This window comes from Nomascus leucogenys, chromosome 24 (genome assembly GCF_006542625.1).
Source record: "Nomascus leucogenys isolate Asia chromosome 24, Asia_NLE_v1, whole genome shotgun sequence".
Taxonomy (NCBI): domain Eukaryota; kingdom Metazoa; phylum Chordata; class Mammalia; order Primates; family Hylobatidae; genus Nomascus; species Nomascus leucogenys.
In genome coordinates, this window is record NC_044404.1 from 27,240,836 (window position 1) to 27,383,984 (window position 143,149).

General features: G+C 48.1%; 3 protein-coding genes across 5 annotated transcripts; 1 reads left to right on the top strand and 2 right to left on the bottom strand.

Moving 5' to 3' along the window:
* The first annotated feature begins 895 nt into the window (after positions 1-895).
* On the top strand, positions 896-4,078 carry GPR3 (G protein-coupled receptor 3). The gene is made up of 2 exons (XM_003271679.4): positions 896-1,005; positions 2,061-4,078. The coding sequence occupies exon 2, from the start codon at positions 2,066-2,068 to the stop codon at positions 3,053-3,055; it is 990 nt and encodes a 329-aa protein (XP_003271727.1). The 5' UTR covers positions 896-1,005; positions 2,061-2,065; the 3' UTR covers positions 3,056-4,078.
* Positions 4,079-12,488: 8,410 nt separating this feature from the next.
* WASF2 (WASP family member 2) lies at positions 12,489-101,412 on the bottom strand. Of its 3 annotated transcripts, none has more exons than XM_030805900.1 (9): positions 101,210-101,412; positions 37,459-37,631; positions 26,874-27,008; positions 26,188-26,341; positions 23,887-24,004; positions 22,736-22,866; positions 20,482-20,637; positions 17,586-18,100; positions 12,489-16,581 (listed from the first exon to the last, which is right to left on the bottom strand). In XM_030805900.1, the coding sequence occupies exons 2-9, from the start codon at positions 37,586-37,588 to the stop codon at positions 16,424-16,426; spliced, it is 1,497 nt and encodes a 498-aa protein (XP_030661760.1). In that variant the 5' UTR covers positions 37,589-37,631; positions 101,210-101,412; the 3' UTR covers positions 12,489-16,423. The 3 variants fall into 3 exon arrangements, with proteins under 3 accessions (XP_030661760.1, XP_030661762.1, XP_030661761.1); XM_030805902.1 differs by lacking the exon at positions 101,210-101,412 and adding an exon at positions 51,316-51,356; XM_030805901.1 differs by lacking the exon at positions 101,210-101,412 and adding an exon at positions 39,541-39,863.
* On the bottom strand, positions 31,321-31,764 carry LOC100584854 (40S ribosomal protein S26-like). Its single transcript, XM_012498547.2, has one exon. The coding sequence runs from the start codon at positions 31,734-31,736 to the stop codon at positions 31,431-31,433; it is 306 nt and encodes a 101-aa protein (XP_012354001.1). The 5' UTR covers positions 31,737-31,764; the 3' UTR covers positions 31,321-31,430.
* Positions 101,413-143,149: the final 41,737 nt, after the last annotated feature.

Genomic DNA, 143,149 nt, shown 5'->3' on the forward strand with positions numbered 1-143,149 from the left:
ACCGAGCTCTTATCCCAGCCCCAGCATCACGGGACCTGCCCTGGCAGCAACTTACCCGCCTGGTCAGTCAGTCCAGACCCTCTACCTGTGCCCCTCACCCTGGAGCCCACTCACCACAACCACCTGCTATCTTCGTTCCAGGGCCCCACAGCCCTCATGGCTTAGCATTGTCGCTTCAGTACCCCAGCCCTTCTGACAGGGTCATGGTGACCTGAAGTCACCTGGACATTCCATGTTCCCAGGCCGCTGCCTCTGCCATCCCGGGGTCCCTGAACTCCGCCCTGCTGCGTAGGCACCCTGACACTGCCATGGTTGCCCTGAGGGCTTCCCCTCTACCGTTAGCGTCCCACGGCCATCACCCCCCACCCCAAGATTCTGTCACCATGCTCACCATGCTAATGTCGTCACTGCCACCCACCTCCCCGCTCCCTCGTGCTCCCCGTCATCGTCACCTCAGGGCCCCATCATCTTGGCAACCCTGTCATCCTCACCAGGGACGCCCAACCAGCCCCATCACAAGCTCTTCCTTCGTCACCTGGATCTCGTCAGCCTCTCTGCCACCCAAGGGTCCCATCACCCCACAGCCTACCCGGGCCCCCTTTCCACTCTTCCACCACGTTCCCTGCAGCCTCTCTGAGACTTCAAGACTCTCCCACCGGCGCCGCTGAAACCCCCGGCCCGCAGAGGGCGCCGCGTCAAGGACAGCGCGGGCCGACTCGGGAGGGGGCGGGGCCGCAGCCACGGTCGCTTTTTATGAATGGGGGAGCGGGCGGTGCGAGGCCTCATTACTATGCCGCGCAACGCACGCTGCGCCCCAGCGCGCCGCGCCCATTGGCTGATCGGACCGCTGACGTCACCGAACCGGTGGCCGGGGGCGGGGCGGGGCGGGGTGACTCACGCCGCTTCTCCCGCGGCCGCGGGGGCTTCTCGGGGTCCACGCACGCCCTGCGCCGCCAGGACCCGAGCGGAGCTTTCCCGCGGCCCGGCCGCGCCTGGTCCTGAGCGGTGAGTAGCGGGCCCCGCCGGGGGCACCAGGTGTCCTGGAGGGCACGCAGGATGCTGGGGCACTGGGCCGGCCGAAGGCTCCTAGCGGCCGGCCAGGGTTAGAGTTCGAGGTGGGAATTCTCGGTTTAGGCGATTCTGGGTTAGCAGGCATGGGCCCAAGTGCTCGAGTGCTGGGGTTGAGTTGGATGACCCGGCGAAGGGTGAGCATTCCTGCAGGGACCCGAGGCCTGGAGGGACTGATGGTCATCTGAGGTTTCGCCGGCAGGAGGCGTCTGGGGCAGGGACCCAGGCGTCCGAACAGCAGGAGGTGTCCAATTTAGGAATCCAGGTATCCAGGCAGGAGGCGGAGTCAGGCCCAAAATCCAGGTGTCCGGGCAGAAGGAGGCATCTGACTCAGGGATCCAGGCTTCCAGCAGGGGGGTCTGCCCAGAGACCTAGAGATTCAGGCAGAAAGAAGGGTCCAGCCAGGAACAGAAGTCTGGGAGGGTGGGGGGTGGGGGGCTGAGTTCCCAGGTGTTACCGCGGGAGTGCGGGGTGGTGGCTGGCGGGAGCTTCACGCTCATTCCCTGGGGGCGGAGCCTAAGGCTGGCAGTACTGAAAATCGTGAGGGGTCTGGGAGCCTCAGGCACGAGCTAGCCTCATCATCTCTGATGGGAGGGAGCGGAGCTGCTCAGTCTCCCTGATGGGGTAGATGTTTCCCTACCCCAATCTTGAGCCTTCGGGGGCATCCCCTGGATCCTATGGCCCTCTTCCATTTATAGTACCCCTTCTTCTGTCTCTCCTCTGGTCACGTACGTGGGAAAAAGAGACCTGCAGGACCTAGGACAGGGATCCCCAGGAAGAGACCCCTGTTTAGAGGCCTGGGGGCATTGGAGGGGACAGCGGTATCCTGGGAAGAGCCCCAGGGCACGACTGTGGGGATAAGGCATTGGGACCCTATCAGGTATCCTGAGGAGAGACTCCCTCAATGTATCCTGAGGGGCACCTCACCCCCTCCAGACCCCACTTCCTATCACCCAGCTTGGTCAGCTTCTCACAAGGCCTTTCTCCCGCAGGTACCATGATGTGGGGTGCAGGCAGCCCTCTGGCCTGGCTCTCAGCTGGCTCAGGCAACGTGAATGTAAGCGTGGGCCCAGCAGAGGGGCCCACAGGTCCAGCCGCACCACTGCCCTCGCCTAAGGCCTGGGACGTGGTGCTCTGCATCTCAGGCACCCTGGTGTCCTGCGAGAATGCGCTAGTGGTGGCCATCATCGTGGGCACTCCCGCCTTCCGTGCCCCCATGTTCCTGCTGGTGGGCAGCCTGGCCGTGGCAGACCTGCTGGCAGGCCTGGGCCTGGTCCTGTACTTTGCTGCTGTCTTCTGCATCGGCTCAGCGGAGATGAGCCTGGTGCTGGTTGGCGTGCTGGCAACGGCCTTTACCGCCAGCATCGGCAGTCTACTGGCTATCACTGTCGACCGCTACCTTTCTCTGTACAATGCCCTCACCTACTATTCAGAGACAACAGTGACACGGACCTATGTGATGCTGGCCTTGGTGTGGGGAGGTGCCCTGGGCCTGGGGCTGCTGCCTGTGCTGGCCTGGAACTGCCTGGATGGCCTGACCACATGTGGCGTGGTTTATCCACTCTCCAAGAACCATCTGGTAGTCCTGGCCATCGCCTTCTTCATGGTGTTTGGCATCATGCTGCAGCTCTACGCCCAAATCTGCCGCATCGTCTGCCGCCATGCCCAGCAGATTGCCCTTCAGCGGCACCTGCTGCCTGCCTCCCACTACGTGGCCACCCGCAAGGGCATTGCCACACTGGCCGTGGTGCTTGGAGCCTTTGCCGCCTGCTGGTTGCCCTTCACTGTCTACTGCCTGCTGGGTGATGCCCACTCTCCACCTCTCTACACCTATCTTACCTTGCTCCCTGCCACCTACAACTCCATGATCAACCCTATCATCTACGCCTTCCGCAACCAGGATGTGCAGAAAGTGCTGTGGGCTGTCTGCTGCTGCTGTTCCTCTTCCAAGATCCCCTTCCGATCCCGCTCCCCCAGTGATGTCTAGCTGAGTCTTCATGACCCTTCAACCCTGATTACTACAGAATTCCAGAATGTTAGGCTCTCCAGGGCTTCTTTCCAAACCCCCAGCTCCACACCCCCCAGACCCAGCTGGTTCTGGAGTTCTAGGACATTGGGTGTTTCAAGGTTCTGTTCAGATCCCTATGGGGGCCCAGCTGGCTCCACAGTTCCAGCATGTTCAGGTGGTCAGAGTTCTACTCACAAATGTCTCACAGCCCAGCTGGGTTGCAATTCCAGAATGCTGGGAGTTTTACAGTGCCATTCCAAGTCCCAGATGTCCCTCTTCTCCCAAACTTGACCTTGACCATGTCACTTTACGTTTGAATTTCTGAGCTAAAGAGTCAGAGAGATTAGTCACACAGTTGCCTAAATAGGGGAGAGAAAGATTATATATGCACATATACAAAGAGAGTGTCTATTTATGATTTGTTTATTTATTTATAAATTTACTTATGGGTGGTAAGGGGCGAAAAAGAGACCCACATCTTGATATCCAGGCCATACCAGGGTACCCCTTGTCCCTTCACCCCCATTTCTGACCTCAGTTCCTGGAGGGGGGAAAGGGAGAAAGAGAAACCACGTATTTTGTTATTATTTTGGATTATTTTTTATCGAAGAGATCATAGAAACCAGAGCCTTCTCCCCAGGCCTGCCCTCCTCGGGTTTGGAAGGGGAACACACCAGCCTCTGGTTTTTTATTTTTTTAAGAAGCCATCACCTGAGCAACCAAAAATTCCTCTGCGCTGGGGTCCGACTGCCCTCTGGTGGCCATTTGGGGAAAACCACAGCCCGGCCAGGCAGCTGGGACCAGAATGCAACCCCAGCTCCACTCCAGCCTGGCGTCCAGGGCCACAGCCATGGCCTGGGGGCCAAGCCTCACCCTGCGGTGCCCTAAAGGAGGGGGGGCACGAGCCAACACCTCACCCCTCTGCTAACCGGGGTATGGCCTCCAGTGCATTCCCTGTTCCTGTCTCCAACCCAACTCAATAAAAAATGATTTTGTCATAAATATGTTTCCCTACGTGTGTGTGGAGGGTGTGGAGTGGGACCTGATGGGGGATGGCCTGGAATGAGAGGGTCAAGCCAGGCCTGGGGGGCCTGTTGGGGGATCTGGGGAGCTGGACAGAGGGTGGAGGGTGGCTGGCAGGTGACTCCTCAGATGTCAGTGCCCCTCTGCTCACACCTGGGCACTGACTAGCAAGGACCTTACCTCCTCCTGGTGACAGGAACCTGGGTGCTTGGCTCTTCCTGGGTCAAGGATGCCCACATCCTGCTGTGGGGCTTAGGCGTGATGAACATGCTCAAAGCATGTCAGTTTCCTTAATAATAATAGGTTCTACCTTTTTTTTGAGACAGTGTCTCGCTCTGTCGCCCAGGCTGGAGTGCAGTGGCATGATCTCGGCTCACTGCAGGCTCCACCTCCCGGGTTCATGCCATTCTCCTGCCTCAGCCTCCCGAGTAGCTGGGACTACAGGCGCCCGCCACCACGCCCGGCTAATTTTTTTTGTATTTTCAGTAGAGACGGGGTTTCACCGTGTTAGCCAGGATGGACTCGATCTCCTGACCTCGTGATCCACCCGCCTCGGCCTCCCAAGGTGCTGGGATTACAGGCGTGAGCCACCGCACCCGGCCAATAATAGGTCCTTCTAATCGTGGGTGCCTACTGTGTGTCTGGCCCACATGCTACCTCGCTTATGCCTAATAAGCGTCCCATGGCACCGGTAGTGTCTTCTCCATTTTACAAACGAGGGAGCTGAGGCTGAGTGAGGGGCCGTGGCTGGCCCAAGGCCATACAGCTAAACAATGGTAGAGCCAGGAACATCTGTTCCCAGAATCTGTGCTGTGTAGTGAGCAATTTCCTTCCTTCCCAAGCCTGGAGCTTAGGACATTCTGGACCCTGATTTTTTTTTTTTTTTTTGGGACGGAGTCTTGCTCTGTTGCCCAGACTGGACTGCAATGGCACACGATCTTGGCTTGCTGCAACCTCCACCTCCTGGGTTCAAGCGATTCTCCTGCCTCAGCTTCCCAAGTAGCTGGGATTACAGGCAACTGCCACCACGCCTGGCTAATTTTTGTATTTTTAGTAGAGACGGGGGTTTCACCATGTTGGCCAGGCTGGTCTCGAACTCCCGACCTCAGGCGATCCGCCCGCCTCCGCCTCCTAAAGTGCTGGGATTACAGGCGTGAGCCACCGCGCCCAGCTGGACCGTGATTTATTTTGGGGTTCATAATTTGGGAAGTGGTCGGAGGGGGTCTGGTCATTTTGGAGTCAGAAGAGCTTTTCTACGCAAAGGTGAGTGACTATCAGTGTGTGCCTTTGGGGACATATGTGTGCAGGACCCAGAGTTTGGGTATTTGAGGAGAGGAATCTGACCCCAGAAAGAATGTGTCTATCAGGCCAGGGCAGCAGCAGGTGTGGGGTGTGGCTGAAGAGGAAGCTTTGATTGGCCAAGCCTCCCAGCTTCCCAAGCCTTATTGTTGTGCAAAGCTTGGAGGTGCGGCTCTTGGAGCATTTCTGGCTCACCCCTCCATATACAGACAGGGAGCCCGCGGCCCAAAGAGGAGCAGCCATTTGCTCAAACTTGCACAGCTGTGCCAGGCTAGGACCCAGGCCTTTCTCCACTTCCCTGGCAGAGTTAGAGCCCTTTTGTCTGGTGTAAAGATCCCTCCCTTGGCCAGGTGCGGTGGCTTACGCCCGTAATCCCAGCACTTTGGGAGGCCGAGGCGGGCAGATCACCTGAGTCAGGAGTTCGAGACCAGCCTGGTCAACATGATGAAACCCTGTCTCTACTAAAAATACAAAAAATTAGCCGGATGTGGAGCCTGTAATCCCAGCTACTCAGGAGGCTGAGGCAGGAGAATCGCTTGAGCCCGGGAGGCAGAGGTTGCAGTGAGCCGTGAGCCGAGATCACGCCATCGCACTCCAGCCTGAGCAACAGAGTGAGGTTCCGTCCCCACCCCCCAAAAAAATCCCTCCCCAGTAGTCTGAGGAGAGTCATCATGCCAATAGGCCCAGGCACAAAGTGGGGAGGCCGCACCAGGTCAGGCCAAGCTTTATTCTATCCCCACCCTCCTGACAGGTCCCTGGGAGAAGTCCCTACTCAGCAGGCCCCTCTCCACGCCAAACACTCCACACCATCACCGTGGCTGTGTCAGATGGGTACCATTGCTCTTCCCCATTTTACAAAAGAAGAAGTAGAGGCTCCAAGAGTAACGGGCCTTCATTCATTCACTGCCGTCCTTGTGGACAGCTTAAATTCTAGCTGGGGGAAATCGTAACACAAAGTTTTTCCAAAAATGTAATATTACACAGTGGTGAGTCCTCAGAGAAAGAGCAGGGGAAGAAGGATGGGGAGGATGTGAGTAATTTTTAAATGAGGGTGCCCAGGAAAAGCCTCCCTGAGAGGTGACATTGGATTGGTCCAAAGTCAGAGGGTTGGTAGGCAGTTGAGCCGGGATTTGAACCCAGGTCCATTTGACTCTAAATCTCTTTCTTTCCTGGATGAGGGAGCGTGTTTCAGGAACAACACAGAAACATCAAGCAAGGAAACTGGGGTAAATCCCCAGGCTGGGGGAAAGCAGGGGGTCTCCAGGTTAAACCCAGACCTCTGGAGGCACGGCGCAGGGCAAGGCCTTGTTGTTGCCCCCACCATCATGCTCCTGAGGAGCCCCACCAAGGTCCAGAGGGGCCAGGTGCCCATCCCACCCTGGGTGAGGCTCAGCCCTTTGCTTCCCCAGCCCAGCTTCCAGCTCCAGGGCCTAAGAAGGGACCTGCCGCCGTCCTTGTGTCTGGGAGGGCCTGTGTCGGGCCCCTGCACCGAGGGGCTTCCTCTGTCTCTCTGGGGGTGGCTGTGGGCTGGAGCTGAGGTGTTTCTGGCAGCCTGGATCTGGGGTCTCTGCTTTGGGTCCTGGGCCTATCTTGAGGGCTGTTTGAATCTGTCCCTCAGGTTGGTCCCTGTGTGTGTGGTGGGGCTGGCTGGCTTTTCCCTCCTCCCAGGATTCTGCAGATCAGCTTAGCACTTCTTGCCAGTACCTCCACTCCATGCTTCCTCCAGGAAGCCTCCCTGCCTGAGTCCTTTTGTGGCTGTGAGAATGTGATCCATACAATATGCCTTACTACACCTCCCCTGAGTAAACATTTATAGAGAAGTCTTCCCTCCTACCTCAGAATGAAGACAGGGCTGTGGGTCCTTCCTCCAGTTGAGAGTTCCTGAGAGAAGGGATGTCTGTCTGCTCAAACCGAAGGCTCCTGAAGGCAGATCTTTCTCTCTCCTCAGAACTAGGGGCTCCTGAATACAAAGTCATGTCTCCCCCCTCAGGCTGGGAACTTCTGAGAGCTGGGCTGTCTCTTCCCTTAGGCTGGGGGCCTCTTGAGAACGCGGTCATGTCTTTTGCCTCAGATTGAGGATCCCTGAGGGTAGGACTGTGTCTTCCTCACTCTTGAGGCCTCCTGTGTCTCCTTCAAGCCTCAGAGTCCTCTGGTGCTCACAGCCTGGAGCTGCTCAGCACCGCATGTTGTGTGTGTGTGTGTGTGTGTGTGTGTGTGCGCGCACGCGCATTTGCTTGTGTGTAATTGGGGAGGGGTAGCCACACCTCCCAGCCTCTCTGCCTCTGCCAGCTTTCCAACCCCCATGACTGATCCCACCCAACTATAGGGATCCAGGAAGGTCAGCTGGTGACATGGCCCCCTGAATTGGGGGAGGCAAAGCTAGGGCCAAGAGCCCCACCTTCCTGCTGGGGTAGGCCCTGGGATGGGGCTGGAGCCCATCTCTCCTCCCCGCCTCCCTTAGTCCTGTGTGGGTGTGTGGGGGCAGCCCTGAGTGCTGAGCCCCTGCTGGGGCCATGTCCGCCTCTCCTTGCAATAAGTGAGGAGACAGTGGCTATTAATATAAGATGAGTTCACGGGCTCACAGCTTCTGCAGGCTGGAAAACAGGCTCCCGGGGCTGGGGGCTGCGGCAAGGCTCAGCTGTCAGATTCCCTCCTGGAGCCTGGAGACCTCCAGTCCCGCATCCCCCAGCAACTTCCGTGCTGAGACCTGCGTGCACAGACACATGCTTATGTCACATTTTTTTTTTTTTTTTTTTTTTTTCACTCGTGCCACATGCACCCCCCCCCCCCCCCCCCCCCCCCCCCCCCCCCCCCCCCCCCCCCCATGCTCACCATTCAGGCACACATGTCTAGGCACCTGGCTGTTCTGAGAACACACACACACGCAGACATGTATGTAGGTATACCCAGACACACCTGCACACTAGCACACACACACTTGTGCACACAGCGACATCATTGCACATGTGTACACTGACCATGTCAACTTTCTGTGCATGTTTAGTGCTGAAGCACACACTTCAATGTACACACCCTTGTGTACAAGTATGTGTACACGGACACAGCAAACATGTATGCATACCTAAACCCATTAGCACAGTCACATATACACACAACTGCATGTGTATATAATGTCTATACTCATATATACACATTTGCATGCAGCACCAGATTCAAGGACTTGAATGCATGTGCACGCCCTTTCACACACAGCGTACACACACTCGCAAATGCTCCCCGCTGCTGGCAGTGCTCAGCAATCCTGAATTTACAGGCTGACCCTCGGTTTCCAGAACCAACGGGCTGGCTCAACCTCTGCTCCTTGTCTTCCCTCTCCCCTTGCCTCATCACAGGCAGCTCATGGCCCTGCCAACCCCAATGCCTGCCTTCAGCTTCCCGCCCCCTGGGGGGCCCCCGATCCATGATTAACCCCCTCGCTAATTGGCCACCAGCCCCTTGACTTTGCTGCAGGCCTTCTCAGGAGCTGGGAGCAAGAGGCTGCAAATTGGCCAAGCAGGATGGGTCTAGGGAATACTGTGCATGTAGACGGTGAGGGTGGGGGTACTGCAAGCCCTGCAATATGACTGGCTGGAGCCAGGCAGTGCACCCCCTATTCCAGGGCTGGGCAGAACACTGGCTTCATACTCTCTTGGGAGGGCACTCCTATGATTCATTATCTACATAGTCACCTGAAGCCAGCCCTGCAAGCACATTTACACACACTCACCAGCCATGTGTGCAGACATATTCCACCCCGCTCGGCACGCTAACAGGTGAACATCTGCAAATACCCAAGTACACTCATGAATGTACCAAGTATGCATGCAAGCAAAACTTTACATATTCATAGTCACCTGCCAGGTATGCACACATCATTTGCATATGTACATCCAAACACACAAACGCAGTCGCATGTATATGGGCTCACAAACACATACACTTACACATTACACATGCCCATGAAGGTCCTAAGTGTCCTTGCAGGCATGCACCAACATCCAACTACTATCCACATTGTGATATATACATGTGCAGTACAGCTATGCATGCACATCCATCCATGCACACCGCCCACATGCGTGTATATGCCCTGATGAACAAGCTACCAAATGGCCAAGCACGCTAGGGAGAACCCTCTTTAGCTAGCCTCTGGCTTTGCATGAAAGCTTGAGGTTTGCTCAGCCTACTGGCAGGGATAGGGAGTGATGGTACCCACTCAAGTTCCAACCTGTCTCTCCCCAGCCTCCTGGAGAGAGGTCCTGAGACCTCCTCTGGACTCCCCCTAAGCCTTCAGGCAGCCACAGGGACCCTGGCATGGTTCCAAGACAAAAGGCCAGAGCTTCTGGCTTCCCTTGCAGTTTCAGTCTCCTTGGCTGTGGCTCAAGCCCACAAGGGGTTCTGCTCTCTTGTAGGCAGTCTAGGGCATTGGAAAAAAGGTTTCTATTTCCATGTCTGCTGCTAGCTTGCTGTGTGACTTCAGGCAAGTTGCTGTGGCTCTCTGTATCTTGTTTCCTCATCTATAAAATAGGAACAAAAGGCGTTGTATTTGTAATCCTTCCAAGACACACACTGTGGGAGCGGCATCAGTTCCCAAGACGGTGCAATGCCAGAGTGGAGGGGCTACATACATCACCACAGTCAACTCTTTGTTGAATAGGTGAGGAAGCTGAGGCCCAAGGTGGGAGCTACATCTGACCTGACTTCTCAGCCAGGAAGTCTGCTCTTTTTTAATGACGTGTGCAGTGTGAGCTCGTGTGTGCATACCGCGGACATGCACGGACAGCTTCTTAGGTAAAGGCAGGGAAGGCATCTAGGCAGGACCCCTTGCCCCAAATATTAACTGCTCTCCTTGTCATCAAGGGACTGGCAATTCTCCCATAAAAGACTCCTTTGGATGTGAAAGGCTTTTTATTTATTTATTTGAGATGAAGTCCCACTCTGTTGCCCAGGCTGGAGTGTAGTGGCGCAATCTCAGCTCACTGCAGCCTCCACCTCCCAGGTTCAAGCGATTCTTGTACCCTAGCCTCCTGAGTAGCTGAGATTAGGGGCGCACGCCACCATGTCTGGCTAATTTTTGTATTTTTAGTAGCGATGGGGTTTCACCATGTTGGCCAGGATGGTCTTGAACTCCTGACTTCAGGTGATCCACCCGCCTTGGCCTAAGTGCTGGGATTACAGGTGCAGGCCACCGCACCTGGCCCATGAAAGGCTTTTTGTCCTTAAGCTTCAAGAGCACCCTCTAAGCTCCCACACCTCCTGGGGCTGAGGGGCAGTTCAGGGGGAGCACCTGAAACTGCTCCCAGCCCTATGATCTAGGAGGGAACTAGTTGACTAGTCCCGAGCAGAACTTCCAGGAAATGGTATCAGGTTGCCCTGGCCACTGGGCAGCCAGGAGGGGGCAGTGAGGAACTGATGGAGGCAGCAAGTAGGGAGGGCGGCTCCTGAGGAATGTGTGAGGGCTGCCTGCGATTATGGGTTCCTGTAATCATGTGCTGGTTTGTGTCCTTGTGCAAACGACAGGGATCTGTGCACGATATGTGCACCGGTCCTCGTGTGCCCACTCACGTGTCTCTGTGAAGCCCCAGCCCATACCTATAGGGAATCCACTTTCTTCTTAGGTAGCCAAAGGTGCAAGCACTTCCTGCTCTAAAGGTCTGGGATAGCCAGGCCCTCAGCCAAGCTCACTTGATTTCAAAGCGAGAGCAAAAATGCTTTGCTGCCCTTATAAAATTGGGCACCAGGGAGTGGGGCAGGTAAGAATGGAAACCTTTAACAGGCTCCCTACAACGTTAAAGCCCTCAATGATTTTGGATGGAGACTCTTAAGCTGTTTCAGTTGCATGGTAAACACAGCATTGGGCTCTGGCTAGAGAGAGGCCTGTTTGAACCACGTTCTGTTCCTGGCCAGCTATGTGATCTTAGGCAACTGTGAATCTGTTTCTCTCCTGTGTAAAATGGGGGACCCTTGCCTCTTAAGAATGAAATAAAAGATATGCAGTCTTTGGCAGGTAGTGGGCGCTCAATAAATGCTTATTCTTCTCAGGATCAGCCCAAGGAGGTGAGGCGACTTGCACAGGGTCACAGCAGGGCCAGAATTCAAGCTCAGGCCTCTTGCTTCCCAGAGCCACATTCCTTCCCTCCAATTCCCTAGCAAGGGCGGCTCCCGAACCACCATTTTGTCTTCTGCCAGGGCGGGCGTCTGGCTGCCTGTCAGTCACCGGCCTTGGGAAGCCAAGTGCTGACTAAACACGGGCCTGAGCAGGCGGGTGGAGCAAAGGGGCTCTGCAGGGGCGAACTGGCTCCGCGGCCCCCTTCTCTGCACCACCACCTCCAGCGATGAGCTCAGAGCGGCTGGCGCAGCAGTTGCTGACAATTCAAAACTTCTGCCCCCTCTCCTGGGACGCCAGTGGGTGACTCTCTCTCCCAACAGCAGGCGTGACCCACAGTCACCAACTCTGCTCCCGCCCCTCTGCCGGGGGCCACTACACTGTGTCTGCTGGGCCCGGAACTGGGTGTCTGCTCATAAATTACCCCCAGGGACAGTTACCCGCAGCAGCTGTGCTCGGAACAACCGTTGCTTCCTGGGTAGGTCATTTTTTGGGTCAGAATACAAACCCAGCCCCCTCGCCTTCCTCAGGCAGGAGAAGGGGCGTGCAGCAGCCTAAACCTTTGATCGGATTCCACTGTAAATGGTTCTATTTAAGGTAAGTTGCTTGGGTCTGAGAGGCAGACAAGATGCCGGCCAGATGTTGGACGCAGCATCAGCATTCAGCCTGTGCTCCTCTCCTGCCTGATGCCAACAGTTGCAGCAGATTGTCTCCTGAGGCCCCAGCACACCCCCTTTCTCATGGTGAGAAGGGGACTGGGTATCTGGGCCTGCAGGTCCTCCAACCTGGGTCTCCTCCTAAACTGAAATGGTTTCCAGCCTTCTCCACCTTCTGCACACGGTGCACTTTCCGCACCCAAAAGCCTCCTGCCCTTTAGGCCCACCCACACGGGAGCCCCTCCTGAGCTCTGGCCACCACCTGTGGCCATTAGTGTCACTTCCTTCTAATCTCGTCCCATTAAAACAATACCACAAACACCAGAGGTGGCTGAGTGGCTACAAAGACTTTATCGAATTATTTAAAATGTTGGCATTTAAGTATTCATGTGTATACAGTTACATGGAACCTTCAGGTCAGTGGGGCACAAATGTGGTATACACACGATGAGCCTGGCAGGGAAGCAAATGAGACCAGGCTTGGAGCTACAGGGATTTAAAAAAATTGGATGTCTTTCTGAGGGTGTGAGAAGAGTAGGGCAGAAGCGGAAAGGGTCACTTTAGGGGTCTGGCTTAACCCACCGCCTAGATCTCCAACTGAAAAGCTCCTTTCCCATCCTCAGGGAAAGAGTGCCTGTTTTCAAACGGCATCCCTACTACACATACACCCCTTCCCTAAAATCTTGATGTGGCAAACACACCCAAGAACCCACTGGAACACGTCCTTATAAATATGTTTGTATCAGAGAAAACAAGGCACTTCGGGAGCATTATGGCTTACTCTACTACATGTACGTCATTCTAGACGGAAAGTAAAAACTGGTTAGTTCCTCAAGTGAATTAACTGAATAAACTTAATACAGTAACAAAATTGTTCCCTAACCCACACTGAGGCACGGTTACAGTGAACACGGCAGGAGGCACAGAATGAGGCACATCTCTGCGCAACACCTGGTCCCAGGTCAGCTGGACCCCAGCAGGGCTCAAAGCCTGATGCCCCCAGGAAGGCTGACATCTCTCACGAGCAAAGCCCCCCTGGCCTTGGAGCACTGGCTCCCTCCCTCCCCATGCCCTGAGGTCAGGTGAGGGGCCGCAGTGGGAGGCAGTCCTAGAGCAGAGCTGGGACACGGTGGGAATGCTTAAGCAGGGTCACCAAAGCCACAGAGACCTCAATCTGTCCAAGCTGGCGCTGCAGAGTCAGAGGATCGGCGCCACGGGAAGAGATTTCACATTAGCCCTGACAACACCGCCTCGGCTCTGCAGTGACATTGGCCAGGGTCGTTTCTGAGGGCGCTCGAGCTTCCACTGGAGGGGAGCTGGAGCCTGGGCCAGCTGCTCTGAGCCTCCAAGGGCTGGCTGAGCCTGCCCCCTCCCCCCTCCCCCCTCCCCCGGGCTGCTCCTTTGGAATGTACCCATCTCACAACCAAGGCAAAGCCACAAGTCGCTTCTGACACTATTGGAAGCTGGGCCCCAGGGCCACAGGAATGGGGGCAGGTCCCCTGGGCCGGGTGAACCAGGAAGGGAGGAGGCTCCTTGGCTTCAGCGCTTAGCAGTCCTTATGGGCCATTGTTCCATACTCTCACTAGCTTAGGCCCAGATTAAATAATCACTAAACTTTGCATTCTACATTACGTGAGTCCAAAAACAGGATTACCTGCACTGGGTCCTTTATCATCTTAAAGGGCTCTGGGTCTAAAGAAGCCTTTTTTTTTTTTTTTTTTGGTACATATGCATAAGTGGAGCCCAGAGGGCCTCTCGGCTCACTGGGTCCCCGGCCCCCCGAGCTGAGGAGGCTTCGCAAGGCCGGCTGCTACAAAGTGCCGAGCTTGGCTGCATAGATTTTAATGAGAGCGTCAGACAGAGCTGTGCTGTTGCTCTCCGGGACTTGCAGATCATTACCAAACCAGCTGCAGGATGAGAACACAGCACATCGAAACCCTAGGAGGTCACTGAGCTAATGATCTAATCCTACCTTCCGCAGGCAGTGCCCCTCCCCACCTCCTCCTGCCCCCAGCCCTTTCCACGATGGACTCAGTCCATTCCAGAAGCCAGGCCAACACCGCCCCCTTCAAGGTCAGAGCAGAACGACAGTGAATGGCTCTAGCTCTCCCTTTTCCGGAAAGGAGGATGGGGGTAATTCAGTCAAAGCCATTAGGCCCAAACCCTGGCCTGGCCAGGCCCCAGGTCTCCTATTTGGGAGAACCACTGCCCTGTGCCTGCCTCTCCAGCTACTGCTGGGCTGCGGCCCAGGCGCCTTCAACGGCCATTTTAGGGTTCTGATGAAAGCACCTTCGGCTTCTAAGGTGCAGGCTGGGAAACAAGGTGGGGGCCCACATAGCCTGGTGTCTCAGCATGGAGCTTAGTGCCAAGTCCTGTGCCAGAGACACCAGATCTGGAGAGAGGGAAGAGGGCACACTTGGGAGTGGCCACAGCAAGAGGGCATGCTGGCCCCTACAGGCTCAGTCCCCACACCCTGAGTTCCAGGAAAGAAGGCAGAGGAGCAGCGGCCAGCAAGGGCAGAGGCAGAACCCATGACTATACACTCTCTCCTCAAGCCGGAGGGCTTTACGAGGGCTTTGGCAATTACTACAACCATTTGCTGTGCTGGGTAGGGACAGATCCTGTTTCTCTTTGTTTCAGGGCTCTGAAAGCTGGAGAAGCCAGCAGAAGCCGATTTCAGCATAAGAGGCTACACAATAGTTAGGGCAGAAGAAAAGAAACCTCACTGTTGGCTAGAGCTGAGCAGTTTTTTCTGAATAATAGCACCTGTGTATTAGCTCTGGGAAAAGCGGGGAGGGAGGGAGGGAGGGAGCTTCACCATGTGCAGTGAGGGGAGCTGGAACAGGACCTGGAGCCCCTCTGCCTTTCAGCCTGCTTCACGGCTGCCAGGCCCCCCCAGGCAGGTACCAGCATGGCTGCCAGCCTGAGGGACTGAAGTTTCCACAGTTGGCAGAATCTTTGTTTAAATTGGGGAAATAAAAGGGGGAGGAGTTGCAGAGGAATTGAAAACAGCACCTGTCAAAGCTGCCTATCCCCTTCCTTCTCTCACTACTTCTGGTCCCCCAGAGGGGTTGGTCCCAAGGCTATGTGGTTGGCTGGTGACAGAAAAGGGGCAACAAAGAATGACAAGAGAGGCTATGAAGGTCTGAGCAGCACTGACAGGACCGGCACAGACCCTGAGCCCTCCTACTGAGACCTCAACCTACGGTGAGGTCTGGAGTAGCAATACAGCCGAGAAAGCTCTGCCCGGACTCCAGCAGGTGCCCATTCTTTGGTCCCAGAAAGCACAGGTGACTTGGAATCAGGAACTCTGGGCTCTAGCTATGTCACTATCCAATTGTGTGACCTTGAGCAAGTCACTTCCCATCTCTAGGCCTCAGCATCCTTAAAGGGTGGGACCCACGGGGCTCCACTGTTCTTCCAGTCCTACAGCTCCAAGTCTTCAGGCTTTGCTCCTGACAGCCAGAAGAGGCCCCTGTCCTCATGTGTCAGGGACAGTTTGGTCATGGATACTAGAGATTAAAACTGGGGTGTGTTGCCTGAAGGCAACTAGAGGTGGTGGTGGTGCATCCTGAACACCATACTCACCAAAGGGATCCTGGGAGGGAGGCAACACCACCAGCCTACAGAAAGGCATCATTTTTGGGCAGAGGAGGTGAGACATTCTTTAGAGGCTTGATGCCTCCTGGAATAAAGGGCATCCCAGGCATAGAGATTGCTTAGCAAAAGGCAGGCCAACCCTGCTGATTAGGGCAGAGGGTGAGGCAGTCTGGCCGTTGGAGCCTTCGGCCTACTCTGCCCTTTCAGTGCACAGGAAAGGGGCCAGCTGTGTCCATTCAGGCCACTCCCCCTGTTTTAGAACCAGAAGGTGGCTGGCATTCGAAGTGGCTGAGGGCACGGGTTTTAAAAGGCTGTAGTTGAATATGGCTCCCAAGGGAAGGCCCCATCTCCAAGGGAAACCCGATCAAAGGCATCTGCTTTGGGATTTCGCCTTCCTTTCAATATGCAACAGGCACTGGAAGTAAAGAGGGAACATCCCAGCTACTGAACCTCAAGAGCCCCACAGCGCCTGAAAAGGGGGAGAGGAAATACATGTTGACTTGGAGGAAGCACTTGGATATATCTTTGGTTGCTTCAGGGAAAGCTTTGGCCCCTTAAAATTACTTTTTTCCTCCCTTTTCTCCCCTACGGGTCTGTTGGGGTTGGCATCAAAGAAGGCAGGTAGGAAGGAAAGAAAAAGAAGGGGGCAGCAGGCAGAAAGAGTTAATCGGACCAGTCGTCCTCATCGAATTCAGAGGAGTCATCTTCTGAGTCACTGTACTCGACAGCAATGCGACGAGACAAGATGGTGGCCACATCATTGCCCACAACATCCCGCTTCTCTTGTTCCCGCTGCTCCTCAACCCTGCGCAGCTGAAAACCTGGTGGCAAAGAGAGAGAAGGGTGAGGAAGGCGTGTCCTCAGCCTTGGAATCCATCTGGAACTGGGTAAGAGGGAGTGGCCACCAATGGGTAAGGGTATTGGAAAGGACAGAGAAAAAGAAAGTTGTTACGGAAAAGCAGAAGAAGATGAGCTTATGAAATTGATGGTCCTGATGCCACACGTATGTCTGAAAAGCAGCCTGCTGTCCTTTCTGGTTTACACACTTTCAGGCTGGTGAGGACTTCTCATGAGGCTTTGAAGTGGGGAGCAGCCAACACACTCCATCTAGCAGACCCTCAGCCTGCCCAATTCCATCAATTATAATGGGGCTCAGCTGCCACAGACTGTCCTCTCTAGATTAGAAGTTTTGTGAGGATCACCAACAGAACAAACCATGATAACCCCTTGGGACCAGACCTGGCCCCTGATAGAATAAATGCTCCAATGTTCCAGGAGGGTGAGATGATGAAGGGGGAGGGGAGGGGAGGGGAGGGAAGAGGAGAAAAGAGGAGATAAAAGAAAATGGGAGAAAAAAGGAGTGAGAAAGAGGGCAGGGGGCAAGGAAGGAAGACATGAAGGGCAGAGCAGTGGAGAAGGCTGGGGGGTTGCTGAGTCCAGTTGAACAAGGACCCACTAGGACAGTGATTCTTGTTTTTTTTCGAAGGCACAAAACTCTTCGGAGAAACTGATGAAAAATGGGGATCCTTCCCCAAGAAAAAAAATGCATGCAAACACACATAAGCATACATTTTCAAGGATTTCAAAGATCCCAGCTTAAGAATCTTTCACTTTAAACCAAGGTGGAAAGAAATTTGAATCTCCATATTTTCAGGGTGAAGCCTTTTCTCAGGCTGCTCCCAGGCCTAATGTCCCAATCTCTCCCCACCCAGTGAAAGCCATTTCCTGGGAAGGGCACAGGGACCCCCTCACCCATCCCCCAACCAGTCATCCCAGCTTCAGAAAGACAAGGCTCCACGGTCCCAGACCCACCACTGAAATTTACCTTGACGGATGGCTGAAAGCAGGTCGCTACGGGCATCGCTCACGGCAGGCAAGGAGGACTTGGGCTTGGTGGTGTCAGAAAGCGGTGGTGGTACAGCAGGCTGGCCATCTGCACCAGTGAAAGGGGGAGGAGGGGGCCCCGGAGGAGGAGGAGGAGGGGGAGGAGGAGGTGTGCCTCCTGTTGGCTGGGACAAGGGAGGTGGTGGCAGAGTTGGGTAGTCAGCTGCTGGTGGTGGAGGAGGAGGTGGAGGGGCAGCAAAATCAGGGTGAGGTGGGAAAGATGGGGGTGAGGGTGGTGGAGGCGTCCCTGGAGACCCAAATCCTACAGGCGGTGGGGGAGGTGGGATGCCTATCATTGGAGGCGGAGGTGGCGGAGGGGCAGGTGGTGGAGCAAACCCGGGTTTAGGGCCTGGTGGAGAGCCTAGAGGAGGAGCTGGTGGTGGATGGCTTGGGCTGACCACACTGGATCTTTTGGGTCCAGCCAAACCAGATCCTCTTTGGTTGTCCGCTGGGTAACTAAAAGGCGAAAGAAAAAAAGACTCACCATCACCCTTAGAATGCAAACACCTACCTACAGTTAGCCTTGTCTATAAGCCGAGGTTTATCCTGGTTGACTATACCATTTCATTTTCACTTAAACAGAAAGAAAAGCCTACAGATGGTCAGAACAGACCAATAATGAAATAAGCAGCCTTGTAAGGTAATGAGCTTCCCACCAGTAGAGGAGGATAGACAGATTGAGTAAAACTACCTGCAAGAAGTGGACTTGAGATTCCTCTATCAGGTACGGGCTAGCTGAGACATCTCTTAGGCCCCCTCTGCCTTTCCAGCTGTAAGGGGAAGGCACCCTCCCTCCCCTTCTCTAAGAAAGATGGTCCATGGCAGTTGCTAGTTTAATCCTGGAGCCAGTTTAAGGGTGCATGCAAGAAAGAACTGGAATAAAAATTCAAACACCACCTACACACTAGGCTCTGGTTCTCAGGCTATTAACATTCACCAGCATTGGAGAGGGCAGGAAACCCAAGCCAGGCTGACCACACCTGAGTAGGATATAGATTTAGGTGAATGCATCTTCAGTGCTCATGTGGGGAAATCTTGAGAGAGAATGAATCTCAATCCGAGAATCTGCAGAGATGGGAAATGAATGTGCCACCAGACTCCTGACCCAGGCTTGAGAGAGGATTAAGGCTACACCTCTCCCAGGATCAGATTTGCTCGGCTGCAGCTGCAAGGTCTCAGGCCATGTGTGAAGCTGAAGGTTTTCTTTTTCCACCTTTGTATCTACCCTGCAGTAACAGCTACTCCTTAGAAAAGCAGCCATTTTGGAATTTTCCACAGACCTTCCAGCCTTAGCTGCATCTGACAGGGCCACCAGCAGGAAGTGATTTGGGAGGCAGAAGGAGATTTGGGATTAATGGTTTCTAGGGCCAAGAAGAACGAGGCGAGAGAAGGAGGACAGCACAGCTTTAGGTCTCCATCCAAGGGGTCCTCAACATACTCAATCTCTAATTAAGCAGTATCCAAGGAGAAAAGTGCACCTTTCAAAGCTCTCATTTATCAGGCATCAGAAAGGACAAAAGTAACGGAGAAAACAGTGCAATCTGAACAATTCTCAGATCTCTTTTCAGTCATTACTGCCTAACACTTCCAAGGTACACCTCTGCCAGGGACACAGACAAATATCAAAATGGACGAATTTGGAGTTTCATCCCCCTTTTCCCTTTGTTTCATTGTTTCTGGAGATTTGACACAGCAGTGAAACTAACCAGAAGCACTAAGAGAGGAAGTGACTCTATGCTAGGTTCCTAGACAACTGGGCAAGGTAACTGCTAACTATATCATGGACAGCAGATTGTACCACTTCATTTCATGATTAGTTAAAGTTAAGGAAAAGGCTGGGCATGGTGGCTCATGCCTGTAATCCCAGCACTTTGGGAGGCTGAGGCAGGCGGATCACAAGGTCAGGAGATCGAGACCATCCTGGCTAACATGGTGAAACCCCGTCTCTACTAAAAATACAAAGATTAGCTGGGCGTGGTGGTGAGTGCCTGTAGTCCCAGCTACTCGGGAGACTAAGGCAAGAGAATGGCGTGAACCGGGAGGCGGAGCTTGCAGTGAGCTGAGATCACGCCACTGCACTCCAGCCTGGGTGAGAGTGAGACTCCGTCTCAAAAAATAAATAAATAAATAAATAAATAAATAAAATAAAGTTAAGGAAAAAACAAGAAAGAAGCTGGTGATTTCTATTTGTTTGGGTATAGGCAAAACAGGAGTAGTTAAGAATATAGATTCTGGAGTCCAACTGACCAATCACGGCTCTGCCCTTACTGGCTGTGCCCTTTGGGTCATTTCATTGACCCCTCTGTGCCTCACAGTTTACTCATTATAACATGGGGATAATAACAGTACCTACCTCAAAAGAGGACTCCTATGAGAATTAGGCAACATATACATACAGTGTTAATTATTTATATTATCTAGACAGTCTTGAAGTTATTTTAGTGGTCTTGACCTAGGGTTTTAACTCTTTTTTTTTTCTTTTTTTTTTTTTTTTTTTTTTGGTCTTGCTCTGTCACTCAGGCTAGAGTGTAGTGGCATGATCATGGCTCACTGCAGCCTTAACCTCCCAGGCTCAAGAGATCCTCCCACCTCAGTCTCCTGAGTAGATGGGACGACAGGCGTTTGCCACCATGCTTGGCTAATTTTTTTGATTTTTAGTAGGGATGAGGTCTTGCTATGTTACCCAGACTGGTCTTGAACTTTTGGCCTCAAGAGATCCTCCCACCTTGGCCTCCCAAAGAGCTGGGATTACAGGTGTGAGCCACTGCTCCTGGTCCATTCTTTTGTTCTCAAGTGTATAACTACCAGTAGTGGATGGAGCAGGTACCACTATTTACCTGAATTCTGCTGGTGGAGGAGGCAAGTTGTCCTCGGAGAAGGAAGGAGAAGGTGAAGAAGCAGAGTCTGACTGTGGTGGTGGTGGATAGCTACTTGCATCCACGTTTTCAACACAGCCAATGCTGCCATTCTGGTACACCAAAGTGGGTGGATACCTGACAATGAACCGAATGCCAAAAACTGTCATTTCAAGAGCCTGAGTGGGTTTTTTCTTCTTAAAAGGTACTACAAAAATGCATTTGATACAAAAGCTATTAGGGAGAAGTAAAATAGGTATATTTCCCACATATTTTCTGTTACACTGAAATTTTATTTTAAGACTAAATATTCTATTGTCAAATATATCCCAGATATTATTGTTTGTAGTAACAGGATTCAACCCAGATTATCAAAACCACGCTGTTCCTTGCCCAGTGTTGGCCTTGTCAAACCCAGCAGTTCTTTTAAATTCTCTTCCCAGTGTCAGGTGCAGATATACCTGAATCCCAAAGTCTGTCCTGTGGTAAAGGGTGAAGCCAAGTCTCAGAGGCTAGTGAGCTGCAAACACGTGACTGGCACACAGCCTGATTTTGAGGTCGGCAAGCCTCTGGAGAGCTCGAAGGCCAAGGAGGCACTGGATTGCAAAATCAAGCTGAGGATGAATGCAGGGTGCTATGTAGTAGTAAATGTGGTCTTTCTGCCAGGTCTCTTATCAAACAGAATGAGCTGACGATTAAAGTAGGGTGCTTGGGCTTGCCTCATGAAAACCTGTCCCTCAGTGCACTGGGCCTTGGGTGAATTTGTTCTGGGTGAACAACAACAAAACTTCAAACAAGCACAAATACACCAAGCATCAGCTAGCAAAATCTGGCCTGCTCTGCTCCACCTCCCCCTCTTTCCACCATTGTTGGGGTCTAAAGAACTCATCTAAAACAGACCCCAGGGAGAACAGAGTTGGAGAAAACTAACTGAATCAAAAGATGCTCTGATGTGGAAAATCACCAAGGCCTGGAGCCCTGGAGCCTTGGCACGTCTCTTTATAGGTTCACCAACAGGCATATCCAGATAGACTAACCATGAAGCCTTAACTCCAAACCGCCTGGACAACAGGAAAATGGGAGGCAAATCCTCATCTTCCTACTCCACAAAAAGAAGACACACATGGGTAGCTGGCATTCTGAACACATAAGCTTCTGGCCTTAGAGTCACTGAACCTATGACAAGTGCCTGTCTGAACAGGATTGGTCCATGGAACAAAAAGTCCCCCTTTACTGGGAGGTGAAGGTAATGAAGGTACCCTCAGGGCTGATTTCCCAGTAGAGAAAAAGGTTCATTTTTTCCTTTCACCATCTTCATCACTCTTTAAAACAGATCTCTTAATCCACGAAGAACAAGTGTCAGAAGTGTCAAGATTTTTAAAAGTCAAGATTTTCATGGTAGAGTTATTTCTAAAAGCAAGAACAACTCAACTCTTTCCTTTTATCATTCCTAGACACCCAGCATGGGCTGGCATGGTTCTCTGACAGCCATGATGCAATGTATTTAGAGAAAAAACCAGGGCGACATTCATGCCAAGCAGTCATGGTGACTTGGCTTTGAATGTCAACCAGGTCAGACACCAGGATAAGCATCAAACCAAGCTTTAAAACCATCTTTTTCCCCCTTTAAACCTCCAGTGTGATTTGGTATTGGGAAATGGGGTCAGACTGACACCTCTTATTTCTCCACAGAGATATATAGCCTCAATACTGGCCGAGCAACCTTTCCCACACTGTCTATGAGGTCTGCATTCAGTCCCTTGGCTAGCTTCTCTCCCAAGACTGACAAAGGCTGACTGAAAAGTTGCTTTGGTGATGTGAACAGCTTTCTTGCCTAGCCCTCCCCAGCCCTGAGAGTGAAATGCCCAGTTCTTAGGCATGACCTTCAAATCAGTGCTCTGGAGGCAAAGGATTCCCAAGACCACTTTTCTTCCCTTTCCAGTCTTTCCTCTGGGGCCCTTAGATGTGTATCTCGCAGAGTAAGGGCACTAGGAGCCATGGGCTTTCTTTTCCAGACCACTCCAATCGCCTCATTTAAATTGCTGAATCTCTTGATTCATTTAGCAAATTTTCATCACCAGATGGATGCACTTTAAAGTAGCTGATTAACAGTGGTATTGATCTAAGCCACAGAGACAGACTTCAGGGGGTGTGAAAGGTGTCACACCAGAGCTGTCAGACTGTTGGCCCCAGCCCCTTCAAAGAATGCTACCAACAGTACACAGGCATTACCTACCCAGAAGTCCCCAGCTTTTCTTTGGACTCCACAAATTCTTGCCCCATCTTCATTTTCTCCCACTCTTCCTTACGTGTCTTGATTTTCCGTGGGTTTACATTCCCTCGATTTGGATTATCTTTCTTTTCTTTCTATAATGAAAAGGAACAGGAAGGTCTTTGTAGAACATTTTCCAAGTTCTTCATTAAAATTCTACCCATCTTCAAGGATGCATATCTAAGAGATGATTTGCCTAGACCACATACAATAACTACAGAACTTATAGAATTACTGGGTTTGAAGTGACCCAGAGGCCATCTAATCCAAACCATCCCTGGATGAAACATCTGCTCAATCCCACACTCAAATGCCTCCAGCAACGGGAACCCCACTTCCTCTTTGGATAACTCATTCACATTTTTGAAAAGCTCTAATTGCTAGAAGTTAGTAAACAGCTATTTATTATTTGCTCAGCCCCAAAGGTCAGTCAAGAGAGATGAGATGTAATGAGACCTGAAGTTATCTGGGGCATATATAAGGAAATAGTTTAAACAAAACAAAACAAAACAAAAATCAATGAAGAATTTTTCTGCCTGTGCAGCTGCTCTTGCCCCTGGCACTCTCTTGGGCCTCCTGGCAGCCATGCTAATGGGATTGAGGTTGCAACTGGTAGGTCACATACATACCAGGAAGAGTCTATGGGGAGGGAGAATCTCCAAAACCTACACATATCCCCCCAGCCTAGTCCCGCCCAGCCAGTAGCGAAGGCATTAAACTGCTCCTGTTGCAAATCAAACACTGCAGAACCTTGCGCTGCTCTCTGGGAAATGAGCTGCAAAACTGGTGGAGAAGGGACTAGCCTAGCTTGAGTGTCCAGCAGAGTCAGGTGCAAATTGCAAGAGAAATAAATGGTGAATAGAAAAGTCAATTTCTAAAACTCAGCCTGAATATACTCAATTGTTAATAGCACTGGGGGGAACAAACACATTTTTGGTATGATTTATACTTTCATCTTGGTTGCGCTTGGTGTGGACACATTTTTTAAGAGTTTCACCTGGCATCCAAGCAAGCAGCCACTCGAAATGATTACTTCACATAACACTGGCTTCCTTTTTATCCCCCTCCACAGTCGTGCCTACTGATGTGGAGAACAGAGGCCCCTCTCCCCTCACCCTATGCTTTCTCTTCTCTTTCATGATATCCTTGGTGTCCTGCAGCATCTTCTCCTTCCAAAGATCAAAGAAGTATGAAGGGTCTGTGTAGAATTTGAGTGCCTCTTTTCCATCGTCCCTGGGATAGAAATGAAGACAAGTAGCTGTCAGTAGACAGATGAGCTCCCAACCAAATCCAATATTCCAAACACCTACCAGTTGGCAGTTTTTACACCAAGGAATCAAGAAGTCATTTGAATCAATTGCATACCTCCTCTCCCATACCAGCATTTCAATGCCCCCGAATGGCACCTCTCTACTTATCAGACTTTTTACGAACCTTAGCCTTACTTTCAATTCCTGGTAGATGAATTTGCATTGTCAGGGCAAGTATAGGTGACAGCAGCAGGGATCCTGATTACTTCTAATGATCTGCATGGCCACAGAGATCTCCCTGAGGATATTCGGATATCCTGGTACATCAGAGGGGATTTCTACCACTGGTTCCTCTTTTCCCACCAGTTCCCCCAGGACTCTCTAGGAAGCATCAGTAGCTTCCCACCCACCGGAAACCTGTGTACGCATGTGGGGGTTCATGTGTATGCATATGTACACACATATACACGAAAAGTGTGTGTTTATAGCTGTTACTTCTCTGCACACACAGAAAACCAACCACAGCACTCCACCTTCTTGCTCCCTTCTAGAACAGCTCGGCATCCACATACACCCCAACCACAAGAGGGCTCCAGTGAGAAAAGACGGCCAGCTGTTGTAAGACCACAGGGTTTAATCACCAGCTTCTAATTAATGGCTGTGCCAGCGGGACAGAGTAAACTACTGAGTGTCCATATAAGGGCTATCTGCCAGACTCAGTGGTCCTAGTTGGAATCTTGCATTTTGGCATGGATAAGGTCCTCTCACTATCCAGAAAGGATGTGCTTAGGAGTGAACACTTATCTTAACATTATTCTGAACTACAAAGAACTGGAAAGGCAATTCTATTTCCTGCCCTCTAATCCTATCACAACACAGAAAGCACTTCCAAATCAAACATTAATAATTTCTATATTAAACCTTCTCCTGAGTTAGATACACCACTGCTTATTTCTGTTAGGCCAAGTTCAGATAACTGAGAGGCCATGCTAATTCTGATACTGTATGCTAAAAAGAAAAATACCATTAACTGAAGAATAAAATTCTCCTAATATCATTTGTTTATCCAATCCCACCACACAAACCCTATGTCATACTCCCTACAATATTATCAGTTGTATGACCCCTTTCTGCCCCACAACCCCTCTGCCCAAACCCAACAAGACTCAATAATGGAGGCTGCAGAGTCAAACCTCTGTCCTGCTATGCTGGTCCCTTTGAAAGCCAAGGGGCAAACATAATTTTACACAGTAAAATGAAGGACAGATGCCATGTACTTTACATCTGTGTGAGAAGGCTCCCTGAATCCGACTGGTGTCCTTGAATTTCACATGGGTACACACACACACACACACACACACACACTCTACCTTGCAGTGTACACGTCTGATAGAAGACATCCGCCTCCAGCTATCTGTAATTACTTTTTACCTGCTCCAAAGATATGTATGGATGTTAGCAAGATAAATAATCGCCTTCTGCCCCTCTTCAGTGGTTTTTTGCAGGATGACAAAACTACCAAACCACCAGAGGAGAGGGGCTTTAAGTTGTCTATAAGGCTACCTTCTTTTTCAAGTCCAGGCACAGCAGAGTAGGTCCTTTCAGAAGGAAATGTCCAAAGGATGTTCAAAACAAAGTGAACGATGCTCATTTGGAAGAATGCAAATTACTCCTTAAGCTTTGGAAAGACCCCTCTGGGCCCAGAGCAGCCAGTCCAAGAGGCTGGCCCCACTAACACACCCAAACATCTGGTAGTCTAGTGGTTTCCAAGTAAGTGGGAGCCCTGCTAGAATGGTGCCCCTGGGATCCATGCTGTAGGACCGCCTTGTAACAAAGTCCTTTTGGTTCTATAATAACTAAATTCCTTGGATGGAATCCAAGATGGACCTGGCTTATATGAAATTAAACTCTGTAGCATGCAATGGTTACAGTAAACTTTCAATATGTATTATATTCACTATGAATTTCAGAAACCAAACAATAATAAGTGACAAGTGTTTATGGGGTAAATTTTAGTTTCTGCTGCCACAGAAACTACCACAACTTTAGGGTAGGCAGTAAGCTTTTAGATACAATCCTGTGATAGAAACAACCGCTTCAGATAAAAAGACAATCTAGTGTTATTAAACCATAGGTTGAAAAAGGGAGGAGCTAGCCAGCCATTACCTGTAAGGGGTAAGATTGTTGAGAGGGGGAGGAGTATCACAGGTATTGTATGTTTCTAAGACAGGCACTGGGAGAGAGTTTCTGTCAAAAAGCTTCTGGTCTTGAATGGTGGAGCTTCTGAAGGCTTTTCGGGTGTTGATTCCTTGCAGTGACACTGAGAGAAGATGGAAGGCGTTAGAAAATGGACGACAGGCTATTTGAGCAAACACTGAGTCACACCAGTTGGAGAGGCCTCAGCTGCTGCACTTCTTGGCTGCGGCTGTCTGCAGCCAGGCTTTTTTTTCCCTCCCCCTCTGGGGAAGCCCCACAAGGCTGTCAGCAGCCCAGTCGTTTCACGACTGAACAAAATGAGGCAACACAAAGGTTTACTATGTGGCCAGATCTAGCAGGCCTCTCCTTAGGAGGAATGAATCTTCCAAGTACTTTTATGGTAGCAAAATATGATTGAGGGAGGGGAAATTTGAGAAAGAAGGAATTGGGGGAATGGGAGAAAGGAGAGCATGGGGGTGTGGTGGAGCTAAAAAGGTTCTTTCTGGCACTCAGGCTTGTGTCATTTCAAAGCAGAACTCTATAGGTCTCTGTGATTTCTCCCCTCATTTTTTTTTTTTTTTTTAAATAAATCCGGGAAAAAAAATTCTACCAAACTACTCAGCAGAGCCTGCAAATGCTGAGCTCAGCTTTCTTACCTTCTTCTTCCTTGGGATCCAGCTGAGTGACTTTAACTTGTAGTCGGTCCACCCTCTCAGCAAGGGAGCTTACCCGAGAGGCAAAGGTATTTGCCTGAGTAAAGAGCTCTCCAAAAATGTCCTCTGCATATTTACCTGGAAAGAGCAAAGAAACCAAGTCACTAGTGCATAGAAGTAACGTAAATGGTCACAAAAACTGGCTACTAAAGATCGTGTTCCCTAACCCCCAAACGCATACATATACACACACATACCCTAAGACGGTTTGGGCTATATGCAGATGACAGAGAAATACTCTTCATAGTTTAGGAAGTCTGCATATGTTCTATAACTAATAAGAGTGTTCTTGACAGATGTGCACAGTCATGAGACTCAAAACAGGCTGAATAAAACTGAAAGGTGTAATGTAAAAAATTAAGCCTGGAAGAAAAGATAATATTTCTACACATTTCCAGCCTGGGCAACATGGGGAAACCCCATCTCTACTAAAAATACAAAAATTAGGCAGGTGTGCTGGCAGGCACCTATAATCCCAGCTACTGGGGAGGCTGAGGCAGGAGAATAGCTTGAACTCGGGAGGCAGAGGTTGCAGTGAGCCGAGACCGAGCCACTGCACCCCATCCTGGGAGATGGAGCGAGACTCCAAATAAAATAAAATAAACTCTACACATTTGCCTATAGCCCTTAGCCTCTTGCTGTTCTGTAAAAGTATCTTATAAAATGGTTCTGAAAAAGAGATTAGGAGTTCAGAGGACGTTCTAGGTATCTAAAATTAACATGAAAAATAGGAAATCAGTTCCTCAATGGAGCCTTGAAAATACAGTGAACAACTATGATTAGTTGTGTTATCTTTGAGGGGCCCTGAGCTTATCAACAAGCCATAGCAGAGATATACAACTTCTTTTAAGAGGTGGGAAGGTTACTTTATGTTTTATAACTTATAATTTTTTTTCTTTTTTTGGAGACAGAGTCTCCCTCTGTCACCCAGGCTGCAGTACAGTGGCGTGATCTCGGCTCACTGCAACCTCCATCTCCTGGGCTCAAGCGATTTTCATGTATTAGCCTCCTGAGTAACTGGGATTACAGATGTGCACCACCATGCCAAGATAATTTTTGTATTTTTGGTAGAGATGGGGATTTGCCAGGTTGCCCAGGCTGGTCTCAAACTCCTGGCCTCAAGTGATCCGCCCACCTTGGCCTCCCAAAGTGCTGGGATTACAGGTGTTCTAGTCACCATGCCCGGCTTGTAACCTATAACTTTCAAAGTCTGCTCTAGGTTACAGTCCTTCAAATCTACATCTCAGGAACCAAGTGAAAAGCTGAAACTTTCAAGCCCTCTCTGAAAAACAACATACCAGTAGTCTCTTTCCACAATGTCTTGTTTTTTAGAAAAAGAAAAGTTCCGTACTTTCAACCCTGGAATGCAAGGAGAATTTGCAGCCAAAGAAACATAACAGCAATTTGACACTACCTCTATATTGTCATTCCAAGCCACAGGAACATTCTTACTAGGAATGAAAAGTGGTGCATCCGAATGAATATACCATCTGAGCTTTTTTTTTTTTTTTTTTTTTTTTTCGAGACAGAGTCTTGCTCTATCCCCCAGGTGGAGTGGTGGAGTGCAGTGGCATGCAATCTCGGCTCACTGTAGCCTCTGCCTCCTGGGTTCAAGTGATTCTCCTGCCTCAGCCACCCAAGTAGCTGGGATTACAGGTGCCTGCCCCAACGTCTGGCTCATTTTTTGTATTTTTAGTAGAGACGGGGTTTCATCATGTTGGCCAGGCTGTTCTTGAACTCCTGACCTCAGGTGATCTGCCCACCTCAGCCTCCCAAAGTACTGGGATTACACGCATGAGCCACTGCGCCCGGGCCTACCATATGAGCTTCTTGCAAGGTGAAGGCAGGCATAAGAGACCGTGCCCAATCAAACGATAATTTTTTTTTTGAGAACTATTTAAAGTAGGCTCTAATTTTTAGCTTCAAAACTACATTTATGCTTAGTCCATATTTGAGGGGGAAAAAAATAGCCTGAAAGGCCAAAACCGCACCTTCAGGGTGAACTGCAGCGCACCTTCCCGGTACAACCTGAAGAGTGGGGATAAGACCAATCAACTGCATATTTTGAATTGCTGGTAAATTTAAGTCAATAAAGACTTCTAATCAAGGAAGAAGCAAGTCCTTGCATACTGATCGTCTGTGACCTAAACAACTATGGGAAGCTCCTGAGCTCAAAGAACTCAAATCGGCTGATAAGCATTTCTACTCTGCAGGTTGAGGATTTTATTTGATCCCTGTTCATAATATGGCTAAGTTCCTATGAAAACCATACTGTATCATGCTTGTCTAGGTAATGGAAAATTGTGTTTGGAAGGCTAAAACAGAGAAATATGCAACATTATGTGTGGAAAATAAACCAAGCTCAAAAATACCTGTTAAAAATAAAAGAAGGCTAGGCGCGGTGGCTCACGCCTGTAATCCCATCACTTTGGGAGGCCAAGGTGGGCAGATCACTTGAGGCCAGAAGTTCGAGACCAGCATGAGCAATATGGCAAAACCCTGCCTCTACTAAAATTACAAAAAAAATTAGGCCAGGCGTGGTGGCTCATGCCTATAATCCCAGCACTTTGGGAGGCCGAGGTAGGCGGATCACCGAGGGTCAGGAGTTTGAGACCAGCCTGGCCAACGTGGTGAAACCCCATCTCTAATAATAATACAAAAATGAACTGGGCATGGTGGCAGGCGCCTGTAATCCCAGCTACTCAAGAGGCTGAGGCAGAAGAATTCCTTGAACCTGGGAGGCAGAGGCTGCAGTGAGCCAAAATCGCGCCATTGCACTCTAGCCTAGGTGAGACAGCGAGACTCCATCTCAAAAAAAAAAAAATTAGCTGGGTGTGGTGGCACACACCTGTAATCCCAGCTACTCAGGACGTTGAGGCATGAGAATCACTTGAACTTGGGAGGCAGAGGTTGCAGTGAGCCCAGATCATGCCACTGTACTCCAGCCTATCTCAAAAACAGTAATAATAAATAAAATGAAATAAAAGAAAAAAGAAAAATATCTATTAACCATCCAGCTATTCTGGAGGGGAAAAAAAAAACAATCAACTTACACCAAGAGTCACCAAGAGTACCTAGGATTTCCTGCTCCTTAAGTGAAGGGGGTAGTCATAGTAGAAGTAGAGGCTCGGTGTGGCACAGTGGTTTTCAAGATAAAATCTTACACAGAACCTCAACATATAAAACTGGTAACAATAAGATCTCTATTTTAAGAGGAAGTGAGGTGGTGTGAAGGCTTCCCCACTGTCTCATCACCTCAGGCCCGAGGCAGACTTAGAACTATACTGAGACATGGAAGGAGCAGTTGACTTCAAATCAGACAATCTGGGCTGGGCGCAGTGGCTCATGCCTGTAATCCCAGCACTTTGGGAGGCCGAGGCGGGTGGATCACAAGGTCAGGAGATCAAGACCATCCTGGCTAACATGGTGAAACCCCGTCTCTACTAAAAATACAAAAAATTAGTCAGGCGTGTTGGTGGGCGCCTGTAGTCCCAGCTACTCAGGAGGCTGAGGCAGGAGAATTGCATGAACCCAGGAGGCGGAGCTTGCAGTGAGCCGAGATCGTGCCACTGCACTCCAGCCTGGGTGACAGAGCGAGACTCCGTCTCGAAAAAAAAAAAAAAGAAAATTTGAATCAAAGTCTCAGCTCTTTCTATTTATACTCGTGTACTCATCAGCAAGTCACAATCTCCCAGCCTTAGTTTCCTCATCTGTAAAGTGGGGATAATATCTACCCCATCAAGTTACCATAAGCATTAAGTGAGCTAAAAATGTGAGTTGTTACAATGAGATTCTTCCTTATACTCCTCAACCACATTACATGACTTAAGAGTGTAAATACCTAAGGCCAGACACGGTGGCTCATGCCTATAATCCCAACGCTTTGGGAGGCCGAGGCGGGTGGATCACTGAAGGCCAGGAGTTTGAGACCAGCCTGGCCAACATGATGAAACCCTGTCTCTACTAAAAATATAAAATTTAGCCAGGCATGGTGGCACACCATCTTGTAATCCCAGCTACTCAGGAGGCTGATACATAAGAATCGCTTGAGCCCAAGAGGCAAAGGTTGCAGTGAGCCGAGATCATACCACTTCACTTCAGCCTGGGCAACGGAGTGAGACGGAGTCTCAAAAAAAAAAAAAAAAAAAAAGAAAAGAAAAAAGAAAAAAAAGTGTTAATTCTAAATACCCTAAGTTTTTGTTTTTCAAAATTTTTTTTTTATTTTTTAGACAGAGAAAGGCTTGCTCTGTTGTCCAGGCTGGAGTGCAATGGCACAATCTCAGCTCACTGCAACCTCTGCCTCCTGGATTCAAGAGATTCTCCTGCCTCAGCCTCCCAAGTAGAAGTACAGGCGCACGCCCAGCTAATTTTTGTATTTTTTTTTTTTTTAAAGTACAATTTCCATTTTATTTTTCTCCAGAGAATAGTCTGTCTTCAGTCTTTAAGAACTCAGCTCCTTACATGGGCTTTGGTGGGGGACGTGGGGCAGCACCCGCAGGTCTAAATCGGGGTGGGGGTGTTCGGGTCCTTGCGGGCTTCACGAGATCGATTCCTGACTACTTTGCTGTGAATTGCACAACTCACACAGTAATGTAGCTTCACATACAGCTTGGGAAGCACATAGGCATCGAAGACGCTCGCTTCAGAAATGTCCCTGACTGCTGCGGGCTCCACTATGTTTCGAATGACGAATTTCTTAATGGCCTTGTCCTTGGGCATGCATCGGGCACAGTTAGTGCAGCGAATAGGCTGCACGTGGCCGCGGCCCTTTTTGGCACGACCATTGTTCCTTCTTTTCTTTGTCATTTTGGAGGCACGGACCAGAGAGAGCTAATTTTTGTATTTTTAACAGAGAAAGGGTTTCACCATGTTGGCCAGGCTGGTCTCGAACTCCCAACCTCAAGTGATCCGCCTTGGCCTCCTCAAGTGCTGGGATTACAGGCATGAGCCACTGTGCCCAGCCTAAACACCCTAAATTTTAAGCTTAGAGGAAAATTTTAAATATAATTCCAATCAGTAATTTGATAGTATCTATTCTTCAAGTGCTAAAAATTACTCCAACTTCTGAAAACAGAAGTGTGATACTGAACTAGGGAAAACCAAAGTGTCTTGTTCAGAGTTAAATTTCACTCATTCAGATTACCAAGACAGACCCAATATCCATCATTATCCAACATTCATAACAGATACCACATTTTGCAAAAGATTCTAGGAAGCAGTCTTCAATTTTGTTTTTTCCTTAGCAGAACGCTTCAAATGAAATGTTACATGGAAGTAGAACAGGTAAAACTGATTTTTAAAAATGTGAAGCTGCTCTTATTGAAGTCTGAGTGGGAGTCTTGGAGCTCCCCAATGGCATGCCCCACCCCCTCACCCACACTGCAGTCAGTTAGAAACCCAACATCTAGCTTGATTTCCTAATGACCCAAGTGGGGGTTCCATTCTCCTGAGTGGCCACAATACTGATACAAAGTGCTGGCTGGCTGTGCCTATATTTCCTAAGATACAGCAACCGAATATGGGAAATGCCAATCTCACTGTTCTGAGAAAAAATAAGAATTCTGGATGTGCTGTCACAGAGCAATCTATGGCTGTGGAATTTTTAGTTTTATGCTTTATCCATTCCATAATCAGACTTTCACTACTAAATTGAGAAGTTCCACCCAGGTACAATGCACATGAGGCCAAGGTCATGAGCCTGAAGCACATATGAACCCTTCCCTGCACTCCTCTCAGCTAGATGAAATCTCAGTCATCTTTCAAGGTCCCATTCAAATGTAACCTCTTCTGTGAAGTCTTCCTTGACCCTGCCTATCCCTACCTGTGCCCCCACTACCCACAGAAAGTATTCTTTCCATTCCTACATTCTTTGTGCATCAATAGCACGGAATAGTGGGAAATATATAGGCGTGAATTATTCGACATTTACTGAGTTTCTACTGGGTGACAGGTACTATACACGGTAGACACTGGGGTTCAAGGACAAACAACACATGATTTCTACCTTCAACAATTTTTTTTTTTTTTTTTTGGTTGCCCAGGCTGGAGTGCAGCAGCGCTATCTCAGCTCACTGCAGCCTTGACCTTCTGGGCTCAAGTGATCTTCCTACCCCAGCCTTCCACCTCAGCCTTCCAAATAGCTGGAAGTACAGGCACAAGCCACCACACCCAGCTAATTTCGTTTATATTTTGTAGAGACAGGGTCTCACTATGTTGCCCAAGCTGTCTCAAATTCCAGGGCCCAAGCAATCCTCCTGCCTCAACCTCCCAGAGTGCTAGGATTACAAGCATGAGCTATTGCGCCCAGCCAAGAATTTTTAATTGAGACATAGGTGATTTGTGATATAATGTGATAGAACAATATAGGCACATAATGGGAGCTCAAAGGAACACTCTTAGCCCAACCTGGAAGAGAAGATTCCTGAGCTGGGCCTTGAAGGATCAGCTACAGGCAGCCAGACAGACAAAGATGGCAAGGGCTGTTCAGCCAGGGGGGATAGCAAGAGCACTGTATGGAAATATGAGAGAGCATGGTCTGTCTCAGGAGAACTACTAGTAGCTGATAATTCATTCTTTTTTCCTTTCCTCTTTCCTTTTTCATTTTATTTATTTATTTGAGACAAGGTCTCGCCCTGTTGGCCAGTGCTGGAGTGGCATGATCATGGCTCACTGCAGCCTTGAACTCCCAGGTTCAAGCGATCCTCCAACCTTATCCTCCCAACCAGCTAGGACTACAGGTGTACACCACCACATCTGGATAATTTTTTAATTTTTGTAGTGATAGGGTCTCAGTATGTTGCCAGGACTGGTCACGAACTCCTGAGCATAAGCAATACTTGTGTCTCAGCTTCCTAGACTACTGGGATTACAGGTGTGAGCCACTAGGCCAGGCCCCCTTTTTCCATTTTAAAAGACTGTAAAATGAAGGCTGGGCATACTGGATCACACCTGTAATCCCAACACTTTGGGAGGCCGAGGCGGTTGGATCACCTGAGGTCAGGAGTTTGAGACCAGCCTGGCCAACAAGGTGAAACCCCATCTCTACTAAAAATACAAAAAATTGGCCAGGCACAGTAGCTCACGCCTGTAATCCCAACACTTTGGGAGGCCGAGGTGGGCGCATCACAAGGTCAAGAGATTGAGACCATCCTGGCTAACACAGTGAAACCCCGTCTCTACTAAAAATACAAAAAAATTAGCCAGGCATGGTGGCGGGCGCCTCTAGTCCCAGCTACTCGGGAAGCTGAGGCAGAAGAATGGCGTGAACCTGGGAGGCGGAGCTTGCAGTGAGCTGAGGTAGCGCCACTGCACTCCAGCTTGGGCGACAGAGTGAGACTCCGTCTCAAAAAAAAAAAAAAAAAAAAATTAGCTGGGTGTGGTGGCACACGCCTGTAGTCCCAGCTACTCGGGACGCTGAAGCAGGAGAATCACTTGAACTCAGAGGCGAAGGCTGCAGGGACCCAAGATCTCGCCATTGCACTCCAGCCTAGGCAACAAGAGTGAAACTGTCTCAAAAACACAAAAATTAAAAAAAATTTGTAAAATGGAAGATAGATTGTAGAAAATGAGGCTAGAAAGGAAGGTAGGTCTTGGAGGGTCCTGAATGCTAGGCCAAGGAACTTAAATAATTCCACAGTGAGGAAGAGGGGAGAGAAATAGTTGCGACGTGTACTCTGACTATAAAAACCCTTGTTACATTACAAAAGTTAACACAGAACTTTTTTTTTTTTTTGAGACGGAGTCTCGCTCTGTCGCCCAGGCTGGAGTGCAGTGGCGCAATCGCGGCTCACTGCAAGCTCTGCCTCCCGGGTTCACGCCATTCTCCTGCCTCAGCCTCTCTGAGTAGCTGGGACTACAGGCGCCCGCCACCACGCCTGGCTAATTTTTTGTATTTTTTTTTAGTAGAGACGGGGTTTCACCGTGGTCTCGATCTCCTGACCTCGTGATCCGCCCGCCTCGGCCTCCCAAAGTGCTGGGATAGAACTTTCAAAGCTTCAGAAATTCAGAATCATAAAAGTAAAAAGTGAGATTTGATTTTTAGGCAGATCACTCTGGCAGGGATATAGGAACAGATTTAAGGGGGTTGGATCAGAGAAGAAGGTAGAGGGAGGCTTGGGTAATAGTTTAGGTGAAAGTCAATGAAGTCTAAACCAGGGCAACATTGGCAGAGACAGAGAGTAAGGGACAGAGCTGAGAAATCTGTAGGAAGGCTGAGTTTAAACACTGACTTTGCCTCTTACTGGCTGTATCTCTTTAGGTAAGTTAACTTAATTTTTTTTTTTTTTTCTGAGATGAAGTCTCGCTCTGTTGCCCAGGCTGGAGTACAGTGGCACAATCTCAACTTACTACAACCTCTGCCTCCCGGGTTCAAGCAATTCTCGTGGCTTAGCCTCCTGAGTAGCTGGGATTACAGGTGTGTGCCACCATACCTGACTAATTTTTGTATTTTTTGTAGAGAGGGGGTTTCACCATGTTGGTCAGGCTGGTCTTGAACTCCCGACCTCAAGTGATCCACACCCTTCAGCCTCCCAAAGTGCTGGGATTACAGGCATGAGCCACTGTGCCTGGCCAAGTTACCTTATTTTTCTGAGCCTTATTTTCTTTATCTGAAAAATGGGAATACCACCACCTAATCTCATAGGATTACTGAGAAGATTAAATGAGATAATCTATGTCAAGATATTATCCAAACCTGGCATAAAGTAGGCAATCAACAAATGTGGGTTCCCTTCTCACTCTCTCCCCATTCTCTCCTCTTAGGAATTATTTCTTTCTGCCTCCCCTTGTAGATTATGAGCTCCTGGAGGGCAGAGACAATTTCTTATTATTGCCTCTTATTGAGTATCTCCTCAGCAGCTGCTACATAAAATATGTTCAACACATGTTTATTGGATGAATAAAGGATCAGTTAGCCCCCATAATGGAAGAAAATATTGTTTCCTTGGGCATAAGGTGACTTTGGCCCTCACATCAGCTTCCTCAAGATAGAAGTGGTCTGATCACAAGTGGGAGTGTGAGCAATGGCATCCATCAACACCACCCTGGAAAAATAGCTGAGAGAGAGCGTAACTTCAGTAAGTGGAAATAAGAAGCATCATTAGCTAGATGTTCTTTGTCCTGTGAAGAAGGAACCAGTGTGTGATTGATTGACTTCCACCCATTTGGCCTTCTCAGAGAGAGAGAGAGAGAGAGAGAGAGAGAGAGAGAGGCAGAAATTATGCCTTTAAAAAGCAGTGAGGTCTCTGCAGCCTTGATGTGCTTCCCTGTCAGCTGCACTGCTGTTGTGCTACTGTCAGTGTTCCTTTGTATAAGGCAGGCACTGGCAGGGTTTCATTTCTTCATGATGCCCCATCTAGGTTTCTCTAAGCCCTGGATCAACTGAGATGATCCCTGAGGTAGGTGAAGGCTTAGGAATCTCAGATTCCATACATCATCTGGTCATAGAGTTCTGTCTCCTCAGCCTCCTATTTTAAAGGCTGGGCCTATTGCTATACGGGGGAATGCAGGCTTTCTTGATATTCCACTGCCTGCACTAAGGGCAGTGATGCAATAGGAGGGGCGAGTATCTGAAATAATTCACACCAAGATGCCTTTGCTAAGGAAGATCACTAAAATGGCATTTTGACGGAGGTTCTTGTGGGAGCTGGAGTGGCACTAGATAAATGCAGAGCCAATCCAAGCATCTGCCCTTCCCATATCTCAGCTTCAAGCAAACAAAGTCAACTTGATTCAGAATGAAATCCAAACCACATGCATGTACCCCACCCAAGGCAGTCTCATTCATTCTTGCCAATTAAAAAAATATATATAGTTGAGCTGGCTTTCCTTCAGCTCCAAAACAGTCTGGGCTAACCCCCATCTTCCTCCTAAGGAAGAATGGCTCCAGCTACTATTTGTGTCACTGTATGTTCACACAGCTTGCAAAACTCCCAATACCCCAGAGACTGCAGAAGTAATTTGTACCCTGAACTTGGACCTGGGGGCTTGCAGCGCAATTAAATGTGTACCAGGGTGGACGAGTCAGTCAGAATCTCTCCGAAGGCATGTTTGCTTTACTCCTCTTTGGGAAGAAAAGGGGTGGGGGTGTTGGGTAGATAAAGACTATTGGCACATTTGAGGCTTCAACAAAGTCAGGCTACATCGAACAGCTCGTGTAATTACAGGCACATTCCCCGACCCAAGATACTGCTCTGTGAACCTCCCACTTTACACACACAGAATTCTGCTCTGTCATTCCGTCTGCAGTTTTTGCTGCAGCCCTTCCTGCCACCCTTCCCACAGATTTCTGTTGAAGCAGGTGGAGGGGGAGGGAGGAGGGAACCTAGAGGGTGGTGGTAGATAAAGAAAGTTGAAGAGAAGAAGCTACACCAAAAGGGAGCCTCTCTTTGGGGAGGAGAGGGAGGATACATTTTCGCATTACCTAGGGAAGGCAGATGGGGGAGAAATAGGAACGCGGGAGGAGAAGGAAACTAAATAAAGAGCACCAACGACCCCTGAGGGCAAAGCACAGGCTCTCGGAGGCACTCACTCAGGCTGCCCAGCTGTCGGATGACATTTGCCAGGGTGATGTTGGTCACGCATTCCAGCTCGCTTCTAACGCTAGGCAACGTCTGACGGCACAGGTGCCTTGGCTCGATGTTCCTCGTTACTAACGGCATGGTGGACCTGCTTCAGGCAATGTTCTGAATGATGAAAAACAACCTAAAAAAGAAATAACAGGAAAGTATTACTCAACCACAAATTCCAGGCACACTAGGGCTGTGTGAATCTTTTTTTTTTTTTTTGTCTTACTCTGATCTAAAACAGCTTTAAAAAAAATCTTCATTCCCCCTATCTTTTTTTTTCTTTCATTTTTAAGTCCTCTCTCCCCTGCCCTTTTTAAGGTCTGCTATTAGAAGATCTGCTATGTAAGTTTAGAAATTCTGGACTGGTGACTGCTGCCTGAGGTACATAGGCAGCATAGAAACATTAAAGTGCCAACTACTGCTCCAACCAACCAGAGTCTCCAGAGTCAAGGTGGCATGGTTAGAAAGCAGCCCATTCAGCAGACAATGGACGGTATAGATCCTATCCCTGGGGTGTTCATAACTAGGACAGATCAGATTCTATGCCACCAATTATAAAGATCAAAAAAGAACACTGTCACCTGATAATTTCCACAATGAAATCAAGCTGCCAATAGTGATTGATATACATCAGGATATAACTTTTCCAGTCCTTCCTTGGTGAATGGCTGTTACTGTATAGCTAACTACTAGGCCGGGCATGGTGGCTCACGCCTGTAATCCCAGCACTTTGGGAGGCTGAGGCAGGTGGATCACCTAAGGCCAGGAGTTCGAGAGCAGCCTGGCCAAGATGGTGAAACCCTGTCTTTACTAAAAATACAAAAAATTGGCCAGGTGTGTCACGGGTGCCTGTAATCCCAGTTACTGAGGAGGCTGAGGCAGGAAAATTGCTTGAACCCGGGAAGCGGAGGTTGCAGTGAGCTGAGATTGCGCCATTGCACTCCAGCCTGGGTGACAAGAGCAAGACTCTGTCTCAAAAAAAAAAAAAAAAGTATAGCTACACAGCTAACTACTAATGCCCGTATCTCTTAAGTTTAGTTTGTAAATTGACCGAACGAGAGAATATAAAGTAAAAATTTTACACGTTCAATATGTCAAACATGATGCTGAGTAAACTGTGTTGTAAGATTCCCTGGTGCTTTCTCTCCTACCCAACAGCTCCCTTTCTCGCTCCCATCCGGTTCAACACACCTGGGCCAAAAGGCTCTAGAGACAGCAGGAAATGTCTGGAGCAGATCCGGAAACCTTCCAGTTACTGTTTCTTATCCGGTGGGCTGAGCCCCTTTCCCTAGGAAATCCCCCAGCACTTCAGGTTCATGCTGAGCTATTGTTTTAGATTTAGATTACCAAATTCCTAGTTTTACAAGGATAGGAGGGGGTTTTAATTTCCACAAAATGGATATGACTACAGTCAAGGCACAATGGACTGGTCCTCTTTCCACATCTTATAAAACTAAAGAAATCTAAAACAGCCTAATGGTTTTCATGCTAGGGAAAATGACAAATTCACTTCACATGAAAAGGTAAAGCATAAAGTTAACACATCTAAGTCCTCAATTTTTTTTCTCATTTTTTATTCTTTTTTGAGACAGGGTCTCGCTCTGTCACCGAGGCTGGAGTGCAGTGGCACGATCTCAGCTCACTGCAACCTCCACCTACTGGGCTCAAGCGATCCTCCCGCCTCAGCCTCCTGAATAGTTAGGACTACAGGCATGCACCACCACGCCCAGCTAATTTTTGTATTTTTTGTAGAGATGAGGTTTTGCCACGTAGCCCAGACTTGTCTCGAACTCCTGAGCTCAGCCTCCCAAAGAGCTGGGACTGTAAGCATGAGCCACCGCGCCCAGTCTTTCCGTTTTTTTGAGATGGGGTCTCGCTCTGTCATCCAGTATGGAGTGCAATGGTGCGATCACAGCTCACTACATTCTTGACCGCCTTGCTCAAATGATCCTCCCACCTTAGCTTTCCGAGCTAAGTCCCCAGTATTATAAACTCCTCTTTATATATTAAAAAAAAAAAAAAAAGCAAAACAAGGGTTTACTTACATCAAATCTTAAAACACCAGCTCATCACCAAAAAGTTGACTGTGAATACAAAATGCTTAAACCAAACTAAATATTACAGACATATTGTCTGACCAAAAGAGAGAAAAAAATCTTTCAGGCTCAAAGGGGGAGTAGAACCCTTTGGAACAGACTGCTCCTTGTTATGGACATTCTGATCTGCTACAAGTAAAAATAAAACAGGAAGCCAGCAGCTTGGGGAACAAGATTTCCTGTCACCAACAGCAACAGCCCAAGAACCAAGAGAATCAGCTGTTTGCTTATAACTTTGAACCTCCCTTTAATAGTCACTGTGTGGCAGCTGTGCCTATCTTTGGGGTGCAGAGGTGTTTCCTGAATACTTGTCTACTGTCTAAGGAAATGATTTCCATTCCACTCCTCTGCTGAATTCCCCCTTTGACCCCATGGGTTTTCTAGTCCAAACCCTGGACTTTCCAATTTAACTCTTTCCCTCTTTTATTTAATGTAAAGGGTATCAGGTACTAAGATGCAATCTTCAGTAACACATGGTAAAAAGAGAGTTTAGAACAGGAAAGGTGGGAGGAGGTTACATATCAAAGAACCTTGCAGGGCTCCAAACACCATCCTCTAGGTGTCCTTAGATTCCCAAATTTCAAACTTTTAAGACCAACCAGAAATTTGGTGTACAGCCAGTAATGACTGAAAACAGCCACTGTGGCTCTTCCACTGGTAATCATTTGAGTACTCATTCCAGCTTCTCAGAGGAGCTAAAAGAACCAGACCACCTTGAAATGCTGTGCTGAATGTGACCAATGACAGGGCATTCTGGACTTTCCCTCTGGATACCTAATGGAAACTGATTCCAGATGGCTACATAAATTTCAGGTTGAGGGTGGAGGGCAAATTCTAACACCTTGGTACTTTAGCATTTATGGTTTTCTAAGTGCCTTGGATAAGCAGAACAAACAATTAACTGTATGTCATCTGTTTGGGGTTTACCTGGAACCAAGTTTTCTAAAGCAAATGGCTTCTTGTCAAAAAGGCCAGTTACCACAACCAGCGGGAAGGTACTCAAGAAATAACAATATGTCAATATCTATTAGGACAAAACAATTAGAAAAGTTTATCTGCTATTGTTTAAAGTGATTTGTTTCAAAGCCACCAAAGAGAGACAAAATTCCTTGTTGTGTGAAATGACATGCACCACTGCTCATTTTTCTTTTGGATAATCAAGGATTGGTTTGTACAAGAAGCATGGAGTTATGCATGATCTGAACCACAACAGTAACTTGACCAAGAAGAAAAAATCTTACATTCAAGTGAAAATAAACTTTCAAAAAGATTTCCAGGCTCTCTCTCACACTTCAAGTTATAGAAAATGTATGGGCTTTATGGAGTCGAGACCTTCTTAGGTTAGCACCCTGACTAGTACACCTTACTAACTGTGTGATCTTGGGGGCAATTTTCCTAGAGACATTAAATAATATATATAAAATAAAAGATCCACTACAGGGCTTTTAAAAAAAGGCAGTTATGGGCCGGGCGCGGTGGCTCATGCCTGTAATCCCAGCACTTTGGGAGGCCGAGGTGGGTGGATCACGAGGTCAGGAGATCGAGACCAAGACCATCCTGACTAACACGGTGAAACCCCGTCCCTACTAAAAATACGAAAAAGTAGCCGGGCGTGGTGGCGGGTGCCTGTAGTCCCAGCTACTCGGGAGGCTGAGGCAGGAGAATGGCGTAAACCTGGGAGGCGGAGCTTGCAGTGAGCCGAAATCGCACCACTGCACTCCAGCCTGGGCAACAGAGCGAAACTCCGTCTCAAAAAAAAAAAAAAAAAAAAAAAAGGCAGTTATTTGTGGTTCCACAGACCCTAGGCAAATCCTCCTGTAGAATAAATCCTATTCACTGATAAATATTTTATCTTATTATTTAAGAGACAAGGTCTCACTCTGTCATCCAGGCCTCACTCTGTTGCCCAGGTTGGAGTGCAGTGGCATGATCATAGCTCACTGAAACCTCAAACACCTGAGCTCAAGCGATGCTCCCACCTCAGCCTCCCAAGTAGCTAGGACTACAGGCACATGCCACCATGCCTCGCTAATTTATTATTTTTTATAGAGATGGGGCCTTGCTATGGTGTCCAGGCTGGTCTCTAACTTTTAGCTTCAAGCAATCTTCCCACCTTGGCCTCCCAAAGTGCTGGGATTATAGGTGTGAGCCACCATACCCGGCCCCTCACTGATAAATATTTAAAAATACTTTTAACCATAGACATATTATATGGTGGAATGCAATATTTACATAAAAAATGCATAAAGACAAAACTCTAGCCTTCAAAGGAATTTGGCAGGTTTTTCCTGGAGGCTGCTTCCAGCTGTGATCCTGGACCTCCTGAAGAACATATACTATCTCATTCTTCTAGTCTTTCATAACTGGATTCCTCATCTGAACCACAGAACAAAAAGGATGATTAGAGTGACAGTTTTCTCAATTCCCCTCAAGACTGTACATAACTAGCACCATTTTACGAGTACTGGAGAAAAGTTAATATACTACATACAATGAATGCCTAATGACATTAAGATTTAAATCTTTCATGGCACTCCAGTTGAGAAAGGCTTCTCTATCATCAGTAGCACCTTACTGGTATAGTGCACTAGATGTTGGGGAACCAATGAATTAAGGAAGTACAACAGGGTCACATTTGCATTTTAGACAAATCATTCTGCATAAGCACAGGAGTTATATGTGGGCAGGAGAAGGCTGGAAGTAAGAAGACCAATTGGGAAATTCTTCACAGGCTGAGAAAGAGAAAGTAGAAATGTAAAGGCCCACCCTACCACAGCTAGCAAATATGAACTGAGAAACTAGACAGGTGGCAGTTGCAGGGGTGAGCCCAGCCCTTCAGCCCCACCTGCTGCTCTCTTTAGTTTTATACAGTTATACTCACAAAGTGATAAAATGTATGTTTCTTTATCAAAAGTGTCAGAAAAGAGCTGAATGCTAGCGCCAATGAAGGAAAATGAAGAGAAAGTGAAGAAAACCAATGAAGTGGTGGTTCTTGGTCAAAAAAGGAAATTCTAGATACATGAAAGAGTGGAATGCTCTATCTTTATGGAATCTGTGAAGGTCTTTTTCAGACATCTTTTACTTTGATTAGGGAAATTATATACTATAGTGATATCTGCTAATTTGAGGATTTGAGAAGGTCTTACCTTGGGAGATGTTAAATAGGAGAGGAATTAAATTAGAACTGCTGAGAATATAAAAGTTACAGGGAAGTAGATTTCAATTTATCTAGGTCATTTTAATTAGAATTGTCCGATAGTAGAATGGCTTATCTTTAGATAAGGTTATGAGTTCTCCAGCCCCATGCTCTGGATGACCAGCTATTAGGCATGTTGGGGGAGAAATTTCTAGCATTTATGAAGGTGTTGGAAAGTCAGACTAGATGACCTCTACAATGCCTTCAAATCAAAGACGTTATAATTCTTATTCTGGGCTTTGTGTCCTCATCTACAAAATAAACAGACTAAGCTAAACATCTTTTAGAAGCTTCTCAGCTCTAAAATTTCTAGATTTGCTTCTACCCAAGCTGCCATGATCTCCTCACTCAGCCAACAGCCACCTGCATTCTGAACACACAATCAGAGGCACATTTAGGGACTGTAGAGAGGGGTAGATTATAGCCATGAATCATGCCCCTTCTCCAGGTCTACATTTGTCTAATTACTAGGACCTGTGAGATCTAGAATGGCCCAAAGGAAGTTCCAGACAGAGCCCTGAGGTTATTCATATCCAAGAGGCTCCCGGACTGATCGAGGAGTCAGCCACCCAAAAAATTCCAAAGAAAAACTGCATTTTGGACCAGCTCCAGACATCCAGGCCAGATTCAGCAGTAACCCCATCTTCATCTGTAGCAAGTTTCAGCCTAAGGGACTTGAGAATGAGTCTGAAAACAAATAAAAGACTGCCAGACCTTCCTAGCCATGGCCTGGCAGTACCAGTCTGGACTGTGAGTGCCATGATGGCATTCATGCTTTGAAATGGAAACTGGATGAGGCCCTTTAAGGTCCCCTCAAACAGTGAGATTCTTCAAGTCTATATATTTGAAGTTATCATGCAAATTTTTTTTTTTTTTTTTTTTTTTAGACGGAGTTTTGCTCTTGTTGCCCAGGCTGGAGTACAATGGCACAATCTCGGCTCACCACAACCTCCGCCTCTCAGGTTCAAGCAATTCTCCTGCCTCAGCCTTCCCGAGTAGCTGGGATTACAGGCATACAGCACCATGCCCACTAATTTCTGTATTTTTAGTAGAGACGGGGTTTCCCCATGTTGGTCAGGCTGGTCTCGAACTCCTGACCTTGGGTGATCCGCCCACCTCGGCCTCCCAAAGTGTTGGGATTACAGGCGTGAGCCACCATGCCCGGCCTATCATGGAATACTTTTATATATCACATTTGGTCAGTATAAAGTTTTTTTTTTTGAGACGGAGTCTCACTCTGTTGCCCAGGCTGGAGTGCAGTGGTGCGATCGCCGCTCACTGCAAGCTCCGCCTCCCAGGTTCACGCCATTCTCCTGCCTCAGCCTCCCAAGTAGCTGGGACTACAGGCACCCGCCACCACACTCGGCTAATTTTTTGTATTTTTAGTAGAGATGGGGTTTCAGCGTGTTAGGATGGTCTCGGTCTCGATCTCCTGACCTCGTGATCCGCCCGGCTCTGCCTCCCAAAGTGCTGGGATTACAGGCGTGAGCCACAGCGCCCGGCCCAGTATAAAGTTAAAAAGAGACTCTGGGGCCAGGCACAGTAGCTCACACCTGTAATCCCAACACTTTGGGGGCTGAGACCAGAAGATTGCTTGAGCTCAGGAGTTCAAGATCAGCTTGGGCAACAAAGCGAGACCCCGTCTCTGCAAAAAATTTTAAAAATTAGCTGGGTGTGTGGTGCTAGATGCCTATAGTCTCAGCTACTTGGGAAGCTGAGGTGGGAGGATCACTTGAACCCAGAAGGTTGAGGCTGCAGTGAGCTATGATTGTGCCACTGCACTCCAGTCTAGGCAACAGAGACTGATATCCACCCTACTTTCTGAACTCTCATGACTGCTCCCAACAGCGTGGGGTGGGGTGGGATGAGGTGAGCTGGGGGTTGGAGGTTAGAAGAAAACACAAAGGGAGGGATATCTGTGAGAGAAGGGAGGATGCACTCGTCTGTGCCCCACACTCTGAATTCCTGTTATTACCAGGACAGAAGACAGATGTCTGCTCATTCTTCTGGCTGTGTTTATTACTAGCTGTTCATGACAAATAAACAATGCTACATTTTGAGCCAAGGTCACTGATAACACCTGCAGATTTCTATGGTCACATCCAAAAAGCAAGCATGTTTGAGCTATAGCAATAACCATCACAACAGAAATGCTTCTCAAGGCAGTTCCTCTTTGAAACATACCCCCAAAATGCTGATCAGCAGTAGCAGGGGATGGAACATGTGGGGATGTTGCATGTGTGGCAATTAGGACTTCTGCTTTCACTTCAGCGTTTCCCACTGTTCTATAGTTAACAGCACTTTGGATGGGGACATATGAGAAGAGGGTTACTCTTGAGTTTCCTCTTTCAAGAGATACATTTCTTTATGTTAAAGAATATGGCTGGGTGTGGTGGCTCACACCTGTAATCCTAATACTTTGGGAGGTAGCAGCAGGAGGACTGCTTGAGCCCAGGAATTCGAAACCACCCTGGGCAACATAGCCAGACCTCATCTCTATTAAAAACAAAAAGATTAGCTGGGTGTAGTGGCACGCGGCTGTAGTCCCAGCTACTCAGGGGGCTCAGGCAGGAGGACTGAGGATTGCTTGAGCCTTGGAGGTTGCAAAGAGCTATGATCACACCACTGCACTCCAGCCTGGGTGACAGAGCCAGACCCTGTCTCAAAAAGAAAGAAACAAAAAAGAAAAAGAATATGCATTTCACAAGGTTTAAGAATTTCAGCTGGAAAGTCGAATAGTCATTTGACTTCAAAATGATAGACAATACATGGTCTTACTGTAATTTAAGTCTGTATATTAAAATGTTTAAAGTATGAATTTACTGTTGCATATAGCAGTCCTCATTACCATGCAGCAACTACAAGGAAGAACACTTCATTATAGGCTTAGGCACCCACCCACTTCCTGTTGAAATACAGGGTGGGGCTGAACTAACAAATATAACCACACTCTCTCTCCAAGCACAAGGAATGACAAATCCGTTTAGGTCACTAAAACAATGTCCGAAGGAGCTAGCAGGACAGAAATGGAACTCCTGCGGTAGATACAGAAAGTATTTGACTGGGAAAACTGAGAAAAAGAGCTTACTTGTGATCTAAAAGAGATATTTCCAATTTCATAAAGGAATGACACGCCGATTTTGTGCCTACATCCAGTCAATGTAGGGATACTTCTTGTCTTGACATGGCTTTAAGACAGTAGCTGAGGAAACAGAACTTCTAAACTCCAGTATCTTACTCCTTGAGCATAAGGTACATCTATGAAGGACCATTCATTCACACCTGGTAATTCCATAACTTTTTATTATCTTTTGGGGGCAATAGCACCTTTTGTTATTACCTTTTTACACTTCAGGGTCTAATCATAGTTTCATTCTTAAAACTAAAATTGGGGGAATCTCAAACCTTCAAAATTGGTTTCTTCTAGTATCAACTTTTTCATAGAAAACTGTCTTTTAAATGGCCAAAATTAGACTCTCTTTTTAGCAGGATCCATCTGGTTGTCCAAAAGAAAATACATTTAAACTGTGAGTTGGAAACCTGGATTCTAGCTTTCAGTCTAATGATGACAGGCAATCGGGGATAAAATTTCAATTCATCCCTCTAGTCCAGCTGTAAACTACACTAAAAAATGCTTGAAAGATGCTATATGAAACAGAGATTTTGTATGCAAAGTATTCTGAGCTCTGAGGAAAAGATTTACCCGCATAAAGTATTTCTCGTATCTCCATCTTGGCCCAATTCCCTGTTATGGATCCACTTAAATTACACAGGATCTACAATGTGGTCACTGATGACTTTCAGTTACAGACAAAGTTCATTTTACTTTCCCAATCTAATGCCAATTTCTAGTAAAACCCATATCACCAAAATTGTATGGTTTGAAATACTTCAAACTACCCATCTAAATGGGCTTTTATTTTGATTGGATAAACATAGATTACGAATAATTGTACTCATAAATGGAGAAATCTTACCCTTTACCCCTAATAAGGTATCAGATTTCTTTCAGCCATTGTCATCAACTGAACATTAAATTTACACAGGAGTTTAACATGAAAAACAACTAAGCTGTTCTGAAAAAACAACACCCACTCACAAAACAAGTATCAAACCTCAACACATCAGTTCAAATCATTCACTAGATTACTAGAAATACGTCAATAACTCACACAAGCCCCAATAAAATACCCTTCGTATTCAAATGCTTCTTTTTAAATTTATAGCCAATGACAGAAGAGAGTGCTCTCCGTTGATGGTACCCAGAAATTTGAGATAAGGGGACAGATACAAAATGCATTCCTCTCCAAGTACCTGGGAGGAAGCCAAACCTGGGCATGTATTCTCCCAGACAAACAGCCAAAAGTCCAATACACAGCTTGGTTTTATGGAAGGGTCTAACCCCATTTTACTATCTTACTATGGGATGGAGAAGATGGGGCTAGACTGCAGCCTTTGTTTCTTGACTCTTGCAAGCAGCACTGAGTACTGTACTAGGTTAAACTTCCTTCGGTCAAGGTATTAGAGTACCCACTGGTGGATTAGCTACAGTGGCAGGTTTGAAAATAGAAGAGGAAGGAGATAATAAGAGCTGAATTGCACATCAGGCACTAAGTCTCAATTCATCTGGCTAGCTGTGTAACCATTTAATTGTTATGATGCCTTACTTCTTATTTCAAGCTTCTCTTTGCAGTAACTGCACCCTCTCTGGGATGGAAAGACCAAGAAAGAAACCAACTTTACACAACTGAGAAAGGCCAGGGAAAAGATGGTTGCAGAGCAACAAGAAAAAGAAAATTCAGCAAAATGTTTTGTTGACACTTCAGGGCAATACACAAACACACTGTGTGGTCATGGAGCAGGCAGAAGCAGCAGTCCTGAGATGTGACTATTAATACACCAACTTAAGTGAGGAGAGAGACCTAGCAATCACAACTACATGTGAGACAGGGAGTGGAATTATGGAGCAAACTGCCATGCAATTCCATATGAACTATTCAATAGCCAGCTGTAACAAGAATTCATTCCTGAAAAAGTGTCACACACACATCTGTCACTAATGGCCAAGCCACCAGCAACTAAGAGTCAGCAGCAAAGGGCAGCTGTACATCTACTTCCTCTCACAATGTTTAGTCGGCACTCAAAGCATGAGACTTATAAGCTAAAGTCCTTGAGTAGAGGGAAAAATAAGTAACTGTTCTTTCCTTTCTAACCTCAGTTTACCAGGAAGTGCCAAAGCCCTAAAAATCTAGTAAGCAGTGGGGCAGAGCAAGAGCATGAACATTAGGAGACACAGGTGTGGGTTTCACTCCACCACTGCCACATTTTATAGCTTTGGAGCCCTGGCAAACAGTCTAATCTCTCAGTCTATTTCCTAGCCTGTTAAATCATTCTCATGACCCCTTGTCTGTAAAGTTGTTGTGAAGAAAAATGAAATAATGCATGTATAAAATGTTTAGCACAGTGCCTAGCACAGAATAACTAAAACAACAGTAGTAGTAATAGTAGTATCATGGTAGTAGTGGTGGTGGTAGTAATAGTAGTAGTAGAATGATTAACAACTATCTAGCACATGCATGCCCTGTTCTAAATGTTTATATATGGTTCTCTTAACCATTATACAATACTGTCTTAATAAGCTTCAGGTCGTATTAATGGTTAACTACCAATTATAGTGCTGTTATCAATCACTGAATATTTATCAAGAAGACACTAAAAGACACAAAGAATATAAAATCTCTTCCTTGACTCCAGGAGCTTATAATCTAGTTGAGGAGAGAGAGAGAAAACCACAGTTAAGTAACAATATAGCAAATAAATAGAAGTTCAATTATGACAATAGAAAGGATGAAAAGATCACTGTGAACTGAAGGGACTGAACAGACTCCTTGGAACCTTAAAGATCTGAACTGGGGCTGGGTGCAGTGGCTCATGCCTGTAACCCCAGCACCTTGGGAGGCCGAGGTGGAGGATCGCTTCAGCCTAGGAGGTCGAGATTAGCCTGGGCAACATGGTGAGACCTTGTCTCTAAAAAAAAAAAATTAAAAGTTAGCCAGGTGTAGTGGTACACACCTGTAGTCCCATCTACTTGAGAAGCTGAGGCAGGAGAATCACTTTAACGCGGGACGCTGAAGCTGCAATGAGCCAAGATCCATGCCACTGCCCTCCAGCCTTTGAGACAGAATGAGACTCTGTCTCAAAAAAACAAAAGTAAACAAAACAAAACCCAAAACCTAAGATCTGAACTGGGTAGAATTTGGATGTAAGAAAACACAGGGAAAGGTTTTTCAAGGAGAGCTAATATGATAAACAGAAGTCCTGAACTTTACCACTAGTATTTATGGGAAAGTCACAATTCCAATAGGTTTCTACCATATTTCATCAAATTTAGGATGCCACTGATTGAAAGAGGCATTACGATTCAAGAGATGTTAAAATGGGGTGGGTATGGTGGCTCATGCCTGTAATCCCAGCACTTTGGGAGGCCAAGGAGAGTGGATCACTTGAGCTCAGGCTTTTTAGACCAGTCTGGGCAATGGTGGAGAAATCCCGTCTACAAAAAATACAAAAATTAGCTGAATGCAGTGGCGCACACCTGTAGTCTCAGATACTCAGGAGGCTGATATGGGAGGATCACTTTAGCCCAGGAGGTCAAGGCTGCAGTGAGCAGTGATCACACCACTGCACTCCAGCCTGGTGACAGAGTGAGATCGTCTTTAAAAAAAAAAAAAAAAAAAAAAAAAGCGATGTTAAAATGTGAGGAAAAAATGTACACCTGAGTCAATGAAATATAAATATATTATTTTAGAGACAAGGTCTCATTATGTTACCTAGGCTGAAACTTAGTGGCTATTCACAGGCACAATCACAGTGCACTAAAGCCATGAACTCCTGAGTTCAAGCAATCCTCCAGCCTCAGAAGGTGGACAAGGTGGTCTTTAAAAAATCTCTCTAACACTAAAATGCATTCTATAACTCAGACTTACAAGAGAATACAGTTATGTACCACATAACAACATTTCAGTCAATGATGGGCTATGATGGACCACATATATGACAGTGGTCCCATAAGATCATAACACTTTTTTTTTTTTTTTGAGATGAGGTTTCACTCTTGTCACCCAGGCTGGAGTGCAGTAGCACAATCTCAGGTCACTGCAGCCTCCCCTTCCTGGGTTCCAGCTATCCTCCCACGTTAGCCTCCCAAGTAGCTGGGACCACAGGCACGAGCCACCACGCTCAGCTAATTTTTTGTATTTTTGGTAGAGATGGGGTTTCACCATGTTGCCCAGGGTAGTCTAGAACTCCTGAGCTCAAGCGATCTGCCCGCCTCAGCCTCCCAAAGTGCTGGGATTACAGGAGTGAGCCACCATGCCCAGCCCCTTTTCTATGTTTAGGTATGTTTGGATATACAAATACATACTGGCTGGGAGTGGTGGCTCATGACTGTAATCCCAGCACTTCGGGAGGCCAAGGTGGGAGGATCACTTGAGCCCAGGAAGTTGACACCAGCCTGGGCAAAATGACAAGGCCCTGTCTCTATAAAAAATGAAAAATGTGGCTGGGCACGGTGGCTCACACCTGTAATCCCAGCACTCTGGGAGGCCGAGGTGGGTGGATCACTTGAGGTCAGGAGTTCGGGATCAGCTTGGCCAACAGAGTGAAACCCTGTCTCTACTAAAAATACTAAAATTAGCCAGGCGTGGTGGCACACGCCTGTAGTCCCAGCTACTCAGGAGGCTGAGGCAGAAGAATCGCTTGAACCCAGCAGGTGGAGGTTGCAGTGAACCAGATTGTGCCACTGCACACCAGCCTAGGAGACAGAGCGAGACTCCATCTCAAAAAAATTAAAATTAAAATTAAAAATAAAAATAGGCCAGGCGTGGTGCCTCATGCCTATAATCACAGCACTCTGGGAGGCTGAGATGGGCAGACTGCTTGAGCCCAGGAGTTTGAGACCAGCCTGGGTAACATGGATAAACCTCATCTCTATGAAAAACACATAAAATTAGCCAAAGGGCCAGGCGTGGTGGCTGATGCCTATAATCCCAGCACTTTAGGGGGCCGAGGTGGGCGGATCACGAGGTCAGGAGTTCGCGACCAGCCCAACCAACATGATGAAACCCAGTCTCTACTAAAAATACAAAAATTACCCAGGTGTGGTGGCACATGCCTGTAAAACCAGCTACTCAGGAGGAGAATCGCTTGAACCCAGGAGGCAGAGGTTGCAGTGAGCCAAGATTGCGCCACTGCCCTCCAGCCTAGGAAACAAAGCAAGACTCTCTCTCAAAAAATAAATAAATAAATAAATAAATAATAAAAAATTAGCCAGGCACAGTGCCGAAAACCTGTAGTTCCAGCTACTCTAGAGGCCAAGAAGGGGGGACTGCCTGAGCCCAGGAAGTCGAGCCTGCAGTAGGCTGTGACTGTGCCACTGCACTCCAGCCTAGGCAACACAGTGAGACCCTGTTTCTAAATAAATAAATAAATAAGTAAATAAAAAATTAGCCAAGTGTGGTAGCATGTACCTGTGGTCCCAGCTACTTGGGAGGCTGAGGTGAGAGCATCGCTTGACTCCAGGAGTGAGAGGCCAGCCCAGGCAACAGAGCAAGACACCGTCTCTTTAAAAAAAAAAAAAAAAAAAAGGCCAGGCGCAGTGGCTCGTGCCTGTAATCCCCGCACTTTGGGAGGCTGAGGTGGATGGATCACGTGAGGTCAGGAGTTCAAGACCAGCCTGGCTAACATGGCGAAACCCTGTCTCTACTAAACTACAAAAACTAGCTGGGCGTGGTGGCAGGCGCCTGTAATCCCAGCTACTTGGGAGGCCGAGGCAGGAGAATCGCTTGAACCCAGGAGGCAGAGGTTGCAGTGAGCCAAGACCGCGCCATTGCACTCCAGCCTGGGCAACAAGAGCAAAACTCCACCTCAAAAAAAAAAAAAAATTTTTAATATAGCTTGGTAAATCCAGAAGAATGTTCAGACAAAGAAAGCAAGGATTTCTTGAGCCACTAGCTATGCGACCTTAGGGTAGTTAATCTCTCTGAGCCTCATCCGTAAAATGGGGAAAATACAAACTACCTTATAATATAGTTGCATTTATTTAGAGACGGAGTTTCGCTCTTTCGCTCCAGCTGGAGTGCGGGGGGCAATCTCGGCTCACTGCAACCTCCACCTTCTGGGTTCAAGTGATTCTCCTGCCTCAGCCTCATGAGTAGCTGGGATTACAGGCACCCGCCACCACATCTGGCTAATTTTTGTGTTTTTAGTAGAGACGGGGTTTCACCATGTTGGCCAGGCTGGTCTCAAACTCCTGACCTTGTGATCTGCCCACCTCGGCCTCCCAAAGTCCGGGGATGACAGGCATGAGCCACCGCACCTGGCCTTAGTTGTTTTTATTTTTCTGAGACAGGGTCTGGCTCAGTCACCCACGCTGCAGTGCGGTGGTGTGAATGTGACTCATGCAGCCTCAGTCTCCTGGGCTCAAGCAATTCTCCCACCTCAGCCTCCAGAGTAGCTGGGGCTAGAAGCGTGCAGCACCATGCTCAGCTAATGTTTTCACTTTTTGTAGCAACAGGGTCTTACTATGTTGCCCTGGTTGGTCTCAAACTCCTGAACTCAAGCGATCCTCCCACCTCAGCCTCCCAAAGAGCTGGGATTACAGGCGTAAACCACCACGGCCAACCTAGGATAGTTCTAAGGATAAGATGTGATAACATATGTAAGCATTCCAGAGGGGTACCCAGCACCCAGTAGGTATTCAGTAACTGATAGCTCTCATTATTACTAAATTGAAGGAATGATGAGTTTATATGGACCTACCTCCTAGTAATGAAATAATCTAAAGACAGCAGGTCAAATTAAACAACAATGAGCATTACACAAAGGTATTCCTATATGGTCCTCTTTTATTTGGTTTCAGTGGAGGCCAAGAAGTAGGTGGGCCTCTTACCTTCTGAGACAGGCTCTTCAGGAACATGGAGACAAATACTGAAAAAGATGGATGGCCTCTGCTTACATTATACCTATTTTAAGGATTACAACAAAGGGTATCAGTCTTCCAAATCACAGTCAAGAGTCAATCCAGTATTTTCACTTTATGTACTTTGAAGGCAAAACATTCTTCAAGAGACTATTATCTGGATTGTGGTATTTCTTTATAAAAACACACAAACATCTTGGTGAGTGTCACCACTTCTAAGAAGCCTTCCCTGAATCTTCCAGTCTAAAGTCATTTTCCTCCCTCCAAGTGCCAATGAGGTATGCTGAATCTCTTTTATAGCAGTCTCTACAGTCTATTTTATAGCACAGATTTTTGGTGTATACAACTCTCTGAGTACAGGAATTGAAAAACAAAGTATCTTTAAACCTAACATAAAGCAGTAGTAGCAACAGCAACTATATGGAGACAAAGTAGGATTCTTAAAATTTCTTTTCATCCTACAGTGTCTGCTCAATAAATACCTGTGAAATTCCTAAAATGTATCTGATATTTATTCACATTGTCTTGAATATTTCTAGTCCTCCAAACAATTTTCCAAGGTAAGTAGTAGTATTTTGATTTTACAGATCAGAAAACTAAAACCCAGAGTGATTCATAACTTTATGAAAGTCACACAGACAGACAGCTTTCAAACCCAGGTCCAACTGTGTCCAAACTTCATGTTCTTTCCATGACACCACACTGACTCTACGCAAAACACCCAAACTAAGAAGTTAGACAAATACGCCCATAGTTCTCATCGTTATACACAAGTGCTGTCAAATTCCAGACTAGTTTCTTTCCCATGGAAAAAAGACTGCATGCTAACACAAGAAAGCATTCCTATTTACCCTAAAACTGAAATGGTGTTAATGAGTCTAACATACTGCTTTCTCCCTCTCTGCACCCAATTTTAGCCAGATGCTCAGGGACTTCACTTCTTTCCTTTAAATAACATAAACACAGGCTTATTTAAAATCCCAGCCTCAGATAACATGTGCAGATGCTACTGCTTTTCAAACTCCTGTTTTCAAGCAGCTAGGCATTAGGGGTTGCAACACTTCTGACGGATTACTTTTATCTACAGGGTCCCTGAGAATCACTTTAAGTTTCATTCTCTGTTTAGCTCATCAAATCTTCTCATCAGGGACTTTTTTTTTTTTTTTTTTTTTAAAGCACCTCATCTTTCATCTTCTTTTACAATGAACTAAAACACTCCTATGGCTAATTCTTAATCTGTGTATGTATATTTAATATAATATTCTTCTGACTCTTTTTCTAAAAAGCACAGTTGTTTTTCCTATTTAGCCCAAACTAAGATAATTATATCAGAAGTGAGTTTTCTCCCATCTCTTTCTGCATATAGGAAATACTGAAAAGATAAGTCTTTTTTAATTATTAAATGTAAATAGCTCATTAAATATAATCCAATTACTTTAATCGTAAAAAGGAAGTAATTACAATCGGTACATGTATTCTTGCCTAGATTTAATATCTTAAATTAATCTTTTCAGCATTAATATTTTAAATTAACCTTTGACATTAGAAAAATGCAAGAAACTGATATCTCTTTCAAAATATATATAAAGCTGTTCTCTATGGATCTTTGTTGTGATTTCACCCACAAACAATTTTACAGGGACTGCAAAGAGGAGCAATTAAATACCACCTGCCCAAACTGAACTGGTATTTCTTGTCTGCTATAAATCATGTTAAAGGGTCTGTTTTAAATTCTAATGCTTTAAGGCCGGGCGCGGTAGCTCACACTTGTAATCCCAGCACTTTGGGAGGCCGAGGCGGGCAGATCACGAGGTCAGGAGATTGAGACCACGATGAAACCCCGTCTCTACTAAAATTACAAAAAATTAGCCGGGTGTGGTGGCGGGCGCCTGTAGTCCCAGCTACTCGGAGAGGCTGAGGCAGGACAATGGCGTGAACCCGGGAGGCGGAACTTGCAGTGAGCCGAGATGGCGCCACTGCACTCCAGCCTGGGCGACAGAGCGAGACTCCGTCTCAAAAAAAAAAAAAAAATTCTAATGCTTTAGTGGGATAAGAAGCCTAGAGATGAATTCTATAGCATTCCAATAATCACAAAAGCTTCACTTGTAAAGACAACTCCAAGACAAAATTTGTTAGAAGAAACGCCTATAATCCCAATCAGCACTTTGGGAGGCTGAGGCAGGCAGATCACTTGAGCCCAGGAGTTGGAGGCCAGCCTGGGTAACATGGCAAAACCCCATCTCTACAAAAAACACAAACATTAGCCAGGTGTGGTGGTGCACACTGGTAGTCCCAGCTACTCAAGAGGCTGAGGTGGGTGGATCGCTTGAGCCTGGGAGGTGGAGATTACAGTGCGCCAAGAGTGTGCCACCACACTCCAGCCTGGGTGACAGGGTGAGAGCCTGTCTCAAAAAAAAAAAAAAGAAGAAGAAGAAAAGGAATGTCTTTGGTACAGTAGCCGGAACTTTCCATTACCTAATTGCTATTCTGTTACTATCAGTCGTAGTTCCCTGGGACCACCCTCAAGCATTCTTCTTGCTCTCTGGTCTCTAGCCCCTGGAGTATGCTGTTATAACATTGTCCCTCAGCGGCCTTCTGGTTCTTCCATTTTTACTTTCTTGGTGACCAATGGTAAATAAATTGCATAGCTAAATCTCTATAAACTGCCTTGAAAATGGGCTTTGACACAGTCTATACACTGAAGAATGTCTTCTAGAATGCAGGGAAGAAGCTTATATAAACGAAAAATTAAGAAGATGGAGCTTTCCTACCAAAATCTATTAATGAGTATTATTTTAAGATATGAGTATGTATTTAGAAAAATAAAATTATATTTACATTAACACAGAACTTTTTCCAAAATTCAGAAATGGCAAGAGCGGCATGAATAGATAAGCTGTGAAGGTATCAATGGGCCATGTTTGTACAGCAGTTTCCCTCCAAATTAGAACAGTTCTGTTTAAAGTACTAAGACATATCATGTGTTTTCAGCACCTCTCAAGGATTTCAATGAAATAGATTTTTCCCGTTCAGATCTTGTATTAATGAGCCAAAGGTGTATCTCTGCCTCACTGATACCATTTGGCAAAACAAATTAATGAAATGGATGAGGCTGGCTGTGATTAATTCCTTTGGTTGTTCAGATTGTAGCTATGTTGCAGCAGCTCCTGACTATGTAAGGCACTGGTTTCTGCAGTCATCCAGCCTAACTACGGAAAGTTTTTTTATGGTCCGAAAAGACAGTGACATGGGTTGCTGTGGGTTCCCTCATCTCAAACACTAATGGATTCCGAACAGTTAAGACAGTTTAGCTGAAGGAATGGAGCCTGATACCTGATGATGATCACAGTGCTCCAGAAGGGCAGCACCATTAAAAGAAAATAAGAAGTAATTTCACAGGTAAAAGGTACACCAGCAGCTAAAACTAAGTCCCTTGCAAAATTTAAATGATTCAAGTTTCATCTTGATAACACTGGTATTTTGTACAAAATATATCTTATTAGGCCAGCCCTTGAAAGTTAAAAAGGTGTCTTTAAATGCCTGCTGACCTCAAATTGCCATGTTCCATGCTTTAAAGGGATTGATTTTCTAGAGAAGGACAATATGATGTCAGATTCTGTTCAATGGAGATCAGAATACTATTTGGTGAGCCTGTTCTGCACCTGTGGAAGTAAAAGAATAAGACTGGCTCACACACCCTGAGGGAGGATGGTATTTATATGGGCTCTCCCTCTGACCTCTTGGCAGCAAATGTAAGAAAGTCCTCTTTTGAGCCTTACGGGCGGGCCCAGGACTTTCAACTACCCATTCAAACAGGGTTACAATTCCCCTCCTCCACAATTAAGTTCCTTTCCCATTCTCCATGCATGCATGAATTGCAGTGACATTGACATGGGGGCTTGACATTAGTCTTTGAAGGTCATTTAAATCATCCTCCTTCCAAACTGCCTTAAAAGCAATGTATCATCCATTCCACAATGCCTGAGTGTAGGGTTTGACGAAATCGTACTCAAAGCAGAATCACCTGAAGAATAAAGAGAGTTCCAAATTTGGGTATCATAAAAAGAACAAATCAAAGAAATAAAAAGTGGTAAAACTCAGTTACTCAAAAGACAATAGTAAGAGAAACACTAACACCGAACACTGGACAAATGGAAACACTTCTACTGACGATCCTGTTTATCTAGGAAAGTTGAAAGGGTCATCCACTGGCCAGGCACAGTAGCTCATGCCTGTAATCCCAGCACTTTGGGAGGCCGAAATGGGTGGATCTCTTGAAGTCAGGAGTTCGAGACCAGCCTGGCCAACATGGTGAAATCCCGTCTCTACTAAAATTAATCAGGTGTGGTGGTGCATGCCCATAGTCCCAACTACTCAGAAGGCCAAGGCAGGAGAATCGCTTGAACCTGGGAGGTGGAGGTAGCAGTGGGCAAAGATCACATCACTGCATTCCAGCTTGGGTGACAGAGAGAGACCTCATCTCAAAAAAAAAAAAAAGGTCATCCACAATATGGCCCTTTATATGCCTCCGGTTTCATCTCCTGTCACATTCTCATACACATATACCTTTCTTTGCAGTCCTACAGACCTTCCCATCGCACCCCACTGTACCCTGTTCTCTCTTACCTCCATACTTTTGCTCAAGTTTGACCACCCACCACAACCCCCACCAACCTGTAAGGTCTTCCAAGTCTGAGCTCAAGCGAAACACCTCTTGATGGGCCTTGCCCCAAAGGAAGCTGGTGTCCCCTCTTCCACATGCCATAATGGTTCTCTAAACGTCCATAACACGTTGTCCATGACTATACCATCACGCAGGATTAAAATGAGTGGTTTTTTCACTTGCTGTCTTACCAGACTGTGAGTTCTCTGAGGCTGCTGCTATGAGTCATCTCTAATCTTAGTGCCTACCACCACGCTAGGTACCAACAGAATGGTCAATAAATGTTTATCAAGGCCAGGTGCGGTGGCTCACGCCTATAATCCCAGCACTTTGGGAGGCCAAGGAGGGCCCTATCACTTGAGGTCAGGAGTTCGAGACCAGCCTGGCCAACATGGTGAAACCCCATCTCTACTAAAAATACAAAAATTAGCTGGGCATGGTGGCACGTGCCTGTAGTTCCAGCTATTTGGGAGGTTGAGGCAGGAGAATCACTTGAACCCAGGCGGCAGAGGTTGCGGTGAGCTGAGATTGGGCCACTGCACTGCAGCCTGGACAACAGAGCGAGACTCCATCTCAAAAAAAAAAAAAAAAGTTTATCAAATCAAATGAATGAAGCCATAGTTGGTTCTCGTGCTTTGGCTCTCACAAAGATAAGGATAAAGAGGGTGTCTGGACCTCCAGTCTGATAGCACTGCTTCCTGAGAGAAGATAACCCAAGTTCAACCTTTGTTTTAGAAATAGATTATTGGCATCCCACCAGGTCATGAGAGAGGATCTCCATTTACCCCTCAAACTCAGGGGTCCAATCTGGGACAGAGCAGAGAAAGAAGTTAAAAATTATTGGCTGGGCGCGGTAGCTCAGGCCTATAATCCCAGCACTTTGGGAGGCTGAGGCGGGCGGATCGCCTGAGGTCGGGAGTTCGAGACCAGCCTGGCCAGCATGGTGAAACCCCGTCTCTACCAAAAATACAAAAATTAGCTGGGCGTGCAGGCACCTGTAATCCCAGCTACTCGGGAAGCTGAGGCAGGAGAATCGCTTGAACCCAGGAAGCACAGGTTGCGGTGAGTGAAGATCACGCCATCGCACTCCAGCCCGGGCAACAGAGCGAGACTCTGTCTCAAAAAAAAAAAAAAAAAAATTAGAGACCAAGACTACCGTGACCAACATGAGCTGTCTGCCACAACCATCTCATTCTTGTACCTCAAAGCTCTTACTCCCTAACGTAAAGAGAGAAAAATGATAGTTATCAGCCAAGGGAGAGAAATTTCCAAAAAGGCTAAGGAATGTCAGAATAAGTCATGATAATTAGCACATGTCCAAAGAAATACAGGGTGTTTTAAACTTTCCAGGTACTTGGCCTAAAATGTTAATAAGACCCTGAATCTCCCAAACCAGCTTCTTGTCTTCCTCTCCGCAATACTTTTGTCCCACCCATCTACCCACCAAGCTGTCTGCCTTTCTTTTTTCCCCCTCCCCGCCCTTTTTTTTTTTTTTTGAGACGGAGTTTCACTCGTTGCCCAGACTGGAGTGCAATGGCACGATCTCAGCTCATCACAACCTCTGCCTCCCGGGTTCAAGCGATTCTTCTGCCTCAGCCTCCTGAGTAGCTGGAATTACAGGCATGTGCCACCACGCCTGGCTAATTTTGTATTTTTAGTAGAGACGGGGTTTCTCCATGTTGCCTAGGCTGGTCTCGAGCTCCTGACCTCAGGTGATCTGCCCGCCTTGGCCTCCCAAAGTGCTGGGATTACAGGTGTGAGCCACCACACCCGGCCTCCTTCTCCCTTCTTTTCTGTTCCCTTCCCTTCTCCTCCCTTCCCTCCCTTCTTCATTTCTTTCCTCAATAAATATGGGTAGAGCTAGTGAAAATCTGGCACACAAATGCCAACTATAAAATATATATGGAGCCACGCATGGTGGCTCACACCTGTAATCTCAACACATTGGGAGGCCAAGGCAGGAGGATCACTTGAGCCCAGGAATTTGAGGCCAGCCTAGGCAACACAGTGAGACCCCATCTCTTAAAAAGAAAAAAAAAGGAAAAAAAAAGCATACATATATATTGTCTTCGTATAAAGTAACACACAATTATTTGTTCATTCAATGAAACTTATATACCAGGCATTGTGCCACACACTTACGATATTAATTTAATACTTCCTCTGCCCTCGCAGAGCTTGCAAGCTCCTAGAGATACAAATAAAGGGGACAATAATACTGTGGTAAGTGTGACCACAAATGTTAAGTTCAAGGTATAATGGAAGTATCCAGCTCAAGTTGGGGCAAAGAGGGGGAGTCAGTTAAGAAAAGGTGTCTTAAAGGGCAAATAAACCTAGTTAAGAACTTCCAGGTGGAGGGAGTAGCATATGCAGAGGCAAAAACAGTGTTCCAGGAACAGAAATGGCTTATGTGGCTGAAGTGTAGGAAGTCATGAGTGATGAGGCTAATAAGGCAGACAAAAGCTGAGGCACAGAGAACCTTGTATGCCAGGCTACAGCACTTACAGAGTGTGCTGAAAGCTATAGGGAGCTATTTAAGATTGAGGCCAGAGAGTGACATGATCAGATTTGCATTTAGAAAGCTCTCTCTGGCAGCAGTATGGAGAATATACTACATGAGGCAGTGAAAGACTGAGGCAGAAGTCCAAGTGGAAGCACTTCTAATTGATAGAATCTACAGAACAGGAGAGTTGCAAAACAGGATGATACAAAGTGTGCTATACTGGGTTTGAAAGACCAGGTACACTTTCTTCCTTGAACAATTAAATTACAGTAGTCACCCCTTATCCTCAGAGCATAGTTCCAATACCCTCAGATGATGCCTAAAACCGCAGATAGTACTGAAGTGTATTTTTTTATACATACATACTTATGATAAAGTTTAATTTATAAATTATGCACAGTAAGAGATTAAGAACAGTAATAGAACAATTATAGTAATATTAGTAAAAGTTAAGTGAATGTGGTCTCTCAAAACATCTTACTGCACTGTATTCACCTGTTTTTGAACCAGAGTGGAACACAGGTAATTGAAACTGGATAAGGCAGGGGACCACTGTATTTAATCTCTCTGAGCCTCCGTTTTTACTATTTGAAAAATGTGTTTATTTGCAAAAGAAGAACTAGGGAGAACACGAGGCTAGATCAAGTGTCAGCAATCTTTTCTTAATGCTTTAAAATTATTTAGAGATATAGTTTTTAAAAAAATAGGCTGGACGCAGGCCGGGCGCGGTGGCTCATGCCTGTAATCCCAACACTTTGGGAGGCCAAGGCGGGTGGATCACGAGGTCAAAAGATCAAGACCATCTTGGCCAACATGGTGAAACCCCATCTCTACTAAAAATACAAAAATCAGCTGGGCGTGGTAGTGCTCACCTGTAGTCCCAGCTACTTGGGAAGCTGAGGCAGGAGAATCGCTTGAACCAGGGAGGCAGAGGTTGCAGTGAGCTGAGATCATGCCACTGCACTCCAGCCTGGTGACAGAGTAAGACTCTGTCTAAAATAAATAAATAAATAAATAGGCCAGACACGGTGGCTCATGCCTGTAATCCCAGCACTTTAGGAGGCTGAGGTGGGTGGATCACCTGAGGTCAGGAGTTCGAGACCAGCCTGGCCAACATAGTGAAACCCCATCTCTACTAAAAATACAAAAAATTACCCAGGCATGGTGTCATACACCTGTAGTCTCAGCTACTCAGCAGGCTGAGGCAGGAGAATTGCTTGAACCTAGGAGGCAGGTTGCAGTGAGCTGAGATCACACCACTGCACTCCAGCCTGAGTGACAGAGTGGGACTCTATCTCAAAAAATTAAAATAAAAATAAAAATTTAAAAAATTAAAAATATATGTAAACTCTAAAGACTCATGATATAGCAAATGTCAGTGTATCTATCACTGCTTAAGAAGAATATTGCCGGGCATAGTGGCTCATGCCTGTAACCCCAGCACTTTGGGAGGCTGAGGTGGGTGGATCACCTGAGGTCAGGAGTTTGAGACCAGCCTGGTCAACATGGTGAAACCCCATCACTACTAAAAATACAAAAAATTACCCAGGCGTGGTGTTATACAGCTGCAGTCTCAGCTACTTGGCAGGCTGAGGCAGAATTGCTTGAACCCACGAGGCAGGATGCCGTGAGCTGAGATCACACCACTGCACTCCAGCCTGAGTGACAGAGTGGGACTTCATCTCAAAAAATTAAAATAAAAATTTTAAAAATTAAAAATATACGTAAACTCTAAAGAATCATGATATAGCAAATGTCAGTGTATCTATCACCCAGTTTAAGAAGAATACTGCCAGGAGTGGTGGCTCACGCCTATAATCCCAGCACTTTGGGAAGCTGAGGTGGGTGGATCACTTGAGGTCAGCAGTTTGAGACCAGCCTGGCCAAAATGGTGAAACCCCGTGTCCACTAAAAATACAAAAGTTAGCCAGGTGTGGTGGTGGACGCCTGTAATCCCAGCTACTCGGGAGGCTGAGGCAGGAGAATTTCTTGAACCCAGGAGGCGGAGGTTGCCATGAGTGGAGATCACGCCACTGCACTCCAGCCTGGGTGACAGAGAAAGACTCTGTCTCAAAAAAAAAAAAAAAAAAAAAAAAAAAAAAAAAAAGGTCAGGCATGGTGGCTCTTGCCTGTAATCCTAGCACTTTGGGAGGCCGAGACGGGCGGATCATGAGGTCAGGAGATCAAGACCAGCCTGGCCAACATGGCAAAACCCCGTCTCTACTAAAAATACAAAAACTAGCCGGGCATGGTGGCGCACACCTGTAATCCCAGCTACTGGGGGGCTAAGGCAGGAGGATGCTTGAACCTGGGAGGCGGAGGTTGCAGTGAGCTGGGATCACGCCACTGCACTCCAGCCTGGGCAACAGAGCGAGACTCCGTCTCAAAAAAACAAAAAAGAATATTACTATTAGCCTTAAAGCCCCCTGCATACTCTCCCAAAGCCATCTCCTTTCCTTATCCTGAAATAACTATCTTAAATGTGTGACATGTGTTTACCATTTCCTTTTCTTTATAGTTTTATCACATTTCTATCTCTAAATGTTATATTGTTTAGTCTCACATTCTAGAACTTCATATGATTCTAATATATATATTTATATATTATATATATATATATATATTTTTTTTTTTTTTTTAAGATACAGGGTCTCACTTTGTTGTCCAGACTGGAATGCAGTGCATGATCACTCTTTGTAACTTGTAACTCCTGGGCTCAGGCAATCCTCCTACTTCAGCCTCCTGAGTAGCTGAGACCACAGGCGTGTGCCACCATGCCCGACTAATTTTTTTTTTTTTTTTTTGAGACTGTTGTCCTGTTGTTCAGGGTGAAGTGCAGTGGTGCAATTACAGATCACTGCAGCCTCAAACTCCTGGGCTCAAGAGATCCTCCCAAGTAGCTGGGACCACAGGCATGCACCACCAATGCCCGGCTAGTTTTTAAATTTTTTGTAGAGACAGGGTCTTCTTACGTTGTCCAGGGTGGTCTCAAACTACCGGGCTCAAGGGATCCTCCCGCCTTGGCCTCCCAAAATGCTGGGATTACAGGCATGAACTACTGTGCCCAGCCACTTTTAAAATTTTTTTGTAGAGACAGTGTCTCACTATGTTGCCCAGGCTGGTCTTGACCTGATATTTTTATTCCTAATATTAACGTATATACCCTTCTGCAACTTTTTGTTCCTGAGATTAATTTATGTTGCTATAGCTGCGATTTACTCATTTTCACTGTTATATAGTATTCTATTGTAGGAACATATCATGATTTACTTATCCAATCTCAAGTTGATCAACATTGGGATTTTTTCTCCAGTTTGAATTTTTTGTCAGTTTGTTTTGCTATTGTCAACGGTGTTGCTATGGATGTTTTTGTACATGTCTCCTGGTCCACATATGTAAAGTTCTTTAGGGTAGATACCCAGGAGTGGAATTTCTGGGTCACAGGGCATGTACATCCTTAATTATGAGACAATACCAAATTGTTTTTCCAAAATAGTTGTGCTTATTTACACTTCTGCTTGCAGAGTTCTAGTTGCTTCATATCCTTCCCAACATTTTTTGTCAGACTTTAATTTTTACCAATCTGATGAACATAAAACCAGCATATCACTGCAGTTTTAATTTGCATTCCTCCGATTACTGATGAGGCTGAGCATCCCCAACTCTTTTCATAGGAAGGAGCTACTTTTTGTTTTTCCAAAACACTGAGATCAAGCTCTCTCCATCAAAGTCTGGAATGGCTAGAGTATGTGCCAGCAGCTGCCTCCTAATAATTAACCAGATGAAGCCTGGTCTCTTTCAGCACTAAGGTAAAACTATATGACCGAATCTCTGGCATGTATCAACACATGACATAGCAGGAAACCTTAAAATTTTTATCTGAGAATTGGGGGTGGGTTAGCGATGTGAGAAGGGCCGAGACTGAGACAAATCAGACTAGGAATGATCAGAGAGAGCATGTGTTATTTAAGGCCCTTCAGTATCTGACACGAACATACTTGTTTAGCCTCATCTCTGGCCACACCTTTCCAATGCTCTAGCCTCCAGCCACTCACTGCTCACCACAGAAGCCCTGCACTCCAATGTCTCTGTGATTTCACTCAAGACATTTGCCACTTCCTGGATTACTTACCTTTTTGTTTTTTTCCTGCTTCTTAAAATGTGATTAACGCTTCCCGGCCCAGTTCAAGTGTAATTGCTTCCATGAAGCTATCCTGACCCCATTCCCCAGAAAAAATTAATCAAGCTTTCATCTACTCCAAGAGAACTCTATTATTACTTTATTATAGAATCCATCCCATATTACACTTGGGACAGGAAGACTGTGAGCTCTTTGAGGGAAGGTACTATCTTTTAAATCCTGTGGTGCTAAGCAGCCCTTCTGTCACTCATCAAATCTTCATAAAATTCCTGATAAATGAACAGAAAGATAAACAGAAATCTACTGGGAAACAAATCTCTAAACAGTGGAAAGGTTACGACGGGCGCAGTGGCTCACGCCTGTAATCCCAGCACTTTGGGAGGCCGAGGCAGGCAGATCACAAGGTCAGAAGATCGAGACCATCCTGGCTAACACGGTAAAACCCCGTCTCTACTAAAAATACAAAAAATTAGCCGGGCATGGTGGCAGGCACCTGTAGTCCCAGCTACTAGGGAGGCTGAGGCAGGAGAATGGCATGAACCCGGGAGGCAGAGCTTGCAGTGAGCTGAGATTGCGCCGCTGCACTCCATCCTGGGCGACAGAGACTCTGTCTTTAAAAAAAAAAAAAAAAAAAACACAAAAAAACAACGGGAAGGTTCTTTCTGACTCTTGCAGACTATGAAGAAAAAAAATCAGAGAAAAAGCAAAGAAGGAGATGAGTAGGAGCTAATGAAAAAGAAAATAGGACAACTGGGTCCCCTTAGTAGAGATCCATATCAGATAGGCCAGGAAGTAAAAATGTAAACCACAGTTCACCATTTAAATGTGGCGGACAACAACATGGAAAGTGAAATTTAGAACTGATTTTAAAACTATAGGCTGTATCTTGAAAGTGATCAAATTTAACTGGAAAATTATTTGGATATTCCCCAGTGATTAGGAATAAATAAATAAATACATAATTTGGTCATGGTGCTTTCCTCTGGAAGAAGTTGTTTAAGTAAAACTTCCATTTATTTAATAGTTAAAGGTTTTCTCTTTCTTTTTTTTTTTTTGGAGACAGAGTCTCTTTCTGTCACCCAGGCTGGAGTGCAATGGTGCGATCTCAGCTCCACTGTAACCTCCGCCTCTCGGGTTCAAGCGATTCTCCCGGCTCAGCCTCCCGAGTAGCTAGGAATACAGGCGTCCGCGGGCAATTTTTTTTGTATTTTTAGTAGAGATGGTGTTTCGTCATGTTGGCCAGGATGGTCTCAAACCCCTGACCTCAGGTGATCTGCCCGTCTCAGCCCCCCAAAGTGCTGGGATTTACAGGCGTGAGCCACCATGCCCGGCCTGTATTTTTTTCTAGTAGAGACGGGGTGTTTCACCATGTTGGCTAGGCTGATCTTGAACTCCTGAACTGAAGTGATCCACCCGCCTCGGCCTCCCAGTGTGCTGGGATTATACGCATGAGCCACCACACCAGACCAGGTTTTCTATTTTTTTCTTACATCATCTTGGTAAGTTATCTTTTCCTAGGAGTTTGTCCATTTTTATGTTAAGTCCTCAAATTAACTGGCACAGTATTTATTAAATTGATTAGTTGGGTCGGGCGCAGTGGCTCATGCCTGTAATCCTAGCACTTTGGGAGGCTGAGGCAGGTGGATCCCCTGAGCTCAGGAGTTCAAGACCAGCCTGGGCAACATGATAAAACTCTGCCTCTACAAAAACTTACAAAAATTAGTCAGGCATGGTGACTGACGCGTGTAGTTCCAGCTACTCAGCAGACTAAGGTGGGAGGATCACTTGGGCCCAGGAGGTGGATTAGTAAAAATTATTGTTATTAAGACAAAAAGGATAGAAGAATGGAAGAATGGAATAATGGCAGAGTATAATCCAGATATAAAGATTTGGGATTCAACAATTGTAACCTTTTTTTTTTTTTAAGAGACAGGGTCTTACTCTGTTGCCCAGGCTAGAGTGCCGTGGCTTAATCATAGCTCACTGCAGCCTCAAACTCCTGGGCTCAAGTGACCCTCTTGCCTCAGCCTCCTGAGTAGTTAAGTCTATAGGTGTGAGCTACCTCTCCTGGCTAATTTTTAAAATTTTTTGTAGAAATTAGGTCTCACTATGTTGCCCAGGCTGGTCTTGAATTCCTGGGCCTCAAGCAATCCTCCCACCTCTACCTCCCAAAGTGCTAGGATTACAGGCATAAGCCACCATACCCAGCCTAATATTTCAACATTTTAACGTATCTCTGTGTTCTCAGAATATAGGTTTCTTTTGGACAGGAGATTGTGTCTTTTGCACACACTGTGTTGTCAAAAGTATTTGTTGGCCGGGCGCAGTGGCTCATGCCTGTAATCCCAGCACTTTGGGAGGCCGAGACAGGCGGATTGCCTGAGCTCAGGAGTTCGTGACCAGCTTGGGAAACATAGCGAAACTCTGTAGCTACTAAAATACAAAAAAAATTAGCCAGGCATGGTGGCCTGCGCCTGTAGTCCCAGCTCCTTGGGAGGCTGAGGCAGGAGAATTGCTTAAACTTGGGAGGTGGGAGGCGGAGGTTGCAGTGAGCCAAGATCGCGTCACTGCCCTCCAGCCTGGGCGACTGAGCGAGATTCCAAAAAAAAAAAAAAAAAAAGGCCTTGTTGATTTCCTGTATCAAATAAAAAACACAAAACTGGTAATTCAAGGCAAATAGGTATTTATTTTATTATTTTAATAGCTCATTTTCATTAATGCATGGTTGATCCCAGTTAAAGATAACTAATATTTGTAGTTTTCCTCAAAAATAAAGATTTTTAAAAATTAAGTAAAAATTAGGCTGGGCGCGGTGGCTCACTGTAATCCCAACGCTTTGGGAGGTCAAAGCAGGTGGATCACTTGAGGCCAGGAGTTTGAGACCAGCCTGGCCAACATGGTGAAAAACCATCTCTACTAAAAATACAAAAATTAGCTGGGCGTGGTGGTGCACGCCTGTAATCCCAGCTGCACGGGTGCTGAGGCAAGAGAATTGCTTGAAACTGGGAGGTGGAGATTGCAGTGAGCTGAGATCACGCCTCTGCACTCCAGCCTCGGTGACAGAGCGAGATTCTGCCTCAAAAAAAATAAAAAATTAAAAAATTAAAAAAAAAATTGTAAAAATTGGCGGCCGAGCGCAGAGGCTCATGCCTGTAATCCTAGCACTTTGGGAGGCTGAGGTGGGCAGGTCACCTGAAGTCAGGAGTTTGAGACCAGCCTGGCCAACATGGTAAAACCCTGTCTCTACTAAAAATACAAAAATTAGCCGGGTGAGATGGCACGTGCCTGAAATCTCAGCTACTCAGGAGGCTGAGGCAGGGGGATCACTTCAACCCAGGAAGCGAAGGTTGCAGTGAGCCGAGATCGCACCATTGCACTCCACTGGGCAACAAGAGCGAGACTCCGTCTAAAAAAAAAAAAGTTTCAGAGGCCATTCTCATTTGTGAGTTTTTTGTTGTTGTTGAGACCTGACCGTGTCTGTCATCCAGTCTGGAGTGCAGTGGCGTGATCATAGCTCACTGTAGCTTCAATCTCTCGGACTCAAGTGATCCCCCTGCCTCAGCCTCCCAAGTAGCTAGGAATACGGGTATGTGCCACCATACCTGGCTAATTTTTAAAATTTTTAGTAGAGACAAGGTCTGGCTATGTTACCCAGGCTGGTCTCCAACTCCTGAGCTCAAGTGATCCAGCCTCCTAAAGTGCTACGATTTACAGGCATTGAGCCATCCTGCTGGGCCACATTCATAAAATTTGACATAAATAAAACATCTATCCTTTTAAATACAGGAATTCACTGAATTTAAAGAAAACAGCCACCAAGAATAGGAAGTTTAAACAGCTTTGAACTATAAAATATACATTATCTTTAAAAAATAAAAATGTAATTAAGACTATTATTACTATAAAAGTACATCTCATAATTTAAGGGGAAAGTCATTTCAGTGGTTTAAAAAAAACTTATGTTCACATTCGTTTTATCCATTTTTCCCCCAAACTTTATGCCACAGTAGTTAACTGGTAGGAAGGCTATCTGATATAAATTTCAGTGTTCTTGCCTGTCCCACCCCCATCATAACCTAGTGGATACATACTTGGTTAAATACATACTGTATAAGGAAGCAAAGAGGTAGTTTGATCTTTAAAAATCCAGGATAGATTCTATTAGAATAATCTTGAAAGTTTAGCGATCTGACTACGAATACTAGCCCTCTATCAATGAAGGACAACCTCTAATTGGATGTCATTCCAAAACAGTGTTACTGCAAATAAGTATGATCCAACAGCTCAATGAGATAACACATACGCTTTGATTCTAGAGTGGTATAATCCTTTCAAACAAACATTAACACAGCCTCTGGTACCATACAATAAGGTTATTTCCAAATATCTATAGGAAGTTGATGACAGTAATATTTCTCTGCCAGTCCAGTAATGCAGATGCATTTACCAGCTCCTCTCCTTGTAGAAATCATGTTAATAAAGATATTTTGGGATTTATGGTTTTAAATGCCAATTTTTTTTTTTAAATGGGACAAGTGTTATAGAAATTCCTGCTGGTATTTTTCAGACTTGGAGGAAATGAAGTTTGACAAAGAGTATTTCCTGAGTGGTCTAGAGGGAAGTAAAAGAATTAGCAAAATCGAGAGAATATGAAAATGAATCAGGTAAAGGCCTGAGTTCTGTTGGCAAAAGAAAAAATGCACCTGTATTATGTAAATAAGAATCCATGGTAAACAAGATTCAATTATAATGAAGCAATTATCATGTCCTGTCACATTTGTGAAAACTAAACTCTGCCAAGAGGTATCCTTTCAGGGTGTCCATGCACCTTGGTTTACATCAATCATCCCAGAGTAATTATTAAAAGTATTTTCTCTCACTCTTAAAAGTGAACCAGTTTACACATTATATGATCACCCTATCCTTGAAGAACCAGGAGGCAGAGCTATTAACATAGCCCCATGTTCAGCATCCAATCATAGTCCCATAGTCAAAATGGAGTACAGATATACCTCATTTATCTAACACTGTGAATACAGCAAAATAGTCCTATAATTCAGAACATGAATTCTGAAACCGAATGACCTAGGTTCAAATCTCAGCTCTGCTAAATATACTCTTCAGCTGTATAACCTTAGAAAAGTTTTTGGTAGGCGCAGTGGCTCACACCTGTAATCCCAGCACTTTGGGAGGCCGAGGCGGGTGGATTACGAGGTCAGGAGATCAAGACCATCCTGGCTAACATGGTGAAACTCTGAAACCCCGTCTCTACTAAATATACAAAAAATTATCTGGGTGTGTTGGCGGGCGCCTGTAGTCCCAGCTACTCGGGAGGCTGAGGCAGGAGAATGGCGTGAACCCGGGAGGCGGAGCTTGCAGGGAGCAGAGATCATGCCACTGCCCTCCAGCCTGGGTGACAGAGCGAGACTCCGTCTCAAAAAACAAAAACAAACAACAAAAAAAAGTTTTTTACTTTTTATTTTGAAATAATTTCAAACTTGGAGAAAAGTTGCAACAATATTACAAGGAATTCCCATATACCCTTCACTTAAGTTCACTAATTGCTAACATTTTGCCACATTTACTTTACACATCTCTCTACACACATTCACATACACACACAGTATTAATTAATTAATTAATTAAAACAAGGTCTCACTCTGTTGCCCAGGCTGGAGTGCAGTGGCGCTACCATGACTCAATACAGACTTGACCTCCCAGGCTCAGGCGATTCTCCCACCTCAGCCTTTTTTTTTTTTTTTTTTTTTTTTTTTTTTTTTTTTTTTGAGACGGAGTCTCGCTCTGTCTCCCTGGCTGGAGTGCAGTGGCGGATCTTGGCTCACTGCAAGCTCCGCCTCCCGGGCTCACTCCATTCTTCTGCCTCAGCTTCTGGAGCAGCTGGGACTACAGGCGCCCGCCACCACGCCCAGCTAATTTTTTTTTTAAGTTCTTATTTTTCGTAGAGACGGGGTTTCACCATGTTAGCCAGGATGGTCTCGACCTCCTGACCTCGTAATCCACCCGCCTCGGCCTCCCAAAGTGCTGGGATTACAGGTGTGAGCCACCGCGCCCGGCCCACCTCAGCCTTTCAAGTAGCTGGGACTACAGGTACACACCAATAGGCCTGGTTATTTTTTGTATTTTTGGTAGAGACAGGGTTTCGCCATGTTGCCCAGGCAGTCTCAAACTCTTGGGATCAAGTGATCCTCCCACCTTGGCCTCCCAAAGTGTGGAGATTACAGGTCTGAGCTACCACACCCGGCCACTCACTATTTTATTACTAATTTTTTTTTTTTTTTTTTTGAGACGGAGTCTCGTGCTGTCACCCAGGCTGGAGTGCAGTGGTGCAATATCGGATCACTGCAACCTCCACCTGCCAGGTTGAAGCAATTCTCCTGCCTCAGCCTCCCAAGTAGCTGGGACTAAAGGCACATGCCACCGTTCCTGGTCAATTTTTTGTATTTTTAATAAAGATGGCGTTTCTCCATGCTGGCCAGGCTGGTCTCAAACTCCTGACCTCGTGATCTGCCCACCGTGGCCTCCCAAAGTGCTGGAATTACAGATGTGAGCCACCGTGCCCGGCCCTATTATTACTTTTTTAACCATTTGATAATAGGTTGTAGACATCGTGTCTTTTCTCCAAATACTTCAATGGGTTATTTTCTAAAAACAAACTACAGTTCAATTATCACATTAGGAAATTTAACAATAACACACTATTATTATCTAACGTAAAGTCCATATCTAACTTTTACCCGTTGTCTCACTAATGCTCTTGAAGAAAAACAAAAAAAGAGAGAGAGAGATGGGGTCTTTCTATGTTGCCCAGGCTGCTCTCAAATTCCTGGGCTCAAGCGATCCTCCCATCTTGGCCTTCCAAAGAGCTGGTATGACAGGCATGAGCCACCATACCCTCCCCTACTAATGCTCTTTATAGAAAATTTTTCCCTCAACCCAGAATCCCAATAAAGAATCTTGGGTAGATTTCTTAACCTCTCTGTATATCAGTTTCCCCATCTGTAAAATGGAGATTAATAATAGTACCTACTTCATAAGATTATTGAGAAAAATGAAAGAATAAATATAATAAAGAATTTAGAACAGTGGCTGATATTTAGTGCAGGTGTTAGCTGCTTTTACTTTTATTATTTTTTTTAATTTTTTTTTTTAGATGGAGTCTCGCTCTGTCACAGTGGTGTGATCTAGACTCATGGCAACCTCCGCCTCCTGGGTTCAAGCATTTCTTGTGCCTCAGCCTCCCAAGTAGCTGGGATTACAGGTGTGCACCACCACGCCTGGCTAATTTTAGTATTTTTAGTAGTGACAGGGTTTCACCATGTTGGCCAGGCTGGTCTTGAACTCCTGACCTCAAGTGATCCGCCTGCCTCGGCCTCCCAAAGTGCTGGGATTACAGGCATGGGCCACTATGCCTGGCTGTTAGCTGCTTTTAGAGAATGGCAGACTTCATATAAGGTAAAACTGTTAGATAATGGAAATAATTATTTAGAGACTATGCTTTCTGAAGGTATTTTAATGAAAATTTGTAAAATATATTGTGCATATCAATTATTTTCTGAACAGAATATTTTATAGATATTTTAACTTTTTCTTAGAAACTCGGGGTCTTCACCCCTGCAGTGGTACTGCTATAAAACTGTGATACTGGCCGGATGCGGTGACACCTGTAATCCCAGCACTTTGGGAGGCTGAGGCGGGCAGATCATGAGGTCAGGAGATCGAGACCATCCTGGCTAACACGGTGAAACCCCATCTCTAGAAAAAATACAAAAAATTAGCCAGGAGTGGTGGCAGGCACCTGTAGTCCCAGCTACTCGGGAGGCTGAGGCAGGAGAATGGTGTGAACCCAGGAGGTGGAGCTTGCAGTAAGCCGAGATCGCGCCACTGCACTCCAGCCTGGGAGACAGAGTGAGACTCTGTCTCAAAAAAAAAAAAACAAAAAAAACTATGATACTGTCAGAGGCATCTGAGGTGTGAGGTTTATATATGCCTATATAGTAAAATGTCTACAAAGTTCTGGACAGACAACTTGAATCTCCGTCTGCTGTCCTGCTTCTGATCATTAGTATATATTAACATATCTCCTTTATATATATATATATTTTTTTTTTTTTTTGAGACAGAGTTTCACTCTTGTTGCCAAGCTGGAGTGCAATGGCATGATCTCAGCTCACGGCAACCTCAGCCTCCCGAGTTAGCTGGGATTAAAGGCATGCGCCGCCACGCCCAGCTAATTATGTATTTTTAGTAGAGACAGGGTTTCTCCATGTTGGTCAGGCTGGTCTGGAACTCCTGACCTCAGGTGATCCGCCCGCCTCAGCCTCCCAGCCTCATCTATATTATTCTAATAATACATTTGGTCATACAGAGCTTCTAGTTTAAACAGTACCCTTTCAGCCGGGCATGGTGACTCACGCATGTAATCCAAGCACTTTGGGAGGCCGAGGCGGGTGGATCGCCTGAGGTCAGGAGTTAGAGACCAACCTGACTAACATGGTGAAACCCGTCTCTATTAAAAATAAAAAAATTAGCCGGGCATGGTGGTGGGTGCCTGTAATCCCAGCTACTCAGGAGGCTAAGGCAGGAGAATCACTTGAACCCAGGAGGTAGATGTTAGGTTACAGTGAGCCAAGATTGCACCACTGCACTCTAGCCTGGGCAACAGAGGAAAACTGTCTCAAAAAAAAAAAAAGGTACTTTCATATCTTTCATTAATTCAATAAATATTATATCATTCGATTAATTAGCTGATATGAATCTTACAATTAGTCTGTGAGGTAAAAAAAAAAACATATATTACTACTCCCAATTTTAACTACCTAATTATAGACAAATAAATTAAGGCTCAAAGAGGTCAAATGACACTTTGGGCCACAGAGTCAATAGGCCACACAGTCAGCCCTCATACACCTGGGTCCTCTGTGTGTCAATATACACAATTATCTGAGTGAGGCCCTGAGCTGATGCTACTTTTGAAGTAAAATGAACAATCTTTACCACTTAGAAGCACTTTCAGCTTACTTTTGTATTTATTTATTTGTTTATTCATTTTGAGACAGTCTCACTCTGTTGCCCAGACTGGAGTGCAGTGGCACGATCTTGGCTCACTGCAACCTGTGCTTCCTGGGTTCAAGCAATTCTCCTGCCTCAGCTTCCCGAGTAGCTGGGATTACAGGCGCATGCCACCACGCCCGGCTAATTATTGTATTTTTAGTAGAGACGGGGTTTCACCATGTTGGCCAGGCTGGTCTTGAACTCCTGACTTCGTGATCCACCTGCCCTGGCCTCCCAAAGTGCTGGGATTACAACCTTTACTTTTATTTTTTAGTTCCAAAAGAAGCAGGAGAAAAACAGCTTACTTTTAAAGATGCAAGGAAATACATTCTGACTGGCTGAGACTGCCAGATGTCTGACTTTCAGATGCTGTTCCTCTTTACTTCTCAAATATCTTTCTAAAATTCTCTGAACGTTACAGCCACACTTTATTAATATAGACTCCACACATGAAAGTTGAGATAAATTCAGAACTGAGCTGAAGTTTACCTCTGCACTCTAATAAAGACTAAGAAAACAGTGTAAATAAGATTGCAGGGAGAAATGTTTAATGAGCTGTTTTTAAGCATTTCAAGTCTAATTTACATACAATTAAAGTTAATTTGCACATCATTCTCAGCTATTCATTAAACCAGGTACAAGGATCTCTATCTAACAAAATAACCTGGTAACACTATTAGCCTAGTTTCAATTACTGTATGAACTCCAAGTAACAGCTGCACCTAAAGAAAAACAACCTACAACACTCTCACTAGGTTTTCCCCCAATTAGCCCAAATTAATGAGGTTTAATACTACCTCCATGATGACCCACAAAACCTATCTTCCCCTGATGACCCCTACAGTATAAGCTAAAATGTAGTTAAACCACCTGTCCTAGAGACTAGGCAGAGGAAGCAAGACAAAATGGCAATGGCTAAGGAAGGCTAGGGTTCTAGGGCAGATTATGGTACTAAATCTGTGCTACCTTAGTTAAATCACTCGACTTCTCTTGCCTTCAGTTGCCTCTTTTACAAAACGAGGGAGCTAATAATGTGGTCTCTAAACAGAATATCCCAATAAAAGGATCCAGAGCTCTTAGGGGAAAGGGGAGAAAATGTACAAGATGAGTTGGGAACACCTTATCGTGCTAGAAAGCAAGGAACACTATCAAAGACTGCTGAAGTTATGTCAAAAGGAATCAGGAGCTAGCTTGAAGAACTTCCCACTGGCCCAATATGAAACAAATTTAACATCGATAAGAATAACTGCAATGGATTAAAACACATCAAATATGTTAACACCTAAAGTTCCTGATCATGCCCTAAAAAACCCTAAAAAGTCACTGGTCCTCTCTGGAGTATATCTGAAAACCAACTCATTATTTTGAAAACTAGTAAGTAAAAGAATAAAGGGAATGAATTACGTATTTATCTTGCCTTCCTTGTACATATCAAACCCCAGGGTAACCAAAGAGTTGATACGGTAAACTTCTTCTTTTTCGAAGTATTCCAGATGATAACAAAAAAAAGAATGATAGAATTAAAATCTCATCATTTTTCACACACTTACTGAAATCATGGATCTAGGTAATCATCATCCATGACCACGTACGACAGAAAGAGACATCTGGACATTATGAGCCTCCTCACAGAAGAATACACCAACACTTATGAAGTATTATTGCCAAAAAAGCAACCGGATTCAGCTCAAGCCTCTAGAGGAGCACTGAACAACAGGAGCCACTGCATACATGCAGCTATGGAGCACCCAAAACAGGGCCACTCCAAACCGCTATGTGCCGTAAGTGCAAAGCACCAACTTTCAAAGATTTAATATTAAAAAAGGATGCTGCTGGGCGCAGTGGTGCATACCTGAAATTCCAGCCTTTGGGAAGCTGAGGTGGGAGGATGGCTTGAGGCCAGGAGTTCAAGACAAGCCTGGGCAACATAATGAAGCCCGTCTCTACAAATAATTTAAAAGTTAGCTGGATGTGGTGGTGCATGCCTGTAGTCCTAGCTACTTGGGAAGCTGAGGTGGGAGGGTCACTTGAGCCTGAGAAGTGGAGGTTGCAGTGAGCTGAGATAATACCACTGCACTACAGCCTGGGCGTCAGAGCGAGACCCGGTCTCAAAACACACACACACACACACACACACACACACATGCACACACACACATACATACATACACACAAACAACTAAGGAAAAAAATAATAGTTTGCAACTATTGGGCAAAATAAAGTTTTTTGTTTTTTGATTTCTTTTGAGACTGTGTCCAGGCTGGAATGCAGTGGCGCAATCTCAGCTCACTGCAAGCGCCGTCTCCTGGATTCATGCCATTCTCCTGCCTCAGCCTCCCGAGTAGCTGGGACTACAGGCGCCCGCCACCACACCCAGCTAATGTTTTGTATTTTTTAGTAGAGATGAGGTTTCACCGTGTTAGCCAGGATGGTCTCGATCTCCTGACCTCGTGATCTGCCTGCCTTGACCTCCCAAAGTGCTGGGATTACAGGCATGAGCCGCCACGCCTGGCCAAAATAAAGTATATTATTAAAATGAATTTCCGTGGGGCGCAGTGGCTCACACGTGTAATCCCAGCACTTTAGGAGGCCGAGGTGGGCGGATCACAAGGTCAGGAGATGGAGACCAGCCTGGCTGACACGGTGAGACCCCATCTCTACTAAAAATATAAAAAACTAGCCAGGCGTGGTGGCACACGCCTGTAGTCCCAGCTACTGGGGAGGCTGAGGCAGGAGAATTGCTTGAACCCGGGAGGTGGAGGTTGCAGCACGTCGAGATCACGCCACTGCACTCCAGCCTGGGTGACAGAGCAATTTCCTGTTTCTTCTTAATCTTTTTAATGTGCCAAATAATTTTTTTTTTTTTTTGAGACAGGGTCTCACTCTGTCGCCCAGTCTGGAGTGTAGTGGCACAATCTCAGCTCACTGCAACCTCCACCTCCTGGGTTAAAGCAATTCTCGTGTCTCAGCCACCCAAGTAGATGGGATTACTGGCACATGCCACCACAAGCGGCTAATTTTTCTGTTTTAGTACAGATGTGGTTTTACCATGTTGACCAGGCTGAAATTTTAAATTTAATTTGAAGCTTGAATATTTCTATTAGACAACACTCTCTAGATCTAACAACCAGTTTATAGGGAATAAAAGGGATAGGGGACCATAAATGAATTACAGAAATTCAATTAGCAAAGTCCAGAACGGGAAAATTACACAACTTTGTTTCTTTAACAACAGCAGCAATAACAAAAGAAAAAAAAAAAACACCAGAGAAAAAAAGAACTGACCAGGCGCGGTGGCTCACGCCTCTTATCTCAGCACTTTGGGAGGCCGAGGCAGGCGGATCACCTGAGGTCAGGAGTTAAAGAGACCAGCCTGACCAACATGGTGAAATCCCATCTCTACTAAAAATACAAAAATTAGCTGATCGTGGTGGCTAATGCCTGTAATCCCAGCTACTCAGGAGGCTGAGGCAGGAGAATCATTTGAACCTGGGAGACAGAGGTTACAATGAGCCAAGATTGCGCCATTGCAGTCCAGCCTGGGCGACAAGAGCGAAACTCCATCTCCGGGGAAAAAAAAGAACTGAGAGAACCTGTAGATTAAAAAAGACGTAAAAGAGGCCGGGCACGGTGGCTCACGCCTGTAATCCCAGCACTTTGGGAGGCCGAGGAGGGTAGATCACCTGTGGTCAGGAGTTCAAGACCAGCCTGGCCAACATGGTGAAACCCCGTCTCTACTAAGAATACAAAAATTAGCTGGGCGTCGTGGTGGAGGCGGAGGTTGCAATGAGCTGAGATCGCGCCACTGCACTCCAGCCTGGCAACAGAGTGGGACTCTGTCTCAAAAAAAAAAAAAAAAAAAGGAGACATAGAAGCTACGTAAACCAAATCAATGTATCAACCTTGTCTGAAACCTGATTTAAATAAACCAAATGTTCAGACAGAAGGGGTGGCAGGGATGAAAGGAGAGCAGAAAGAGAAATTAATTGTGGAAATTTGAACATTAACAAGATACAGTGTGGTTATGTTTTTTAAAAGGAGTATCTTTTATTTTTTACAGCTATACACAGAAATTAGCATTTAAATGATACGATGTCTGGGACTTGTTTCAAAACGATCCAAGGGGGATGAGGGAACGAATAGGGATATGGATGACACAAGACTGATCATGAGCTAATAACTGTTGAAGCTGAGTGTTGGGCATGTAAGGGCTCTCTATATCACCCTCTCCACATTTGTATATGTTTGAAATTTTCTATACTTTTCTAAAGAATTAGATGAGCAAACAAGTTTATCTATAAAAACTTCTTGTAGCCTTTGAATCTACAAAAATATATGAAAATAAGTCACAGGGCTGGGCGCGGTGGCTCACGCTTCTAATCCCAGCACTTTGGGAGGCCGAGGCGGGCGGATCACGAGGTCAGGAGATGGAGACCACGGTGAAACCCCGTCTCTACTAAAAAATACAAAAAATTAGCGGGCGTGGGGGGGCGCCTGTAGTCCCAGCTACTCGGAGAGGCTGAGGCAGGAGAATGGCGTGAACCCGGGAGGCGCAGTTTGCAGTGAGCCAAGATTGCGCCACTGCACTCCAGCCTGGGTGACAGAGCGAGACTCCGTCTCAAAAAAAAAAAAAAAAAAAAAAAAAAAGAAAATAAGTCACAGAGTTGGCTAATACTTCAAGAGATCATTCGATCTAGTGTACCGCCTCCAGGACACACTACAACATTATCACATTCAGCAAATATTTATTGAGTAACTATTAAGCACAAAAGCGCTAACATTGTAGAAGATGCACAGAAATACAAGAAACAGTTTCTGTTTCAGGACTTTAGTCATATAGGGGAAATCAGAAAAGTACCTAAACATAAAACAAGGTAAAAAGTGATGAAGTTGACCAGGCGCAGTGGCTCATGTCTGTAATCCCAGCACTTCAGGAGGCGAAGGCTGGCAGATCACCTGAGGTCAGGAATTAGAGACCAGCCTGGCCAACATGGTGAAACCCCGTCTCTACTAAAAATACAAAAATTAGCTTCCTTCCTTCCTTCCGTTCTTTCTTTCTCTCTTTCTCTCTTTCTTTCTCTCTTTCTCTCTCTCTTTCTCTCTTTCTTTCTTTCTTTCTTTTCTTTCCCTCTGTGGCCCAGGCTGCAATCTACTCAACTCGCTGCTGCCCGCGCTGCGGACTGCCTGGGACTGCCGCCGCGCGCCACCGCTGCCGGCTTTTTCTCGTTTGGCTGCAGGCGCGCGGTCGCCATGTTGGCCACGCTGCTCACCAGCTCCTGACGCCCCGTCTGGGAGGTGGGGAGCGCCTCTGCCCCGCCGCCCCGTCCGGGAAGAAGTGAGGAGCGCCTCTCCCCGGCCGCCCCATCCGGGAAGAAGTGAGGAGCGCCTCTGCCCGGCCGCCCCGTCCGGGAAGAAGTGAGGAGCGCCTCTGCCCAGCCGCCCCGTCTGGGAAGTGAGGAGCGCCTCTGCCCGGCCACCCATCGTCTGGGAAGTGAGGAGCGCCTCTGCCCGGCCACCCATCGTCTGGGAAGTGAGGAGCGCCTCTGCCCAGCCGCCCCGTCTGGGAAGTGAGGAGCGCCTCTGCCCGGCCACCCATCGTCTGGGAAGTGAGGAGCGCCTCTGCCCGGCCACCCATCGTCTGGGAAGTGAGGAGCGCCTCTGCCCGGCCGCCCCGTCTGGGAAGTGAGGAGCGCCTCTGCCCGGCCACCCACCGTCTGGGAAGTGAGGAGCGCCTCTGCCTGGCCACCCACCATCTGGGAAGTGAGGAGCGCCTCTGCCCGGCCACCCCGTCTGGGAAGTGAGGAGCACCTCTGCCCGGCCGCCCCATCTGTGAAATGAGGAGCGCCTCTGCCCGGCCACCTATCGTCTGGGAGGTGAGGAGCGCCTCTGCCCGGCTGCCCCGTCCGGGAAGAAGTGAGGAGCGCCTCTGCCCGGCCTCCCCGTCTGGGAAGAAGTGAGGAGCGCCTCTGCCCGGCCGCCCCGTCTGGGAAGTGAGGAGCGCCTCTGCCCGGCCGCCCCATCCGGGAAGAAGTGAGGAGCGCCTCTGCCCGGCCGCCCCGTCCGGGAAGAAGTGAGGAGCGCCTCTGCCCGGCCGCCCCGTCTGGGAAGTGAGGAGCGCCTCTGCCCGGCCGCCCTGTCTGGGAAGTGAGGAGCGCCTCTGCCCGGCCACCCACCGTCTGGGAAGTGAGGAGCGCCTCTGCCCGGCCACCCACCGTCTGGGAAGTGAGGAGCGCCTCTGCCCGGCCACCCACCGTCTGGGAAGTGAGGAGCGCCTCTGCCCGGCCACCCATCATCTGGGAAGTGAGGAGCGCCTCTGCCCGGCCGTCCCATCTGGGAAGTGAGGAGCGCCTCTGCCCGGCCACCCACCGTCTGGGAAGTGAGGAGCGCCTCTGCCCGGCCACCCACCGTCTGGGAAGTGAGGAGCGCCTCTGCCCGGCCACCCACCGTCTGGGAAGTGAGGAGCGCCTCTGCCCGGCCACCCACCGTCTGGGAAGTGAGGAGCGCCTCTGCCCGGCCACCCCGTCTGGGAAGTGAGGAGCGCCTCTGCCCGGCCGCCCCGTCTGGGAAGTGAGGAGAGCCTCTGCCCGGCCACCCATTGTCTGGGAAGTGAGGAGCGCCTCTGCCCGGCCACCCACCGTCTGGGAAGTGAGGAGCGCCTCTGCCCGGCCGCCCCGTCTGGGAAGTGAGGAGCGCCTCTGCCCGGCAGCCCCGTCTGGGAAGTGAGGAGCGCCTCTGCCCGGCCACCCACCGTCTGGGAAGTGAGGAGCGCCTCTGCCCGGCCGTCCCATCTGGGAAGTGAGGAGCGCCTCTGCCCGGCCGTCCCGTCTGGGAAGTGAGGAGCGCCTCTGCCCGGCCACCCACCGTCTGGGAAGTGAGGAGCGCCTCTGCCCGGCCACCCACCGTCTGGGAAGTGAGGAGCGCCTCTGCCCGGCCACCCACCGTCTGGGAAGTGAGGAGCGCCTCTGCCCGGCCACCCACCGTCTGGGAAGTGAGGAGCGCCTCTGCCCGGCCACCCACCGTCTGGGAAGTGAGGAGCGCCTCTGCCCGGCCACCCACCGTCTGGGAAGTGAGGAGCGCCTCTGCCTGGCCACCCACCGTCTGGGAAGTGAGGAGCGCCTCTGCCTGGCCACCCACCGTCTGGGAAGTGAGGAGCGCCTCTGCCCGGCCACCCCGTCTGGGAAGTGAGGAGCGCCTCTGCCCGGCCGCCCCATCTGTGAAATGAGGAGCGCCTCTGCCTGGCCACCTATCGTCTGGGAGGTGAGGAGCGCCTCTGCCCGGCTGCCCCGTCCGGGAAGAAGTGAGGAGCGCCTCTGCCCGGCCTCCCCGTCTGGGAAGAAGTGAGGAGCGCCTCTGCCCGGCCGCCCCGTCTGGGAAGTGAGGAGCGCCTCTGCCCGGCCGCCCCATCCGGGAAGAAGTGAGGAGCGCCTCTGCCCAGCCGCCCCGTCCGGGAAGAAGTGAGGAGCGCCTCTGCCCGGCCGCCCTGTCTGGGAAGTGAGGAGCGCCTCTGCCCGGCCGCCCCATCTGGGAAGTGAGGAGCGCCTCGGCCCGGCCGCCCCGTCTGGGAAGTGAGGAGCGCCTCTGCCCGGCCGCCCCATCTGGGAAGTGAGGAGCGCCTCTGCCCAGCCACCCATCGTCTGGGAAGTGAGGAGCGCCTCTGCCCGGCCACCCATTGTCTGGGAAGTGAGGGGCGCCTCTGCCCGGCCACCTATCGTCTGGGAAGAAGTGAGGAGCGTCTCTGCCTGGCCGCCCCGTCTGGGAAGTGAGGAGCGCCTCTGCCCGGCCGCTCCGTCTGGGAGGTCTACCACGGAGGCCAGAAGCAATGTGGGGGCTGGACGTGGTGGCTCACACCTGTGGTCCCGGCACTCTGGGGGGCGAGGCGGGTTGATCACTTCGGGCTAGGAGTTCGAGACCAGTCTGGCCAACTTGGCGAAACATGAAAAATACAACAGACAAACCAACCAACCAACTCAGTGACAACAAAACAGGTCTACCCTGGAGTCATACTCTAATTTTTTCTATTTTCCTCCCTTTCTGATCCTTTATCCCACTTTCTTTTTCTTCCTCTTCCTTCTCCCTCTTCTTTGTCAAATAGAGGATTGAGTTATTATCACTGATCCACATAAAGTCCCTCTCTACCTTATTTTAACTCCCACCCCCCATTTCTATTCTCCGACTTCCCATGTGTAACTTTCCTAATATGTTTGATATGCATCTTTTTGTTTGTATGTATTTTTAGAAAATGTTTATTGTTTTTGTGTGCAAAAAAAATTAAAAAAAAAAATAATTACAAAAAAAAAAAAAAAAAAAAATTAGCCAGGTGTGGTGGTGTGCACCTGTAGTCCCAGCTACTCGGGAGGCTGAGGCAGTAGAATCGCTTGATCCCAAGAGGCAGAAAGGTTGCAGTGAGCAGAGATCGCACCACCGCACTCCAGCCTGGGCAACAGAATGAGACCCTGTGTCAAAAAAAAAAAAAAAAAAAAAGTGAAGTTATGGTTTAAGTATCATAAGCAAGGTACTCTTTAAGTATATCAGAAGCCATCAGAGAAGAGTGTCATATAACTGGGCATGAAAAATAGGCAGGATTTGGACATGTAGTGACAGGGAGTATTATATCTGAAGTGTACAGACAGTGTCAGCAGAAGCACAGAGGCAGAATATAATGAAACATTTTTGGGAAACGAAGATGAGCGCATTATTGTGCCCGTAGTGGGAAACAGAGCTGGAAAGACAAGTAGGGGCTAGACCACAGAATCTTAAATATCAGGCTGAGTTTGTACTTTAGTCAATAAGCATTGGGAGTCACACATTCGGAGTTCTAGATGACAGACTATTTAGGAAGAAACTATACACCTCACCTAAGTTTAGTAGAAAAGAATAGAGCTGGGGAGGAGGATGAAAATAAGGATAAATAATCAAGGCAAAAGGTAACACAGGACCTAAAATGCAGTAGTGGGAGGAAAAGACAGGGAGGGATCTGAGAGTGTCTGGGCATGAAAACAAGCAGGAGTTGAGAAGTCAACTAAGATTTTACAACTGGATGAACTGGGAGAATGGTGGGGCCAATGTTTAGCATGTTGGCAGACGTATACCAGCCCTGAATAGTGCTCAGTAAATGACTGACTGACTGAATAAATAAATAGAAATACCTGAGTCAAAATGAAGAGCAGTAAGTCAGGGGATTTGGGGGGCTGGGGAGTGGGGTGGGCAGGAGATAAGCTGAACCTTCTCATTGAACCTGTGTTCCTCACAAGGTTCTGAAGAACAAAATGCTGCCCAGGAGTGCTACGCATTTTCTTGGGGATGCACTTCTCTAAAGCAAAGGACTCATCATTAAAACCTACATAAAAGGTATAAAACCCATCCTTAAAACCAGTAAACATGCCTCCCAAGCAAGGAGACAACCTGTACAATCTGACCATAGGTTCTCAAAAGCAGACAGCTCATGAAAAGCTGGAGGTGCAAGCAGGATATCAATGAAGTGGTCCAATAGGAATTCTGGTACTGGAGCTCAGAGGCAAAAATATAGATGTGGCAGTTACTGCATGAAGGTTGTAATAGAAGACAAAAGAGTAGGCTGCGCACAGAGCCTCAAACCTGTGATCCCAGCACTTTGAGAAGCCGCGACGCAAGAATCACTTGAGTCCATGAGTTTGAGACCCTTGGCTCTACAAAAAATAAAATTAGCTGGGCATGGTGGCATACATCTGTGGTCCCAGCTACTTGAGAGGCTGAGGTGGGAGGCTCACTTCAGCCCAGGAAGCTGAGGCTGCAGAGAGCTGAGATGGCGCCACTGTACTGCAGCCTGGCCAACAGAGCAAGAACCTGTCTCAAAACACACACATACACACACACACACACACACACACACACACACACACACACACGAGTAGATGACCTCTCAATACAAAAGCAAAAAAAGAGAAGCAAGGCCTGAGACAACCTAGAGACTGACAAAGGAGGATCAGGAAGGCAGAAAGAGAACCGGAACAATGCTGTGTCGTAAAAGCTAAGAGAAGAATGTCCAGGAGGAAGGCCTGTTCAATCCTTATCTTCTTCCTTGACCCACAAATCCAACCCATCAACAAGTCTTATCAGCTCTACCTCCAAAATATATACTAAACACATCCATTTCTCTCCATCTCTTTAGCCACCTACCTAGTAGTTCAAACTTTCATCACTGCCTAGATTTATGCAGTAGCCTGTTCAACCGACCTCAGTCAAGTCCTGCCCCCAAATAATCCACTCTCTTTGTAGCAATTGGATTAATCTTTCAAAAATGGAAATCAGGGCCGGGCGCGGTGGCTCACACCTGTAATCCCAGCAGTTTCAGAGGCAGAGGCGGGCAGATCACAAGGTCAGGAGGTGGAGACCACCCTGCCCAACAAGGGGAAACCCTGTCTCTACTAAAAATACAAAAATTAGCCGGGCGTGGTGGCGGGTGCCTGTAATCCCATCTACTCGAGAGGCTGAGGCAGGAGAATTGCTTCAACCCAGGAGACTGATGTGGTGGTGAGCTGAGACCACGCCACTGCACTCCAGCCTGTGTGCCAGAGCAAGACTCCATCTCAAAAAAAAAAAAAAAAGGAAATCAAAGCTGGGTGCAGTGATGCAAGCCTGTGATCCTAGCACTTTGGGAGGCTGAGGCAGGTGGATCACTTGAGCTCAGGAGTTCAGGACCAGCCTGGACAACATGGTGAAATCCCATCTCTACAAAAAATACAAAAATTAGCCAGGCATGGTGGCTAGCACCTGTAGTTCCAGCCACTTGGAAGGCTGAGGTGGGAGGATTGCTTGAGCCCGGGAGGCAGAGGTTGCAGTGAGCCGAGATTCCACGACTGCACTCCAGCCTGGGTAACACAGTGAAACCCTGTCTCCAAAAAAAAAAAAAAAAAAAAAAAAAAAAAAGGGAAAATCAGGCCAGGCAGGGTGGCTCATGCCTGTAACCCCAGCACCTTGGGAGGCCAAGGCAAGGATCGCTTGAGGCCAGGACTTCAAGACCAATCTGGGCAACAAAGCAAGACTCCATCTTTACAAAAAAAAAAAAAAACCAAAGGGTTTGAAAATTAGCATGGCATGAAGATGTGAGCCTGTAGCCCTAGCTACTTAGCAGGCTGAGGTGGGAGGATCCCTTGAGCCCAGAAATTCAAGGCTACAGTGAACCATGATGGCACCACTGCATTCCAGCCTGGGAGACACAGCAAGACCTTGTCTCAAAAAAAAAAAAAAAAAAAGGAAACAACAAAAAGAAAATTGTGCTTTACAGGCATGATCATGAAAAGTGAAAAGACAACCCACAGAATGGGAGAAAATCTTTGTAAATAATGTGTCTGATAAACAACCTGTATCCAGAATAAAGAACTATTAAAATACAATAAAAGGACAAATAACCCAATTTTAAAAGAAGCAACAGATTTAAATAGACATACAAATAGCCAATAAATGGCCAAGAGCGGTGGCTCATGCCTGTAATTCCAGCACCTTCCGAGGCCGAGGCGGGTGGATCATGAGGTCAGGAGATGAAGACCATCCTGGCTAACATGGTGAAACCCCGTCTCTACTAAAAATACAAAAAATTAGCCAGGTGTGGTGGCAGATGCCTGTGGTCCCAGCTACTTGGGAGGCTGAGGTTGCAGTGAGCCGAAACTGCGCCACTGCGCTCCAGCCTGGGCGACAGAGCGAGACTCCAGACTCCATGGCCAAAAAAAAAAAAAAGTTACATTGTTAATCATTGAAAAAATTGTAATAGGGGAGGAAAGAGGGGTATTGGAAGAAACAACACAGTAAGTCCTCACTTAACTCATCAATAGATTCTTGGATATCACCATTTTAAGCAAAACAATGTATAACAAAACCAATTTTACCACAGTCTAATGTAAACAAGAGTTAAGTTCCTATAGCATATTTCTGGTCACAAAAAACATCACCAAACTTCTAAAGAAAGACCAAAACACTTCTAATATTAAACACCGAAACAAATGTGAGCTATATAAACATTTAAGAAAGATTAATAAAAACAAGAAAGATAAGTATTTACCTAATTATTCCAGTTCAGGGTCATGGGTGGCCGGAGCCTGTCCCAGCAGCCCAGGGGGCAAGGTGGGAACCAACCCTGGGCAGGATGCCATCCCATCAATCACACACACACCCACACTCACTCAGACTGGGACCATTTAGAGACACCAATTCATCAAACTTGCACAATTCTGTGATGCGGGAGGAAACCAGAGTACCTGGAGGGAAACCAAAGTACTGGAGAAAGCCCACACAGATGTGGGGAGAACGTGCAAACTACACAGACAGTAGCCCTGGCCAGGAATACATTTTTTTTCTCATCAACATTATAACGCAATGAAGTTGAACAAAATAATGTTATTCAAAGACCTGTTGTAATGGCCATGAGTTGATACTTGTTGAGGCTAGGAGATAGATACACAGGAGTTCATTACAACATTCTCTTTACTTATATATATGTTTGATATGTTTCATTAAAAAGTTTTTTTTTTTAAATCTTCAAGCACCTCAAATTAAAAACAAAACACTTCTTCCAGACTTCCCATTTTACTTAAAAATAAAACACACCCAGGCAAAGTGGCTCACACGCCTGTAATCTCAGCACTCTGGGAGGCCGAAGCTGAGGATCACTTGAGCCCAGGAGTTCAAGAATAGCCTAGGCAACATAGTGAGACCCCATCTCCATAAAAAATAACACAATTAGGCTGGGTGTGGTGGCTCACGCCTGTAATCCCAGCACTTTGGGAGGCTCAGGCGGGCGGATCACGAGGTCATGAGATCCAGACCATCCTGGCCAACACGATGAAACCCTGTCTCTACTAAAAATACAAAAATTAGCTGGGCATGGTGGCATGTGCCTATAGTCCCAGCTACTCAGGAGGCTGAGGCAGGAGAATCATGCCTAAACCCAGGAGGCAGAGGTTGCAGTGAGCCGAAATCATGCCACTGCCCTCCAGCTTGGGCAACAGAGCGAGACTCTGCCTCAAAATAAAAATAAAAATAAAAAATAAAACAATTAGCCTGGCATGGTGGCCTGCAACTGTAGTCCCAAGTACCCAAGAGGCTGAGGTGGGAGGATCACTTGAGCCACAGAGGTTAAGGCTGCAGTGAGCCATGACCACACCACTGCACTCCAGCCTAGGTGACAGAGTGGGATCTTGTCTCAAAAACAAAACAAAACAAAATACATGCAAAACTCCTGGCCAGATGTGGTGGCTCACATCTGAAAGTCTACCACTTTGGGAGGCTGAGGCAGGAGGACTGCTTGAGGCCAGGGGTTCGAGACCAGCCTGGGCAACATAGTGAGACCCAATCTCTACACACAAAATTTAAAAATTAGGCAGGTGTGGTGTTATATAACTGTAGTCCCAGCTACGCAGGAGGCTGAGGCAGGAGGATCACTTGAGTCCCAGGAGTTCAAAGCTGCAGCAAGCCATGACTGAGCCACTAGCCTGGGCAACAGAGCAAGACCTTGTCTCAAAAAATAAATAAACAGAACTCCTTAACAGTCCTAAAAAGCTTTGAAATATCTGGCTCCTACCCATCTCTCCAATCACATATTTTGTTACCACCGTTCACTAATACATAGCCATGGTAGGCTTCCATCACTCTCAGAATACACTAAGGATTTTCCTGATTCAGGGCCTCTGCCATCAACAGTTCCTTCTCCCTGGAACTCTCTTCCCTTGTTTCTCCATTTGGATGGTTCATTTTCATTCTTCACTTTCAGTACATCACCTTCTCAGAGAAGCCTTTCCTGACCATCCTTATCTAAGTTCCTCTATTACTCTCTATTATAGCACTCTATTTTATTTTCTAACATACATCACAATCTTTAACATTTTATGTCTTTTTGGGTTTTTTTTTTTTTTTTTTTTTTTTTGAGACAGTGTCTGCCTCTGTTGCCCAGGCTGGAGTGCAGTGGCATAATCTTGGCTCACTGCAACCTCTGCCTCCTGGGCTCAAGTGATCCTCCCACTTCAGCCTCCCGAGCAGTTGGTACTACAGGTGCACACCATCACACCCAGCTAATTTTTGTATTTTTTGTAGAGATGAGGTTTCACCATGTTACCCAGGCTGGTCTCAAACTGCTGGGCTCAAGTGATCTGCCTATGTTGGCCTCCCAAAATACTTGGCCTCATACCTCCCCAAGTGGGCGTGAGCCACTACACCCAGCCTTATTTATGTCTTTACTGTCTATCCAAGGCTTCCCAAACCGCATGAGAGCACGGACCTTGTTTCTTCTCAAGATCACTGAGTTGTATCCTTAGTAGTACGTGACACACAGTAGGCACTTAATAAATCGGTTGAATGTTAAACTAATAACCCAATACTAGGCATTATCCTATCGCTGAATGTTTAATATAGCAAAGGCTTACAGAAAACCTACTGTTTACGAGGCCTTAGGTAACACATATACACATCTGATGAGAAGATACATGGTGTCTCAGGCCATTCTTGCATTGCTATAAAGAAATATCTGAGGCCGGGCGTGGTGGCTCACGCTTGTAATCCCAGCACTTTGGGAGGCCGAGGCGGGCGGATCACGAGGTCAGGAGATCAAGACCACGGTGAAACCCCGTCTCTACTAAAAAATACAAAAAATTAGCCGGGCGTGGTGGTGGGCGCCTGTAGTCCCAGCTACTTGGGAGGCTGAGGCAGGAGAATGGCGTGAACCCGGGAGGCGGAGCTTGCAGTGAGCTGAGATTGCGCCACTGCACTCCAGCCTGGGCGACAGAGCAAGACTCTGTCTCAAAAAAAAAAAAAAAAAAAAAAGAAATATCTGAGACTGGATATTTATAGGCAAAGAGGTTTCACTGGCTCAGAGTTCTGCAGGCTGTACAGGAAACAGTGCCAGCACGTGCTCCTGGGGAGGCTTCAGGAAGCTTTTACTCATGGCGGAAGGAAAAGCGCAAGCAGGCACTTCACATGTGAACTCTGAGCGAGAGCTCACTTATCACCAAGGGGATGGCCCAAGCCATTCATGAGGGACCTGCCCCCATGACCCAAACACCTCCTACCAGGCCCCATCTCCAACACTGGGGATTACATTTCAACATGAGATTTAGAGAGGATACATATTCAAACTACAGCACATGGTATAATGAGAATTAAGTGGACAAAATTAAAAAAAAAAAAACCTCTTCCAGAGGCTTCTGAAAACAGCAAATAAGTAGACTATTTTTTCCCCAGAGAATTCATTTAAAAACAGAAATAAGAGAGTTGTGACACAGTCCCTTCTCTAAGATGTATAAACAAAGGGTCCCCAAGGGATCAAGACTGAAATCTACCACAATTAACATTTGTAGAAATTATCTAGAAAAAACAATAGTGAAATCTTCCCAGTTTGCAGATGACTCTACAGCAACACATAGAAGTACAATGGTGCAAGGCTCTATGTGTTCAGGAATGTGAAAAACAGCTTCCGTGTAGACAAAAATAAGGTAATTCAGTGACAGAAAAATAGTTCAAACTATAATTATCAAATGATGAGCTCTAAAGCTACCTGTTTTAACATAGGAAAGGGGTTTCAAAGTCCCTAGACTGTACCCTGAATACAGCTACAAAAAGGCAACAAAATACTGGCTGTCATTATGAAAGCTTTGGAAACACAGAACGTATTATCCTATCTTTGTACAAACCAAAGTGTACCTGTACCTAGAATAGAATGTGTAGTTGTAGTCATCATAGCACAAAAAAGGTAAAATAGAGAAGGCCTAGAAAGATATCGCAAAAGACCAAAGGGACCAGAGGGGCTTCTATATGAGTACAGATTTTTTTTTAATGTCTTTTTAAGGCCAGGTGCGATGGCTCACGCCTGTAATCCCAGCACTTTGGGAGGCTGAGGCTGGCAGATCACATGAGGCCAGGAGTCCAACACCAGCCTGGCCAACATGGCGAAATCTCATCTCTACTAAAAATACAAAAATTAGCTGGGCGTGTTGACACATGCCAATAATCCCAGCTACTCGAGAGGCTGAGGCAAGAGAATCACTTGAACCAGGGAGGTGGAAGTTGCAGTGAGCAGAGATCATGCCACTGCACTCCAGCCTGGGTGACAGAGCAAGACTTCGTCTCAAAACATAAAAAATAATCTGTTGCAATGAGCAAGTATTGCTTTTGTAACTACAAAGAGATTTTAAAAATAAATAAATCTAGGATATTAGAAAAGGGAGGCAGGCCGGATGTGGTGGCTCATGCCTGTAATCCCAGCACTTTGGGAGGCTGAGGCAGGTGGATCACTTGAAACCAGGAGTTCAAGACCAACCTGACCAACATGGTGAAACCCCGTCTCTACTAAAAAAAGACTTGGGAGGCTGAGGCAGAAGAACTGCTTGAACCCGGGAGGCAGAGGTTGCAGCAAGCCGAGATCCTGCCACTGCAGTCTAGCCTGGGGGACAGAGGGAAGACTCTACCTCCAAAAAAAATAAAAAAGGAAAGAAAGAAAAGAAGTAGAAAATAAATTTCATGCAAATAGCAAAGCAAAAAAAAAAAAAAAGGATATGATGTAAGAATAAGCAAATTAGTAGCTGTGGTTTGTTGGAAAGAACTCTAGATATGCATCAAAGGACTTGGGTTCATATACACATTAACACGGACAAATGTGAAAAACTATGTTGAACAGAAAAAGTCAGACACAAAAGTGTGCATACTGTATGATTCAAGAACAGGTAAATTTAATATGTGGGGATAGAAATCAGAACATTGGTTGCCTATAAAATGGTGGAGACTGACTGGAAGGGGAAGTGGAAGGAGGGAACTTTGGAGGGTTATAAAAATGTTCTATCTCTTTTTCCTTTTTTTGAGATGGAGTTTCGCTCTTGTTGCCCAGGCTGGAGTGCAATGGTGTGATCTCGGCTCACTGCAAACTCCGCCTCCCAGGTTCAAGCGAGTCTCCTGCTTCAGCCTCCCGAGTAGCTGGGATTACAGGCATCCGTCACCACACTCAGATAATTTTTTGTATTTTTAGTAGAGACAGGGCTTCTCCATGTTGGTCAGGCTGGTCTCCAATTCCCCACCTCGGGTGATCCACCCGCCTCGACCTCCCAAAGTGCTGGGATTACAGGTGTGAGCTGCTGCACCCGGCCAAAATGTTCTATTTCTTGATGTGGGTGTTGGCTACTTAGGTGTTTACATTTGTCAAAACTCATCTAATTATATACTTCCATCTCACTGTATATAAGTTTTACCTTTAAAAATTTTGGCTAGGGCCGGGCGTGGTGGCTCACACCTGTAATCCCAGAGCTTTGGGAGGCCAAGGCGGGTGGATCACAAGGTCAGGAGTTCAAGACCACCCTAGCCAACATGGTGAAACCCCATCTCTACTAAAAATACAAAAAATTAGCCGGGCGTGGTGGCAGGCACCTGTAATCCCAGCTACTCAGGAGGCTGAGGCAGGAGAATTGCTTGAACCCAGGAGGCGGAGGTTGCAGTGAGCCAAGACTACGCCACTGCACTCCAGTGTGGGTGACAGAGTGAAACTCCATCTCAAAAAAAAAAAAAAAAATTGGCTACGCTTGGTGGCTTACACCTGTAATCTTGGCGGCACCTTGGGAGGCTAAGGTGGGAGGATCGCTTGAAGCCAGAGGCTGGAGACCAGCCTTAGCAACATACCCACACCTCATCTCTATTTTATTATTTAAAAATTCCAAATAATTTTAAAATAAAGACCTCAGTTTAAAAAAGACATTTCAATTTCAAATGTTCCATTATTTAGTTGAATAATTTTGAGGAAGTTAATCTCTCAGAACCAGTTTACTTCATCTATAAAATGCAGCTACTAATGGCCTGGCACGGTGGCTCACGCCCGTAATCCCAGCACTTTGGGAGGACGAGGCGGGTGGATCACCTGAGGTCAGGAGTTCAAGACCAGCCTGGCCAATATGGTGAAACCCCGTCTCTACTAAAAATACAAAAATTAGCTGGGTGTGGTGGCACGTGCCTATAATCTTAGTTACCCAGGAGGCTGGGGCAGGAGAATCGCTGGAACCAGGGAGGCAGAAGCTGCAGTGAGCCAAGATGGCGCCACTACTTTCCAGCCTGGGTGACAGAGCAAGACTCTGTCTCAAAAAAAAAAAAAAAAAAGTAGCTACTAATATATCTCAAGTGCTGGGGACTGACTGTAATGGTATACAACAAAGGGAAGCATGGTGCTTTCCAAATTATCATCCAATGAATGCTGAAGGAACTTTAAAAGTAAAGACAGGGAAGAAGTTAGTCTTATAATTCTCATAATTCCGCAGATGCCTTTAGTATTCAGGAATACTATTCTTTAAAGACTATCAATATTCTACAAAGGGAAATTCACTTATAGTTCCCAATTGTGAATGAAAAGGAGTATCAATAGGCATGACCCAAAACCTTCTTCTACACAGTTAAACAAAATTTCTCAAGACCTGATTTAAGAGCAAACTTTTTAAACTGAGTACTTATGGCTGGGTGTGGAGGCTCATGTCTGTAATCCCAGCACTTTGGGAGGCCAAATTGGGCAGATCACTTGAGGTCAGGAGTTCAAGATCAGCCTGGCCAACATGGTGAAGCCCTGTCTCTATTAAAAATACAAAAATCAGCCGAGTATGGTGGCAGGCCCCTGTAATCCCAGCTACTCAAGAGGCTAAGGCACAAGAATCGCTTGAACCCGGGAGGCAGAGGTTGCAGTGAGATTAGATGGCACCACTGCATTCCAGCCTGGAAACAGAATGAGACTCCATCTCAAAAAAATAAATAAATAAATAAAATAAAATAAATTAAAATAAAATAGAAATAAACTGAGTACTTGCTAGAACAAACGCATAATCCAGGTATGGAGGAAGGAGAGGAGGTTTCAAATCGAAATACTTGAGAGTAAATGAACTGCTCTTGTTACTTTACTATGTCAATTACAAAGCTGAAAATTCACACAAGCCACATGACATTTTTAAGAATGCATGTATTGGGCCAGGTGCGGTGGCTCACGCCTGTAATCCCAACACTCTGGGAGGCCGAGGCGGGCGGATCACGAGGTCAGGAGATTGAGACCATTCTGGCTAACACAGTGAAACCCCGTCTCTACTAAAAATACAAAAAATTAGCCAGGTGGTGGCAGGCGCCTGTAGTCCCAGCTACTCAGGAGGCTGAGGCAGGAGAATGGCATGAACCTGGGAGGCAGAGCTTGCAGTGAGCCGAGATCGCGCCACTGCACTCCAGCCTGGGTGACAGAGCGAGACTCCATCTCAAAAAACAAAAACAAAAAACAAAACAAAAAAAAACAAAAAAAGAATGCATGTGTGGAGATCAGGAGATCGAGACCATCCTGGCTAACACGGTGAAACCCCATCTCTACTAAAAATACAAAAAAAAAAAAAAAAAAAAAAATTAGCCAGGCGTGGTGGCACGCATCTGTAGTCCCAGCTAGTTGGGAGGCTGAGGCAGGAGAAACCTGGGAGGTGGAGGTTGCAGTGAGCCGAGATCACGCCACTACACTCCAGCCTGGGCGACAGAGGGAGACTCCGTATGAAAAAAAATAACGCATCTGTGTATATACATACAGATGTTCACTCAAATTGGAAATGAGTCAAACCACTGCTTTTTCTCAAAAAGCCTTCTGTAGTCTCAAAATAAGAAACCTGGGGCCAGGCGTGGTGGCTCATGCCTGTGATCCCAGCACTTTGGGAAGCAGAAGTGGGCGGATCACTTGAGGCCAGGAGTTTGAGACCAGCCTGGCCAACATGACAAAACCCTGTCTCTACTAAAAATACAAAAATTAGCCAGGCGTGGGGGTGGGCGCCTGTAATCCCAGCTACTCAGCTCAGGAGGCTGAGGCAGGAGAATCGCTTGAGCCCGGTATGGCGGGGGAGGGCACGTGCAGAGGCTGCAGTGAGCCAATATCATCGGGCTACCGCACTCCAGCCTGGGCAACAGAGCAAGACTCTGTCTCAAAAAAAGAAAAAAGAAAAAAGAAAAAATTAGCCGGGCGTGGTGGCGGGCGCCTGTAGTCCCAGCTACTCCGAGAGGCTGAGGCAGGAGAATGGCGTGAAACTGGGAGGCGGAGCTTGCAGTGAGCCGAGATTGCGCCACTGCACTGCAGCCTGGGCGACAGAGCAAGACTCCGTCTCGAAAAAAAAAGAAAAAAAAGAAACTATTTTGTTCAAATGGAATTAATCTTACAGCTAAGAGTACATCTCAGACTTCTCTGTATTTTACCAGAAAGAAAAACAGGGCTTGAAAAGAAATATCACAGGCAAAGTTTAATAGCCTCTCCTATCAATCTCAAATTATTTATTAGTCTGTGGAAATCATGATGAAAAGCAAATTTTTCTGAGATACTTCTATATCTGAACATTATTTCTTCAGCAAGCATTCAACAATTCTTGTTTCTATTCTTCTCTTTTCTAATTCAATTCTGTTTGGTTTCTAAGTTAAGAAGTGTGTTTCATTTGCATAAATGGTAACTATTCTGAGATACTATTCATAACTATACATTTGAATTCTGTAAAGTACCATTCATAACTTCAAACAGAACAGGAAAAAACACTCATTCAACTCTACCTTAATGGTGACTAACACATGAATGATTATAATGTTATATTGTACAGAGTTGGCCAAAAGCGAATGAAGTCTTCAAATGTTACCACTACCTTGTCATTAATTTATGAATGCCCAGAGGAACTAAGGACCACTGCCTTGACCAATCTGCCTGCCACAGAAAATACTGAGCTTAGAAAAGCATGCCCATTCCAAACATGTTTTTTGGAGTTATGAAGTGTCTATGCAGGGACATCAAGAGGTACATCTTAGCCATGAAGCTCAAAAATTAGCAAAGAATCCTGACAAGTTCTGGCAAGTTCTTTATATAAGCAATGCTGGTTATCCGTTAGGTGTTAAACTTTTCAGCTATGAGCTTTTCTGAGAAACAGTCTTTCATGCAAGGTAGGTAGTAATATTCCAGTGGTTCTTTACTCTATCTAATCTTAATCAGTGGTAGAAATTAAATTTACATAGATCTGCATAAATAATTCAGCTATCTGTCCTGCTCTAATATATTTAAACCAAATAAAATAAAATTTGAACAGAATAAAAATAATGGGGCTATTTTTAAATGGTCACCTCCTGATTTTTCTCATTTTCTTATCCAAAGTCAGAGACAGGAACTGCATAACCGGAAAGAAGGAGAAAAAGGAGAACATGCACCTGAGGACATCTATAATCACTTTCCTCTATTGCTCCACCACTCCTACCCCTATTGATACAGTAGCTCTCAACAGGGGGAAATCTATCCCCCCAGGATAAAAGTAACAATATCTGGAGACATTTCTGGTTATCACAACTGGGGCGGGGGGGTGCTATTGGCATCCAGTCATCCAGGGAGTAGAGACCAGGGATGCTGCTTAAGTATTCCTGGTCTGACCATGAAATGGAAGAGGAGCACACAAGAATGAAGCAGAATACAGAGGCCATAATTAAAGCATTATTAGTATCTCACGCCTGTAATCCCAGTACTTTGGAAGGCCAAGGTGGGCAAATCACTTGAGGTCAAGAGTTCAAGATAGGCCTGGCCAACATGGTGAAACCCCCCCTCTACTAAAAATACAAAATTAGGCCGGGCATGGTGGCTCATGCCCATAATCCCAGCAATTTGGGAGGCTGAGGCAGGTAGATCACCTGAGGTCAGGAGTTCCAGACCAGCCTGACCAACACGGTGAAACCTCATCTCTACTAAAAATGCAAAAATTAGCCAGGCGTGGTGGCGCATGCCTGTAATCCCAGTTACTCAGGAGGCTGAGGCAGGAGACTCGCCTTGAACCTGGGAGGCAGAAGTTGCAGTGAGCCGAGATCATGCCATTGTTCTAGCCTGGGCAGCAAGAGCAAAACTCTGTCTCGGAAAACAAAAACAAAAGCAAAAAAAAATTAGCCAGGCATGGTGGCACGCACTTGTAATCCCAGCTGCTACTAGGGAGGCTGAGGCAGTAGAATCCCTTGAACCCAGGAGGCAGAGGTTACAGTGAGCCGAGATCATGCCACTGTACTCCAGCATGGGCGGCAGAGTGAGACTCCATCTCAAACAACAACAAAAAAAGGGGGTGAGGGGTCCGGGCATGATAGCTTATGCTTATCCCTGTAATCTCAGCACTTTAGGGGGCCAAGGCAGCAGGATGGCTTGAGCTCAGTTTAAGACCAGCCTGGGCAACATAGTGAGACCTCGTCTCTAAAAAATTTAACAAATTAGGTGGGCATGGTAGCGCTCACCTGTAAGTCCCAGCTATTTGGGAGGGTAAGGCAAGAGGAGGACTGCTTGAGGCCGGGCGCAGTGGCTCACGCCTGTAACCCCAGCACTTTGGGAGGCCGAGGCGGGCGGATCACGAGGTCAGGAGATCGAGACCATCCTGGCTAACACAGTGAAATCCCGTCTCTACTAAAAATACAAAAAATTAGCCAGGCGTGTTGGCGGGTGCGCCTGTAGTCCCAGCTACTCGGGAGGCTGAGGCAGGAGAATGGCGTGAACCTGGAAGGTGGAGCTTGCAGTGAGCCGAGATTGCGCCACTGCACTCCAGCCTGGGTGACAGAGCGAGACTCCGTCTCAAAAAAAAAAAAAAAAAAAAAAGAGGAGGACTGCTTGAGCCTAGGAGGTTGAGGCTGCAGTGAGTGAGCTGTGATACTGCCACTGCACTCAAGCCAGGGCAACAGAGTGAGGCCCTGTCTCAAATAATAACAATAATAATTTTTCCCATTCCCTAGTCCAATCACACACTGACTCCACCTGCAACTCTTGATACAGTTTCTCACCCTTTGTATCTCCAAAACAGTGAAGGTACCATTCTTAGCAACTACGGAGCCAGCCCAAGTAGGTGGATGAATTCAGGCCCTCAAACCAGGCGGCTACTTGGTTTCTTAAAGGACAAAATTCCACAAATCCATGCTGTCATGGGGCTTTCTTCTAAAGAGAAAAAATAATTCTTCATCCTCCAACAATACCAGTCCACCTCACTCTACAGTAGAGATGTCCGAGAAAACTAAGAGTAGCCTGAGTTTTTGAAAATGTGCTAGTAGAGGCCCTTGGCCATTTAAAGAAACCACCCAAATTCATATGGCTGGTAAACAGAAGTTTCTCATATAGCATACACTTAAAATAAAAATACTCAAAATTAAATGTATTTTAGTAAACTCCTTACACCAAGATGTGCAAATTGTGGAAGCTTCATAAATGAAAAATAAACAAAATTTTGACCCAAATCCCATCGACAGTTTTTACCTCATTCTAAAGAATACTCTAGGCCGGGCACGGTGGCTCATGCCTGTAATCCCAGCACTTTGGGAGGCCGAGGCGGGTGGATCATGAGGTCAGGAAATCAAGACCATTCTGGCTAACAAGGTGAAACCCTGTCTCTACTAAAAATACAGAAACAAAAAATTAGCCGGGCGTGGTGGCGGGCGCCTGTAGTCCCAGCTACTCGGGAGGCTGAGGCAGGAGAATGGCGTGAACTTGGGAGGCGGAGGTTGCAGTGAGCTGAGATCGCGCCACTGCACTCCAGCCTGGACTCTGTCTCAAAAAAAAAAAAAGAATACTCTAAAGAAAAAAAATCAGCTTTAAAATTTGGCAAACATGTCTGGGTGCAGTGGCTAATGCCTGTAATCCCAGCACTTGGGGAGGCCGAGGCAGGTGGATCACCTGAGGTCAAGAGTTCAAGACCAGCCTGGCCAACTTGGAGAAACCCCGTCTCTACTAAAAATACAAAACTTAGCCGGGCATGGTGGCAGACACCTGTAATCCCAGCTACTCAGGAGGCTGAGGCAGAAGAATTGTTTGAACCCAGGAGGCAGAGGTTGTAGTGAGCCGAGATTGCGCCATTGTACTCCAGGCTGGGCAACAAGAGCGAAACTTGGTCTCAAAAAAAAAAAAAAAAATTGGCAAACATGAATCTACAGATCTGCATTTGATTTGTTTTTCTCTGAATTATGTGCAAAAAGTAAAATTCTCTTAAATGCTATACAAAAAATGATGAGCAAAGACCCTACAAATTACTATTTAAAGAAGAGGTCGGGGCAGGGCATGAAGTCTCACACCTGTAATCTCAACACTTTGGGAGGCCAAGGCGGGAGGATCACTTGAGGCTAGAAGTTTGAGACCAGCCTGGGCAACATTTCAAGAGCCCATCTCTACTGTTTAAAAAAAGAAAAGAAATAAAATTTTTAAAATTAAAAACAAAAGAGGTGGAGGGTGTCATTCTAACATTTCAGAGACCAGTGAAGATATTAAAGCATAAATTGTGGTACTTAAGGAAAAATGTTTATCAGGCACATTTTAATCACAGTAAGATTGCTGTATGACAGAAACAAAAAAAGGTGTCTTCTATGTAATATTGTTTTTAGGACTCATGACTTTGAAATTAACTGGGCTATACAATATTTTTCCTTGTAATTGCTCTTGTTATCATGTAATTTTGTTTGTTTGTTTGTCTGAGACAGAGTCTTGCTCTGTCTCCCAGGCTGGAGTGCAGTGGCATGATCTCAGCTCACTGCAACCTCCGCCTCCCGGATTCAAGTGATTCTCCTGCTTCAGCCTCTTGAGTAGCTGGGATTACAGGCGTGCACCACCACACCCGGCTAATTTTTGTATTTTTAGTAGAGACGGGGTTTCACCATGTTGGTCAGGCTGGTCTCGAACTCCTGACCTCGTGATCCACCCAACTTGGCCTCCCAGAGTGCTGGGATTACAGGCTTGAGCCACAGCACCTGGCCTATCACGTAAGTTTTACCTATAGAGATCTACAATCTCTTCATCTCCAAAATGCAAAGGCTGTGAAAAATAAATTTTTCATTATTCATTTGGAGGCAAAACCTGACAAGAAATGACATAAGGCTAATGATAGTACAGTATTTATTTATCCCAGTTAGTATGAACATCCAGACATTTTACTACAGAAATAATAATGCATCTGATTTAAAAAGTGCTGCCCTGACCTCTCTGGGGTATTACATAACACATAGTACCATATTTCTTTTCTAAAACCCAAAAATCCAAAAATTTTTAAATTCAGATATACATTTGGTCCCAAGAACTTTTTTTTGGCGCCAAGGATTTTGAATAAGGTACTGTGGACTGGTATACTAATTAAGACTAATTATTTTACAGAAAATATAACATATTGAGAATGAATGCATTAATAGAGCTTCACGTGCAATAAATTCAGTGTCTTCACAACTATCACGTACACATAATCCTGGAGAATAAAGCATAAAAAGACTTAACATGTCAAGAGCCAAACACATTATGTGTTTTTCAAGTGATGGTGATATTTGCATCCTCTAGTATCTAAATCAATTCCTTAGGTTGAAATCACAGTTAAAATATAGCTAAAGACTATATATAATATATGTAAAATATATAGATTATATATATAATATAATCTATATGGAGAGATTTTTTTTTTTGAGATGGAGTCTCGCTCTGTTGCCCAGGCTGGAGTGCAGTGACGCGATCTCAGTTCACTGCAAACTCCGCCTCCCGGGTTCACGCCATTCTCCTGCCTCAGCTTCCCGGGCAGCTGGTACTATAGGCGCCCGCCACCACGCCCAGCTAATTCTTTGTATTTTTAGTAGAGACAGGGTTTCACCGTGTTAGCCAGGATGGTCTCGATCTCCTGACCTCATGATCCGCCTGCCTCGGCCTCCCAGAGTGCTGGGATTACAGGTGTGAGTCACCATGTCCAGCCTATAACATATATTTTATATAAGTATATATATAATATATATACAAATATAAATATATATTTTATATATTTATATATCTATATATTTATATATTTTATATATTTATATAAAATATGTATTATATTATATATGTTATATATATTATATAATACATTTTATATATTATGTATTTTATATGATATATAATATATTTAATATAATATATATTTTTTATAATATATATTTTGTAATATATTATATAACGTATATTATAACATATTATATAATGTAGATTATTATACATTACATAATGTATATTATATATTATATAGCGTATATTATTATATATTATATAATTATATGTTTATATATTAAATATTTGTTTTATATATTTATTATATATTATATATATATTTTATATATAAGACCGAATTAGTAATATGCTGAGAAAAAGAATAATCCATTGTAAATAACTTAATAAAATGCTCTGATTTTTAAACAACTATTCTCAGAGGGTTTAAGATTTAAAATTACTTCATTCTAGAAGAAAACTGAACAAATTACAATTGACTTTTTCTATGAAAGTAGAGCCTGGGACATGGATAGAGACAGGAACAGCTCTTAAAGCTATTTGAACAGGAAAAAGAGTTTCACAGTTCTTTCCTTCCTTCCTCCTGTAGTTGCTGCTTTTCTGGTTTTAGAATTTCAAACAAAGAAATACATACTGGCTCCACTGCTAAGAAACGCCCTCTTAGCAACTTCCTCTTCCAATTTTCTTCTCCACTATTGACATGAGAACAATACCCATAGCTGTCCCTACCATTCCGATTAACCAAAAGCTCCGAGGTTTGGAAAAATTAAGGGCAGCAAGTTATTGTACCCAACTACCGCCTACCCCAAATCCACAATCTTCACTCATTAGAAGTCAAATAACAGGTTCCACAAAGAAAGGGATATTAAGCTTAATCAGAGGCGGGCTATTAAAACTTTCACCCCAAGAAATCCAAAGAAATTTGAACATATGGGAAATTTCTCCCATCCCAAGAAAATGTGGCCCTCTGATGGAGGAGAAAAAGCGAATGGGCTCGCACCACTCTGAACCAAAGTCTAGCCTATACACCAATAGCTGCTGAACTTTCTTCTACAGGCAACCCCACCAGGATTCAAATGCAGCTCTCTGAGGTTCTGACACACACTTCAAAGGGACTTTTACGACTTACAAATAGTCCTTTCCAACTTACAGACTGAATAAAGAGGCTGGACTTATAATTAACCTTCCACAGATCAAGACTGTCCCCATGCCAGAAGTCAAATCACGTATCGGAGGCCAGACCTCTGCCCCCATTTGTAACAAGGCAAACTTCCCTAACACTATCTTTTGAGTGGGCAGTGACTTGCCCCTTGCCCAGCGATTCTCAGAGGAAACAATTTAGTTAAGTAACCTCTGCCCTTTACTGTGTGACCTTGGGCAAGTTACTTAACTCCTCTGAAACTTAGCTTCCTTATGAGTACACTCTCAAGAGTCACTGTAAAAGTTAAACAAGAACATATGCCTAAGCAAGGGTTGACATCTAGTAGGGCTGCCATAAAAGTTCTTCCTCTTCCTTCTAACGCTCCTGACTTCTGAGCCTAAATTCCAATCAGAGCCCCAAGGGGCTCCAAGAAGTCCTTCCTCTTCTCCGGTTCTATGGACAACCGTATTAAAACTTCCCCTCTCAGAGGCTCTAGGATTCCTGGAGAACCAAGAGGACTCCAACTCACCCCATCATGGTCTGGGTAGCACCCCTTTAGACAACTCTCCTCCTTACTCTGCAGACTGTCCTGTACGCGCACACACTCACGCGCACTCTTACACACACACACACACACACACAGTCCTCCTCCCGCTCCTCAATTTAGCAGGCCGGGGCCTCAACGAGCACCTCAATTACTTTATGGTCCAGAAATGGAAACTGAGGCTCAGCCTGGGGAAGAACTTGTCTAAGGTCTCAGACAACTGCTGGGACCCAACTCCTGTAGCTACATCTGCCGACGAAACCCTCGTTTTACACAGGCGGGAAACTAAGGCCTAGAGAGGAAAGTGACTTGCTCAAGATAACACAGCGAGCTGATGGCAGAACCAGGTCAGGCCGGGACACTCACAGTCCCTCAGACTTGTGGACCCCTCCAAGTTTCCGAAGGGGACTCCGGGTCACTCCCTCCCTCCCTGAAGGGGTGGGGTGGACTAAGACACCACCCTGCGCTGACCGCTCGCCCGGCCTCTGCCAGTCCGCAGTAGGAGTCGCGGCACCCACTCTCCCCCTGGACCCTGCACGGCTCGGGAGGAGCGGCCCGGCCGGGGCCCGCGCCTCCCAGCGGGGTCTACCCAAGGGGAGTTGTTGCTCACCTGGCCTCCCGCAGTCGCCGTCAGCGACAGGAAGGGTCGGCCGGCCGCCCAGTCTCCGCACAGACTGTGCTCCCGGGGACCGCCTCGCGGGCTGCCACACGGCCGGACCCCCCTTAGCGCGCTACGCCCCCAGCCGCGCTCGCCCGGCCTGTGTCCGCCATTACGCGATTCCCCGCCCTGGGACGCAGCCACACCCCGCCAATGGCCCTGATTGGTTCACTGCCCCACCCACCCGGGGCTTCGGGGCATTCCATTGGCCTGAGTAAAACGCCAGTTAAATAACTACGCAAAAGACGTACTCACGGGTACCCTCCCCGGAGCTCCACCCGGGCGACTTCCGCAATCGGAGTAAACAGCGGGGTGCAAACCAAGTGAAGTGGGGGGCGGAGATTAAAGTAAACCGACTCCTAAGTTCAAAGTAGGGAAAGCTCACCCAAGAAAGTGTAAAAACTCGTACAAAGTGTGTTGAAAGATGAATTCTTCTTGTTAGCCTTGAAAGAATCGCTATATTTAGTGAAAGGAAGGGGCCAAGCCCGTAAACTTTCTGTGGACACCCCTCAAGTTGCACATAGTGTTGTCCCTTCACGCCGGTCTCAGCCGGGGCAGAAAGTAGGGTAGGGAGAGTGAGTCACAAGCTCCATCGGGGGCGAGGCCCGGGTCCTGGGACTGGGGGATAGTACTGAATAGCCATGGTCAAGTGAGCGGAACCCTGGTTCAGCCACTTCACTCTGCGACCTCAGACAACTTCCAGGATTTATCTGGGTCTCAGTTTGTCCTTCTGCAAAATAGGAGCAGTCGTCTGTGCCTCACATGCGGGAGTGCTTGTTGAGGACTCATGCATGAATGGGGAATATGCTCGTCTTGTTGATTATAAAAGGCTGCAGCTGGCCGGGCGCGGTGGCTCACGCCTGTAATCCCAGCACTTTGGGAGGTCGAGGCGGGCGGATCACCTGAGGTCAGGAGTTCGAGACCAGCCTGACCAACTTGGAGAAACCCCCATCTCTACTAAAAATACAAAATTAGCCAGCCGTGGTGGCGCATGCCTGTAATCCCAGCTACTCAGGAGGCTGAGGCAGGACAATCGCTTGAACCCGGGAGGCGGAGGTTGCAGTGAGCCGAGATCACGCCATTGCACTCCAGCCTGGGCAACAAGAGCGAAACCCCATTTCAAAAAAAAAAAAAAAAGGCCGGGCGCGGTGGCTCACGCCTGTAATCCCAACACTTTGGGAGGCCGAAGCGAGGCGGGCGGATTACTTGAGGTCAGGAGTTGAAGACCAGTCTGGCCAAGTGAAACCCCGCCTCTAGGCGGATCACCTGAGGTCGGGTGTTTGAAACCAGCCTGGCCAACATGGTGAAACCCCATCTCTACTAAAAATACAAAAAATTAGCCGGGCATGGTGGCACATGCCTGTAATCCCAGCTACTCCAGAGGCAGAGGCAAGAGAATCGCTTCAACCTGGGAGGCGGAGGTTGCGGTGAGCCGAGATCGCGCCATTGCACTCCAGCCTGGGCAACAAGGGCAAAACTCTGTCTCCAAAAAAGAAAAAAGAAACCCCTCCTGTATTAAAAACACAAGAATTAGCTGGGCGTGGTGGTGCGTGCCTGTAATCCCAGCTACTTGGGAGGCAGGAGAATCGCTTGAACCTGGGTGGTGGATGTTGCAGTGAGCCAAGATCATGCCACTGCACTCCAGCCTGGGAGACAGAGCGAGTCTCAAAAAAAAAAAAAAAAAGCCACAGCTACATAGAAATGTAGAAATGTGACGAATTCACATGTTAGCGAAGGTACCTCACTTAGTTCTTTAGGGCAACCCTGTACGGAAGGTATTACCCTCATTTTTGCAGAAGAGAAAACTGAGTCTTCCTGAAGTTGCATGACTTACCCAGGGTCCTTCAGGGACTTTGAAACAGTCCCGGAACTCAAACCTGTTTCTTTTGGTTTCCATTCCTGTATTTCTCCCTTTTAGGCCTGGTATCATATGAGAATGACTTCCCTCCCCTCCCCTCCACTCTCCCCTCGCCCATCCCCTTAGCATTCCAGGAAAGGTCTTAAGGGTGCCAGGTCAGTCTCTTATCTCTCTGATCAATGTAGACTTGGGCACAGACCACCCCCCAGCTATTATTAACCACCAGGGTTCCTGAGGAAAAGTGACACCAGGGGTGTGCCCAGGCTGTTTCTGGGGTCCTAGGAGTCAGGACGTGAAAAGGGGGTGACAGATGGGTCGAGAACCTACACAAAATCTCAAATGAGGATGCAGAGGCTCAGAGGGGGGCCGTGATGGCACTGTGAGCCCTCAGCAGGGCCGCCTCCATGCCAGGACTTAAATCCAGGTTTCTCTGCTCTCAGAACAGGGCTCTTTTCACCACAGGATTGTTTTTCCCAGAAGAGCTGCTTGGCTGTAATTCCTAGTCCTTTTCCCTCCCTGGAAAGGAAGGAGGCCAAGAAGGGAGTGGGAGGGGAAGCAGCCTAAGACTTCAGAAGGGCAGAGACAGCCAAGGGGGTGGTGCCAGCAGGGCCCCGGTGCCATCCGAATTGGTGTCCTCCAGGCTCAAACTGGGACATGTGGTCTGACAACCAAGGACTATTTAAATCCTGGCTGTGGCTGTTGGGTGCTGGGAGGCAGCTGTGCAGAAGGCAGTGGCTTTGGGGTTAGGCAGACCTGAGATCGAGTCCTAGCACCACCACTCTCTAGCTCTCTGAGCCTCACCTACCTCTTCTCTGAAATGATGACAAAAGGGCAGTTGTGAGGATTCAATTAGTTAATTGTAGCGTTAATGAGTCATGTGTGTAAAGTGCCTGGTAGCTATTTATTCATTCATGGATTCATCCATTCGATAAAAAATTATTAAGCACCCACCACATAGAGGGCAGCCTGACAGTGGCGTAGCTACAATAGCAAGCAAAACAGACTCAGATCCTCATGGAACTTAAAGTCTGGGAAGGAAGAAAGTTGTTAACCAAGTGATCAGACAAATCAAAAACAGAAACTGAGATAAGGAAGCAGAAGGTAAAGTGCAATGTGTTTATGAGAGTGAATGTCAGCGGATGGGGTGGGGTCAAAGGAGACTTTCCTGAAGAGATGATGTCTGAGGTGAGTTGATGAATGGGGGTTCATTTACTATTTTTTTTTTTTTTTTTTTTTTTTTTTTTTGGAGACGGAGTCTCGCTCTGTCACTCAGGCTACAACCCAGACTGGAGTGCAGTGACACAATCTCGGCTCACTACAACCTCCACCTCCCGGGTTCAAGCGATTCTTGTGCCTCGGCCTCCTGAGTAGCTGGGATTACAGGCATGTGCCACCACACCCAGCTAATTTTTGTATGTTTAGTACATACATGGCAAGACAGGGTTTCGCCGTGTTGCCCAGGCTGGTCTCAAACTCCTGATCTCAAGTGATCCACCTGCCTTGGCCTCCCAAAGTGCTGGGATTACAAGCATGAGCCACCACACCTGGCCTGGGTTCATCCAATTTTTTTTTTTTTGAGACGGAGTCTCGCTCTGTCACCCAGGCTGGAGTGCAGTGGCGCCATCTCGGCTCACTGCAAGCTCCGCCTCCCGGGTTCACGCCATTCTCCTGCCTCAGCCTCCTGAGTAGCTGGGACTACAGGCGCCCCCCACCACGCCCGGCTCATTTTTTTGTATTTTTAGTAGAGACGGGGTTTCATCGTGGTCTCGATCTCCTGACCTCGTGATCCGCCCGCCTCGGCCTCCCAAAGTGTTGGGATTACAAGCGTGAGCCACCGTGCCCGGCCAAGTTCATCCATTCTTGAATGAGCGAGAGGCTGGGAGAAGTGTTGCAGGCCAAGGGAAAGGGTCTGGAAAGGCATGGAAGCCCATGGGGGCGGTGGCAGTGGGGAGGAAGGGTGGAGCACTCAGGGCCTGTGGGCCACCAGGGAAAGTATCATGGTTGTTGATGAATGAGTGAGGATGTTACAGGGGAGGAAACCCAGCTTTGAAAGTGGGGGCTTACCTGTAATCCCAGCGCTTTGGGAGGCCAAGGTGGGAGGATCACTTGAGGCCAGGAGTTTGAGACCAGCCTGGGCAACAAAGATCCCCATCTCATTTATTTAAAAACATAATAAATAAATAGATAAGAAAGTAGTGCTGTTCACCAAGGGTCTCTGTACTTTTCTCATAGTCCCTGAAAGAATGCAAGCTTTGAGGCAGACCGACCTGGGTTTGAATCTTAGCTCTGCCAACTCACCGAGGATTGTGTGACCTGAACAGTCATCAAACCTCACTGTGTCTCAGCTACTCTTCTAAGGAATGGGGATAACAATAGAGGGTCATAAGGTGAGGGTGAGGATTTAATGGGAAATATATGTAAATTGTCTGTCATATAAAAGTCGCTGGGTAAACAATGCTTGGTCTTCCCAGCATGGAGGGAAGTGAGCCTGAGGCAGCAGTTGGAGCAGATGGTTTGGGTTCAAGCTGATACAGACATCCATGAACTGGACAAGTTGTCATCTGAACATAATATTTTTTTTTTTGGACAGGATTTTAATCTGTCACCCAGGCTGGCTTGCAGTGGTGCAATCATGGCTCATTGCAGCCTTGAACTCCCGGACTCAAGCAATCCTTCCACCTCAGCTCCCCAAGTAGCTGGGACTACAGGTGCATGCCACTATGCCCGGCTGATTTTTTTTGTTTTGTTTTTTAGAGATGAAGTCTCCCTATGTTGCCCAGCTTGGTCTCAAACTCCTGGGCTCAAAGGATCCTGCCACCTCAGTCTCCCAAAGTACTAGGATTACAGGCATGAGCCACTGTGCCCGGCCCGAATTGTCATACGAGACTTTGGAGCCAGACAAGCCTGGATTTGAATCACTATTATACCACTTCCTAGCAGTGTGACTTCGGGCAGGTGACTTCACCTCTCTGAGCCTCAATTTCCTTATCGATAAAATGAAAATCATAATTGTTTTTATTTAATAATTTTAAAAAATAGAGATGGGGTCGGCCAGGTGCAGTGGCTCATGCCTGTAATCCCAGCACTTTGGGAGGCTGAGGCGGGCGGATCACGAGGTCAGGAGGTCGAGACCATCCTGGCTAACACGGTGAAACCCCGTCTCTACTAAAAATACAAAAAATTAGCCGGGCGTGGTGGCGGGCGCCTGTAGTCCCAGCTACTCAGGAGGCTGAGGCAGGAGAATGGCGTAGACCCGGGAGGTGGAGGTTTCAGTGAGCTGAGATCGCACCACTGCACTCCAGCCTGGGCAACAGAGTGAGACTTCGTCTCAAAAAAAAATAGAGATGGGGTCTTGCTGTGTTGCCCAGGCTGGTCTAGGACTCCTTGGACTCAGCACCTCAGCCTCCCAAAGTGCTGGGATTACAGGCCTGGCCATAATTGTTTTTATTTCCCAGATCTGTTCAAATTAAATGTGATCATAAATATGAAACACTTAGCACAGTGATTGCTTGAAGGTTGTCCCAAAATAGGAGCCTTAATTTTTCCTTTTAGGCAATGCAGATAAAGAAGTTGCTTTCAGAGTGGGAGGTGGTACTGTGCATTTAGTGGTAATATTAATAAGGACCAACAATTAGTGAGCATTTGCTATGTGCCAGGAATGTGCGAATTGCTTTACATGCATTAACTCATCAATCCTCATATCAGTCCTATAAATTATTTATTGAGACACAGTTTTGCTCTGTTGTCCAGGCTGCAGTGCAGTGGCACGATCTTGGCTCACTGCAACTTCTGCCTCTCCTGTTCAAGCAATTCTCCTGCCTCAGCCTCCCAAGTAGCTGGGATTACAGGCTCACACCACCACGCCTGGCTAATTTTTGTATTTTTGGTAGAGACGAGGTTTCACCATGTTGGCCAGGCTGGTGGTGAACTCCAGACCTCCAGTGATCTGCCCGCCTCGGCCTCCCAAAGTACTGGGATTACAGGCGTGAGCCACTGCGCCCAGCCTCAGTCCTATAAATTAGGTCCTGTTATTATCATCCTTATTTTATAAATGAGGGGAAAGGGCCAGGCATGGTAGCTCACACCTGTATTCCCAACACTTTGGGATGCCAAGGCAGGGGGATGGCTTGAGCCTGGGGTTCAAGACCAGCTTGGGTGACATGACAAAACCCCATCTCTACCAAAAATACAAGAATTAACCAGTTTCCTAACCTAGGCTCAAAAAAATAAATAAATAAATAAATAAATAGATAAAAATGTAAAAAACAGGGCCAGGCGTGGTGGCTCATGCCTGTAATCCCAGCACTTCGGGAGGCCGAGGCAGGCGGATTACCTGAGGTCAGGAGTTCGAGACCAGCCTGACAAACATGGTGAAACCTTGTCTCTACTAAAAATGCAAAAATTAGCTGGGCGTGGTGTGGTGGCAGGCACCTGTAATCTCAGCTGCTCGGGTGGCTGAGGCAGGAGAATCACTTGAACCCAGGAGGCGGAGGTTGCAGTGAGCTGAGATGGCGCCATTGCACTCCAGCCCGGGTGACAAGAGTGAAACTCTGTCTCAAAAACAAAACAAAACAAAACAAAACAAAACAACAACAAATGAGGTAAAGGAAGCACAGATAGGTTAAGTGACTTGCCCAAGGACGCTGCCCAGTTAGGAAGCAACACAGGTAGAATTCAAACGCAGCCATGGAACTTGAGAGGGGTTGCTACCCCTCTCAAGCTTTTTTCCCTCTGCTGCCCAAGGAGTTAAAGGTGTTACCCAGAGCACTGAAATTATTCACTGCTGGTAGCAAGTTCCCAGGTTCCAAAGGCCAACCCCTATTCCTTTCCTATGAATTCTAAAAAGGAACCGCTGCCTGTTTCCTGATAAGACCAGGGAACAGACGATCTTCCTCCACAAGGGGAAGCAAGAAGACATTTAAAGTCGCCAGAACTTTGCCGCTGAATGGCTGGATAATCTTGGCCAGGTCACACACTCTCTCTGAGCCTCAGTTTCCTTATGTGTGAAATAGGGATAGCAGCTCTGTGTACAAGGCGGTTGTGAGGAGAAGAAATAGGCCCTGCATAAACTCTGCAGTGCAGTCCACACAAGAGTTCCTCGCATTGTTGCTATGGGGACGGTGAGCACTTTGGGAAAGCTGCCTAAGTCAGTATAGCAGACTAAATTGCCATCTCTGGAAACAGATCTGGGTTCGAGTCTCAGATCTGCCTTTTATGCCCTGTCTTACCTTGAACAAATTACAAAACCCGACTGAGGCCAGGTACGGTGGCTCACGCCTGTAATCCCAGCACTTTGGGAGGCCGAGGCAGGCGGATCACGAGGTCAAGAGATCGAGACCATCCTGGCCAATATGGTGAAACCCTGTCTCTACTAAAAATACAAAAAAATTAGCAGGGCGTGGTGGCGCGTGCCTGTAGTCCCAGCTACTCGGGAGGCTGAGGCAGGAGAATCGCTTGAACCCGGGAGGCGGAGGTTGCAGTGAGCCAAGATCACGCCACTGCACTTCAGCCTGGGCAACGGAGTGAGACTCCGTCTCAAAATACATTTTTTTTTAATAAAAATACAAAAACTAGCCCAGCATGGTGGTGGGCACCTGTAATCCCAGCTAGTCAGGAGGCTGAGGCAAGAGATTGCTTGAACCCAGGAGGCAGAGGTTGCAGTGAGCCAAGATCGCGCCACTGCACTCCAGCCAAACAGAGGGAAACTCCGTTCCCCGCCCCCCCCAAAAAAAACAAACAAAAAAAACAACCTAGCTGAGCCTCAGTTTTCTAACCTATAAAATGGAGTGAATAAAACTAGTCTCATGGAGCTGGAGAGAAAATACAAATGCAATGAGAGAATGCGTTAAAAAGCTATGAGCCAGCACTGGGAACAGAACTGACAGAGTGCAGTCAGCTAAGGAATTGCAGGGGGAGCAACAAAGCACAGGGACCAGGAAGAATCACCCCTCCCCTCTCCCTGACCCCCATTTGAGGGGAGAAGGGTGGAGAGCACTGTACTCAGAGCCCAGAATGATCTCCAGGTCACCCCCCTCCCTCTGGCATCCTGAGCTCTTGCTGGGTCCACAGTCTCTCTCTCTCTCTCTCTCTTTCTCTCGTCAAACAAGTTCTTCTCCACTGAGCAATCCCAGGGGGCCACGAACCTCGGTTCCAGCCAAGCTCGCAGGCTTTCCCCACCTCCACATCCTTAATCTGCAGCCTTTGCATTTGCCATTCCTTCCACCTGGAATGCTCTCTCCTCCCTGAGTGCCTTTGATGGGGAAGAGGGGGTTGCTGAGGGGAAGGATCTGGAATGATGCTCCCCACCTCCTCACTCCCCTCCCCTGCATCCCCCACGCTGCAGGCCTGACCTCCCCGCTCCCAGCGTGGGGGACAGAGGCAGTGCTATGTGGAGGAGGAAACGGGGTGGGGGCGGGGGTACTCAGGGAAGGGCCCTCTGTGGGGTTTTTCACCTGCTTAGAAGAAGCAGACGGAAATGAAAGCTCTGGAAAAAATGCCTGCTGCTCTGCTTCCGAGGCCCCAGCTCGGTGAAGCCTCCCTGCCTTCCCACTATGCCATCTCCTCCTCCTCCTCCTCCTCCTCCTCCTCCTCCTCCTCCTCCTCCTCCTCCTCCTCCTCCTCCTCCTCCTCCTCCTTCAGGCAGGTTCCACAGTCAGGGAAATGGGGTGGGTGGGAGGGCCAGAGAGACCTAGGTTCAAATCCCATTCCTGCCACTTACCCAGCAAGTGACCTTAGCAAGCTGCCTGGCCTGTTTACGCCTCATTTCTTTGTAAAAGGGGACAATAATCCCTGTCTCTCAGGCTGCTGTGAGGACCAAGTGAGATGGCAGATAAAACTGCCTGGCAGGACCAAAGTGTTCAGCGATCGAGAGAATAACAGTGATAGGAAATACACAGTGCCCATGTGTACCTGGCATAGCTCTCAGCACCTTGCATATATTTACCTATTTAACTCCTGATACGGTAGATATTATTACTAACCCCAGTTTGCAGAAGAGGAAACTGAGGCACAAGGAGATTTCTATAACTTGCACATGCTCACACAGCCAGTAAGGGGTAGAGCTTAATCTGTGCTCTTACTCATCACACTATGGCACATTTAGTGATAGTTCCCGTGATGATGATGCCGCTGATGATTAGGATTTTTCTTTCTTTTCTTTTTTTTTTTTTTTTTTGAGATGGAGTCTCGCTCTGTCACCCAGGCTGGAGTGCAGTGGCACGATCTCGGCTCACTGCAATCTCCGCCTCCTGGGTTTAAGTGATTCTCCTGCCTCAGCCTCCTGAGTAGCTAGGATTGCAAACACCCACCACCATGCCCAGCTAATTTTCGTATTTTTTGAAGATGCGGTTTCACCATGTTGGCCAGGCTCGTCTCGAAATCCTGACCTTGTGATCCACCCACCTCGGCCTCCCAAAGTGCTGGGATCACAGGCGTGAGCCACCGCGCCCAGCCTGTTTTTATTGGTACTATGCCCTCAGTAAGTACCTGTTATTCTCTTTCCTCCTACCTTCAAAATCCTGCCTGAATTTTTTTTTTTTTTTTTGAGACAGAGTTTCACTCTTGTTGCCCAGGCTGGAGTGCAATGGCGCCATCTTGGCTCACCACAACCTCCGCCTCCAGGGTTCAAGCGATTCTCCTGCCTCAGCCTCCCGAGTAGCTGGGATTACAGGCATGCACCACCACGCCTGGCTAATTTTATATTTTTAGTAGAGACAGTGTTTCTCCATGTTGGTCAGGCTGGTCTTAAACTCCTGACCTCAGGTGATCCTCCCACCTCAGCCTCCCAAAGTGCTGGGATTACAGGTGTGAGCCACCATACCCGGCCTGAATTATTTATTTATTTTTATTTTTTATTTTTTTAAGATAAGGTCTCACCCTGTCGCCAGACTGGAGTGCAGTGGTGCTATCTCAGCTCACTGCAGCCTCTACCTCCTGGACTCAAGTGATTTTCCCACCTCAGCCTCCAAGTAGCTGGGACTACAGGTGCGTGCCACCATGCTCGGCTAATTTTTATTTATTTATTTATTTATTTATTATTATTTTTTTTTTTGTAGAGATGGGGTTTTGCCATGTTGCCCAGGCTGGTCTTCTTCTTCTTCTTCTTTTTTTAAATACAGATGGGGATGGGGCTGGAGGTCTTGCTATGTTGGCCAGGTTGGTCTTTAACTCTTGGCCTCAAGCAATCCTCCTGCCTTGGCCTCCCAAAGTGCTAGGATTACAAGTATGAGCCACCCGGCCCAGCCTCCCAGGCTTGTATTGAACTCCTGAGCACAAGCAGTCTGCCCACCTTGGCCTCCCAAAGTGCTGGGATTACAGGTATGAGCCATGGCACCCAGCCCAAAATCTTGCCTCAGTTTTACCTCCTTCGTGACATCTTCCAGTGTATTCATATAATAAGGATATATTGCTGCCTGCCCTGGCCAGGCTTGTGCAGGGCACTGGGGATGGAGGGATCAGTCCACTCAGACTCTGCCCTTGAGTGGCTCCCAATCTGATGAGGGAGAAGATATATATAAAAATTACAATAAAAGCGGAAGACACTGATTGCAGTAGGAGCTATGAGCTTATAGAAGTAGAGAACTTAACTGGGAGATTGGGACAGGCTTACAGAGGAAGGGCCATTTGGAAGGGGTTTTGAAGGGTGAGTAGGAGTTCCTCAGGCAGAATTAGGAAGTGGGAACAGAATATGATCTACCCTGCAAAGCGGACTGAATAAAAAAAGCCTGGGGAATAAAAACCCTAGAAGAAAACCTAGGCAACACCATTCAGGACATAGGCATGGGCAAAAACACCAAAAGCAATTGCAACAAAAGCCAAAATTGACAAGTGGGATCTAATTAAACTAAAGAGCTTCTGCACAGCAGAAGAAACTATTATCGGCCGGGTGCGGTGGCTCATGCCTGTAATCTCAGCACTTTGGGAGGCCAAGACGGGCAGATCACGAGGTCAGGAGATTGAGACCATCCTGGCTAGCACAGTGAAACTCCATCTCTACTAAAAATACAAAAAAATTAGGGGCGGTGGGCGTAAGACTGGAGGCGAGGCGGAAAAAAAAAAAAAAAAAAAAAAAATAGCGGGCGTGGTGGCGGGCGCCTGTAGTCCCAGCTACTCGGGAGGCTGAGGCAGGAGAATGGCGTGAACCCGGGAGGCAGAGCTTGCAGTGAGCCGAGATCACACCACTGCACACCAGCCTGGGAGACAGAGGGAGACTCCATCTTAAAAAAAAAAAAAAAAAAAAAAAGAGAAAAAAAAGAAACTATCATCAGAGTGAACAGGCAACCTACAGAATGGGAGAAAATTTTTTCAGTCTACTGATCTGACAAAGGTCTAATATCCAGAATCTACAAGGAACTTAAACATATTTATAAGAAAAAACCAACTCCATCAAAAAGTGAGTTAAGGATATGAACACTTCTCAAAAGAAGATATTTACATGGCCAACAAACATATGAAAAAAAACTCAACATCACTGGCCATCAGAGAAATGCAAATCAAAACCACAGTGAGATACCATCTCACGCCAGTCAGAATGGCAGTTATTTTTATTTATTTATTTATTTTTGAGACAGAGTCTCGCTGTGTCACCAGGTTGGAGTGCAGTCTATCTCTGTCACCAGGCTGGAGTGCAGTGGCGTGATCTCGGCTCACTGCAACCTCCGTCTCCTGGGTTCAAGCGATTCTCCTGCCTCAGGCTCCCCAGTAACTGGGACTACAGGTGCCCACCACACTCAGCTAACTTTTTTCTTTTTTTTCTTGACAGGGTCTCGCTCTGTCACCTAGGCTGGAGTGCAGTGGTGCGATCTTGGCTCACTGCAAGCTCCACCTCCCAGATTCATGCCATTCTCCTGCCTCAGCCTCCCGAGTAGCTGGGACTACAGGCGCCTGCCACCAAGCCTGGCTAATTTTTTTTTTTTTTTTTTTTTTTTTTGTATTTTTAGTAGAGACTGGGTTTTACTGTGTTAGCCAGGATGGTCTCGATCTCCTGACCTCGTGATCCACCCATCTTGGCCTCCCAAAGTGCTGGGATTATAAGCGTGAGTCACTGCGCCTGGCTAGAATGGCAGTTATTAAAAAGTCAGGAAACAATAGATGCTGGTGAGGCTGTGGTGAAATAGGAACGCTTTTACACTGTTGGTGAGAATGTTAATTAGTTCAACCATTGTGGAAGATATTGTGGCAATTCCTCAAGGATCTAGAACCAGAAATACCATTTGACCCAGCAATCCCATTACTGGGTATATACCCAAAGGAATATAAATCATTCTACTGGCTGGGCGCGGTGGCTCACACCTGTAATCCCAGCACTTTGGGGGGCCGAGGTGGGTGGATCACGAGGTCAGGAGATGGAGACCATCTTGGCTAACGCGGTGAAACCCTGTCTCTACTAAAAATACAAAAAATTGGCCCGGCGTGGTAGCGGGCACCTGTAGTCCCAGCTACTCAGGAGGCTGAGGCAGGAGAATGGCGTGAACGCGGGAGGTGGAGCTTGCAGTGAACCGAGATTGTGCCACTGCACTCCAGCCTGGGCAACAGAGCAAGACTCTGTCTCAAAAAATAAAATAAAATAAAATAACTCATCCTACTATAAAGACACATGCACATGTATGTTTATTGCAGCACTATTTACAATAGCAAAGACATGGAAACAACCCAAATGCCCATCAATGATAGACTGGATAAAGAAAATGTGGTACATATACACCATGGAATACTATGCAGCCATAAAAAGGACATGGATGAAGCTGGAAGCCATCGTCCTCAGCAAATTAACACAAGAACAGAAAACCAAACACCGCATGTTCTCACTCATAAGTGGGAGTTGAACATTGAGAACACATGGACACAGAGAGGGGAACAGCACACACCAGGGCCTGTTTGAGGTTTGGAGGGTGAGGGGAGGGAACTTAGAGGATAGATCAATAGGTGCAGCAAACCACCATGGCACACGAATACCTGTGTAACAAACCTGCACGTTCTGCACACGTATCTCACTTTTTTTTAGAGAAATTAAAAAAAAAAAAAAGACTGGAGAGTAACATGTCTTGGGTCAGTTTTATTTTAGGTTCCATACTAGGCACTGCAGGTATAGAAGTAGAAAAATATGGCTGGGCGCGGTGGCTCAAGCCTGTAATCCCAGCACTTTGGGAGGCCAAGGTGGGTGGATCACCTGAGGTCGGGAGTTCAAGACCAGCCTGACAAACATGGAGAAACCCCGTCTCTACTAAAAGTACAAAATTGGCCGGGCGCGGTGGCTCACGCTTGTAATCCCAGCACTTTGGGAGGCCGAGGCGGGCGGATCACGAGGTCAGGAGATCAAGACCACGATGAAACCCCGTCTCTACTAAAAAAAATACAAAAAATTAGCCGGGCGTGGTGGGGGGCGCCTGTAGTCCCAGCTACTCGGAGAGGCTGAGACAGGAGAATGGCGTGAACCCGGGAGGCAGAGCTTGCAGTGAGCCGAGATTGTGCCACTGCACTCCAGCCTGGGAGACAGAGCGAGACTCCGTCTCAAAAAAAAAAAAAAAAAAATTAGCCGGGCATGGTGGCACATGCCTGTAATCCCAGCTAGTCAGGAGGCTGAGGCAGGAAAATCACTTGAACCCACGTGGCAGAGGTTGTGGTGAGCCGAGATCAGCCATGCACTCCAGCCTGGGCAACAAGAGCAAACTCCATCTCAAAAAAAAAAAAAAAAAAAGAAAAATATTGGCTGGGGCAGTGGCTCACGCCTGTAATCCAATCCCAGCACTTGGGAGGCAAGGCGGTGGATCGCCTGAGGTCGGCATTGAGACCAGCCTGACCAACATGGAGAACCCATCTACTAAAATACAAATTAGCCGGCATGGCACACGCCTATAATCCAGCTATTCGGAGGCGAGGAGAATCACTTGAACCCGGGAGGCAGAGGTTGGGGTGAGCCGAGATCGCACCACTGCACTCCAGCCTGGGCAACAAGAACAGAACTCCGTCTCAGAAAAAAAAAAAAAAGAAAGAAAAATATTAGGCCCTCAGGGAGCTTACAGACTTGGGGCAAGGAAATGAAAAGGAATAAGTAAAACAAAAATATGGATATAAAAAATCCATAGGGGGTTAGGTGTGGCAGCTCATGCCTGCAATCCCAGCACATAGTGAGAATCCCAATCTCTACAAAAAAAAAAAAAAAGAAGGGCTTTGGGAGCACCAGGAAGAGACATAAACCGGTCTGGAAGAGTCAGTAGAGGAGTGGTTGACATCTAGGCTGAGACGTAAAGACCAGAGCCAGATCGTGTCACCTAGTGCCGTACCAGCCTAGGTATAAATTCAACATAAAAACAAAACTCACCAGAAAATAAGACCAAGAAGCTCCAATAAAGTTCTGAATTTTCCCATGAACACTATTTCAGTGGTTTTTTGTTTGTTTGTGTTATTGAGATGAAGTCTCACTCTGTCGCCCAGGCTGGAGTGAGTGCAGTGGCTGGATCTCGGCTCACTGCAACCCCCACCTCCTGGGTTCAAGCGATTCTCTTGCCTCAGCCGCTGGAGTAGCTGGGATTACAGACGCCCACGACCATGCCCGGCTAATTTTTGTATTTTTAGTAGAGACGGAGTGTCACCATGTTTGCCAGGCTGGTCTCGAACTCCTAACCTGAGGTGATCCGCCCACCTCCCAAAGTGCTGTGATTATAGGCGTGAGCCACCGCACCCAGCCTATTTCAGTGATTTTTAAAAATTATTGAATGTCAAACTATTTGAAAAAAAAGTCTTGAGTATCCCTGCTTTGCTGGGCTCTGAACAGTGTGTTCTGTTCCTTGAATCTGAGAAGGGAACAGGTCTGAGACAGCCAGGAGAGGCAGGCAGGTGGTTGGAATTTCATGTGCAAAGGCCCAGAGGCAAGAGAAAAAATGATGGCTCATTGTGGGAGAAGGACATCCTTGGATGAGGGCTGGGGAGTGGGGAGAGGTGGAGATCGAGGATTGGACTGGATTCCGGGGGTGCTGGGGAGGCATGGAAGAGTTTTAACAGAGATGTGTCACAATCAAATGTCCCTTTTTGCAGGATCACTCTGAATTTTTTTTTTTTTTTTTGAGATGGAGTCTGGCTCTGTTGCCCAGGCTGGAATGCAGTGGCACGATCTCGGCTCACTGCAGTCTCCGCCTCCCGGGTTCAAGTGATTCTCCTGCCTCAGCCTTCCAAGTAGCTGGGACTACACGTGCGCACCACCACGCTAATTTTTGTATTTTTAGTAGAGACGGGGTTTCACCATGTTGGCCAGGATGGTCTCGATCTCTTGACCTTGTGATCTGCCTGTCTCGGCCCCCCAAAGTGCTGGGATTACAGGCGTGAGCCACTGCGCCCGGCTCACTCTGAATATTTTGAGCGACCTATTTACGATTTGAATTTATTCATTCGAGAAGCACCCCAACATACCTCCTCTGTGTCAGGCATGGACCCAGGAACTGTGACTACAACAGATAATTAGGGGTTGGTTCCTCAGACAGGACAAAGGGCAGGACACTGAGTGCCACCTCTACAGAGGGGTCTGACTAGATAAAGACAAAGTGTGAAAGTGTATGACTTTCACAAAACAAGAAAGCCCAGCCCTGTGTAGGGTGACGGGGTGCAGGGATGGGAGACGGCACTCAGGGAGCCAGCACTGGACAGGCCAGTGATTCTGAAGACAGAGGATAAAGGAACGAAAGCAGGAAGAGAGGGAATGAGTTATGGGTGAAATATTCAGATCCTGTAGCCTCCACAGAAGGTGACCAAGTGGGCAGGGGGCAAAGTCCCAGCCAAGCCCCTCAGCACCCCCATGTGTTCCCAGCCCTGCTGAGCCCTGCAGCTCGTCTCCTCCTGGCTCCAAAAGCCAGACCAAAGCCCGGAGAACAGAGGCGGGTGAGGAGGGGGCGGGTGGGGGACAAGCCCAGGCCTCTCGTCCCAGCAAAGCCTGCCTTCCCAGTGCCTGGGGCCAACCCAGCTGAGAAGCCAGAGGTTACAGGGAAAGGATTAAGGAGTTGCTTGCTTTTTTACCCAAACTCTGCTGTATTTCTCTGTCTTTCTTCAATCTCTCTCTCTCTCTCTTTTTTTTTTTTTTTTAAAGAAAAATGTTCCTGTACACGCACCCGGACACTTTTGCAGGAGGCGGCTGTTGGAGAACTGGGAAAACAGGCCAAGAAACACGAGAGAGGAAAAAGACCACGCCTCGTCTGGCAGATTCCTAATGGCCCAGGAGACCTGAGGCTTTACAGTGGGAGGCCGGTGGGGGCTGGCTCGGGTGGGAGGGAAGGGCAGGCCGAAGGACAGCCACTTGCTGGCTGGTGACCTTGGGCGGGATACTGCCTGCTTCCCTCTGGTGAGAATGGGGAGGAGGGAGGCAGGGGCAGGCCTGGCCGGCTGAGGTCACAGGAAGGCCCCTTCCAGCCTGAAACGCGATCTCGGGATGTGGGGCCTGCCAACCTGCAGCGACCCTGGGCCAGCAGAGATGAAAGGCCGCCTGTCCCCAGCTTCCGGACCCCCAAGGCCCCACTGCCTCAAACTTGGAGCGCAGCAGAGCTGTGTTGCCACTGGCTGGAGCCAGCTGCTGGGCTCCCCACCCCACCTTATGTCATCCAACCCTCCCTTCCCTGTTTTGCAGAGGACACTCAGGCCCAGAGAGGGTGGTGACCTGCCCGAGGTCACACAGCAAGTGGGAGGCTGGGTCAAGGTTCACCACAGTCTTTGGACTCCAAGTCCAGGCCTCCTGCCTTTCCCAGAAACTTGGCTGCCTGGGGGCTCACCCTGGGGAGTTGGAGAGAACTAAGGCTGGGGAGGACACTTAGGAGCTGTGTCTGTTTGAAGTCACAACTTAATGTTGACTAAAGTGCTTTTTTTTAAAAGACAAAAAGAAAATTCCCAGCCCCTGCCATAAGCCTGGACTTGCTCGCTGGCAGGGGAAGGAATGCAGCTCTGGCCACCACAGCTGCCGGTGGCCAGCTGCAGCCTCAGCTTCTGCTGCTCCCGCCCCAGCCGGCAAAGGGACAAAGGCCTCTTCTCAGGCCTGTCCGCTCCAGCCCCCCGGATCAGCTGGCAGAACACTGACGGAGCCTCCTCTGTCACAGACCTGCTAAGTCATCGTTCCTCCCTGGGCCTTAGTGCCCTTTCTGTAAAATGGGGGCACAGTATCCGCCTGACCTACTTCTCAGCACTGTTTTGAGGCTCCAAGTAAAGTTCTGGAAATACAAAGCTCTCAGCGCCTCCTTCCACCCGCGGGTCTGCCTTCTCACTGTGCCCTTTGCCTCGAATGCCCCTCCCTCCCTCATGCGTTCCCTGGCCAGCCCCAAGTCACTCAGCTCAGCTCAGTGGGACCATCGCCTGCTCTGAAACCTTCCCTCAACTCCAGTTGGAGGCACCTTCGGAAGAAAAAAGACGGCAGTGCTGTATTTATCATGGTTGTACATAATTAAATAATTGGCCAGTGTGGTGCCTCAGGCCTGTAATCCCAGCGCTTTGGGAGGCTGAGGTGGGAGGATTACTTGAAGCCAGGTATTCGAGACCAGCCTGGGCAACATGGCAAAACCCTGTCTCTACAAGAAATAAATTAGCTGGGCATGGTGGCCTGTGCCTGTAGTACCTGCTACTCGGGAGGCTGAGGTAGTAGGATGGATTGAGCCTGGGAGGTCGAGGAGGCTGCAGTGAGCTGTAACTGTGCCACTGAACTCCAGCCTGGGTGACAGAGTGAGGCCCTGTCTCAAACATAAAAATAAAAATAAATTAAATAGGCCGGGGGTGGTGGCTCACACCTGTAATCCCAGCACTTTGGGAGGCTGAGGCAGGTAGATCACCTGAGGCCAGGAGTTTGAGACCAGCCTGGCCAAAATGGTGAAACCCCATCTCTACTAAAAGTACAAAAATTAGCCTGGCATGGTGGCACACACCTGTAGTCTCAGCTACTCAGGAGGCTGAGGCAGGAAAGTCACTTGAATCCGGGAGACGGAGGTTGCAGTGAGCCAAGATCGCGCCACTGCACTCTAGCCTGGGCGACAGAGCAAGACTCCGTCTCAATAATAATAATAATGAATTAAATAATTAATTGTGCAATTGGATCCTCGTTAAAATGTAAACTCTAATAATAGCTAATGTCAAATGCTGACCTGGAACCCAGGACTTTACATTTTAACCCATTTAATCTGCATGGTAGGTACTGTTGGTATCCCCATCTTACAGATGAGGAAACTGAGACAATGAGAGGTTCACTCACTCACCTGAAGTCACAGCAAGTTGGAGGCTGAGCCAGGACTCACCACAAATAAGTTGCAAATCAGTATTCAAATGCAGACCCCTGGCTGTAACCATTACATTACTAATGACACGGGTTTAGTTTGTGCCCTGATGTATCCCCGGTTCCCGGCACAGCATCTGGCATACAGTAGGTGCTCCACATATGTTAGATAAATACATACACAAATAGGTGATGAATATAAATGAGTATTTGGAGAAGAATAAAGCACCTATCAGGAGTGAATTTTGCAGGTGCCACATGTGGGGCTGAGGGCTGAGTCATGGTAGGCGGCTAGGGGGTGCCCAGTATGTTGTTAAAAACTAATTACTGGAGCTGGACGCAGTGCCTTATGCCTCTCATCCCAGCACTTTGGGAGGCCAAGGCAGGAGGATTGCTAGAGCCCAGGAGTTTAATACCAGTCTGGGCAACATAGACCCCATCTCTCATGTTGACAAGGCTGGTCTTGAACTCCAGACCTTAAATGATCTGCCCGCCTTGGCCTCTCAAAGTGCTGGGATTACAGGTGTGAGCCACTGCACCCGTCTTTTTTTTTTTTTTTTTTTTTTTTTTTGAGACAGGGTCTCACTCTCTTGCACAGGCTAGAGTACAGTGACACAATCAGGGTTCCCTGTAGCCTCAACCTCCCAGGCTCCCACCTCACTCTCCTGAGTAGCTGGAACTACAGGTGTGTGCTACCACGCCTGGCCTGTGAGACCCCATCTCTACAAAAAATTTAAAAAATTGGCCGAACGCAGTGGCTCACGCCTGTAATCCCAGCATTTTGGGAGGACAAGGCAGGTGGATCATGAGGTCAGGAGTTTGAGACCAGCCTGACCTACATGGTGAAACCCCATCTAAAAATACAAAAATTAGCTGGGCATGGTGGTGTGTGCCTATAATCCCAGCTACTCAGGTGGCTGAGGCAGGAGAATCGCTTGAACCCGGGAGGCTGAGATCGCGCCATTGCACTCCAGCCTGGGTGACAGAGTGAGACTCCGTCTCAAAAAAATAAAAATTAAAATTAAAAAAATTAGCCAAAGCCGGGCATGGTGGCTTATGCGTGTAATCTGAGCACTTTGGGAGGCCGAGGTGGGCAGATCGCTCGAGCCCAGGAGTTCCAGAACAGCCTGGGCAACATGGCAAGACCCCATCTCTACATAAAATTCTAAAAATGAGCGAGCATGGTGGAGCACACCTGCAGTCTCAGCTACTCAGGAGGCTGATGTGGGAGAATCACCTGAGCCTGGGGAGAAGCTGAGCCTGCAGTGAGCCCTGATCGTGCCACTGCACTGCAGCCTGGGAGACAGAGTGAAACCCTATCTCAAAAAACAACAACAACAACAAAAAAACGAAATACAAAACCTAATAATTGGGCTTCCTTTTGGAGCACCCAGGCAAAAGCCTGGGACATCAGCTTGGACTCTTCCCTCCACTTGTGTACCGGAACCAATCAGTCCCCAGGTTCCGCTTGGTATCTCCCAGATGCATCCCTTCCTCTTCATCCCTCAACCCCCATCTTTCTCTTGGATTTTTGCAGCAACTCCCACACAGGTTTCTCTGCCTCTAATTTCTTCTCTTCAAAGTGGGCCTCTGAAAACAGAAAGCTAATCGTAAGCATCATCTTTCTTTACCCCACACCCCCATTAGTGAACCTCCCATACCGCCCCTCCACCGCCATTGCTCTCTGGATAAAGCCCGCACTCTTCAACCAAGGCTCCCCCAACCCGACCCCTGCTACTCAGCCCTCCAGCCTCACCTCATGGCCCTCTGCTCGTGTTGCCACATGTCCTTTGCTCAGGCTACTCTAGGTGGCAGAAGTTCAACTCATGGAAGCAGATAGCACTGAGCTGAAATCCCAGTTTTACCGCTTACTAGCTGTGTGTCTCAAAGCCTCAGCTGCCACATTGGGAGAATGGCCATAATTAGACAATTTCACAAAGTCATCGTGACAATTAAATGAATACATAAAGTGCTGAGCAAACTACCTCACACTCCTGGTAGTCACTATAATTCTTATACTTCCTCTGCCAAAAAGAGCACTTCTTTTTTTTTATTTTTTTTATTTTTTTTTTATTTTTGAGACAGAGTCTTGCTCTGTCACCAGGCTGGAGTGCAGTGGCACGATCGCAGCTCATTGCAACCTCCGCCTCCCAGGTTCAGGTGATTCCCCTGCCTCAGCCTCCCAAGTAGCTGGGACTACAAGGCATGCACCACCATGCCCGGCTAATTTTTTTTTTCCTTGTATTTTAGTAGAGACAGGGTTTCACCATGTTGACCAGGATGGTCTTGATCTTCTGACCTCGTGATCCGCCCTCCTCAGCCTCCCAAAGTGCTGGGATTACAGGCATTAGCCATCGCGTCTGGCTCCTTTTTGTTTTCTTTAGAGACGGTCTCGCTCTTTTGGCCGGGTTGCTCTTGAACTCCTGGCCTCAAGCAGTCCTCCCACCTCAGCCTCCCAAAGTGCTAGGGTTAAAGGCATGAGCCACCATGCCTGGCCTCAAAGACCTTTTCTTACCGGCAGTCTTACTGATTTGTTATGGCCCAGCTCAGATGTCACCTCTTAGAGGAAATTTTCCTTGATATCCACTCACCATTCCCCAAGTGAAATCAGTCTCACTTTCTATACTCAATTGCACTTGGCACCACTCTAAAGCACGTGTAATATTGTTGGCTGTGGGCACCATCTTTCCCCCACTGCCCCAGGAGTTCCCAGAACAACACCCTTCTTAACTCTAGCACAGGGCCTGGCATGCAGCAGGTACTCAATGTTGGTTGAATTGAATGGAGTCACCACTGTCAGTCTTTCCTGAGTGCCTTGCGGGGAAGAGGCCTGAGTGATGAGACAGCTGAACTCTGTAGGTACTCGGTTGCCTGAGGCACCCCCTCCAGCTCTGGTTTGGGGTATATTGGGATGTATGTGGGAGTGCGAGTGGGTGGAGGAAACTCCTGACCTCTGAGCTCTTTCTTTCCTGTGGGACTTGTCAGGCCTCCAAGAGAGGGAGAGAGGGAAGAGGAGATGAGGAGGTCCAGGTGCTGAGCAGGGGTGGGGCGGGGCTATAGCGGGAGCTGAGGCGTGGGTGGGAGCTGGCAAACTCCAGCTCCTCTAAGACCAGGGCTGGGCCTGGCAGGACGGGGCCTAACAGCCCGAGTCCCCACCTGCAATGCCCCACCTCATCCTGGCACCTGGATTAAGTGACTTTTCAAGTTGTAAAAAAACTGTATCTTGATTGCAAAGAAGCAGAATCCAAGCCTGGCCTTGCCTTGTTGCTGAGCTGGGAGAAGGGGGCGTGTTCCCTTTTATTCTCCTTTTTGTGTGGGCATCACCTTGTACTCCTGAGCACGTCCAAGAAGGTAACACTAGGTTTTTGCAAACCCTGGTCGAAGTCACATTATCCCTGACCTTTGTTTCCAACCTCTTGGCCCTTCTCTCACTTCACTGTCTCCCTGACTTTGCCTCTTCTGGCCTTTCCTCAGCTCTTCCAACACACTTTCCCCTTCTCTCCTCTGGGCTTTCACATATACTGTTTTCTCTGTCTTGAATTTTTCCCCCACTGCCTGATAATTTTGTTTTATGGTTAGTGCTTTCAATGCCTCAGAAATCTTTGCTTAGGCCGGGAAGAATGGCTCACACCTGTAGTCACAGCACTTTGGGAGGCCAAGGCAGGAGGATTGCTTAACCCCAAGAGTCCAAGGCTGCAGGGAGCCAGGATTATGCCGCCGCACTCCAGTTTGGCCAACAGAGCAAGACTCTGTCCGTAAAACACGGCAACAACACCAACAACAAAAGAAACCTTTGCCTATCTCAAGGTCAGGAAAATACTCCCATATGTTTTCTTTTTTTTCGAGACAGATCTTGCTCTGTCGCCCAGGCTGGAGTGCAGTGGTGAGATCTTGGCTCACTGCAACTGCCGCCTCCTGGGTTCAAGCTACTATCGTGCCTCCGCTTCCCAAGCAGCTGAGACTACAGGCACACGCCACCACGCCCGGCTGATTTTTGTATTTTTAGTAGAGACAGGCTTTCACCCTATTGGTCAGGCTGGTCTTGAACTTCTGATGTCAGGTGATCCACCCACCTCGGCTTCCCAAAATGCTGGGATTACAGGCATGAGCCACCTCGCCCAGCCCCGTATGTTTTCTTCTAGAAGATTTAAAGTGTTTGTGTTCGCATTTAGGTCCATGATTCATGTTGAATTAATTTTTGTACAGTGTGAGGTAGGGATTGAGAATCATTCCCACCCTGTTAACTCTTATTCTTTACAGTTCAGCTGATACCCCACCTCCTTTGAGAAGTCTTCCTTGAGTACTCCTAAACTAGATCAGGTCATCCTACTCCATACGTCATAACACCCTCCACTTGATTGTAGCACTTGTCACAACTGTAATTAAATAATTATTTGTGTAATTCAACAATTATTTGTGTAATTCCTTGTTTAACGTCTCATCCTCCCTACTATACTACAGCCCTGTGAGCTCAGTGCTTGTGATTGTCTTTTTAAAAAATCCATTTTGGGCTGGGAGCGGTGGCTCATGTCTATAATCCCAACACTTTGGGAGGCCAAGGTGGGCGGATCACCTGAGATCAGGAGTTCGAGACCAGCCTGACCAACATGGTGAAGCCATGTCTCTACTTAAAATACAAAATTAGACAAGCATGGTGGCACGTGTCTGTAATCCCAGCTACTCGGGAGGCTGAGGCAGGAGAATCGCTTGAACCCAGGAGGCGGAGGTTGTGGTGAGCGGAGATCATGCCATTGCACTCTAGCCTGGGCAACAAGAGCAAAACTCTGTCTCAAAAAAAAAAATCCATTTTAGGCTGGGCGCAGTGGCTCACACCTGTAATCCCAGCACTTTGGGAGGCCGAGGCAGGTGTATCACCTGAGGTCAGGAGTTCAAGACCAGCCAGATCCACATGGCAAAACTCCATCTCTACTAAAAATACAAAAATTAGCCAGGCGTGGTGGCAACTGCCTGTAGTCCCAGCTAATTGGGAGGCTGAGGCAGGAGAATCACTTGAACCCAGGAGGCAAAGGTTGCAGTGAGCTGAGATCACTCCACTGCACCCTGGCCTGGGCGACAGAGCAAGACTCCGTCTCAAAAAAACAACAAAAAAAATCAGGCCAGGTGTAGTGGGTCACACCTGTAAATCCAAGCACTTTGGGAGGCCGAGGCGGGCAGATCACGAGGTCAAGAAATCAAGACCATCCTGGCCAACGTGGTGAAACCCCGTCTCTACTAAAAATACAAAAATTATCTGTGCGTGGTGGCGGGCGCCTGTAGTCCTAGCCACTGGGGAGGCTGAGGCAGGAGAATCACTTGAACCCAGGAGGTGGAAGTTGCAGTGAGCCGAGATCGTGCCACTGCACTCCAGCCTGGCGACAGAGCGAGACTCCGTCTCAAAAAAAAAAAAAAACAAAATAAAATAAAAATACATATATAAGTGAAATATGCATGCAGAAAAGTACACATATCAAAACATACACTTTGATATGAATTTTCACAAACTGAACACACTCATATAACCAGTCCCCAGATCAAGATGCAGAACATTTTCTGTGCCCAGAAGCCCCCTCCTGTTTCTTCCAGCAATGATCGATCCTTCCTTCCTTCCTTCCTTCCTTCCTTCCTTTCTTTCTTCACAAGAGTCTTGCTCTGTGGCCCAGGCTGGAGTGCAGTCGCGTGATCTCTGCTCACTGCAATCTCCGCCTCCCGGGTTCCAGTGATTCTCCCTGCCTCAGCTTCCTGAGTAGCTGGGATTACAGGCGTGTGCCACCACACCTGGCTAATGTTTATATTTTTACTGGAGACAGGGTTTTGCCATGTTGGCCAGGTTGGTCTCAAACTCCTGACCTCAGGTGATCCACCCACCTCGGCCCCCTAAAGTGCTGGGATTACAGGCATGAGCCACCTCACCTGGCCTTATGATTGTCTTTCTTATCCTTATATTCTCTCAAACAAATCGTTGTTGAATGAGTTGGTTGGCGATGCTTAATTCTTCCAAGAACTCAACCTGGAATCGTGTCTGAGCTTTAGCCCCAGCTTTGTATGACCTTGAGGAGGTCCATTCTGCTTTCTTTCTTTCTTTTTTTTTGAAATGGAGTTTTGCTCTTGTTGCCCAGGTTGGAGTACAATGGCGTGATATCAGCTCACTGCAACCTCCGCCTCCCAGGTTCAGACGATTCTCCTGCTTCAGCCTCCTGAGTAGCTGGCATTACAGGTGCCCGCCACCATGTCTGGCTAATTTTTGTATTTTTAGTAGAGACGGGGTTTCACCATGTTGGCCGGGCTGGTCTCGAACTCCTGACCTCACGATCTGCCCGCCTCGGCCTCCCAAAGTGCTGGGATTATAGGCGTGAGCCACCGCGCCCTGTCCCCTTTTTGTTTTCTTTAGAGACAGTCTGCTTTCTAGGTCTTAGTGTGCTTGTCTGTAAGATGGGAGTGGATGGCCGGGCACGGTGGCTCACGCCTGTAATCCCAAGACTTTGGGAAGCTGAGGCAGGCAGATCACCTGAGGTCAGGAGTTGCAGACCAGCCTGGCCAACATGGTGAAACCTCATCTCTACTAAAAATACAAAAATTAGCCAGGCGTGGTGGCAGACGCCTGTAATCCCAGCTACTCAGGAGTCTGAGGCAGGAGAATTGCTTGAACTCCGGAGGCGGAGGTTGCCGTGAGCCGAGATCTCGCCATTGCACTCCAGCCTGGGCTACAAGTATGAAACTCCGTCTCATAAAAAAAAAAAAAAAAAAAAAAAAAAAAAAAGATGGGAGTGGATGGAGGGTGATTGGACTAATAATCTCTTTGGGACTTTTCCAGATACGGCCTTTGGGGCAGAATTAACCCCTGAGTTTCTGACTGTACATTCTCAGGTACTATTCTGGTCATCTGTCTGAAAATGAGGAGTACCTGGGAGGGTTGGAAACTTGATCTCACATAGTGTGAGAAGCCTGGGTCTGAGAGTTGGAAGACCTGGATTTGAGCCCTGGCCTGGCCTCTGGGTGACCTTAGGCAAGTCCCTTCCCCTCCCTGGGCCTCTTGGGTTTTCTCATTTAGCAAGTGACAGGGAGGTTGACCTCAAAAGCTTGAAGAATAGTCATGCTGACTCCAGGCCTCTGAGTGCTAAGGTTCAGTTCCTGATGCATGGGCAACCCTCTGGCTCTGGCCTCCTCCCTGCCAGGCACTGACGGGGGAGAGGGAAGCACAGGAAGTGATACCGCCCAGCGAAAGGAACTCATAGTTTGGCCAGGCGGACCCAGTGTTCCGCCAGGAACCAAATGGAAAATGGGCTGATGGTCCAAGTGCTTATCTGTGTGTGGGGGTGAAAGGACAGGAGTCTGAGTGTTCCGAGTGGGCGTAGGGGATCTGGGGGTAAGACTGGGGCAAAGACAGAGATGGCTTCCTCGGGGAGAAGCCTTTGGAAATTGGCAGGGCAACCAATGGGTGCTTCCCAGAGATGGGAGGAGGCAGGAAGAAGGAAATTGGGTCCAGGTGACCACAGAGCAGCAGCAGCTTGGCCGGGGAGTGGGAGAGGAGGGGCTGGTGGGAGCTTGGGCAGGCGCCTCACAGCTGGGCCTTGGAGGGGAAGTGGGGGGGCAGCCTCTGCCTCGGTCCTGGGAAAGCGCCATCTTCTCAAGCCACAGACTGGGAAGGAGGACACAATATCAGGCTCAGGCCAGACGTCCCTCTCTCTGAACGGCCCCCGGGGCCCTGCCCAGCTGTCCTGGCACTGCAGGACAGAGGGTGAGGAGCAGGGTCAAGCCCCAGTCCCTAGCTCCTTCCACATGTTCTGCCCAGGTGCCTTCAGATTGGCTTCCATTTCCACCTCCTTCTGGCTTTTCGCCCAGAGCGCACCCAGAGCACCTTCCCTGCATTCCTGTTGTCAGGCAGATGTTTGAGGCAGGGGGTTGCTAGCCAAGTTAAGGAACTGAGTTATAACTATGATCATGGTAACAGGCAGCAGAGCCCAGGGTTAAAAGCTTGACTATCAGGGTTCAACTCCCAGTTCTGCCATTCATGAGCTGTGCAATCATAGGCAAGTTTCTTAACCTTTCTGTGCCTCAGTCTCATCATCTGAAAAGTGAGATAATAACATTGCTTACATCATAGGGTCATTGTGAGGATTAAATGAGATCATATATGTAAAACATTTAGATCTAAACCCGCCTCAGAGGGAGTAAAATGAATAGGCTTTGGAGTCACTCCTCTAGATGAGCCTTAGTTTCTTTATCTTTAAAATGGGGTGCCAGGGCCAAGCACAGTGGCTCATGCCTGTAATCCCAGCATTTTGGGAGGCCAAGGCGGGTGGATCACTTGGGGTCAGGAGTTCGAAACCAGCCTGGCCAACATGGTGAAGCCCTGTCTCTATTAAAAATATGAAAATTGGCCGGGCGCAGTGGCTCACGCTTGTAATCCCAGCACTTTGGGAGGCCGAGGCGGGCGGATCACGAGGTCAGGAGATCGAGACCACGGTGAAACCCCGTCTCTACTAAAAATACAAAAAAATTAGCCAGGCGTGGTGGCGGGCACCTGTAGTCCCAGCTACTCGGAGAGGCTGAGGCAGGAGAATGGCATGAACCCAGGAGGCGGAGCTTGCAGTGAGCCGAGATCGCGCCACTGCACTCCAGCCTGGGTGACAGAGCGAGACTCCGTCTCAAAAAAAAATAAAAAAATAAAAAACGAAAATTAGCTAGGCGTGCTGGAATGCGCCGATAGTCTCAGCTACTCGGGAGGCTGAAACAGGAGAATCACTTGAACCTGGGAGGCAGAGGTTGCAGTGAGCCGAGATCATGCCACTGCACTCCAGCCTGGGCAACAGAGAGAGACTCCATCTCAAAAAAAATTAAAAATAAATAAAATAAAATAAAATAAAATAGGGCAAGGCAGGGCTCAGTGGCTCATGCCTGTAATTCCAGCACTTTGGGAGGCCAAGGTAGGAGGATCACTTGAGTGCAGGACTTTGAGACCATCTTGGTCAAAATAGTGAGACCCCGTCAATACAAACAAACAAACAAACAGACAAAACAAAAAACCCTCTACTCAGGAGGCTGAGGTGGGAGGATTGTTTGAGCCCAGGAATTTGAGGCTGCAGCGGGCTGTGGCCACAGTACTACACTCCAGCCTGTCCAGCCTGGGTGACAGAGCAAGACCCTGTCTCTAAAGAGTAAATAAATGGATAAATAGACAGACAGATAGACAGATAGATAGAAGATAATAGATAAAATGGAGCTAATAATTCCTGCCTTTCAGGGCATTTGTGAAGATTAGTGAGGGCAAACTGGTCCCTAATAAGAGTATAGCAGCGGGCCGGGCACAGTGGCTCACGCCTGTAATCCCAGCACTTTGGGAGGCTGAGACAGGTGAATCACTTGAGCCCAGGAGTTTGAGACCAGCCTGAGCAACATGGTGAAACTCTGTCTCTACAAAAACTACAAAAATAAGCCAGGCATGTTACTCCAGCCTGGGTGACAGAGCTAGATCTTGTCTCAAAAAAGAAAAGAAAAAAAAAAAAAGAGTACACCAGAGGCCCTTCTCCTCCCACATTCCCTGCCTGCCCCATTGCCTGCATGTCAAGCTGTATCCACCCACCCCTGCTGCCCTTGGCCACCCCTCAGGCCTAGGAATCTACCCTGGAAGTGTGGTTTGGATGAGGGAAGGGCCCACCCAGGCCCTGGAAATTAGCTCAGCGAAATGTAGGATCCTGGGTACTCACAGGTGGTCTAGAAAGGGGTAGGAGTGGGCCCTGGGTGGGTGGGTATGTCCTCTTGGCCTCTCTGACTCCTCACTCCAAGGGAGGCACCCAGTGGAGGAGGGCTAGGTGGCCTTCTAAAACACTGGGGCCCCTGTCTCCACGGTTGCCTGGGCCTAAGGTCTGTACTAATTAAGAGTAAATGACAAACCCTGGCATAGCACATAGCTGACACCTGGGAAATAGTAAAAATGGCTGCCATCCATTATCTTCACAACAACCCTGAAAGGCAGGTGCTATTGAGCTCATTTTGAAGATGAAGAGCTAAGACTCAGAGAGGTGAAGTCATTTGCTATATCTAAGGGGAGAACTGGGACTCAAAGCTGAATCTGTCTGACTCCAACGGGGCTGTTAGCCAAGGGATGGGAATCCCAAAGCCACCAGCAGATCCTTTTTGGGGCTGTGCCAGAGCTAGGTGCTGGAGTGGGTATGGTATCTGTCCCAGGATAATGACCAGACCCACACAGGATACAGAGGCTCAATTTGCCCTAAGTAACCTTTAAGCCCATCTCAACCTCCGGCAGCACTCTAGCTAAAGTTATTTATTCATTCTACACACATTTGCACACCGTGACTTGTGCGTGGAGCCATGTGCTGGGCCCTGGGGACCCTGGATGAGTCAGTCTTGGCCTCTGCCCTCCAAGTGCTGCTAGTCTGGTAGGGGAGGCAAATACATTGCTAGAACACCTTACTGTAGAGCAGTGTGGAATAAGGATTAAGCATATAAATGGTGGCAACAAATTGCCTGGGTTCAAATCCCAGCTCTATCTCTGATTATGTTTGCGAAATGAGCTAGTCACTTAACCTTTCTGAGTCTCAGTTTCACATGAGCAAAATGGGAGTGATGACAAGACACTTTCTTATAATATAACCATGAAGGTTAAATATGATCACGAACATGGAATGCTTATGTAAAGCCTAGCACATAGAAAGAAGCATTCAGTGAGTATTAGCTATCTGGAATTAAATGTAATGGGGCATAGGCTGGGCGCAGTGGCTCACGCCTATAATTCCAGCACTTTGGGAGGCCAAGGCAGGTGGATTACCTGAGGTCAGGAGTTCAAAACCAGCCTGGGCAACATGACGAAACCCCATCTCTACTAAAAATGCAAAAATTAGTCAGGCATGGTGGAGTGCACCTGTAACCCCAGCTACTCAGGAGGCTGAGGCAGGAGAATCGCTTGAACCTGGGAGGCAGTGGTTGCAGTGAGCCAAGATCCCACCACTATACTCCAGCCTGGGCAACAGAGCAAGACTCTGTTTCAAAAAATAAATAAATAAAAATAAATTGTAATGGGGCATAGAAGAGAAACTCATTCGTGTTGGGGGGGTGGGGGTCCAGAGGGGCTTCTTAGAGAAAAGGAACATCATCTGTGTTGGGCTCTAAGGATGAAGAGTTCACCTGAAAAGTGGCGGAGGGCATTCCAGGAGGAATGTATTTTGTGGACAAAGGCCCAGGGATATGGAAGGATATGACCTGTTTGGGTGTGGCTGAACACAGAGTTGGCTGAGAGGAGTGGTAGGAAATGAGGTTCGAAAGGCAGTTTTGAGGGCATCCAGTGCCTTGCACTGAGGGCAGACTTTAAAGGACTGGGGAAACAGAGCAGGATTTTAAGGGCTGGGAAGGGACAGGATTGTACCTATTTTATTTTTATTATTTATTTATTTATTTAGAGATGGAGTCTCGCCCTGTTGCCCAGGCTGGAGTGCGGTGGTGCAATCTGCTCACTGCAACCTCCGCCTCCCAGGTTCAAGAGATTCTCCTGCCTCAGCCTCCCGAGTAGCTGGGATTATAGGCATGCACCACCACACCCTCACCCTTTAGTAGAGACGGGGTTTTGCCACGTGGGGCAGGCTGGGTCTCGAACTCCTGACCTCGTGATCTACCCTCCACGGCCTCTCAAAGTGTTGGGATTACAGGCGTGAGCCACGATGCCTGGCCTTATTGCGCCTATTTTAGAAAGATGATTCTAATCGCACTGTGGAGCATGAACTGCACGAGGAGAGCCTGGCTGTCGGGGAGCAGATCTGAGCATGCTCCTCACCAGCCCTCGCTCGGGCTCGGACCTCTCTGACTTCCTGCCTTCCCACGTGCTCTTCCCTCTGCTTAGAGTATGTTTCCCTTGATTTTGCCTGGCTAACTCCTTGTCTACCTTCAGGTCTCAGTTTAGCCAGCACTTCCTCCCGGAAGCTCTACCAGACACCCCTCCCAGTCCAGATAAGATCCTCCTACTTACTCCTCCTCTGCGCTTGCAGACCTGCCCGCCTGCCTGCCTCGCCGACTGGACTCTGGCCAAGGGCAGGGACCGTGTGGCATTGCTCACCGCTGTATCCACAAGGCCCTAAGGCATCGTGCCTGGAGCCTCAATCCATGATCGGGAGGGAACGAATGAATGGCTGAGCCTGTTGGGGCAGGTGTGATAGTTTGAGTGAAAGTGACAGGGTCTGCGGTGGCAGCGAGAAGAGAAGAGACACCATAGAATTGACGGGACCCAGGAATCATGAGAGGGGAACACGGGGAGAGAAGAAGGAGTTGGTGATGACTCAGAGGTTTTTTTTTTTTTTCGCCTGGGTAAGCCCTGTGCCTCTAACCAAGATAGGAACCATGGAGGAGGGGGTTGGAGGGAGGGAGGGAGGAGTAGGCCAGGGCAGAGGGGCAGGGCGGAGCCTTACCTTGGTAGGAGACTGGGGCCCTGGCCCAGGCTGTTCCTTGGAGTATTCTTCCCTTCTGGGGTGCTGTGCACACTGCTGGATCCTCAGCAATGTCTGTGACTGTCCAAATGCTGCCACCTTGACCACTCTAACTAGGCTGCCTCCCCTACGAATTATTCTCTACCAATGCACTCTCTCCACTTCCCCCCAACTCTCATGATTGTAATCGTGTATCCCTTGACTTGTATTTTATTTTCAGTGTGTCTTCCTCAGTAGATTGGAAGTTCCATGAAGGCAGGGATCTCGCTGGTTTTATTGACCATGTATACCTGGCAGGCTCCCTGGCACATAGTAGGTGCTCAAAAAAATTTGTTGAATGAATGAGTGATGAATGAATGAATGAATGAATTCCTTGAATGCCATAATAAGGAATTTGACTCTTAGCCTCCAGGAGACAGGGAGCCATGGAAAGTTCTAGAGGAAGGCAGTGTCAGGATGCAGCTCATGTTTTAGAAAGCTCACCCTGGCGGCTGTGTGGAAGACGGATTGGGGAGGGAAGGCGGGAGACTAGAGGAGGGGGAATTGAGGAGCCACTGGGGGAGACAAAGACATAGCACTGGGAGCCCCCCTGCCTGTGAGGGCCCTGAGCCCCCTCCCAGTCCTTCCCCATCCCCCTGCCGGGCCTGTTGTCTCTGAGCCCAGCGGCGGGCGGGCGGTGGGAAGAGCAGGGCTGGCAAAGCTGACACTCACTAATCACGGCCCTCACCCCGGAGCCGCACTAACTGTCTGGTCTCCATGGAGACACGGCAACCTCCGGCCACTTGTTAATGGCAGCTCAACAAGGCTGCGGCAACAGGGACGGGCCTGACCAGCATGCCCAGCTCCACACTACCTGTCCCAGCCTGGCCCTCTGCAGAAGACCTCAGGGGCACCAGAGCTGGGGGACAGGACTGGAGGTCTAGTGGCTGGAAGTCTCCCCAACCCCTCTGTGGCCCCGCCTCCCCTGGCACTGCCAAGCAGCGAGAGGGCAGAGGCAGCCTCTGCCCAGGCTGACTCCTCTGCAGGGCTGCTGGGAAGCTGAGCTCATGCAGGTCACCCAGGCAAGGCCAAAGGGGTGGAGGGGGGTGGTGAGGAGTGGAGCGGGGACCTGCCCACAGCCCACACACTAGCAGAGTGGAGGAGGGCGCGCTTTGCCTGCCCTGACAACCCTCTGCTCTGCTAGCCGGAGGCAGGGGCCCAGTTCGGAACCATCTGTCCAGAACCTCTTCCCGGTGCTCTGTCACTACATCTGAAATGCCACCATTAGCAATGCACTCCTTCGGGAGGCAGCGTGGCATAGCACAAAAAACACGTTTGCAGTCAAGCAGGCTTGGGTGCAAGGCCTGACTCTGTTTCTCTACCTCTAAGCATTGATTTCCCCATCTGTAAAATGGGGGTAATCATTGCACATACAGGCTAACTCTTCCTCTTCCTGCAAACCTGAGCTCAATACCTGTGAGGCCTCCCCCAGAGTCTCCTTCACCCCCACAAACCAGCGGGGCCTCCTCCACAGTCCCCGGGCTCATCCCACAGCACGCTGCAGCCTCCTGTGACTGTCCCACATTTGTCCTTCCCACAGACTGAGCTCTGTGGGGTTGGGCAGAGTGAGCCTCAGGAGAGGGTGGCGAAAGGAACAAAGGAAGGGCGTGGGGGCCTCCCCCGGTCTTCTGCCTTTGCACCCTCCTTCAGTGCAGGTTGAAGACTTTCTTTCCTTCTCTCCTTCAGACCTTTGTTCCTCCATCTGTGTGTCTATCCATCCGGCCTGCAAACTCTCTCCAAGCCCTTCCCTTTTGTGGGGCCTCAGAGAGGACGCAGATCCCACCCCAAACTAAAGGTGAGGCAGGGACCCAATTCCAGGGCTCTGGACACCTGAGGCACACCCGTGGCTGGCCGGGGACCTTGGCACAGCTGCCTCCTCCCTCGGTCACTCCTTAGGCAACACTCCAAGCTGAAAAGGCCCTTGGAGATCACCTCCTCCGATCCACGACAGCCAGCCAGATGAAGAAACTGAGGCCCGGAGAGCCCAAGATCCTGCAGCAGTTCTGTTTTTGAGCTGACAATGTACCAATTATGTGGGCCTGCTGGGGAGGCGGCTTTTGGCTCTCCCGGCCCTGCTGACAGCTGTGTTCCCAGTGGCAGCTGGAATGCTGGTGGGAGGCCTGTCTGGCCTTTGCACCCTGACTCCCCAGGGCAGAGCCAGGTGGCTCTGGTGGGGCCCAGGGCTGGGAGGTGGTGTGGGCAGACAACCCTGAAGGGTGAGTTGGGGCATGGGATGGCTGGAGGAGAAGGGAGGCAGCACTGATTTTGGAGACTAAAGCAGAAGCCCTGAGGCCTTGTTCCAGCTGTCACTCTTTTGCTGGGTAACCTTGGGTGGATTGTTTGACCTCTCTGAACCTTAGTTTTCTTATTTCTAAAATGGTGCTAATTTTGTAGATTGAAAACCTTTTATCAATAGTGGTAGCCATATAGAGGTGAAGAATTTTTATTGTTGGGCTGAAAGGCTAAGATTCCAGAGGGGAAGGGACTAGCCCGAGGCCACAGAGCACTGAACTGGATGCAAGGATTTGGACCTGGAGGAGTGTCCAGTCCATACTATTCACTTGCTGAAGGGGCAAATAGAGCCAGAGAGGGGGAGCAAGTTCCCCAAGGTCACTCCGTGAGTCTGGGGCCAGTGTGGGCCCAGAGCCAGGCTGTGCATGAGGTCCCCTGCCCAGCTGCCTCGCTTGCTCATCCAGCCCCCTTGGTTTTGTCTCCCCCAGTGAGTGGGCGCAGAACGGGCCCAGCTTCCTTCCTGCCGCCCTGCCCGCCGTCTGCCACGTTGGCATCCACCCTCAGCCTTCTCGCCCCTGCTGCTGCTGCTGCTGATGCGGCATCAGCCGAGACCAACCCGCCGAGAGTTTGCCCAGAGCAGTCAGGGCTGCCGGAGCCGGGGCTGGGCTGGCTGGCTGACTCTGCCAGACAGGAGGGAGCGAGCCAGCCGGTGGAGGGAGGGAACAAGGGCTGAGCCAGCCCCTAGCCTTCCCAGCCCTTCCCCACCCTCGCCGGCCAAGGGAAGGAGGCAGGAAGCTGGGGTTGGGGGCCAGGGGACTGCAGTGTTTGAGAGTGAGGTTCCGATAGCTGGGGCTGTCTGTGGGAGCGTGCACACGTATGTGTGTGCACGAAAGAGCATGTTGGGTGGTTTGTGAGTCTGTGTTTGCCTCAGTGTGCACAGGTGATGACGCTATGTGTGTGGGTTTGTGCCGACATCGGGGGCCACTGTGTGTTTGTGTAAGCACAAGGGAAAGCTGTGTGCCCTGAGTTTGAACACGGGCCTGTGTACAGAGACACGCGGGATCTAGCAGTGCGTGCACATGGTAGCGTGTGGGTACCACGTCAGTGCCAATAAATCTTTGTATGCACAAAAGAGTCGGTACGTGTGCCTGAGTTTGTGTATGTCACGTCTGGGTGTGTTGGGAGCCCCTGTGATTTTATGGTGTACAAGAGGATAGCAGCATATCTGTGGGTTTGAGCTTGTCTGTGTATGTGCAAGGGACAGTGTGTGTGCAGAAGGGAACTCTGCAGGTGGCTGGGATTTTGTGCATGTCTTGTGCCCAGGAAGGCACTGTACTGGTGGTGTGGGCTAGTCCAAATGTCCAGAGGGTGGGTATGGGCGCCTCTGTGCCCAACAGACTTTGTCTGTGTGGTTGTTGAGAGTGACTCAGGGGAACACTGTGTGACTGTATATGCTTGGCTGTGTGTACAGGGAACAGGCGGCACAGGCATTGTGTTTCTGTGGTTGCATTTACACAGGGCGGTGGCGGCGGCGGTGGTGGTGATGGTGACGGTGCTGTGCTACAGGTTTGCACTTGTTTCTCTACGTGGCAGGGCCCTGCGTGTGACTGCGTTTGTGCGTGTCTGTGAGCGCGGTGTGCTGGAAACTGCGTGCTTGGGTCTGTGGCAGGCTGAATGGAGGAGGGCGGAGGGAGTCCATGGCTATGTTTGTACTTGTCTGTGAGCCCGGGGTCAGATGCGCTCCATGTGCTACCTCCTGTGTGCACAGGTGGCCGCTGTGTCCAATCGTGTCTTTGTGTGTTTCGGGTCGCCTGAATGTGCACAGGCGGAGGACATGGAAGGGGGGATTTGAGTGCGTGCCTGTGCAGGCCCCTTTAACGTGGCAAGTCTAAGAAATGTCGGCCTTCTTGGCAGCGAATCTGGGCTTGGTTCCACTGGGGGCGTCTGCAGAGAGGGGCTCTTAGAAGGGACGTGCTTGAGCGAGAGAGGCAGGAAGGGAAGGGGGGGCCAGCCCCAGCTCGGGGTTTCCAGGAGGGAAAGCCAGACATTGGAACTTGTCAACGCTACCTCCTTCCCTGCCCCCACCTTCCACTGCTGCCTCCCCTCCTGGCGCCTGAAGGCTGCTGGCAGACGGACAGACAGACAGGGCACACACAGACTGGCTCATAGGCACAGAGCCCAAACCTGAGCCCCTAAATGCACAAGCCTGGACCCTGAGGTCCAGAGAGCGCAAAGGAAGTAGCTGAGTCTCGGAGGAGCCCGTGTCTTTATGCATGTTGGGGGCAGGGGGTGCTGTCGGCCTCTGGTGCTTCCATCCAGACTGGAGCCCAGGCCTAGGGCGGGGAAGAGGCTGCAGAGAGCCTCTGGGGAGGGGCTTTTAGGGCTCTAATCAGGCTCTCAAGGCCCCCAGCTCCTCTCCCTGTTTATACAAACTGCTGCAGTGTCTTTGAGAGTCCTGTTGCCTCAAAAAACACCTACCGCAAATCCCTGTTTGTACAGAGGCAGAAAAGACCCAGAGAGGAGCAGCGGCTGGTCCAGGGTCACACAGCAGAACCAGGACCGGAATCCAGGGCTCCTTCTCCTAGCTGTGCATGTTGGCCCATGGGCCACTTAGTCCTATCTTTCCCTTGGTCCATTTACCTTTTCTTTCTCCCAGGTCTTCGGGATATGACAATGACCCTTTTTTGTGTTGCTTTTGTTGCCCAAGTGATATGTCTGTCTGCCTGTTAGTCCATCTGTTTGTCACAGGGCTTCAATACCCTCTGGCAGAATATGGAAGAGAAGAGGCTTGGTTTTTGGCCAAGGGCTATTGGAGAGATAGGGGTGGGATGGGGAGACGGAGAAACAGAAGGAAAGGAATTTGAGACGAGAGAAAGGAGGAGAGAAGAGCAAGGGGAGGGCACTGGTGGCAGAGCTGAGAAGCCCAGGCTGCCCTTTACCTCCACCTCCAGCCTGGGCACAGGGTCGAGCTCTGAGCTCAGAGACTCTGAGTCCTGCCTCTTGGGGCCTTCGGGAGGGGACCCCAGGGCTCCTGTAGGGTCTGGGCCCAACCCCCAAACCCTGGGGGCAGCTGGGTTGGAGTCCTGGGGTCAGTATTCAGGGTGCAGGTGTGGGGTGCAGTAACCAACTGCCCTCATGGGAAAAGGAGGGAGGGGATTGCGGGTACCTAGGGGGCGTGAACCTGGGCATGCGGTGACTTAGCGTGTGTGGTCTCTTTGCAGCAGGGTTGTTGAGAGTGTGCGTGAGGTTGTGAGTATGCTAGGACTCTGTGTGGACACCTGTGAACATGACCCAGTGGCAGACAAGCTGGGATGTCAGTGGGGAGGGGAAGGACTGCAGGAATGTGTGTCTATGATCGGCAGGGAGTGGCTGTATATGTGTGGAAGGGTTTGTGTGAACCTGCCTTACATGTTCTTGGGGAGGCTGTATCCTGTGTATGTAGGCAGGTGAACTGTATAGCTCTGTACAATTGTGTGTGTTGTGTGTGTGTGTGTGTCTGGATGAATGTGTATCATGTGTTCGAATTGCGTAAGTGTTTACATGTTAAATGTGTAATTGCATATATGTGTAGATGTGTATACATGTTTGTAATTGTCTTGAGGTGTATGTGTGGTGTTACCTGTATGAGTCTTGCCTGTAGATTGTGCGTGCAGTCGTGTGTATTTGTGGAGCAGTGAATATTAGGAAGCTGTTCACATGTGCGGTTGTGTATTTTGGGGGATTAGGTTATATGTGTGGGTTTTTTTGGATGGAGTTTCATTCTTGTCACCCAGGCTGGAGTGCAGTGTCAGGATCCCGGCTCACTGCAACCTCTGCCTCCTGAGTTCAAGCAATTCTCGTGCCTCAGCCTCCTGAGTAGCTGGGATTACAGGTGTGCGCCACCACGCCCGGCTAATTTTTGTATTTTTAGTAGAGATGGGGTTTTGCCATGTTGCCCAGGCTGGTCTTGAACTCCTGGCCTCAAGTGATCTGTCCACCTCGACCTCCCAAAGTGCTGCAATTACAGGTGCAAGCCACCGTGCCCGGCCTGTATTTGTGGTTCTTAAGGCTATACTTTATTTTTTGCTTATTGTCAAACTTCCCCTGTCAGAATGTAAACTCTATTAGGACTGAAATATTTATCTATTTTGCTAACTATTTTGCTAATTTATTCCTAGTGTCCAGAATAGGGCCCAACACTTAGGAGGCGCTGTATACATATTTCTCCAATGAATGATGAATGAGGGTGTGCGTGCCTGGCAGGGTGTGGGAAGTGTGTTAGGTGTATGAGTCGTGCGTGTGTGTCTGGGTGTGTGAATGGATAAATTTTGTGTGTCTGGGTGTGTGAGGTTTCTAGCATAAGGGGCCTATGAACCAAGTACGTGCACAGGTGCATGTGTGACTAGGCGTGCGGCTGTGTACCTGAAGCTGGGCCACGTCTGTGAGGATTGCACACAAATGTGTGCGTGCACAGTTGTGTGTGCTTGTACATGGGGGTGGGAAGGCGCTGTTGGCTTCTCCCAGCCTTCAGCACTCACTCAGCTTCACCCCAGGTCGCCTGCTGCGAAATGTCAGTGGCAGAGAAGCTAAAAATATCTGCTCTCCTCCTTCTGCTCACTGCTTGGGCTGATGGGACTGTGGGGCCCCAGCCGGCCCCTTGGGCCCTGCGGGGAGGAGGAACTGCTGGATGAGGGGGCGGGGTACAGGGGAAGGAAGGGAGGCCCTCCTCAGTACACACCCTTCCCCCTTTCCTCTTGGGCTCCAAAGCCAGGCTTCAGGCTCACCTCTTTCAGGAAGCCCTCAAGAACCCCCCAGGAGCTGTGTGTGTCTGTGTGTCTGTCTACCTGGCAAGGAGATATGGCCCCCATCAGACTGGAGCTCCACAGAGCAGGTCTGTGCCTCTTCTGCCCATCCAGGGACTCCAGGGGACAGAGTTCTGTCTCCTTCAGACTGGGGCCTCCCAGGGAGAAGGCTGGTGCTGTCTCCTCCCTAAGCCTGAGGGTTATGGGTGCAGCCCAGGCCAGACAGGGCTTCACTGGGCTCTGGTTCTGGGGCCACTAGGGCCCTCTGACCCCAGGGCAGATCTGCTGTGATGAAGAGCTTGTGGGTAGGGAGGAGTCTCAGCTCTGCCCACACCACACCCTAGGCTGGCACGTGTTTGTGCTATGGGTACTTGTGTCGGTGCAGGTGGGACATGTCAGGGCCCATGGTCCTCTGGGGACCTGTGCCTCTCCACATGTCGGGCTCCTGCCTGCATCAGTGGTGTCAGCAACTGCCTGTCTTGGGCACTGTGGTCAATCAGTACAAGTTGGGTGTGTTGTGTTTCTCTGTGTTTTTTTTTTGGGGGGGACGGAGTCTCACTCTGACACCTCCCGGGTAGCTGGGACTACAGGCGTGTGCCACCACACCCAGCTAATTTTTTGTATTTTTAGTAGCGACAGGGTTTCATCATGTTAGCCAGGATGGTCTCGATCTCCTGACCTCAGGTGATCTGCCCACCTTGGCCTCCCAAAGTGCTGGGATTACAGGCGTGAGCTTACACAGCCGACCTTCTCTGTGTTCTTGTGTGTGCACATGGATGACTCTGTATATGGGTTTCTGCCTTTCACTGTGCAGGCCTGCAGACACTAGCAGGGATGGACTCTGCATTCATGCAGGAGTTGCTGATGTCACCATGGGGGGTTTCTGTTTGTGTGTCAGTGTGGTCGAGTGCGTGTCTCTGTCAGAAGGTCAGTACCTGTTTGTTCTGCGTATGGAGGTGTATGTGGGTGCATCTGTGTGTCAGTGTTTCAATTACCATGTTTCTGTGTGTCTGTGTGTCTGTATTCCTGGTTGTCATTATGTCTGCGGTACCTACGTGCCTGTGTTGCGTGCCTAGGTCAGTTTGATTTTGCAGGTCTGTAGGGCCACGTGTCCCTCTGTATGTTGGTGTTTTCTGTGTGGGCTGGAATCTGCCTCTGCTTTTCCTAGTCTCCCACCATTTCTGTGTAGAAGGCCTCAGGCATTTGTGTGTATGTGTGTGTGTGTGTGTGTGTGTGTGTGTGTTCAGCAACTTTCCCCAGCCCCAAAGCCTGCAACCCTGAGATCTGCTCTCCCACTCTTTCTCCGTTGGACTTCAGGTGGGAGCTGAAGCAAAGAGGGCAGGCAGGCAGGGAGCTCACGACAGCCGGGGGCCGGGGCCAGGCTGCCACGAGGGCCCTACCTCAGCTTTCCTCCAAGCAAGCGCTAAGCCAGAGCCTCGGTTACATGTAAACACCAGCTGTGTCAAGACGGCGCAGCTTCTTCTAGGTCAACAGACAGCTGTGGGGTTGCTAGGCAACCGCCTGGCTCCCCCCCTCCATTAGGCCCCCTCCCACTGCCTCTACCTGCAAACCCTCTGCTGGCTCCCCCCACGCCAGGATAGGCCTCACCCCTCCGCGCCAATTAACACAGCGGGACTGAGGGGGTAGGGGGTCAGGGCAGCTCCGGGACTGGAATCAAGGTATGAGGAGGTATTAACCCTTCACGTGCCACCACCCCCTCCACCCAGTCCTGGGGCACTTCACACACTCCTAACTTCACCAGTCACTTTAGGGCCTGGAGTGATGAGGAGCAGGTCCTGAGGGATGGGGACCCTCAGAGCAGCCACAACCAGGACTGGAGAGATGGTCAAGGCCTCTCCCCTCCCCAGCCAAGCCTGGGGGAAGGAAGGGTTAAATTCCCCCTTTATTTCCCCTGTCCCGCCCCCTCCCAGGACAACCACCCCATTTCCAGGGCAGCACCTGCGCTCCCAGCTGCCGTGCCCGCTTGGTGCCTGAGTCCAGGCCAGGCAGCCCCCGCAGCGCCCAGGCCCAGGCCCTCGCCCTCGCCCTCGCCCTCGCCGGCCCCAGCGCCGCCCTTTGCCGGGCCTGGGACTTCTCTGCCGGGAAAGGGGAGACAAGGGCCCCCAGGCCTTAGGCGAGGGGCTCAGGCCCACCGAGTGGGGTGCGTGGGCCAGGGCCGCCAGCCCCGGGGTGACTTGGCTGGAGCCGGAGGAAGGAGTTGGAGAAGGGAGCCCGGCCAGCAGGGGGGCAGCTGTGGGGGCAGCGCCCGTGGCCGCCCCATTAGTATGCGGCCGCGCTCCGCGCGCCATGGCAACAGCTCCCCCCGCGCAGCGCTAGGCGGGCAGCCCCGGGCGCAGCGCGCACCTCTCCTCCCACAGGTGGCGGCGCGCACGGGCACGCACGCACACTCGGCTCGGGCGCCTAGGGGAGCGCCGGGGGCGCCAGGTGCGCTGGGGCGTCCTGCCGCCCGTGCAGCCGCCCATGGGCGTGTCCCCAGGTGCTCCAGAGTGAGGCCCGAGGGAGGAATGTGTCCCTGAGGACGTTCTGCCCTCGCCTGGGTGTGCCCCTCGGTGGGTCCCTCGGCGGGCCTTCTGTGCTTTTCTGTCGGTCTCCGATTGTCCTGGAGGGTCTGTGCCTGTCTGTGCTCATCTGCCTCCTTAGCCCCGAGTGCCTGAGTGTGACTGCCAGTTCACCGAGCGTACCTGTGACTCTGTATCTGTGTCTGTACGCGCCCAAGGGGTGTGTGCGTGTCCGTGCGCGCGTCCATGGCTCTGGGTTTTCCCCAGGAGGAACGCCCTGGGTGTGCCGGCGACTCTGGATGTCCGTGTGTGCCTGAATGAGTACCTGTGTGTGCGCCTTTGTGTCTGTGTGTGGCCCGTGGATATCTGTCTGGCATCCCTGCGTGTTTCGGGTGTGGCTGCGTGTGGACTTTTGTACGTCTGTGTCCCTGTGAGTGCCCTCAGGAGCCCCTCTCCCCATGCATATCACTGGGTGTTCCTGTGAGTGCCCCACGTCTCCTGGAGTGTGGCTGTGTGTCCAGGGGCTGCTGGCTCTTTGCCCTCCTCGGCTTCACTCCCTGCTGCCTGAGTGAGCCGACACCTGCTCCCTGAGCACTGGGCCCCCCTCCCCCCACCTGGCAAGGACAGGGAAGGGCACGGAAGCAGAGGCAGAGGCAGACATGGAGGCAGAGACAGAGACATGGAGGGAGACACAGCCAAGTAGGCTGGAGAGGTGGAGATCCAGTCACGTGACCAGCCTCAAAGCCCAAGACGGAGAAGAGAGGAACAGAGATGCCAAGATCCGGACATTAGAGAGAGGGAGACTCAGAGGCACACAGAGACCCAGAGCACGGCGTCCGGAACTGCAGAAACAGAAGAGATCAAGGATGCGGCTCCTCAGCCTCCCTTCCTCTCTCCCTCCCTCCCACTCTAGAGTTTCCAGCCCCAGCTGTGCCTCCCCCACATACCCAAAGCAGAGTTCTCCTGGCCCTGGGACTGGAAGCCAGCCTCCTCCTCACAGCTGGCTGTGTGTGTGTGGACACGTGTACATGCATGTGCGCATCTGTGTGACGCACTGGGCTAGTGCCTACCTTGTACACAGGCCTCCTCCATGAAAAACCTCCTCTCCCCACCACCACCGTCCACATTTTCACAGGCCCAAATCATGCACACCTTTACACACATGCCACACAGCCAGCCACACTCATTCAAGCCCAGAAACATGCCCTGGGCCTCCCTCTCTCAATCTCATCCACACAGGGCCAGAAGACCCAGCATACACAGCCACACCAGAAAGTCTCTCCCCGTCCTAAGGTCTGAGGGTCAGATGTCCACCCCTCTTTTCCCCCCTCAGCAACCCTCGAGGGGCTCGAACCCCTGCCACTCACAGGGAAAAACGCATGACTAAATTTGTCAATTCCATCAGATTAGACACTCAAAGGCAGGGCCCCTGACTGTCTGCTCACTGTTGAGTCCCCAAGTGCCTTTGACGGTGCCTGGAAGGTGCTTAAGAAGTGTTTGAGTGAATATGTTCATACCAGGTCTCTGGTGTGGGGGAGAACCCATGGTAATTGACAGCTACTCAGAGTGAAAAACACTAATGGATACCACAGTGTACATACACACCTAGGACGGTACACTAAAGACAGTACACTAAAGACAGTGTACATACACACCTAGGACAGTACACTAAATACAGGACAGTAGGCCGGGCGCGGTGGCTCACGCTTGTAATCCCAGCACTTTGGGAGGCCAAGGCGGGTGGATCACGAGGTCAGGAGATTGAGACCAGGTGAAACCCCGTCTCTACTAAAAACACAAA

Bases quoted from the DNA above. Each gene is read 5' to 3' on its own strand.
- GPR3 (XM_003271679.4), top strand. From the start codon at position 2,066: ATGATGTGGGGTGCAGGCAGCCCTCTGGCCTGGCTCTCAGCTGGCTCA.
- LOC100584854 (XM_012498547.2), bottom strand. From the start codon at position 31,736: ATGACAAAGAAAAGAAGGAACAATGGTCGTGCCAAAAAGGGCCGCGGC.
- WASF2 (XM_030805900.1), bottom strand. From the start codon at position 37,588: ATGCCGTTAGTAACGAGGAACATCGAGCCAAGGCACCTGTGCCGTCAG. The intron at 26,342-26,873 runs GTAAGAAAGCTG...ATCTTCTCTCAG, and splicing joins GGATCCCAAGGAAGAAGAAG to TGTCACTGCAAGGAATCAAC. The intron at 24,005-26,187 runs GTAATGGCTGGC...TTTCTATCCCAG, and splicing joins AACAATCTTACCCCTTACAG to GGACGATGGAAAAGAGGCAC.